The 143,035-nt window shown below is 44.6% G+C and overlaps 4 protein-coding genes, 2 non-coding genes and 2 pseudogenes across 6 annotated transcripts; 5 read left to right on the top strand and 3 right to left on the bottom strand.

The window, feature by feature from the left end:
- Positions 1-14,667: 14,667 nt before the first annotated feature.
- On the top strand, positions 14,668-52,136 carry MAPK6 (mitogen-activated protein kinase 6). Its single transcript, XM_049777843.1, has 6 exons — positions 14,668-14,788; positions 32,456-33,640; positions 36,828-36,972; positions 39,807-39,971; positions 43,585-43,786; positions 50,774-52,136. The coding sequence occupies exons 2-6, from the start codon at positions 33,086-33,088 to the stop codon at positions 51,873-51,875; spliced, it is 2,169 nt and encodes a 722-aa protein (XP_049633800.1). The 5' UTR covers positions 14,668-14,788; positions 32,456-33,085; the 3' UTR covers positions 51,876-52,136.
- Positions 27,925-28,064, top strand: LOC126033368 (small nucleolar RNA U109). The gene has a single exon (XR_007504444.1). It is a non-coding gene; the product is annotated as a small nucleolar RNA U109 (small nucleolar RNA).
- On the bottom strand, positions 41,984-42,084 carry LOC126029203 (uncharacterized; annotated as a pseudogene).
- A 15,839-nt stretch (positions 52,137-67,975) lies between the features above and the next one.
- Positions 67,976-68,077, bottom strand: LOC126028838 (U6 spliceosomal RNA). The gene has a single exon (XR_007502541.1). It is a non-coding gene; the product is annotated as a U6 spliceosomal RNA (small nuclear RNA).
- Positions 68,078-80,817: 12,740 nt separating this feature from the next.
- On the top strand, positions 80,818-81,528 carry LOC126014217 (translation initiation factor IF-2-like). Its single transcript, XM_049777541.1, has one exon. It carries the CDS (start codon positions 80,818-80,820, stop codon positions 81,526-81,528), a length of 711 nt encoding a protein of 236 aa, XP_049633498.1.
- Positions 81,529-84,620: 3,092 nt separating this feature from the next.
- On the top strand, positions 84,621-102,302 carry HYKK (hydroxylysine kinase). Its single transcript, XM_049778181.1, has 4 exons — positions 84,621-84,966; positions 85,747-85,886; positions 97,869-98,052; positions 101,693-102,302. Exons 1-4 carry the CDS (start codon positions 84,621-84,623, stop codon positions 102,139-102,141), a joined length of 1,119 nt encoding a protein of 372 aa, XP_049634138.1. The 3' UTR covers positions 102,142-102,302.
- LOC126029652 (uncharacterized) lies at positions 98,249-98,342 on the bottom strand (annotated as a pseudogene).
- A 3,037-nt stretch (positions 102,303-105,339) lies between the features above and the next one.
- LOC126014228 (proteasome subunit alpha type-4-like) lies at positions 105,340-112,120 on the top strand. Its single transcript, XM_049777548.1, has 8 exons — positions 105,340-105,360; positions 105,763-105,805; positions 106,046-106,208; positions 107,756-107,833; positions 108,115-108,203; positions 109,006-109,136; positions 110,122-110,245; positions 111,721-112,120. The coding sequence occupies exons 1-8, from the start codon at positions 105,340-105,342 to the stop codon at positions 111,873-111,875; spliced, it is 804 nt and encodes a 267-aa protein (XP_049633505.1). The 3' UTR covers positions 111,876-112,120.
- Positions 112,121-143,035: the final 30,915 nt, after the last annotated feature.

The raw sequence follows: 143,035 nt of genomic DNA on the forward strand, positions 1-143,035 counted from the left end.
GAGATGACATAGAGAGTAAGGTGCCTGCATACATGAGGTTACCTTGATTCAGTCTCTGGCATCCCATACGGTCCCTTGAGCACTGCCAGGAGTAATTCCTGAATAAGAGCCAAAAGGAACCTGAATACCACAAGGTGTGGTCCCAAAAACAAACAAATAAATAAAGAAGAAAGAGAAAATGTGGCTAAAGGCACGAAGACATAAAGTTCTCCACCACTATGCATACATGTATATTGCTCACCTTTATTCTGGTCTTCTTCTCCTGATATGTTATTTTTAATTTACTACTTAATGTGATTCTAAGAAAAATAATTAAAACAAATTAGCATTAATTTTTTCATTAACTTTTAAAATGTGAAATGTTAGTTTTTCTTTAAAAATTATGTATTTGAGGACCGGAGAAATAGCAAAGCGGCGTTTGCCTTGCAAGCAGCCGATCCAGGACCTAAGGTGGTTGGTTCGAATCCCGGAGTTCCATATGGTCCCCCATGCCTGCCAGAAGCTATTTCTGAGCAGATAGCCAGGAGTAGCCCCTGAGAACCGCCAGGTGTGGTCCCAAAACCAAAAACATTATCTATTTGGGGGCCGGAGAGATAGCATGGAGGTAAGGTGTTTGCCTAGCATGCAGAAGGTTGGTGGTTTGAATCCTGGCATCCCATATGGTCCCCCGAGCCTGCCAGGAGCGATTTCTGAGCATAGAGCTAGGAATAACCCCTAAGCGCTGCCAGGTGTGACCCAAAACCCACCCCTGGGCCGGCAAGATAGCAGTAGGGTGTTTGCCTTGCATGCGGCTGACCCGTGACTGACCTGGTTTTGATATCCGGCATCTCATATGGTCCCCCAAGTCTGTCAGGAGCTATTTCTGATCTCAGAACCAGGAGTAACTTTTTTTTTTTTTGGGTTTTGGGTTTTGGTTGTTGGGTCACACCCGGCAGCGATCAGGGGTTTCTCCTGGCTCCATGCTCAGAGATTGCTCCTGGCAGGCTCGGGGGATCATATGGGATGCCGAGATTTGAACTACTGACCTTCTGTACGCAGGGCAAATGCCTTACCTTCATGCTATCTCTCCAGCCCCAGGAATAACTCTTGAGTGCCAGGTGTGGCTAAAAAAAAGTATTTGATTTAGGCACCCAAGATTTATAAACCTCTTGTTATGTATTTATATTTGGGTCATAGCAATGCTCTGGGCTTACTCCTGACTCTGCAAGCTTTCTGACAGGATTCAGGGGACCATATGTGGTACTAGGGATCAACCCAGATTGGCTGTGTGCAAGGCAAGTACCCTACTCACTGTCCTATCTCTCCAGCCCCAAGAAACTTTTTTTTTTTTTTTTTTTTGGTTTTTGGGCCACACCCGGTAACGCTCAGGGGTTACTCCTGGCTATGTGCTCAGAAGTTGCTCCTGGCTTGGGGGACCATATGGGACGCCGGGGGATCGAACCGCGGTCCGTCCAAGGCTAGCGCAGGCAAGGCAGGCACCTTACCTTTAGCGCCACCGCCCGGCCCCGTTTTTTTTTTTTTTTTTTTTTTTTGGTTTTTTGGGCCACACCCGTTTGACGCTCAGGGGTTACTCCTGGCTATGTGCTCAGAAATCACCCCTGGCTTGGGGGGACCATATGGGACGCCGGGGGATCGAACCGCGGTCCTTCCTTGGCTAGCGCTTGCAAGGCAGACACCTTACCTCCAGCGCCACCTACCTGGCCCCGCCCCAAGAAACTTTTAAAAAAAAAAACTTTCAGGCATTTGCTGTGAAGTGCTTAGTAGGATATTGGGGATCAAAACCAGGATCAGCCATGTGCAATGGAAGAGCCTTACCCACTTTTCTATCTCTCCAGCCCCTCAGAGTTTACTTTTGTCTCTGTGCTCTGGAATTAACCTCTAACAGTGTTCAGGGAATCCTTTGTGGTGCTGGGGATTTGAACTAGTGTCAACAAGATACAAGGCAAATGCCTTAACCTTTGTACTATCTTTCTGACTCATATTCTAATTTTCCTCTTGTGATGTGGTGTGGTGTGGTGTGGTGTGGTGTGGTGGTGGTGGTGGTGGTGGTGTGTGTGTGTGTGTGTGTGTGTGTGTGTGTGTGTGTGTGTGTGTGAGGGGGACACATCTCATTTTATGCTCATGAGAAAAAGAACGATTTCCACTTTGTGTCTTATGCCTACATGCCTTTTTCTTTCTTATCAAAGCAGTAAAAAATAACGGAAAACTGGGCCTGGAGAGATAGCACAGCGGCGTTTGCCTTGCAAGCAGCCGATCCAGGACCAAAGGTGGTTGGTTTGAATCCCGGTGTCCCATAGGGTCCCCCGTGCCTGCCAGGAGCTATTTCTGAACAGACAGCCAGGAGTAATTCCTGAGTACTGCCAGGTGTGCCCCCCCCCCCAAAAAAAAAGAAATAGGGAAAAAATAACGGAAAACTGACTTAGTAGTCATTGTTTCACTTGATACAGATCCTACCACATACTCTACTTTCACCGAGTGAACAAGAAAAGGGCCAAGAGATAGCACAGCAGATAGAGTGCTTGCTTGTCGTGCATGCTAACAGTCTGGGTTCAATCTCTGGCATCCCATATGGTCCCCCAAGCACCACCAGGAGTGATCCACAAAGCCAGGGGTAAGACTTGAGTGCCACAAGGCCTAGCACAAAATCAGCAGCAACAAAAGAGTTAGAAAGGAATGAAAGAAAATATGTTTTAGCATAGGTGGTTGACTAATAACTCAAGAAAAAAAAGGACATGATATGGGTTTCTTGTCCTTTGTGTTCTTACAATACCATTTTCTTCTTTCTATTTTCAAAGCAAGTTCTAGTTGTAGTGGAAAACACAGCTTTTTGAAATTGCCAGCACCCCACTTACTCCACAATTGCTATTACAAACCTTGTACTGACTTACTTCATTTTTTCTTTCAGCAAAGGCCAATGGCTTGCAAGGCAAGCTCGTTTCCACTGTACTGCTTCTCTGTCCCCATGTCTCACTTCGTTTTATTGAGCAACAATGCGAAATGAGTCCATGAAAATTCTGTAGTCAGGGATCATTGACTACTCAGTGTGATTAGTCATACAGTATACGGTAAATGAGCAAGTGGATACGTGCCTGTGTCTGTTCCATTGTTCTATCCGCATGTATTAGAAAAAGTAAGTTGGGGGCCAGAAAAATAGCATGGAGGTACGGCATTTGCCTTGCATGCCATTGACCTTTGTTGAAAGAAAAAACTAAGTAAGTCACTACAAGGTCAGTGATTTCTGGCATCCCATATAGTCCTCTGAGCCTGCCAGGAGTGATTTCCTTTCTTTTCTTTTCTTTTCTTTTCTTTTCTTTTCTTTTCTTTTCTTTTCTTTTCTTTTCTTTTCTTTTCTTTTCTTTTCTTTTCTTTTCTATTCTTTTCTTTTCTTTTCTTTTCTTTTCCCTTCCTTCCTTCCTTCCTTCCTTCCTTCCTTCCTTCCTTCCTTCCTTCCTTCCTTCCTTCCTTCCTTCCTTCCTTCCTTCCTTCCTTTTTTTTTTATTTATTTTTTATTTTTGGGTCAGACCCAGCTGCAATCAGGGGTTACTCCTGGCTCCGCGCTCAGAAATTGCTTCTAGCAGGCTCGGGGGTCCATATGGGATGCCGAGGTTTGAACCACCATTTTTCTACATGCAAGGCAAATGCCATACCTCTATGCTATCTCCAGCCCTGCGAGGAGCAATATCTGAGCATAGAGCCAGGAGTAACCTCTGAGTGCTGCCGGGTGTGACCCCCACTCAAAAAAAAAAAAAAAAAAGAAAAGAAAAGAGAAAAAAGAAAAAGTAAGTTTACAGGAAACAGGCATTGCAAGATGTGAATAGTAGAGTGTTAAGGGGTATTAAGAGTATTAAATAGAGGAACAAAAGAGATAGTATAGGTGTAAGGTGCTATCTTGATTACACCCACTGCAGGTTTGATCCCTGCCATTTCATATGCTTCTGTGAACACTGCCACAAGTGATTCCTGAGTGTAGAGCCAGAAGTCACCCCTGAACATTGCAGGGTGTGCCCCCCCCCAAAAAAAGTATTAAGTAGAGTTTTAAGAGCCAGTATGAGGTCTTTCTGAATCTGGGGTGCTGTCTAATGTCCTATGGGTATTCCATAGCATATCCTAATAGGTCTGGTATAGCGGATTTGAGGAACAAAGCAGGAGAAAGCCTGCAGTGGGCAGTCAGGGATAGAGCTTCCTGAGGTGCATGCATACAGATCTTAGGCCTTTTGGGAGCCTGACCATCTTCCTTCTAGGATCTAAACTCTAGTATTGCTGGAAACAGTGTTGCTATACTCAGTACAACAGATGGGGGATGATGATATTTTCAAGAACAGGCGTTTCAGTTCCTGGAAAAATTTATGAGGAATAGAGATGAGATGTGGTAGGCAGACGTTATTAAATGATTTTACTAACTAGTCTGATAAATATGAAACTTAAGCATGATAGACTAGAAGTAGAAAGAGGCATTTTTCCTCACAAAAAAGCCCTTGAAAGTGTACCCTGGGAAGGGTGTGAAATTTTTTGTTTGTTTATTTAGTTATTCGGTTTTGCCCACATCCTGCTTTATGCTCAGGGCTGACTACTCCTGGCTCTGGTGTTAGACATCATTTCCTGAAGGGCTGGCGGACTATATGGAGTGATGTTGGGCATTGAACCTGGGCTGGCTGTGTGCAAGGCAAGCACCCTGCCCTCTGTATTTTGTCTCTTCAAAGCCTTGGATATGATGAGCTGTTATAAAAAGAAAGAACAAGATGGTCTGCAATGCAACTTCAGCAAAGAAACTAAATGAGATACCAGAGTGATAGCAAAGGAGGTAGGGCATTTGCCTTGCACATGGTAGACCCAGGTTCAAGCCTCAGCATCCCATATGGTCTCCTATGCCTGCCAAAAGTAATTTCTGTGCAAGCGCAGAACCAGGAATAACTCCTGGGCCCCATGGGAGTGGCCCCATCCCCTCCCAAAAGCTAAGTAATGAGTGGTACCATAATAGCAAACTAGGTCCCAACTTAGTTCCCTCAAGATTGGTTAACGTTTCAATCTCTGAATAGTTCTACTATTATTTGAGTCAGAAGGTGGCAAGGGGCTGAGGCAGTAGCTGAAAGGGAGGAAATCAATGCCTTGTAGTCCCAGTGCAAGTCCTAGCATCATAAGACCCTCTGAGTAAAGCCTGGTTGGTCCAGAACAACACAAAGAGACTCCTTCCCTCCACCAAGGAAAAAACAAACAAAAACAGAAAGTGGTGGTTCAGCTTTGTTGTAGTGCCTTTTGAAGGTGGATGGATTTGAATGTTTTTATATATGTATATATGTGTGTATATATATACATACATATATGCATAAGACCTCTTTTGTTTTTTATTAATTTTTTATTTATTTAATTTTGTGGTTTTTGGGTCACACCCGGCAGTGCTCAGGGGTTACTCCTGGCTCCATGCTCAGAAAAACAGACCCATGTACAATTACTTGGTCCACAAGTCCCCAGATTGTAGTACATTATAACTTTTCTTAGCAGTACACAAAGCAATATAAGGCCATGAAATTTATGTGACTCCTTAAACATTGAAAGCATAGTATTTTTTTTTTGTTTTGGTTTTTGGTTTTTGGTTTTTGGGCCACACCTGGCGATGCTCAGGGGTTACTCCTGGCTGTCTGCTCAGAAATAGCTCCTGGCAGGCACGGGGGGACCATATGGGACACCAGGATTCGAACCAACCACCTTTGGTCCTGGATCGGCTGCTTGCAAGGCAAAAGCCGCTGTGCTATCTCTCCGGGCCCGGCATAGTATTTTTTTTACATTTTCATGCACATGCATATTAGTTTAAGTTAACATCAAAAGTTTAAGTGTTTTTTTTTTTTTTAAGGTTTAGAGTCAAAGGAGCACAGTAAAAATGGTGTTAGAGTGGCAAATATTGTTTGCATAGGCCCACCAAAATATGGGGGACATAGAAAGGAAAAGCCTTGGCCTAAATGCAAGGAGACCCTACCCCTGAAGTTTCCTGGCATAAGACCAACTCTAGGCTCCAGGCAAACTAAAGTTTGTTCAATCCAAGTCATTGTCTGTAGTGCCAATACAGTTTTATTTTTCACGCAGTCTCTATTGTTGGCATCAGGTTTCTGTATTAATGATCCTGGAATCTGCATATCCTACATTAAAGTCAGGCTGGTGTGGAACATCCTCTCGTTTCACCTCACAATTAAAGGGCAATGCAGAAAACCCTGTCCAGTAAGCAGGTCGTTGTTGTTGTTAAGTCTTTTCAGTGTTAAGGGAAGTATCTTTTGAGTAGGTCAATGTCAGAGCAGCGGTAGGGTCTTCCCTGGTAGAGGATTGCTTCCAGGTGATGTTATAGACAACCTTGGATGTTTCGTAGATGGCTTCCTAGATCAGGGGTGAATGGAGAATACCCATTCTTCTGAGGCCTGTGCCAGGTCATTATGTCAATGTTCCGGGTGTAAGGTCCCATTGTACTACAAGATTTGTGTGTTCCCATCTCTATTAGATAAGAACTTATTTGTATGTATAGTATTTTCCCGTTTTAATGTGCCTATGCAAACAAGAAATAAAGCCACGTGGCGTTATTGGTGTATATGGGGGTGTAAGAAAATGTCCAAAAATACCCGTGACTTGGTTCAAACATAAGAATTAAACTGAGGGACTCTTTCACCAAATTCCCTATTGAATAGTTCACAAAGAAAAGATAAAAAATGGGGAAAATCGTCACTGTATAAGAGAATATTCAGTAAGAGCTATAGATGTCAAAGAAAACACACATAAAATGTTGAAAAGACATATGTGTCCATTTTATGCCTTTTGAAATAGTTGGGGGTGTGTGTTAACTCAAGTGCACCACTTTGGTCTGTGACTTAGAACTCTGCAGTACTGAAGTTAAAAAGGGTAAATGTGGGGCCGGAGAGATATCATGGAGGTAAGGCCCCCATTTGCCTTTCATGCAGAAGGTCATCGGTTCGAATCCCGGCATCCCATATGGTCCCCCGTGCCTGCCAGGAGCAATTTCTGAGCATGGAGCCAGGAGTAACCCCTGAGCACTGCCGGGTGTGACCCAAATCTCCCCCCCCCCAAAAAAAAAGGGTAAATGTGGAGTAATGATGGTAGGAGGTGAGAGAGTTCAAGAGAAAAATGAGCTATTGTAGGGGTGTGTGAAAGGGCAGAGTACAAAAAGGACATTCTGCATACACAAAAACATAATTCAAGGATAGGGAGTACTATTAATGTATCTTGTGCTAGTGCCCCGTGTGGTTTTGAACATATAGACTGGTAAGAAATTACCAGTGACTGCGTTAGTGCAACTGAGCAACTCTCAGCACCCACACGTTAAGCCTAGGGTAACCATCAAGCTCCTCCAAGGGACCCACCTCGCTGGCTTGCCCAGGCATGTGGCCCAGGGGAAGCCCTGGAGATCTGGAGCAAGGTGGTAGAGGAGTGTTGGGGTCACCCAAGTCCCGCACCCCCCCCCCCCCAAGGCCTGGATAAGAAGGCCTTTGGCATGGCGGAGGCCTGTCGAACCCCATGCTGGCAGAGACTCCCGGCTCCCAGGAAGGAAAGAGACCTTCAAGAGCTGGAAGTTCAAAGTCCCCACCCCAACCTTCCCTAAGGAGCTGGTGAGGAATGGAGGAAAGCCTAGGGTAACCTTCAAGCTCCTCCAGGGGACCCACTTCGCTGGCTTGCCCAGGCATGTGGCCCAGGGGAAGCCCTGGAGATCCGGAGCAAGGCGGTAGAGGGGTGCTGGGGTCACCCAAGGCCTGTTAAGAAGGCCTTTGCCATAGCGGAGGCCTGCTGAACCCCATGCTGGCAGAGACTCCCGGCTCCCAGGAAGGAAAGAGACCTTCAAGAGCTGGGAGGCTGGAAGTTCAAAGTCCCCACCCCACTCTCCCTAAGGAGCCGGGTGGGGAATGGGGGAAAGCTAGGGTAACCTTCAAGCTCCTCCAAGGGACCCACCTCGCTGGCTTGCCCAGGCATGTGGCCCAGTAGAAGTTCTAGAGATCTGGAGCAAAGCGGTAGAGGGGTACTAGGGTCACCCAAGTCCCTCACCCCCCCCCCAGGCCTGGTTAAGAAGGCCTTTGGCATGGTGGGGGCCTGCCGAACTCCATGCTGGCAGAGACTCCAAGACCTCTTAACTCCGTTCTAGTTACCCAGAACTCAAATGACTTCACTTGGTGTCTTGTCAGTTGACAAACTTGAGCGCTCAGAATGATCTATGTAAATTAACTCAGGCACGTACTTAGTTATAAATTAGCCATTTCCCTGTTGTCCACTGACAGCTTAATTGTTGGAGCTGAAAGGATAGGAAAGTGACTCTGTACACCAAAAGCTACTTTGGGCCTACAGGTCAAAATATGATCAGTTGTCACATCTGGTTGTGCTCAGGGCTTATTCCTGCCTCTGGCTGTCTCCTGGCAGTACCTAGGGGACCATAGGTGGCAAAAATAAAATATATTCAAGGCAAGAGCATTACCCTGTACTGTCTCTCTGGCTCCAGTCAGTTCTTCTTTTTTGTTGTTTGTTTTAGGTCACACCCAGTAGCGCTCAGGGGTTACTCCTGGCTCTACACTCAGAAATCTCTCCTGGCAGGCTCGAGGGACCATATGGGATGCTGGGATTCAAACCACCGCAAATGCCTTACCTCTCTGGCCCCTTCCCTTGTTAATTTTTTTTTTTTTTTTTTTTTTTTTTTTGGTTTTTGGGCCACACCTGGCGGTACTCTGGAGTTACTCCTGGCTCTCTGCTCAGAAATCGCTCCTGGCAGGCACGGGGTCCATATGGGATGCAGGGATTCGAATCACTGTTAGTCTTTGGTTGGCAGCTTGCAAGGCAAACGCCCTATCACTATGCTATCTCTTTGGCCCCATCCCTTGTCAATTTTTATTTTTATTTTTTTGTTTGTTTTTGGGCCACACCTGGCGGTACTCTGGAGTTACTCCTGGCTCTCTGCTCAGAAATCGCTCCTGGCAGGCACGGGGTCCATATGGGATGCAGGGATTCGAATCACCGTTAGTCTTCGGTTGGCAGCTTGCAAGGCAAACGCCCTATCACTATGCTATCTCTTTGGCCCCATCCCTTGTCAATTTTTATTTTTATTTTTTTGTTTGTTTTTGGGCCACACCTGGCGGTACTCTGGAGTTACTCCTGGCTCTCTGCTCAGAAATCGCTCCTGGCAGGCACGGGGTCCATATGGGATGCAGGGATTCGAATCACCGTTAGTCTTCGGTTGGCAGCTTGCAAGGCAAACGCCCTATCACTATGCTATCTCTTTGGCCCCATCCCTTGTCAATTTTTATTTTTATTTTTTTGTTTGTTTTTGGGCCACACCCGTTTGACGCTCAGGGGTTACTCCTGGCTATGTGCTCAGAAATCGCCCCTGGCTTGGGGGGGACCATATGGGACGCTGGGGGATCGAACCGCGGTCCGTTCCTTGGCTAGCGCTTGTAAGGCAGACACCTTACCTCTAGTGCCACCTTCCCGGCCCCCTTTGTCAATTTTTAAACATAGTGACTCTATCCAGAAATGAGGAACATCTGTTCCCAGGCTAACAAGGGATCTCAGGATAGAAGTAAAGTTGGAATGCTTTGGGGTCACAGAGAGCTGTGATGGCTAAAAGAATGGCAATACAAGGCTTGTATGTGGGTAACACGAGTTTCCCAAAGACCCCCGATATGGCTCTTATGTTCTCCAGCATTGTACTTTTTGGGCCACACCCGGTAGATGCTCAGGGGTTACTCCTGGCTATGCACTCAGAAATTGCTCCTGGCTTTGGGGGACCATATGGGACACCAGGGGACAAAACCGCAGTCCGTCCTAGGTTAGCGCGTGCAAGGCAAACGGCCTATTGCTTGCGTCATTGCTCTGTCCCCAGCATTGTACTATATTATCAAACCCAACCCAAAGTACCAACTGTAATCCCTGAGCACAACTTGGGAGCTCCTTCTCCCCACAAAATTCCTTCTAATTATTGATTTTATAAGTGTCCCAGTAGGTACTTCTCAGTACATGAACCGTTAAATTAGATAAATGTTATTCAAAAGTAAGTACAAATTTTTGTTTCACAAACAAAGCAATTTTATTTTGTTCTGTTTTGTTTCTGGGTTATACCCGGTAATGCTCAGGGGTTACTCCTGGCTCTGTACTCCAGAATCACTCCTATGATTCTTGAGGGACCGTATGGGATGTTGGGGATTGAACCTAGGTCAGCTGCATGCAAGGCAAGTGCCCTATCCAACAGGGTACTATCCCAACAGCCCATCTACAAATATTTGCACTGTTTGGCTTTCCAGGCTTCGTAGAGACAGGCCATCTTTCCTTCTTGACTTTTTTTTGGGGTGGGGTGGCTGAAAACACACCCAGCAGTGCTCAGGGGTTGTTCTTGGCTCTGTGCTCAGCAATTGCTCCTGGCAGGTTCGGGGAACCTTATGGGATACTGAGAATTGAACCTGGGTCTGTCCCGGGTCAACCACGTGCAAGGCAAATAAATATTCTACTGCTGTGTTATGGCGCTGTCCCTTCCCTCTTGTCTTTTTGTTTTTGTTTATGGGCCACACGGGGCAGTGAACTGGGATTGAACCTGGGTCAGCCGCATATAAGACTAACAGCCTACCCTCGTGCTATTGTTCTGCCTCATCTACCTCTTGTCTTGCACCTATGCTTATGGCTGACTGAGATGCTTGCCACATTTATTTGGTCATGGTATGCTGAGATCCTCCTACACTTTGTTGTGCCTTTGGGATCTCACTTGGCACAGGTAGGGTGTTACTAAAGAGATCAGACTTGTCGCTTCATGGTTGAAGCTATGCCATGGAGCTATCACCAGACCCCAGAGACATAGCCTCATGCTCATGTTATAGTTTTGATCTGGGTTTTCTGTTGCTGTAAGAGGGTTGGTGATTTATTCACGAAAGGGCAGCTCCTTAAAGGGCAACAGTTTTCTTAGTTTGAATGGAGAGTAGAAGGAATGATAGATTCTCTTGCCCTGTCCTTGAGCTTCCATAGCTTGCTCATCTAAAAACTTTCTCTCTCCAGGGGCCGAGAGATAGCATGGAGGTACGGTGTTTGCCTTGCATGCAGAAGGACGATGGTTCGAATCCCGGCATCCTACATGGTCCCTCGAGCTCGCCAGGAGTGATTTCTGAGCACAGAGCCAGGAGTAACCCCTGAGCACTGCCGAGTGTGACCCAAAAACCAAAATAATAATAATAATAATAATAATAATAAATGAAAATAAAATAAAAACTCTCCCACCAGAATTCTTATTCTAAAAAATAGTAGTCTCATCTATATTCTTCTTCTTTTGTGTAAAGCCAAATGCTACAGCCCTCAGGTCATACGGTCAAGGTCTTTAGGCAACCATAAATACTAGATAGATTACTCGTCCTACCATACTCAGTATTCATACTCTACCCTAGGATCTGGTGTTATCCAATCTGATTGGATAACTGGGTCCCTCCCTACTTGATATTCCTTCTCCACCCTAGGGTGTGGTTTGCTTCTTGCTAATAAAAACCCAGGTTTCAGGCTTTTATGAGCAGCGGCTCATTCTTCTGTCTTTCTCCACTAAGCTGCTTTCCTTAGGAGCTAGTGTGGTGGGATTCCTGGCTTGAGTGTTAGAATTCCTGAACCTGTTCTTTTTTTTTTTTTTTTTTTTTTTTTTTTTGGTTTTTGGGCCACACCCGGTGACGCTCAGGGCTTACTCCTGGCTCTGCGCTCAGAAGTCGCTCCTGGCTTGGGGGACCCTATGGGACGCCGGGGATCGAACCGCTGTCCATCCTAAGCTAGCGCTGGCAAGGCAGACACCTTACCTCTAGCGCCACTGCGCCAGCCCCCCTGAACCTGTTCTTACACCCTTTCACTGTATGGATTATTTCCTGCATCAGCGTTTGCTTCCAGACCCACGTCTCTCTAGATCCTGGTTTTGGAGAGTGATGCTTCTCTTACAGGTACTGCCTTCAGGTCTCACTTACGTATCTGCCCCTCTTTCGCACACCTCAACAAACTCTTTTTTTTGGGGGGGGGGGCACACCCAGCGGTGCTCAGGGGTTCCTCCTGGCTGTCTGCTCAGAAATAGCTCCCGGCAGGCACAAGGGACCATATGGGACACCGGGATTAGAACCAACCACCTTTGGTCCTGGATTGGCTGCTTGCAAGGCAAACGCCGCTGTGCTATCTCTCCGGGCCCCTCAACAAACTCTTATAGCAACAGGGCAGCAATATTACATAGCAATAATCAATAGAAATGCATTTACATTGTCATTCAGTTGTCACATTTATGTATATCTTATAGTTGAGCAATTTTTCTTATTATTTAACTTTGGGGGGGGGGTCCCACCTGGTGATACACAGAGGTCACTCCTGGCTCTGCAATCAGGAATTTCTCTTGACAGTGCTTAATCATACGGAATGCTAGGGATCAAACCTGAGTCAGCCAGATGCAAGGTAAGCACTTTACTTGCTATACAAGCTCTTAAATAAACATTTTATAGGAGTCACAGCCTCAAGGTACTAGGCAGTACTGTTCTGGCAGTGAATGGGCATTTAGTGCCAGGGATTAAAGGCAGGGCCTCTCATATCCAATGCCTGTTCTGTACCACGTAAGTCATGCCCAGGTCCCCTTCTTCATCACTTTTAAGAAATATTTCTTCCAATTTATTTATTTACTTATTCATTTATTTTTGGTCACAACCGGGTTGTTCAAGGATCACTCCTAGCAGTGTTCAGGGGGTCATATGTGGTACCGGGGAATCAAACTGGTGTTAGCCCTGTGCAAAGCAAGTATCTTAACTCCTGTACCACCCCTCCAACTACAATATGCCTCCATTTTTATGTCTGTGGATTTAGCAACAGGCCATCATATTTTGATAATTGTTTTCACTTTCCTTGGATTATGTAATCAATTGATAAGGTCGGGAATTTCACATGCACCCCTCTAATGACTCCAAGAGGCGGAGACCATGCAAAAGCAAGTTTTTTTTTTTTTTTTATAGAAGCATGCAGGGGCCCTCCCAGAGGATGAGAGAGCCCCAAACTAGATTTAACAAGCCTTTATATAGCTTTCAGACAGTTGAAAATGACAGTAGGGTGGTTCATTTCAGGTAGGGTGGCTCATCTGACATTTGCTCAGGTACAGTTTTGCAAGATCTAGATAACCACAAGTTACAGTGTTTGCAACAGTTAAGATGTATTTTTTGGTCCAGGGTAGGTTGTTGGGATTTAGGAAGGGGTGGGGTCCAGGAGATTAAGGACCAATTCTCGGGAAGCTGCAGAGAAAAATCATTTTATTTCTTTTATCTTTCATAATGGTATTTTTTTTTTTTTTTTGGTTTTTGGGCCACACCCGGTGACGCTCAGGGGTTACTCCTGGCTATGCGCTCAGAAGTCGCTCCTGGCTTGGGGGACCATATGGGACGCCGGGGGATCGAACCGCGGTCCGTCGGAGGCTAGCGCAGGCAAGGCAGGCACCTTACCTTTGGCGCCACCGCCCGGCCCTCATAATGGTATTTTAGACTTGTTGAAATGTGTGCATCAGTGAAACAAAATTTTCTTTCTTTCTTTCTTTCTTTCTTTTTATTATTTCGGGCCATACGCAGCAGTGCTCGAGGGTTACTCCCGGCTCTGCAGTCAGGAATGAGTCCTGATGGTGCTCAGGCTGGGGACTGAACCCTGGTCAGCTGCATGCAGGTCACGTGCCCTATCCACTCACTTGACCATCACTTCAGCACTGAAACAAAAGAATGTTTTTTGAGTTTCGGGCCACACCCGGCGGTGCTCAGGGGCTGCTGTCCTGGCTCTGCACTCAGAAATGGCTCCTGGCGTGGGGGACCACAGGGGACAGTGGGCTCGAACCCAGGTCCATCCTGGGTCAGCTGCATGCAAGGCAAGCGCCCTGCTGCTGTGGTATCGCCCCGGCCCCTGAAGCAATGTTGTCAACAGTGTTTAAGCTTATGTAAAGGAAGTGCTCCATGCAGCTGTGGAGTCACATAGCACAAAGATGAAGAAGAGATGCAGGTGATGACCCGCGCTCATGACTTTAGGACTGTTAAAACGAGGCTCCAAAGCAGAGGTTCGATGGGCTTTGGGAAGCCGATGACTGCGTCGCAAAGAAGAGGACTGTGGAGGAGCCGTGCAAACTGGAGGATCTGCAGCGTCAGAAGGCGAGTGGCGGCCTAACGCTAGAGCCGGTGGTCAGCGTGCCTGGCCTGCAGCGGACTAACCCGGGTTCCATTCCGGGCCTCTGGGCCGGATCCTGTGAGTCCCAGCGGGAGCGACAGTTGGGTGCAGATCCGGGAGCGGGCCGCGGGCCTGACAGCCGGGTGTGATCGCCGGGTGAGATCCCCGAGGGCAGGGCCAGGGCAGGCAGGGCCGAAGCCGTCCCGGGCCCGTCGTGCCGCGGGTGCGCGTGTCTGCGCCGGTCGGCTCCCGGTCCGTGCCGGGGTCGTTCCGGGTCCGGCGAAGTGGCGGCGGGGGCGGGGCCTGCGGGCGGGGCGGGGCGGGGCGGGGCGGGGCTGTGGCGCGGTGGGCGTAGCCGACGGAGGCCCCGCCCCGGCCCCTCGCGCGGGCCGGCTCTGGCGGCGGCGATAGGCGGGGCCCGCGGGCGGCGGGGCGTGCCCGTGACGCGGCGGGGCGTGCCCGGCGGCGGCCCCGCCCTCCCCGGCCTCTCGCGCGGCCGGCTTTCATGGCGGCGACTGCGGCGGAGCGGGAGCCTCGGAGACGCCGCGGCCGCCAGCAGCGCCGGAGCTCGCAGCCCGCCCCGGGGGCCGCCCGCGGGCCCCGCGCCCCGTCGCCGCGCCGGAGGAGCCCCGTGAGTGCGCGCGCGTGTGTGTGTGTGTGTGTGTGTGAGTGTGTGTGTGTGTGTGAGTGTGTGTGTGTGTGAGTGTGTGCGGGGCGCCGGGCGGGCGGGAGAGCGGGCGGCCTCCCTCCCTCCCTCCCTCCCTCCCTCCCTCCTCCATTGTGCGGCCTGGACGCCGCTTTGTTCCGTCCGGCCCGGCCAGGCACGCCCCCGGCCCCGCGCCCCCCGCCCGGCCCGGCCTCCTGCGCCCGCCCGCCCGCCCGCCCGCTCGCTCCCTCGGGGCCCCTTTGTTCCTTCCGGGCCACCGCACGCGCGCCCGCCCGCCCTGCTCTCCTCTGCTCTCCTCTCCCTGCTCCCATCTCCTCCCCTCTGCTCTCCCTCCTCTCCTTTGCTCCCCTCTGCTCCCCTCTGCTCTCCTCTCCTCCCCTCTCTTCTGCTCTGCCTCCTCTGCTCTCCTTTGCTCCCCTCTCCTTCCCTCCTTCCTCTGCTCTCCTCTCCTCTCCCTCCTCTCCTTTGCTCCCCTCTGCTTTCCTCCCCTCTCCTCTGCTCTCCTTTGCTCCCCTCTCCTTCCCTCCTTCCTCTGCTCTCCTCTCCTCTCCCTCCTCTCCTTTGCTCCCCTCTGCTTTCCTCCCCTCTCCTCTGCTCTCCTTTGCTCCCCTCTCCTCTCTCCTCTCCTCCCCTCTCTTCTGCTCTGCCTCCCCTGCTCTCCTTTGCTCCCCTCTCCTCTGCTCTCCCCTCCTCTTCCTCCTCTCCACTCCGGCGCCTTCCCGGGACGGACGAGCTCCCTGGCTGGCTGGGGGCGGCGGGACGGGGACGGGGACGGGGAGGCGTCCGTCCGCCTCGAAGCCCCTCGCAGGTCCCCCGCCCTTGCTTCCACGCCGAGCCCGAGCTTCCAGAAACTCAGACCCGACGCGCGCACCGTCCAGCGCCGAGGGCAGGAGGGAGCTGCTGACACAAGGGCCCGACGGGTGCAACTGCCCCGAGTTGCTTCTCGGGGAGGGAGAGAGGGAGAAGGTATCCCCGAGGAAAAAAAAAACCATGTTCCTCGAGACGTGGAAGTTTCCTGCATCTGTACCGAGCAGGTCAGACGCTGAGATTCGAACCGCCGCCCTTCTGGATGGAAGGCCGACGTTGTCCGTTGCCGGATTGTCTCGCGTGCGAGGGGGCGTGAAGTCCTTAAGAATTTCCCAAGAACCGTTTGGGGGAAGCTTAGAGGAACGGCTCATTGTCCGTTACCCCACACTCAGCCCACTCAGCCCTGTCGGAAATCAGTCCCACTTGAGCAGGAGCTTGATCTGCTGCTACTCAGGAAACAACATCCCCGGGAGACGGAGCATCTCTCTTAGGAACTTGCCTGGACGGCAGGCACATTTTGGCGTTCCCAAATTTATAGGATACTTCTTCCGCCGCTTGCCACTTTCTGTGACAGAGGCTCTTACTGACTTTCTCATCACAGAAAGCTTATGTTCAAATAACAAGCCTCCGCGCCGAGAAGAAGAAAAGTATTGCAGTGTTTTACATAAGTTCACCTAAGCTGGTGGAGAATCCTCCACTGACAAAACAGGGTTTGCTGACTCAGGGGATGGGGTCGGGTAGGAGGAAGCTTACAAGTGCTGCAAGTTCTGAGTTGGGTGGTGATTCATCCTGCCCACTGCTACGTGGCCCTCTTTTTTTTTATACGCTGTACTTTTTTAAATGATGGTCTTACTTGCTTCTGCCCACATGATTCTCTCTCTGAACCACAGGTTCTCTTAAAAAAACGTAACATCTTACATTGCATTTTAAAAGAATACGGAATGTCTTACAGCTGGGATTTTGTCACATTTCTCGAGAAAACGAAAATAACCGGCTAGTTGCTGCAGTTAAATGTTTTTGATGCTAGCAGTTCTTGGGTGTTATTTAGGGATGATTGTTAGATTATTTACAGAGAACAAATACTTACATGGCATGGGTTGGAGTTGACCTTTACCTTACCATTTATTGATAATGTGAAAGTTGAACTTCGTAATGGCTAGAAATCAGGTAAAGGTGAGAACCTTTTGGTCAGATCATAGTTCTGAACATGAATATTTTACATTGATGGATGGTTAATTCATTTCCCTGTTGTATGAAGTTTCTGCTTTATTAAAGGGACTTGAATAGTTGTTTCTAAAGATGACACTTTTTCATCCATTTTCTTAAAAGGTAAGGGTAAGGCGAGGGAGTTACAGATTTAGAAGTTACATTGACATTTGGTAGGAATAGAATAGGCACTGATTCTTATGTTGGTTAAAAAAAGATCGATAATTGCAGTTGGTATTAAAAGTACAAATTCTCATATCCTCATTCTATTATGCATATCTTATTACTTCGAATGAAGAGTTGATGAGTAGTAAAACCTATTACCTTGAAATTTTAAGAAAACATTGCACGATTTATGGATAGGAACTTCTTTAAACTAAAAGCATTAACTTATATGAAAGGAAATATAAAGACTTGTAGATATTTTTTCTCTTCTTTTCTTTTTTGAATTTTGGGTCACTCTCAACTGTGCTCAGGTTTTTCGTGGAACTCAGGGTCCTCGGGTACATGGGATACTGGGACACAAACCAAGGTTGGTGCATGCAGGGTATGCCATCTTTCTGGACTGCAAGACTTGAAGATTTGAAGGACAATCTAGCACTTAGAAACGGGACATGCTTTTTCAGGCATTTTTAAATAATACAGGTAATTTGCTATTGTGTGCTGATTTGGAATTTATAAACAAAGTATCTTCTTTCTGTGAGCTATTGCTTTATGAAACCATAATCCTTTTTACCATTGGTATCCAGTTTCTTGTTCTCATTGCCAGACATTTATTACTCTAGGTCCCCAGTGAGAACAGAAGGAAGAGACCACAAAAGTAAATTCCTGACTTGTTGTGTGCTGTCAGCTTCTTGAGGTTACTGGTGACCTTCACTACAACCTGCTAGTACCGAGGAGATTCCAGTGACGCCAACTGAGACTTTTCTCAAAACAAAAGCGATATTGTTACTATAGCTAGTACCTTTTTTTCTCAGGAAGTAGATTTTCATGTGGGGGCTGATACTTTTAAGGTAACTTTGGTGTGGGCTGAGGTCAGTTTTGGTTTTTTTCCTTCCATAAATTGCAGAAATTACTGATGCATTTTGTCTTTGTTTTTTTTTTTTTTTTTTTTTTTCTCGTTTTGATTTGGGGCAACACCCAGCAATGTTCAGGGCTTATTCTTGGCTCTGTACTCAGGAAGCAGTCCTAGGAGGTGTGGGTGGGCGAATCATAAGGGGGGAGTGGTGGGCATCAAACCCGGGTCAGTTGTTTGAAAGGCAAATGCACTATCTAATGTACTAATGCTCCAGTCCCACTCCTTGATTTTTTTTTTTTTTTGGGAGGGGTTTGGACCATACCCGGCAGCACTTGGGTTACTCATGGCTCTATGCTCAGAAATCACTCATGGGCAGGGTGGGGGAACCATACGGGATGCCAAGGATTGAACCTGGGTCAGCCATGTACTAGGCAAATGCCCTACCGACTGTGCTATCTCTTTTTTTTGTTTTTGTTTTTGTTTTGGGGTCACACCCGGCAGCGCTCAGGGGTACTCCTGGCTCCCCGCTCAGAAATTGCCCCTGGCAGGCATGGGGAACCATATGGGATGCTGAGATTTGAACCACTGTCCTTCTGGATGTAAGGCAAATGCTATCTCTCTGGCCCCTGTGCTATCTCTTTTGCCCCAAAATAAGTCAGGTTTTTTGTTGTTGTTGTTGTTGAAATTATTGTTTGTTTATTTATTGCCACAACCAATACTCAGGGCTTACTCCTGACTCATGGGGGGGGATGCCTTTGATGGAACCTGTGTCAGTTGTGTGCAAGGCAAACACTCTACCCACTACTACCACTCCAGCCTCCTTGGGATAGTTTTTAGAAAAGAAGTTTGTTATGCTGACCCAGGTTTGATCAGTAGCATCCCATATGGTCTCTGAGTTGATGAGAAGTGAGCCACGAGTATAATCCCTGAGAATCATTGAGAGAGAGAGAGAGAGAGAGAGAGATTTGAAAAGTTGTACAGAGGTTAGATTTATATGGCAAATCACACTCCCATGGATTTTCACCTAAATTTGAAAGATTTATGAGAGAAAATGGATCACAAAAATTGTTTCTTAGAACCCTTATTTATTTCAGGGAATAGTCTGCAGAAAGTGTAAAATCTCTGTGGCTTTAAAACTATTTCAGAGTGATGGTGTATATAGAGAGGCCATGCTCATTATCATGCCTCCTGGGTGGTATGCAGATGAGTGGTCCACAGGTGTGAAAACGTTGGAGTGCTCTAGAACTACCACACTACTGGGATGGTCCCCACCTCACCTCCTATAGCTATTCAGATAAAAATTCACTTCATGGAGGTAAAGCGTTTGCCTTGCATGCAGAAGGTCAGAGGTTCAAATCCCGGCATCCCTTATGGTCCCCTGAGCCTGCCAGGAGCGATTTCTGAGCATAGAGCCAGGAGGAACCCCTGAGCGATGCCGGGTGTGACCCCCTGCCCCCCAAATTTTACTTTTTCAGTCATGCTAGCGACATTTTAGTTGTTCATTAGACATCTCAAGTATTGTGTGTATCTTCTCATCTTTGTTTTTGTTTGGTTTTGGACCATAGAGCAATGCTTGGGGCTTCCTCTTGGTTTGTCATTTAGGAATCAGTCTTGGCCAGGTTTGCCGGACCATAAGAGCTTTGGGGATTGAATCTGGGTCAGCTGAGGTCAAGGCTAGTGCCTTATCTTCAGTGTTATCTCTCCGGCCCCTCTTGAAGCTTTCAGAAAGAAAAAGTGCCATATTTTCCCACCGGGCGTATAAGACGACCCCCTAATTTTACAGTTAAACATAGGTCTAGGCCTATATCCGCTGTATAAGACCGAATGTTCTTGTGCTGCAACTTCCACAGTGAGCCAATCACAACAAGAAAAGGTCCAAAGGTTATGCTGTCATAGACTTCCTCTCTGACTCTGTCCGATCTGAGCAGGCTTTTGACAGTGTAGGTTCCGGTCCAGAACATTGTCTCATTTGCATGCATCAAAAGCCTGCTTGGATTGGCTGAGTCAGAGAGGCAGTCTGAGCAGGCTGTCAGTGATTGGTGCAGAACATCGTCTCATTTGCATGCCTCAAAAGCCTGCTTGGGTTGGCTGAGTCAGAGAGGCGCTCTGAGCAGCCTGGCAGTGATTGGTGCAGGATCGAGTTGGAAAATTCGTTTTGTGGCAATATTCAGACAATTTTCGTTTAGCGGCATATTGAAACATTTTTCGGGATATACTCGGCGCATAAGACAACCCCGATTTTTGGTCAACCTTTCTTTGTTTCAAAAGTCGTCTTATACGCCGGAAAATACGGTACAGTAAAGATTGCTTTGTATTCAGGGATAATGGAGTGGGCCCTTTAGCTCTTAAGTATGTTATTGGTGCAGTTGCAGAAATTTAAATAGGATCTAAACCTGTGATATATAGTAGCACATCAGTGTGTTTGTTTTAGATGACTGTAGCTCATCACATAACTTTCTGGTTTTTGTTACTATGTATTGGTTATGCAGGAAGCTGTTTTCTGCAGGAAATCAATTCCATTTTCACAATATCGGGTGTGGGTGTATATATTGTACAGGTTGGTTAAAGAATTATTATTTTAGAGACCGTGGACTTTGGTTTATTAACCTAAACAGGGATCAAATCCTGGCTTGAATGATATGTTTAAATTCTCCAAAATAGGGCCGGAGAGATAGCATGGAGGTAAGGCTATGCAGAAGGTCATTGGTTCGAATCCCGACATCCCATATGGTCCCCCGAGCCTGCCAGGAGCGATTTCTGAGCGTGGAGCCAGGAGTAACCCCTGGGTGTGACCCAAAACAAACAAACAAACAAAATCTCTAAAATAGTGGCTGGAACAATACAATAGCACAGCAGGTAGGTGTTTGCCTTGCATTCGGCCAACCTGGGTTTGATCCCCAGCATCCCATATGGTCCCCAAGCCTTCCAGGAGTGATTTTTGAGCGCAGAGCCAGGAGTAACCTCTGAGTGTGGTAACCTCGCTGTGGCCAAGAACTAAGACAAACAAACAAACAAAAAATAAATTCTCTAAAATAAAGGTCTTAAGGGCTGGAGTAGTAGTACAAATGGGTAGGATATTTGCCTTGCATGTGACCAACAAATGTTCTATCTCCTGCAATTCATATGGTTCCCTGAGCCCGCCTTGAGTGATTCCTGAGTCAGAGCCAGGAGTAACCTCTGAGCACCACCCAAAAACAAGAACAATAAATAAATAAATGATGATAATAGTCTTATGACCCATTTTAGCTGTGTGTTGAGCTTATTCTGGTGGTTTTGGGAGATCACCTGTGATGCTGATCAACTTTGGGATTTTTTGTTCATTATCTTTGTCTTCTTTAGCCTGTCATACTTATGGAATTTGGTGGTGCCTTGCCTTTTGACATCTTGCCAGCTCTTTGTACTGCTTAGACTTTCCCCCCCCTCCTTCCTACGACTGCATCCAGGTTTCCTTTACTTTACACGGTCTCCCTATTTCTTTGCCCCAGGCTCAGGAAGACTGTCTTCAACCCAGTGCTCAGCTATTACCTTCTTCTGTATTGTCCACATTCACAGGGCACCTGCTATGGACTTGTGGAGCCCTGTATGCTTCCCTGGACTCTGCTGTATTACCTTGCCCTGAGACTCTGCAGTCAGGGACGATGCACAGGGTCAGGTTGGCGAGTGGGTGTGTAGTTAGTCTCCTCTGAATTCTGATTTAAGTGCACGTGCAGACTAAACTTTATACAAACTTAGTTACAGATTTGGCTTAATTTTATCACTGGAAAATTCCTTGTTTTCCTGTCCCTTTGCCAAGAATGTGGATAACCATGGTCTCATCTCTTAGGACAGACTTGACATTTTCTAGAATTTAGTTTATTTCAGATTTCTTTGCATACTTGACTTTCTGATGATTTGTATTTTTTTAAATTTTATTGATTGATTGGTTTTTGGGTGACACCCAGCGGTGCTCAGGGTTTGCTCCTTGTCTTGTACTCAGAAGTCACCCCTGGCAGGCTGGGGGATCATGTGGGATGCCGGGAATCAGGCTGGGTTCCTCCCCAGGTTGGCCACTTGCAAGGCCCTACCACTGTGCTATTTCTCCGGCCCCTGTTTTTATGTTTTGAGGTTGCCAGGGATTGAACCCAGTGTGTCTTCCATCCATGTACTATACCTCTAAGCTACATATCCTTGACCCCATCTGGTTTTTTTGTTTGTTTGTTTGTTTTAGGGCCACACCCAGTGGTGCTCTGGACTTACTTCTGGCTCTGAGTTCAGTGATCACTCCTGGTGAGGCTTGGGAACCATCTGGGGTGCCAGACATCAAACTTGGATTGACTATGCAAGACAGACGCTTTACCCACTATATTATCTCTCTGGTCCCTTAGTTTTTAAAAAAATTTTTAGCTGTGACTTTAGGGCCAAGAATGTAGTTCAGCAGTAAAGTATGTGTCCTGCATTAGTAAGGCCCTAGGTTTGATTCCTAGCACCATAAAAAAAAAAAAAAAAAAAAAAAAAAAAGTAAAACCAAAACCATTACCTTGTCACAATACTTAAGGTGAGAGTAATGATGTTATTTTTTGTTTGTTTGTTTTGGTTTTTTTGGGCGGGTCGCACCCGACAACGCTCAGGGGTTACTCTTGGCTCTATGCTCAGAAATCGCTCCTGGCAGGCTCGGGGGACCATTTGGGATGCCAGGATTCTAACCGCTGTCCTTCTGCGTGCAAGGCAAATGCCTTATCTCCATGCTACCTCTCTGGCCCCATAATGATGTCTTATCACTTTACAATTTTTTTTTATAACTTTACAATTTTACGAAGTGTACAATTGAAGTAGATTATTGAAATCATGCATTTACCTACATCATTTTCCTAATAAGTACCCAAGAACTAAAAGTGTGAAATGCTATGATTGCATGGAAAATTTATTTTCCATTTTCTTGCCCTCATTGTGATTGCTGTTCTGTTTCGTGATGGTCATAGATCACAGATGGCAGCACTGTTTGAACTATGGCAAGGCAGGCACCCTACCAGGGAGATGTCCTTCGGTACCTAAACAGACAATTTAGCCATTTTCTAAGACAGACCTCACATCACTTCAACCTTTTAATATGGCTTAGTGAAATCAGATGCGAATTTGTGCCAAACTGTAATATGAATCTGGTAGGAAACATGCCTAAAAATACCTTACACACATTGCTCCAGATCTGGAGAAAATGAGAAATAAATTATATTACAGAATAAAACTGTTGTGTTATTATGTGTTACTTTTTGTTTTTGTTTTGGTTTTGTGTCAAATCCGGTGGTGCTCTGGGGTTGTTCCTGGCAGGCACGGGGACCATATGGGATACTGGGATTCCAACCACCATCCACCCTGGGTTGGCCGTGTGCAAAACAAATGCTCTACCGCTGTGCTATGGCTCCAGCCCTTATGTGTTACTTTTTAAAAATGAGAACTCTTTAGTGGCTAGTAACAAGGACACAGTTCAGTCCCCAAAATCACACAACGCCTGGAGGGTTCCAGCACCACCAAAGCATTCTCAGACCTTTGGCTGAATTGCCAATTCCCTGGGACCTCTGGACTCCTATACTCCTACATTCTCTCCCAATGGGTACTGTTTAACCAAACTTGTAGTTCTCTCTCCATGAGTGAGTCTAGAAGTGCTTTGTATGATCTTGTACAACATGGCCTTTGGACCCTCACCAGGGTTAAAGACTACAGCAGTTGTATTTGATATATCACTGGAGGAAATATATTGTGCTAGATAGATACCGTAGAGATTCTGCCTAGATGAATTGAAGACTAATAAAATCAGAGAAAAAAAATACGTACCAAAGTCTTGCATAACATTATGATACCTACTTGTTATCCATGGGTTGTTAGGACTTTTTACATAATCCTGCTTGTCAGGTTATACAGGACACTATATCAGTTGCAGTCTTGCCCCTTTACCCTAGTAAAACAGGACAGGAGCCATAACAGAGCTGAAGTATTTTGGATTTCTTCCATCTGAGTAGGGTAAAATCAATAGCTTCTTGAGTGTCAGACCTGTGTAATTCCCCACAGGACAAGGGTCCTGGAAGAATGCCTGGTAAGGGGAGTGGCTTGTAGTAGGGGAGGAGGTGTACAGCACACCTGACTGTAACCAAGGTTAACTCCTGGCTCAGTGCTCACAGGACAATATGTCCTGTAATTGAGCTGGGGTTTGAGCTTGGGCAAACTCTACTGTAAAGTATCTCTCTGACTCTTCAAGTACCATTTTAATGTGTCATCACTGGTGATCAGTAGTGGTAACACAGACTGATCCTACATCATCCCCCAAGCATTATTGGGTGTAGCCCTGGCTGACTGCAGCGCTGGGCTTGAACATTGAACCATCCAGCTACACAGCTGGGCCATGTATTCCTGGGAGTGGCCTCTAGATTTCTTGACTACTAAAGAGACTCTCTCTCTAAAAAATGTTCATAGGCAAAGAGTTGGACAATTTAGGGTCCAAATTTGGAAATAAAATATTTTATTGGGGCTGGTGGGATAATACAGTGGGAAAGGCACTTGCCTTGTTATGGCTGACTGGGGTTCTATCTCTGGGGCCACATAAGGTCCCCCAGCACTACCAGGAGTAAGCCCTGAGCACAGCAGAGTGTGACCCTAAATCCCCCCTCAACTTTTTTAAAGTTAATTTCCATTCCGTCTCTTTGTTACAATGACTAGAGGCACACGTATGGCTAATTGTGTTTGGAAGGGAAGGGCTATGCTCCTTTATTTGTGCTTATGCGTTCTCATCATCTGTCCACATGTTTTCCAGGGTCACTCTGCCTGGCTGTTGGACTGGCAGAGCTATTTGTTGGGGTTGTACCACTCTAGTTAAGTGCCTTAAAGAGCGAGACCAGAAAAATGACTTTCGGGTACCAGGTTATCAGAGACAGCAGAACTGCCAGGATTGAGCTCAACATTTTGTGGAGATTAAGAGTCTATCAATCCCTTTGCCCCAGGATTTGATTTGATTTTTGTGGTTTATAGGCCACAACTGTTGATACTCGGGGGCTAGACTCTTGTTTCTTTTTTTTTTTTTTTTTTTTTTTTGGGAGGAAGGAGTTGGCCTCTTCTCTTTTTGGGGAATGTCTGTCATATAGGGGATGGAATCTTGTTTCTTTTGCATACAAATCATGTGTTCTATAGTGGTATCGCTGTAGCCCCGAATAATTGGTTACTTTATTATGAACAATGTAATTATTTTATTTAGTTGGGTTTCCCCCCCCCTTTTTTTTTTTTGAGGGGCCACATTGGTTATTCCTGCTTCTGCGTTCAGGACTCACTCCTGGCAGGCTTAGGGGACCATTTGGGATGCCAGGGATCAAACCTGGGCTGACTACATGCAAGCCACACACCATACCCACTCTCTTTGCAGTCTCTTGTCTCTGAAAGTTTATAGTTCCAGATACCAAGCAAAGTCTCATGGGCTTTGGTGGTTTAATTTTAACTGCAGTTTATTTTGGTTTTTGGGCCACACCCATGTTTAAGAAGGAGAAATATAGAAAAAAACTATCAGAAAAAGGAAATATTGGGCCCGGAGAGATAGCACAGCGGTGTTTGCCTTGCAAGCAGCCGAGCCAGAACCTAAAGTGGTTGGTTCGGATCCCGGTGTCCCATATGGTCCCCCATGCCTGCCAGGAGCTATTTCTGAGCAGACAGCCAGGAGTAACCCCTGAGCACCGCCGGGTGTGGCCCAAAAACCAAAAAAAAAAAAAAAAAAAAAAAAGAAAAAGGAAATATTGGGGCCGGAGAGATAGCATGGAGGGAAGGCATTCAGAAGGTCTGTGGTTCGAATTCCGGCTTAGAGTACCTGTATTTATTGTGTGTTGGTAAGTTAGTAATGGAGAGCAAGCAGGAGATGATTGATAGGAGTGCTTGAGGAGACTGATATAGCTGGATGCAGGGAATTGCTTTATAGGTTTGAGAAACTGGTACCCAGCCTGAGCTATACATAGAGAACTTTACTTCCTTGTTATTGTGGACTTCTTGAATGAAGGCCAGAGGTAAAGCATAGAACCTGCTTGTTTTCTGCACTTCGTTTTGTTCACTACAATTGTGTTAAAATAAAATAATTGACTCAGTAAAAATTTAATGAATGATCCTCTCCAAGCACAGTGTCAGTCCTGAGGTTGGTAAGAGTGTTAATTGAGAAATTAAAAGGATCCTGGCAAGGCTCAATTACTTCTTTCTTGTGGGTGGTACCCAGCAGTGTACCTGGCAGTGTTCAGGGTACCATGTAGTGCTGGGGACGAGCATGGGCCTCCTGCATGCAATGTTGTATTGAGCCATCTCTCCAGCCCTGGAAGTGGTAAAATGGTAGTAGGGGAGTTGGGCCACACCTGGCTATGCTCTGGGCTTGCTCCTGGCTGTGAACTGGAGGTGGTGGTGGTGGGGGTGGTGGTGAAGGAGCAATCTATATAGTGTCAATGATCACATTTAGGGATTGAACCCAGGGTCTGCTACAAACAGTGGTCAGCAGCACCTTAAGCCTTGTGCTCTCTCTCTACCACAAGTGAAGTGTTTATTTTTGTTTTGAGGCCACACTCTGGTATTTGCTGGCTACTCCTAGCTCTGCACTCAGGAATTGCTCCTGGTATTACTGGGGAGACTTAATGGGATGACCGGGATTGAACCTCGGTCTGCTGTGTGCAAGGCAAGCACCCTATCTGCTGTACTAGCTCTCCAATCCTGGAAGTGTTCATTTTTAATGTACTACTGTCCCGCCTTAATTTTTGGGGGGGGGGCACGCCCGATGATGATCAGGGGTTACTCCTGGCTGTGCACTTAGAAACCACCCCTATATTGGGGGGGGACCATAATGGGACACCAGGGAATGGGATGGAACCGCGGTCTATCCTAAGCTAGCACTGGCAAGGCCTTACTGCTTGTGCCACCGCTCTGGCCCACTTCTTAGTTTTCTTTTCTTCCCTTGGGAAGTGTGTCGACAAGCTAAAGGAATATAGAAGTGCAAATACTCCCTGCATGTTTGCCTTTATGAAGTTAAATACGAAAGAGAGTAGAGTAAAAATAGGACATTTAAGAGGTCCACTGGTAACGGATGGAGGATGCTCAGCATCAGCAATCTCCCTATATTCCTTTCATTGTAACTGTAGGCTTTAGTCAGATCAAGTAACGAGCTCTATCATTGATATAAAAGCCCAGTGTGGGGGCCGGAGAGATAGCATGGAGGTAAGGCGTTTGCCTTTCATGCAGAAGGATGGTGGTTCAAATCCCAGCATCCCATATGGTTCCCCTGAGCCTGCCAAGGGCGATTTCTGAGCATAGAGCCAGGAGTAATCCCTGAGCGCTGCAGGGTGTGACCCAAAAACCACACACACACACACACACACATATACACACACACACACACACACACACACACCGGGTGTGATCCAAAAACCACACACACACACACACACACACACACAAGCCCAGTTTGGCAAGGGAGGGCATTTAGTGCACAGGAAACTGGGGAAGCACTTCCAGCAATACTTGACCTTGGGCAAACTATGTAGTGCTGCTTGGACCTGAAGGCGAAAGGCAAAGGCCCCTCGCCAGGATACACAGCGGTGGGTTATAGGAGGTTGTGTATAGTGCATGGATTGAATTTGGGGCCTCTTACATGCCAGGCATTTAGTCTCTCAAGCTATCTTCCCCTTCCTCATGCAATGTTATTGTTTGAATTTTGCAAATTCAAGACTTACTTAGCTTAAGGTTTGTATTAGTACCTTATTACTTAAAAGCATTATTTGTACTGACTGGTCCCATTGAAGTAGAATCTACTATTTTTTACATGTAAAATATGTAGGATCATGAAGCAGGTAGGAAATAAGGGGGCAGGAATTAACACTTGATGTCTTTGAGAATCTTGCTCTTCTCTTAAACCACCTAGTGGGGAAAAGTGTCACATCTTCTGAGAACTGGCTCCTAAATTTGTATACTTAGAGAATGGTTATAAGTACACTTAATAGAATGACTATAACCCATTGCCTACTAAGTAACGCACCTGTCTCCATCTACTTCCTTCAGACCCATTCAGAAAATCAAAAGTCCACAAGAATTGCATGTGGAAATGCCTGCACCTCATTCCTTTGGGGGCAGGAATACATCCATAACATGCTATATTAAAAGAAAAAAGGAGTTTTCAGGGCTACCAACCTTACAGTAGAGGTTGAGTAGTAGTATATTTCTCCAACAGAGAGAGAGAGAGAGAGAGAGAGAGAGAGAGAGAGAGAGAGAGAGAGATCCACAAGAGAAGGCTTTCTCCTTAAGGGTTAGGTTGCAGTATTTATATGCATTTTATTTATTTATCTATTTATCTATTTATTTATTTATTTATTTTGTTTTTTTGGGCCACACTCGGCGATGCTCACGGGTTACTCCTGGCTGTCTGCTCAGAAATAGCTCCTTGGCAGGCACGGGGGACTATATGGGACACTGGGATTCGAACCAACCACCTTTGGTCCTGGATCGGCTGCTTGCAAAGCAAAGCCGCTGTGCTATCTCTCCGGGCCCGCATTTTATTTATTTTATTTCATTTTTTTGGTCACACCCGGCAGTGCTCAGGAGTCACTCCTGCCTCTATGCTCAGAAATTGCTCCTGGAAGGCTTGGGGAACTATATGGGTTGCCGGGATTCAAACTATTGTCCTTCTGCATGCAATGCAAACACCCTACCACCATGCTATTTCTCTGGCCCTCCGTTTTGTTTATATTTAAGTGAGTTATTACATAGTTTTTTGTACATCAGATTAAAGCCAAGCCTCCATAGTTTTGGCTTTTTTTTGGTATGTGTGTTCCTTTGTTTGGAACATTTAGTCCCATCCCTAAGACGACTACCTTCTTGAGAGCTTTGTTCCAGTTGCTAACTTAATGAAGGGTCACATCTTAAATAGTTTCTTTCTCTTTTCCTCCTGTTTTGTTGTTATTTTTGTTTTGTTTTTTGGGCCATACCCAGTGATGCTCAGGGGTTACTCCTAGCTATACTTCTGGCTTGGGGACATCAGTCCTGGATCGGCTCTGTGCAAGGCAAACACCCTACCATTGTGCTATCGCTCCAGCCCCTTTCCTCCATTTTTCCTTCTTACTGTCATCCATTATTTTTGTTTTGCTTATTTGTTGGCTTATCTTCCCTACTGTAATATGTATCCTTACAAATCCCACTCAGATTTTTTTCTTATTTTTTTGTTTTTTGGGCCACACTCAGGGGTTACTCCTGGCTCTGCGCTCAGAAATCACTCTGGCTTGGGGGACCATATGGGACGCTGGGGGATTGAACCACGGTCTGTCCTAGATTAGCTGTGTGCAAGGCAAACACCCTACCACTTGCACCACTGCTCTGCCTCCCCCCACCCCCGTAAGAATCCAGTAATTTGTCATCTTCCAATCATTTTTTTAAAAATGTCACACATGGCCAGAGCAATAGTCCAGCAGGTAGAACATTTGCCTTACTTGTGTCCTGACCCAGGTTTGATCCCCAGCATCTCATATGGTCCCCCAAGCCCACAACAAGTGATTCCTGAGCTCAACCAGGAGTAACCCCTGCTCGAAAACCAAACTAAAACAAACCAACACAAAAAATCATGTAACACGTTAAGGACAGTATTCTCTGTTTTCTGGAGCCATACCTACAATGCTCAGGGCTTATTTTTGGTTCTGTATTTAGGGGTCACTCCTGGTGGTCTTCAGGGACCGTATGGAATGCTGGAAATTGAACACCAGGTTGACCATATGCAAGGCAAGAGGCTTATCACTTCATTTTGTAAAGTATCTGAAATTTGTTACTTTACCAGTTTTATATTCTTATATGCTTGCTACAGATGTATGCACTCTTGAACTGTGCTCCTTTTACATGTTTATGTAAAGTTGCAGTTGACTTTTTTTTTAACTTGTTTTGCCATGCAGGAGATCTAATTGGCCTCATGTACATGAGCCATATCCTTGACCTTGTTTTTTATTTGATAACTACTTGATGATTTCAACCATCTATTATATAAAAGCCTACCTTAAATATAATGAATTTTATTTAGGCTATTGGGGGCCGGAGCAGTGGCGCTAGAGCTACTAGAGGCCTTATAAGCGCTAGCCTAGGATGGACCACGGGTCAATCCCAGAGTCCCCCAAGTCAGGAGCAATTTCTGAGCCATAGCCAGGAGTAACCCCTGAGTGTCATCAGGTACTGGCCCAAAACAACAACAACAAAACAAAATAAGAACGTTTAGGCTATTTATAAATTTCTCTTATTACAAAAAAGAAAATGTGAGTATTTGAGGCACAGGAGAGATAGCATGGAGGCAGGGCGTTTACTTTATACAGAAGGATGGTTGTTTGAATCCTGGCATCCCATATGGTTCCCCAGGCCTGCCAGGAGCGATTTCTGAGCGTAGAGCCAGAAGTAACCCCTGAGCGATGCCAGATGTGACCCAACCCCCCCCCCCCAAAGTGAGTATTTGAGTTTGTAATCATTTCTCTAAGGAGAGTGCCTTAAAAAATTATACTAAGCTAAAAAAAAAAAACCTAAAAATAATCCAATGCTTAAAAACAATTACTCTAAGCTTTGTATTATTGATTTGTGTTTCTTTTTTTTTAAATCCTTTTTTGGGGGGAGGTCACAGGCTCAGGGGTTACTCCTGACTCTATGGCAGGCCTGGGAGACCATAAGGGATGCCAGGATTCAAACCACCATTGGTCTTGGGTTGGCTGTTTGCAAGGCAAATGCTCTACCGCTGTGCTATCTCTCTGGCTCTTTAATTTATGTTTTTATTTTTATTATTATTTTTATTACTTTTGGGCCACACTCGGTGGCACTCAAGGTTTACTCCTGGCTCTGTGCTCAGAAATAGCTGCTGGCAGTCTCGGGACCAAATGGGATGCTGGGGATGGAACCTGGGTCGGTCCCAGGTCAGCTGTGTGCAAGGCAAATGCTCTACTGTTGGCTGTGCATTCACTCCTGCCCCTATTTTATGTTTTTTAGTCTAAGTGCTCTTGGAAGTTCTTTTACTGGTTAATCTACCATCAATATTATGTAAAAGCTCCTCTTTTTCACATTCCTCCCCAGACATTAATAGATCCTTAAAATCTTTATTTTTTTAAATATAAAATTAGAAAAAGGTTTTGGTTTTGGGTCCACACCTGGCTGTGCTCAAGACTTCTGGTTCTGCACTTTTGGTGGGCTCGGGACCATACGGGATACAAGGCCATTTTTATGTAAGACTTACTTACCACTACTGTCATTCCAGCCCTGAAATAGAAAAATTTTAAGGTATTTTGATTTTTCTGATTATCAAGGAAGCCTGAACCTTTTTGGTAGGCTGTTACCGTTCAGGTTCACTTTCTTGTACAGTGAAGATACATGCTTTGCATATTTCTTCCTTGTTCAGCTTGATTTTTATTCCTTGGATATTAAGAAGCATAGTTAATAAATGTTTTTTTAATAAGTAAACTTTTTTTTTTGGTTTTTGGGTCATATCGGCAGCGCTCACTCCTGGCTCTATGCTCAGAAATCGGTCCTGGCAGGCTCAGGGAACCATAAGGGATGCTGGGATTCGCACCATCGTCCTTCTGCATGAAAGGCAAATGCCCTACCTCCATGCTATCTCTCCGGCCCCCAATAAGTAAACATTTTAATAAATAAACATTTCCTCTCTTGTGAGGGCTACACTGGCACTCTGGTAGTGGTGGGTGGAGGGAAGCGCGTGGCACCAGGCCAAGGTTGAATCAGGCCTCCCATGTGTTTGCTGACTTTTGCCAGGTTCAGCTCCAGTGTGATTCCTACTCCACCCTTTTGGAGAAGGCCATAAGTGGTGCTCAGGTGATCTGGGGCCCACTCCCCATGATTCTTGGCCACCGGGCCAGCTGTTCATTGCTAGAGCCTGAGGATGTGGTACTGTTTGTGCCCTGTGGAGCCACAGATTCCACAGGCCACCCTGGTGGTGCTCCAGGCCTCCAGGCTAAACCAGGGAATGCTTGGGGAGCCATCTGATCGTTGGGGATTGAATGAGGTCAGCTGTTCAGAACATGCTCTTCAACTTCTGTACTTGGTCTTCCACACTTCAACATGTTTTCTAATGGATTAAAAGAGCAGTCTTGCTGCTAGCCACAGATCCTGGCAGGACTAACATTTGTACTCACTTCCTGAATATCCTTATTTGTCTCTTTGTTACTTTGATCTTCCTACTTTGAGAGCTTTTCTTTTCTTAGCACACCCACCTTTGCCTGTGCCAGCTTTATTGCATCCCATGAAGTGAAACTGAAAAATAAAACTAAAAACTAACCCTCCCCAATACAAACCAAAAACCCTCAACAGTTTTGTACGTTCATGATGTTTTACCCTTTAGAAAACTCTGAAGTGAAACGTAGTAAATATCGTTTTCTTTGCTTTATTGTCATTTAAAAGAAATCAGAGTATCTAAGAAACCTGGGGTTTGAGCCACATTGTGGACTGCTCTTTTTCGCTACAGGTTGATTTTTTCATTTGTTGGCTTTAAATATATGTTGAAGTACAAGTAGCAGTTTATCACTAACTGCCCATTTGTTTCCGTTTAGAGTGAAGAGCACTTCTTGAGTAGTGACTCTCTCTTTTCTTCTCCCCAGGTTGTATCAGAATAAGATGGACGGTAGCTTTGATTGTGATTGTGGTGAGCTGGAGCCACCTGATCACTAACAAAAGACAGCTTCTGTCAAACAACAGCTGCCAGGGCTTCCTGTTGAAATACAGAGCAACAAAGGAAGAAAAGACGCAAAACGGAAATAGTGCTCACCAGCACCTTAGAACGATGCTGCTCAGGACAAGTCCAACACTGAATGTATCTGCACTGTGAGGAGAATGTTCATAGAAGCCTGTCGTGTGCATATTTATTCACATTTTTGTTAAATGTTAAATCGTTTAGCACAAGAAATCTGAGTGCATAGTATGTCATTTCATTCCGTTTGAGTTTCTTGAGTGTTTTCTTTAAATGTCTGCAGAGTTGCTGCCCCTTCTTGAACTATGAATACTGCGATCTTTTTAATTCTCAATATGAGTAGAGCTTTCTGAGATCAAAATCTAAGGGGAACTCAACGGGCCTGGTTGGCAATGAACATCAAGAAAACATCTTGCTGTGGAAGCAAAATTATTTTTCTTCTCCCTTTTTGAAAGATCTTTCCTTTCGATGCCAGTTTTCTTCCTTGTTTACACAAGTTCAACAGTTGGAAAGGAAAAAAGGCAATAGTAAGGGTTTCAAAATGGCAGAGAAATTTGAAAGTCTCATGAACATTCATGGTTTTGATCTGGGCTCTAGATATATGGACTTAAAACCATTAGGTTGTGGAGGCAATGGCTTGGTTTTTTCTGCTGTCGACAATGACTGTGACAAAAGAGTAGCCATCAAGAAAATTGTCCTTACTGATCCCCAGAGTGTCAAACATGCTCTACGTGAAATCAAAATTATCAGAAGACTTGACCATGACAACATTGTCAAAGTGTTTGAAATTCTTGGTCCCAGTGGAAGCCAATTAACAGATGACGTGGGCTCTCTCACCGAACTGAACAGTGTTTACATTGTTCAGGAGTACATGGAGACAGATTTGGCTAATGTGCTGGAGCAGGGCCCTTTACTGGAAGAGCATGCCAGGCTTTTCATGTATCAGCTGCTACGTGGGCTCAAATACATTCACTCTGCAAACGTACTGCACAGAGATCTCAAGCCAGCTAATCTTTTCATTAATACTGAAGACTTGGTGCTGAAGATAGGTGACTTTGGTCTTGCACGGATCATGGATCCCCATTATTCCCATAAGGTATGTGGCAAGGCACGTGCGGCACATTTTTTGTATTACTGATGTACATCATCAGAAATAGGTACTGCTTTACTTCTAATGAATAACATCAAGAATACATTCTTGTATTCGCTTTTATGCGTGGCAGAATTTTTTTAAACCTTTGTGTCCCCTCTTTTTCCTTTTTGACATCTGCTTTTTTCCTAATCTCCCTGTTTTTGAACAGAGCACTGGTGGAGTGGGATCCCAATGACATAAAATTCCTTAGGTGCATGGTTTATTATAATTGAAGTTTTCTCAAAGTTAGAAGTGGAAAATATGTCCTAGGTTAAAAATGTCCTGTCTGTGAGGGTAAAAGGAGGTGGTGTTTTTGCTTTTTTACTTGGGAGGTGAGTCAGATCTGATCTGTGCTCAGAGATCACTTCTGGTGGTGCTCCTGGGACCATATGCAAAGCCTGGGACCAAACCAGTCAACTAGATGCTGAGCAAGCACCTTTGCCCCTGTGCTATTTCTCTGGCTCCTCTTGTTTTACTTTCTACCTATAATCCTGTTTTGCCAATTTAAACAATTGAATTTGAACTAAACTTTTTGCATAAAGATAAAATTTACAGGAATAACAGTCAAGAAGAGTCAGTAACTTTTTTTTTTTTTTTTTTTTTGTGGTTTTTGGGTCACACCCGGCAGTGCTCAGGGGTTATTCCTGGCTCCAGGCTCAGAAATTGCTCCTGGCAGGCACGGGGGACCATATGGGATGCCGGGATTCGAACTGATGACCTCCTGCATGAAAGGCAAACGCCTTACCTCCATGCTATCTCTCTGGCCCCAAGAGTCAGTAACTTTTGTCAGAATAACTTGTCTTTAGTCAGGAATTCGATATTTTCTGAGCAGAAACCTGGTCTTTTAGTTTTCAAGCAAGATTTTATGTGGGACCCTGATGTTTAAAATGACGGAGCACCATATGATCCAGTAGTAAATGTCTAAAATAAACAAACAAATCTTTTTATTACTCGTACATCATCAAAATAATTTAATTTTATTTATTTATTTTGTTTTTGGATCACACCTGGTGGTGCTCAGGGATTACTCCTGGCTCTCTGCTCAGAAATCGCTCCTGGCAGGCATGGAGGGCTATATGGGATGCCGGAATTAGAACCACTGTCGTCCTGGAATGATGCATGCAAGGCAAATGCCCTTCCACTGTACTATCTCCAGCCCCTAAAAATAACTTAATATTATTTTGTTTTTGTTTTGGTTTGTTTTGGTTTTGGTTTTTTGGACCACACCCGGGTCGCTCAGGGGTTACTCCTGGCTATCTGCTCAGAAATAGCTCCTAGGCAGGCACGGGGGGCTGGCTGCTTGCAAGGCAAACACTGCTGTGCTATCTCTCCGGCCCCAACTTAATTTTAAAATAATTTTTCATTTCAAACAACTTAACACAAATTGAGAATTAAAATATAGTGGATGTGGGGCCAGAGAGATAGCACAGCGGTAAGGCGTTTGCCTTAGATGCAGAAGGACGATGGTTTGAATCCTGGTATCCCATATGGTCCCCCGAGCTTACCAGGAGCGATTTCTGAGCATAGAGCCAGGAGTAACCCCTGAGTGCTGCCGGGTGTGACCCAAAACCAAAACAAAACAAAACAAAATTTTATATAGTGGGTGACTATCTCCTAATTATGGAAACAATGAAATATTGTGGTTAGAAGAGTAAAGTATACTATTTAAAATTAAATCTGATTTCTGTATCTAGATGAGCTATGTATTTATGACCTCAAGTAGTTTCATTAATTGGAAACTACTATAAAACAGCTAACATCTTTCTTAACAGTTTTTCAGGATTTTGAAGATGACATAGGCAACATTTGTAATTTTTTAAATTTATAAATGTTTTTATCAAATATTTTATAAGGGGCTAGAGTGATGGCACACCGAGTAGAGTGTTTGCCTTGTAGGCAGCCAACCCAGCTTTAATTCCACATATCCCATGCTGTCCTGAGCTACTGGGTATAATTTCTGAATGCAGAATAAGGTGTGATTCCAGAGGACACCACCGGTGTGGCCCAAAAACAAAACATAAAAAAGCCTTATTATGTAAAATAGTCAAGTTGGTAGAAATGAGCTGTGTATTAGAACTAGGTCCTCTGGGATTTTAGGGAAGAAATTGACATTATTAGAATCTCTATTGCTTTTCCTTACCTTATATTTGAATTATCTCTGCCACTTAAATTAGACTTGGCATTAACAGTTTGAATATGTGGCCTAGAATTAGCACCAAATTCTTAAAATTTGATCATCCGACTTTATGTAATTAATTACTATGCTGTATCAGTGGTCCTCAAACTATAGCCCGCGGGCCACATATTGTATTTGTATCTGTTTTGTTTCTTCATTGCTAAATAAGATATATGCAGTGTGCATAAGAATTCGTTCATAAGTTTTGTTTTTACTATAGTCAGACCCTCCAATAGCCTGAGGGACAGTGAACTGGCCCCCTGTTGAAAAAGTTTGAGGACCCCTGCGTGTAGATGGTATCTTCCAGAAAGTTTTATCTCCATCTTCAAAAGTACAAGAACCTTGGGAATTGGGTAGAGAAATTAAGCATTTTATAACGTTTTTCTTTCAGTTTAGGATTTTTTTAGAGATGAATCGAGCTTTATGTACTGTATTTTCTGGCGTATAAGACGACCCCCTAATTTTGCAGTTAAAACATAAGTTTAGGCCTATATTCGCTGTATCAGACAGAACGTTCCTGTGCTGCATGTGTTCCTGTGCTCAGGTACCACAGTGAGCCAATCACAACAAGCAAAGGTTCAAAGGTCATACTGTCACAGACTTCCTCTCTGACTCTGGCCACTCTGAGCAGGCTATTGACAGTGTAGATTCGGGTCCAGAACATCGTCTCATTTGCATGCATCAAAAGCCTGCTTGGATTGGCTGAATTAGAGAGGCGGTCCGAGCAGCCTGGCAGTGATTGGTGCAGGATCGAGTTGGAAAATTCCTTTTGTGGCATTATTCAATTTTCGTTTAGTAGCATATTGAAACATTTTTCGGGATATACTCGGCGTATAAGAGGACCCCCGATTTTTGGTTGACTTTTTTTTGTTTCAAAAGTCGTCTTATATGCCAGAAAATATGGTATTTTTTTTTAATCTAAAGTTAAAAATTAAGTATACTTACATTTTTTGGTTTTTTTTGTTTGTTTTTTAGGGTCATCTTTCTGAAGGATTGGTTACTAAATGGTACAGATCTCCACGTCTTTTACTTTCTCCTAATAATTATACTAAAGCCATTGATATGTGGGCTGCTGGCTGCATCTTTGCTGAAATGCTGACTGGTAAAACCCTCTTTGCAGGTGAGAATTTAAAGTAAATGGGAAAAACTGTCTCAAGAGATGTTTGAGGAGGATGGGACAGACATACATGGTGGTGGTACAAAGAGATTATTCTGATAGTGTTCAGGGGTCACTCCTGACTGGTGTTAGGGGACCATTTAGGGCTCCTGCATACCAAGCAGATGTTCCAGTTTTTAGTTTATCACTCCAGCCCTCAAAGAGATGGGGTTTTGCTTTCATTTATGAAGTGAGATTTAAGAAGCTTTTAAAGAAATTTTTTGTGGTCTGGATATTTGAAAAGTAAGTGGTATTTTAAACACTTAAAACTTACTGAATTGTTCACCTCAGTGAACTTGATATATCTTATTTTTCAAAACATTTTGTTTTGGGGCCGGAGAGATAGCATGGAGGGAAGGCGTTTGCCTTCTTGCAGAGGATGGTGGTTTGAATCCCGGCATCCCCTAAGGTCCCCCGAGCCTGCCGGGGGCAATTTCTGAACGTAGAGCCAGGAGTAACGTTACCCCTGAGTGCCGCCGGGTGTGACCCAAAAACCAAAAAAACAAAAAATATTTTGTTTTAATAAATAGTAAATAATACTAAAGTTATCTGTTTCTGGCAATGTTAGTCTTCTGACGAATCTTTGTTGTACGGGACATACCCACTGGTATTGGGGGTCCAGGGCCAGTCCCTGTAATGCTGGATAGGGTGGTGTAGACATGACTGTTCAATATTTGAGAGTGCCAAGGGTCATACGCATGCTAGCCATGTCCTGTTCCACTGATCCCTGGCCCTTCTTGGTGAGATTTATTTGCCTACTGCTTTGATTTTCCAGAAAGAGCCAAGCAAACCTTTTGGGATGGGGGGGGGGGGCACCTCGATTTGGTGCTATAAAAAAATCTAAAGAAGGAACTTAGTTAAGATGAGAAAAGATTGGGGCTGGAGAGATACATGGAGGTATCTTGCATCCAGGAGGTCAGTGGTTTGAATCCCGGCATCCCATAGGATCCCCCAAGCCTGCCAGGAGCGATTTCTGAGCATAGAGCCAGAAGTAACCCCTGAGCACTGCCGGGTGTGACCCAAAAACCCAACCCTCCCCGCAAAAAAAAAGAAACACCAAGTATAATAAATCAGATATGAGTTTATATAAAATTATATAGTATAGGGGCTGGAGGGATAGTACCATAGGTAAGGCAGTTCCCTTGTACACAGCTGACATGAGTTTGATTCCTGACAACCCAAGTTGTCCTTTAAGCACCACCAGGAATAATTCTTGAATGCAGAGCATTGCTGACTATGGCCCAAAGGCAACAACAACAAAAATTATCTAGTACAGACTCTTAAAGCTTCAAACTTGGCTACATGAGCGATGACTGGAATAGAAGACAAAGCAGTCAAAAGGCAGGGACTACAGAGTACAAGGACTAATCCTGCCAGCTCCAGGTTGAGTCCCAGCACCACTGATGGTTCCCTGAGCATTTCCAGATGTTCCAGGACCTCCAGGGCCCACCAAAGAGAAAGTTGACCATGGGAAGTTGAGTTGGGATGGGACACTGTTAGTGGATGTGAAGTTGGAACTTTTCCTGAAATGCTTACTTAGTGTATTGGAAGTCATGGTGCCTAAATAAAAATAGTGAGGGTAGGAGGTAGTAGGGAGGGAGGGACTAGAGGTACTCTGGGCTGAAGCTATGTTTTGTTCTGGAAGCAATGGATTTGATTTCTGGCACCATGTACATAGTCCTGGAAGCCATCCTTCCCATTCCCCCAGCATTTGCCATGATAGACTTCAGCATCAGAGCATGTGGTACTAAAAAAAAAAACAAAGCAAAAATTTAAGTCAGAGCACTTATAAATGTAATGGAGGGTGGTGTGGCTATATGTCCACCCCACAGATCCAACAACACTGAAAACTTGAGATTCAAACTATAACCACCAAACTTAAAATGTACTGTCAAATTGGCGGGCTCAGGACAGAGGAGGGAACCTGGAAACACTGGTAGAAGGAAATGGACACTGATTGACAGAATTAGTGCTAGAATATTATATGTAAAGAAAGTGAAGGAGTTTCTATCTGAAAGGCTAGAATATAGGGTGCTGAAGAGTTTTGAAGAGATGATGATGCAATGATCATTTAGGTCTTTTTTTTGGGGGGGCCACACCAGTGATGCTAAGGGGTCACTCCTGGCTATGCGCTCAGAAATCACTCCTGGCTTCGGGAACCATATGGGACGCCGGGGGATCAAACCACGATCTGTCCTAGGCTAGGGCAGGCAAGGCAGATGCCTTACCCCTTGCACCACTGCTCCGGCCCCTTTTTTCCTTTATGTATGAATCCCTTTGTGCTGGCACCATTTGTTGAAGATTGTTCTGGAGAGATAGTATAATGCCCCAACCTGCTGCGAGTGATTCCTGAGTACAGAGCCAGAAGTAAGCCTTGCGTAGCACTGGGTGTGACACAAGCAAAACAAAACGAAACAAAACAAAAGATTGTTCTCTCTCCATGATTATAATACACAACTTCTTTGTGACCTAGGCTCAGCTGTGCTATACATTTTTCCAATTTTGTTTTGCATTTTCGAATTGAATCACTCTTTAAGGGCTGGAGTACAATAGGTAGAGGGTATTTACTTGCACGCAGCTAACCCAGGTTTGATCCCTAGCATCTTATATGGTCCCCTGAGTATTGCCAGGTGTGATTCCTGATTTAGAGTTGGGGGTACCTCTGAGCATCACCAGGTATGTGGCCCACAACCGCTCTCAAAATTAAATGTTTAGTTACCTTAGTTTTAATATGTTTGTTGTTGAACATTGAGCAGTGTTTTTACATTGTATTTGGTGGGTTTTGTTTTTAATTTTAGGTGCACATGAACTTGAACAGATGCAGCTGATTTTAGAATCTATTCCTGTTGTTCATGAGGAAGATCGTCAGGAGCTTCTCAGCGTAATTCCCGTTTACATTAGAAATGATATGACTGAGCCACACAAACCTTTAACTCAGCTGCTTCCAGGAATTAGTCGAGAAGGTATTTGACTCATGAGGAGGCGTGCTGGTCTGATGGGGTGTGTTTATAGTGTATATGCCCTGACTGTAAGCAACATCTGCAGAGAAGCTTTACCTTACTATCCTGAAATGTGAGGTTTTCTCTTAAATAGGCTTGAAACATTTCTAGGAGTACCTAGAATTCTCACTTTAAAATCCTTTCCACTCTGGCTAGGGTCTTTGTGATTCTTATTCGGAATAATTTTCTTTTGTTCTGTTTTGTTTTTGATCACACCTGGCAGTACTTGGATTCGAATCACCATCCTCCTGCATGCAAGGCAAACGTCTTGCATCCATGCTATTTCTCTGGCCCCATTTGGAATAATTTCTCGGATTCCAGATAGTATATCATTTTCTCCTGGTTCCAACTCCTTTTTGCTTTTTTTTTCCTTCTTTTCTGTTTTTGTGCCGTAGCCGGTAGTACTCAGGTGTTAGAACCTGACTCTGGGAGCTGGAGAGATAGCATGGTGGTAAGGCACCTGCCTTCAATGCAGAAGGACAGTGGTTCAAATCCCGGCATCCCATATGGTCCCCCAAGCCTGCCACGGGTGATTTCTGAGCGTACAGCCAGGAGTAACCCCTGAGCACTGCCGGGTGTGACCTCCCCCCCCCAAAAAAAAACAAAAAAAACAAACAAAAAAAAGAACCTGACTCAGGAATCATTCCTGGCAGGATTGAGGGAACCATTTACATCTAATTACTTGCCATACATGATCATATTAAATTAAATAAAAATTCAAAGCTGATGTAGAGTTTTTTTTTAGGGTTTTATGATTAATGTGATTTTAATACGAGAGATTTAGATATGAAAGAACTGAGTCAGATGGGGAAGACAAAGCTTTTAGGGGCAAAAAACAGTTGGAAGAAAGCAAAATTCGGGCCCGTAGAGATAGCACAGAGATAGCACAGCGGCGTTTGCCTTGCAAGCAGCTGATCCAGGACCAAAGGTGGTTGGTTCGAATCCCGGTGTCCCATAAGGTCCCCCGTGCCTGCCAGGAGCTATTTCTGAGTAGACAGCCAGGAGTAACCCCTGAGCACTGCCGGGTGTGGCCCAAAAACCCAAACCCCCCCCCCCCCAAAAAAGCAAAATTTGTTATTGGCCAAGAATATTTTAATAAGAGCATATTGTTTGGTGTTAAAAGTTTAAAGGTTGGGGGGCCGGCGAGATGGCGCTAGAGGTAAGGTGTCTGCCTTGCAAGCGCTAGCCAAGGAAGGACCGTGTTTTGATCCCCTGGTGTCCCATATGGTCCCCCCAAGCCAGGGGCAGTTTCTGAGCACTTAGCCAGGAATAACCCCTAAGCATCAAATGGGTGTGGCCCGAAAAACTGAAAGAAAAAAAAAGTTTAAAGGTTGGGGTCAGAGAGATGGCATGGAGGCAAGGCATTTGCCTTGCATGCAGAAGGACGGTGGTTTGAATCCCAACATCCATATGGTCCCCTGAGCCTGCCAGGAGCGATTTCTGAGCATCAAGCCAGAACCCCTGAGTGCCGCTGAGTGTGACCCAAAAAACGAAAAGAAAAAACCTTTAAAGGTTGGGGTTGGTGAAGAGATCACGGCAGTAGGACGTAGGGCGCTTGCCTTGCATGCGGATGACTTGAGAAGGACCCGGTTTGATTCCCAACATCCCACCTGGTCGTCCCCCGTGCCTGCCAGGAGCGATTTCTGAGCACAAAGCCAGGAGTAACCCCTGAGCGCTGCCAGGTGTGGCCCAAGAACCAAAAAAAAAAAGTTTAAAGGTTGAAAGTGTGGAAGTTTGAACAAGCTTGAAAGTGGTAGAAACTTGGAGAGCACCATTGACCACAAAACAATTAGTTGTGCTACTGTTTTTGTTTTTGTTTTTGGATTCCTCCTGGCTCTATGCTCAGAAATCGCTCCTGGCAGGCTCTGGGAACCATATGGGATGCCGGGATTTGAACCACCGTCCTTCTGCATGAAAGGCAAATGCCTTATCTCCATGCTATCTCTCAGGCCCCTAGTTGTTACTCTTTTTTTTTTTTTAATATGAAATGCTTCACAATTTGCGTGTCATCCTTGCACAGGGGCCATGCTAATCTGTATCGTTCCAATTTTAGTATATGTGCTGCTGAAGTGAGTATTAATTGTGTTACTCTTAAAATATAAATGAGGTGTGGGCTGGAGAGATAGCACAGCAATAGGGCATTTGCCTTGCATGCAGCCAATCCAGGACAGATGGTGGTTCAAATCCCAGCGTCCATTATATTCCCGTGCCTGCCAGGAGCCATTTCTGAGCGCAGAGCCAGGCGTAACCCCTGAGCACTGCTGGGCATGACCCAAAACTCAAAATGAAAAAAAAAATTTCATGCCTCATTTATATATATATTTTGGTTTTGGGTCACACCTGGCAGCTCCTGGCTCTGCCCTCAGAAGTCTCTCCTGGCAGGCTCAGGGAACGATATGGGATGCTGGGAATTGAACCTGTGTTTATCCAGTGTTGGCAAGTCTTACTGCTTTGCTATCACTCCGGCCCCTTTCCTAGCATTTTTTGCTTGTTTTCTTAGCATTTGCATTTTTATTTTGAGACTGATGTGATTTTTGTTCATGTAATATACGTAAGAATATTACCCTTGCCAAGTTAGATAAATGTTATTCTAGTGAATTTCTGGTTCATCACCTTTATTGTAAACTTTGGGGGCAGGGCAAGTGTTTGGATTCAAACCACTGTCAGTCCTGAATTGGCTGCTTGCAAGGCAAATGCCCTACTGCTGTGCTATCTCTGTGGCCCAGAGGGATAAACATTTTGAACTCTTGTATACTATAGCAAGATAACTTTGGGATGAGTCCCATACCCAGCTACGTATTGTTGTCTTGGGGCCATGCTCAATAGTGCTTAAGGGCTACTCCTGGCAGTTCTCAGAGGACCATCTTATGTTCCCGGGGATGCACTCCAGTCCCTTGCACTCTCTAGACTCCAAGAACAGTTTCTAGGAAAATGTATTAGATTTCTGGGAGCGTGGCCCAGATCCCTGGGGAGGGGTTTGGGCCACTCCTGAGACTTTCTGTCAGTGCCTAGGAGTGATCCTGTGGAGGGGCTAGAGTATGCAGTAAGGTATTTGTCTTGTGTTACATCGACCTGGGTTTAGATTCTGACATCCCATATGGTCTCCTGAGCCCTCCAGGAGTGATTCCTGAGGCTGTTATATATTGTTAGAGAAATCAAACCAGGGTCAGCAGCATGCAAGGCAAGTGCCTTAAATCCTGTTCTCTTGACCCTTATTTTTAATATATATTAAATTTTTTTTCTGGGCCACACCTGATGATATTCAGGGTTACTCCTGGCTCACTCAAGAATCACTCCTGATGTGGCTCAGGGGGACCATATGGGCTGCCAGCAATTGAACCTGCCTTATCTTTTTTTTTTTTATGAATCAAGTATTAGTTCTCTGAACACACACCTACCTTTCATTGTATAATCCTCTTTATTTTCTTTATGGATTGATAGAATACTAATATAATTAAGGTGTTTTATTCCTGTTAGGCACTGATTTATCTAGTTGTTGAAGTAAATAAAACCAAATTTTTTTTTACCTTTTTTAAACATAAGCAATTCTTTTCTCAACAACTTACACCCTGTGCAGCACTGGATTTCCTGGAACAAATTCTAACCTTCAGCCCCATGGATCGTTTGACTGCAGAGGAAGCGCTCTCTCATCCGTACATGAGCATTTATTCTTTTCCGACGGATGAGCCAATTTCGAGTCATCCTTTTCATATTGAAGATGAAGTTGATGATATTTTGCTTATGGATGAAACTCACAGTCACATTTATAACTGGGAAAGGTAAATTGATCTTAATTAAATTAAAAACGTGTTTATATTTCTAAGTTAATTCTAATGCAGTGAATGTAATTTTTAAATTTTTATGTGATTAAAATTATGTAGGTGTCTTAAGTTTAATAAGAGAGTGGTAGGGGCCGGAGAGATAGCATGGAGGTAAGGCATTTACCTTTCATGCCGAAGTTCATCGGTTCGAATCCCGGCATCCCATATGGTCCCCCGTGCCTGCCAGGAGCAATTTCTGAGCACAGAGCCAGGAAAAACCCCTGAGCACTGCCGGGTGTGACCCAAAAACCACACACACACACACACACACACACACACACACACACACACACACACACACAGAGAGAGAGAGAGAGAGAGAGAGAGAGAGAGAGAGAGAGGAAGTAAAGCAAGTAAGGAAGGCACTTATAGACAGTTGGCCTATCTCCTCCATGCCTTGCCATGAGTGATCCCTAAGCATTGGGACAAAATGTAGTAGGTAGTCTCTGGGTTTCTTTTAAACTTCATACTATCTTTTAGTAACCTTTAAATACATTAAATACTTAATAATTAACTGATTTAGGTATATATAATGAAATAGTCAAATGTCACTTTTGAAACTTTTTTTTTTTTTGGTTTTTGGGTCACACCCGGCAGCGGTTGGGGGCTTACTCCCGCCTCTATGCTCAGAAATCGCTCCTGCCAGGCTTGGGGGACTACGGTCCTTCTGCATGCAAAGTGCAAATGCCTTACCTCCATGCTATCTCTCCGGCCCCAACTTGGAAACATTTCAAAGCCACTGTCATTAAAAAATTTTTTGGGGCCACACCGGGTGACGCTCAGGGGTTACTCCTGGCTATGCACTCAGAAGTCGCTCCTGGCTTGGGGGACCATATGGGACGCCAGGGGATCGAACCGCGGTCCGACCTAGGCTAGTGCTGGCAAGGCAGACACCTTACCTCTAGCGCCACTGCCTCGGCCCCCACTGTCATTAAATTTAAAAATAATTTAAATGTGAGTGTTGAAACTTGAAATGCTGAACTATTATATATTACTTATTTTTTAAATTTTGGATTTGGGGCCATACCTGCTGACTCACACCTGGCTCTGTGCTCAGATAATGGTCAGGGAACATTTGGGGCACCAGAGTCAGCCACAGGCAAAGCAGGCATTCTTACCCACTGTAGTATTTTTCTTAGCCCAAATCTGAACATGGTTTTTGGTGAAGAAAGAAAGTTTGAAACTTGCATAGAAAGATTTGAGTGGAGAGAAAGGGATAAGTGTGTTTTCAAGAGAACACAGGCTTCTCTGAATTGGAAATAGGTCAGCAAAGGAACAGACAAGCAAACTAGATGTGCAAAGGAAGAACGATGGGCTTGAAGAGTGAGCCCCAAACCTGGACAGCTTTATTTTTTTATTTTTTGGTTTTTGGGCCACATGAGGTGGCGCTCAGGGGTCACTCCTGACTGCGCTCAGGGATTGAACCTGGATCTATCCCGTGTTGTCCACATGCAAGGCAAACGCCCTACCTTTCTTATTGCTCCAGCCCCATGGATATTGACTTAAATTATTTAAGCAGTAGATGGATATATTTTCTTCTTTTATTGTTTGTGGGGGTTTTTGAGTGAGGGGAGGTACACCTGGCTCTTCACTCAGAAATTACTCCTGGAAGATTCTGGGGATCATCCCTGGGGATGCCAGGGATCAAACCTTGGTTGGTATAAGGCAAGTGTTCTACCTACTGTACTATTGTGCTCTGATCTGGACCATTTTAAATGATTGCTTTTATGATGAATGTAACAAAATTTTTGTGTGTGTAGCATCCTCTATGGGTGTGTGTGTTATCTTTATAGTTACTCAGTTTGGGGCCAGAGAGATACTTAAATGTGCTGATACTTAAATGAGGCCAAATGGTTGGCTCCCTGTTGGTACATAGTCCCTCTAGGCACCAACAGAAAGTAATACAGAGTGGGAATAGCCCCTAAGCATACCAAAACCCAAATAAATTAATCAGTTTTCTGCATATAATCACTGTCTTTTTGTTTTGGGTCTAGACTTGGCTGCCCTTCGGGCTTGTACTTAGCTTGCACTCCGGGATGACTTCTGGTATTCTAGGGGACCCTAAGAGCTATACTGTATGGGGGATTCATTTCCAGGTCAACCACAAAGTAAGGCAAGCACCTCACCCACTCAACTAGAGAGTCTCTCTGGCATCTAATTATTTCTGTCTTTTTTGGTTTGGTTTTGGGTCAGACCCAGTGGCTCTCAAGTCACTCCTGGCTCTGTGCTCAGAAGTCACTCCTGGTAAGCTTGGGGGACCATGTGGTATGCCAGGATTCGAATCACTATCTAACCTGTGTTGACTGCAGGCAGGGCAAATGCCTTACCACTGTGCTATTGCCCGGTCCCTAATCATTTCGGTCTTAATAGAAATAATTGCTATTGACTCAAAAGCCTAGAGTTCACATATTGCTTGTGGAGACTGGGAATTCTGTTCCTCTTGCTGATTTTGGCCCTCAGCATTGCTGGAACTGATTCATCTCACCAAACCTTCACGACAAGTATCACTAGGAGAGATTGTTAGTATCTTCTACAGAGCCAAGGCTAAACCCAGCAGTGATGGGGGATGGATGCAAGTGATGCCAGGTAGAGAATGCAAGCCTCACTCAGGTCAGATTTTTACTGTCTTGAGTCACCTCCATGGCCCCAGAAAAAAAAATTTTTGGACTTAAAGTATAAGCTATATGCAAGTCTGTTTTCCTAATGATATAAAGATAATTTGGGGGCCCGGAGAGATAGCACAGTGGTGTTTGCCTTGCAAACCAGGACCTAAGGTGGTTGGTTCGAGTCCCGGTGTCCCATATGGTCCCCCGTGCCTGCTAGGAGCTATTTCTGAGCAGACAGCCAGAAGTAACCCCTGAGCACCACCGCGTGTGGCCCAAAAAAACAAAAACAAAAACAAACAAAAAAAAAAGATAATTTGGGGGTATTTAACAATACCCTGTAAAGAGATTCTTGTTTGCTCTTGCTCTTATTTTTGGAATACACCTGGTTGTGTTCAGAGATCACTCATGGAAAGAATCCATATGCAATACTAGGGATCGAACTGGGCTGGTCCCAAGATAGGTAAGCATCTTATCCTCTGAAGTATATCTTTGGCCCCAAAGAGAATTATCAGTCTACCCAGTAAACATAAAAGTGGGCAAGAGGGGGGCTGAGAGATAGCATGGAGGTAGGACGTGTTTGCCTTGCATGCAGAAGGATGGTAGTTTGAACCCTGGCATCCCATATGGTCCCCCAAGCCTGCCAGGGGCGATTTCTGAGCATAGAGCCAGGAGTAACCCCTAAGCGCTGCCTGTTGTGACCCAGAAACAAAACAAACAAACAAAAAAAAGTGGGCAACATACTGGGTAGAGCCAGGGTGTTTGCCTTGCATGTGACCAACCCGGTTCAATCCTTGCCATCTCTAATGGTCCCCCAAGCCTTCCAGGAGTGATTTCTGAGCACAGAGCATTGAGTAACACCTGAACACTGCTGGTGTGGTCCAAAAACCAAAAGGGGGAATCTCTTTTTAGAGCCTCCTATGAGAATTTCTAATCAATTGATTGCATTTTCCAAATAGTGCTTAGGAGGCCTTGAGTCATTCATTCCCCACCCAAGCCAACCCAGTTCCAACCCCGACATCGGTCTGGGCGAGTGGTCCAGTGCAGGGGCCTAGAGACACGCCAGGGCTGTCCCAACTGTGCTGAGTCTGCTTCATGCTGCCGAACAGCTATGCTCACTCTCCCAATTCCGAAGTAGTATTATTAGTATTTCAAATTAGTGTTACGAGTAGTAGTATTATTTTGAAACCTGAGATGCTTTTAATGTTTAAATTTGGGAATAACTAATAAGTTATTAGTTAAAGTTTTAGAATTTCTTATATTTCTGGGGCCTAAGAGATAGCATGGAAGTAAGGCATTTGCCTTGCATGCAGAAGGTTGGTGGTTCGAATCCTGTCCTCCCAAATGGTCCCCTGAGCCTGCCAGGAGCGATATTTTTTTTAGCGTAAAGCCAGGAGTAACCCCTGAGTGCTGCCGGGTGTGCCCCCCCAAAAGAGAGAATTTCTTATATTTCTGTGCTTAAATGATTACTAGGTAATTATTAAAGAAGACATTAATATTGAAATTATTTTCTTCATTTTATTTCTCCTAGAATGCTAAAGTAATTGTTTACACACACCTGCCAGCACCTGTTCTTTTTTCCTCCACAGGAACATTTCTGCTCCCTCCACAGGGTTCTTTCTGAACATACACAGATTTCTTCCAATCTTGATTTTCTTTGTACTTCTTTGTCATCTGATTGTTTTTCTGTTGTCTCATCTACTTTTCTCAGCCTTTTACATGGTGTGTTTTATTGATTGATTGGTTGGTTGATTGTTTCAGGGGTTGGGGGAACGACACAGAGCCAGCTGAGCTCTGAGTGAGTTTTCTCCTGACTCTACTCGGGTCACTCCTGGCAGGCAGGTCTGTCTGCAGCTCTATGTTTCTGTTTTTAATCTGCCTCTCCTTGGGCATGGTACAGTCACCCTGCTGTGACATGTCTGTAAGAGGATGTGACTGACACACAAAGGAAAATGATTTTACCTATGGTGATGAGATCCAGCAGGCAGGAATGCCTGTCTGTCTTCTACCAGTCTGTCTTTCACCATTGAGGGGAGATTTCTCAGTCTTTATTGATATGAGATTAGAGACATACGTGTTTGTGTTCAGATATTTTTGTTACATGTTGTGGCCAGATAGTTTTATAGGTTCTTTTTGTCTATGAAACTGTGTTTGTATAGAACTCTCAGTCTCCCTTCCACATAGATGTTTATCTGTAATTGTGTTTGAAGAGAAAAAAATAGAAGAGGAAATACATTGAGATGACAGTTTTATTGAAGGATGAAATCTCAGGTGGGACCAAAATGATAGTTCAGTGGCAGGGTGCCTGTCTGGTACACAGCTGGTGAGGGCTCACACACACACACACACACACACACACCCCTGATGAGTGTTCCATCTCCCCCACACACACACACAGCTGGTGAGGGCTCACACACACACACACACACACACCCCTGATGAGTGTTTCATCTCCCCTCCACACACACACCCCCCTGATGAGGGTTCCATCTCCATGAGGAATAAACCCTGATCACCTCTGACACACACACACACCCTGGTACAAACATACAGCTGATGAAGGTTCCATTTCCATGAGGAATAAACCCAGATCACCTCTCTCTCTCTCTCTCTCTCTCTCTCTCTCTCTCTCTCTCTCTCTCTCTCTCTCTCTCTCTCTTTCTCTCTCTCTCTCTCTCTCCCCTCTCTCTCTCTCACATACACACACACACACACACACACACACACACCACACACACCACACACACCCCTGATGAGGGTTCCATCTCCATGAGGAATAAACCCTGATCACCTCTGGGTCACACATACACACACAACAAAACACATACACATACCTGTTGAGGGTTCTATCTCCATGAGGAATACACGCACACACCACCCTGATTACCTCTAATGAGGGTTCCATCTCCATGAGAAATCTCACACATACACAGCCCTGATGAGGGTTCCATCTCCATGAGAAATCACACACACACACACACACACACACACACACACACACCGATGACGGTTCCATCTCCATGAGGAATAAACCCTGACCACCTCTGGGTCTCAACACACACACCCCTGATGAGGGTTCCATCTCCATGAGGAATACACACACACACAACCAAACACACACCCACATACACCCACACACCCTGATGAGGGTTCCATCTCCATGATCTCCATGAGGAACAAACCCTGATCACCTCTGGGACACACACACACACACACACACACACACACACACACACACACACACACACACACACACACCTGATGAGGGTTCCATCTCCATGAGGAATAAACCCTGATCACCTCTGGGTCATACACACATACAAGCAAATACATATACACATACATCAAAAAATACCCCTCTGGGTCACACACATACAAACAACCAAACACACACACACACACACAAAAATCAATCAAAATGTTTTTGGGTTTTTTTTTTTAGATGAGGGAGAAAGAGCTTGATAGGTAGCAGAAGGTAAGACATTTGCCTTGGGGCTGGAGCAGTGGCGCATCAATAGGGCTTTTGCCTTGCATGTGGCTGACATAGGACAGATCGGGTTTGTTTCCCCATCGTCCCATATGGTCCCCCAAACCAGGAGTGATTTCTGAGTACATAGCCAGGATTAACCCCTGAGTGTCACTAGGTGTTGCCCAAAAACAAAAAAAAAACAAAAAACAAAAAAAGGCATTCACCTTGTATGTAGCCATATCCACAACAGATGAGATCTTGGTTCACATCTTGGCACTTCATGGTGTCCTGAGAACTACTCTACCCAACAACAACAATGACAAAGAAAGAATGAGGCCAGAAGCACAGCAGGTAAGGAAGGCACATGTCACATACAGTCTCCTGACTGATCTCTGAGTGCAGAATCAGCCAGGAATAAGCCTTGAGCATAGTCAGGTATGCCCTGCCCCCCCCAATTCAGATGTTGATTATAGTTATATACTTCATTGGTAATTGTCAATATATAATTGTTTTATATACTTACAGACCTTATATTAAGATGTTTCTAGGGGCTGGAGCGATAGCACAGTTGGTCGGGCATTTGCCTTGCACACAGTCAACCCGTCATGGACTCGATTTGATTCCCTGCGTCCCATGTGGTTCCCAGAGCCTGCCAGGAGCAACTTCTGAGCGCAGAGCCAGGAGTAACTTACCCCTGAGCACCACTGGGTGTGGCCCAAAAACCAAAAGAAAAAGATATATCTGGGGGTCACGGAAAGCTTACAATTCACACTCCTGTGACCTCATGAAGCTCACACCATGCTTTCCAAGGTACTCAGTTGATTTGAAGATGAAAATCTTCGCTGTCACCTAATATTGATTTTCTTTTTTCAGGTACCATGATTGTCAGTTTTCAGAGCATGATTGGCCTATACATCACAATTTTGATATTGATGAAGTTCAGCTTGACCCAAGGGCTCTGTCTGATGTTACTGATGAAGAAGAAGTACAAGTAGATCCTCGAAAATACTTGGATGGAGATCGTGAAAAGTACTTGGAGGACCCTGCTTTTGATACCAATTACTCTGCTGAGTCCTGTTGGCAGTACTCAGATCATCATGAAAACAAATATTGTGATTTGGAGTGTAGCCATACTTGTAACTACAAAATGAGGTCATCATCATATTTAGATAACTTAGTTTGGAGAGAGAGTGAAGTTAACCATTACTATGAACCCAAACTTATTATAGATCTTTCCAATTGGAAGGAGCAGAGCAAAGAAAAACCTGATAAGAGAGGCAAGTCAAAATGCGAAAGGAATGGATTGGTGAAAGCTCAGATAGCTCTAGAGGAAGCATCACAGCAACTGGCTGAGAAAGAGAGGGAAAAAAATCAGGGATTTGACTTTGATTCTTTCATTGCAGGAACTATTCAGCTTAGTTCACAGCATGAATCATCTGATGTTGTTGATAAATTAAATGACTTGAATAGCTCAGTGTCCCAACTAGAATTGAAAAGTTTAATCTCAAAGTCGGTGAGCCAAGAAAAACAAGAAAAAGGAATGGCAAATTTGGCTCAGTTAGAAGCTTTATACCAGTCTTCCTGGGATAGCCAGTTTGTGGGTAGTGGGGAAGACTGCTTTCTTATAAATCAATTTTGTTGTGAGGTAAGGAAAGATGAGCAGGTTGAGAAAGAAAATACTTACACCAGTTACTTGGACAAGTTCTTTAGCAGAAAAGAAGATACTGAAATGCTAGAAACTGAGCCAGTGGAGGATGGGAAGCTTGGGGAGAGAGGAAATGACGAAGGATTTCTGAGTCATGGTGGGGAGTACCTCTTTAACAAGCAGCTTGAGTCCATAGGTATCCCACAGTTCCACAGTCCGGTGGGGTCACCACTTAAGTCAATCCAGGCCACATTAACACCGTCTGCTATGAAATCTTCCCCTCAGATTCCTCATAAGACATACAGCAACATTCTGAAACATTTGAACTAAAACACTCAGCAGACATTTCTCTTTGTGTTTTTCATGAAGTGTGTTTTGTCTTTCATTATAGTTTTAAGTCATTCTCTTTTTTTTTTTTTCACTTGAATCAGATGGTGTCATTTAGAAAGGATTTTGTTAGTTCTTGGTTTTTTAAATCCAAACTTTTTTTCTACATGTGAGATGGTTTTCATTTTAACTGGCATGTCCTTTGCACACAAAACTAAAGATTGAGCAAAATGATGCAATGCAGGAGGAGACAAATGCACTAAGTAAGACAAGTGTAGGAAAAAACATCAACAAAAAAACATTCTCTCATAGAACAGTGATCTGTTTTACAGGAAACAAAATCTTGCCTTGAAATTTACACAGTGAGACTGTACATAATTGCATGAAAATATCTATTTTTTCCTAGAGCATTTTTCATTCATGAGTATTTTCAAGTTTTTCATACTGTACACATTTCTTAAAACACATGATACCAGCAGCAACTGCAAATGAATGCCGAATTTGGTAAACATGTGTTATCTACCTCAAGGTAACAAAAGTATGTGGCAAAACATACCACCCATAGTGCTCACAACACGCACTTCTATTTAGCCAGCATTTATTATAGCAAACTATTCTTACAACCCATTCACCATGTATACATGTTCTGGTATGCGTTCTTTTATAGTGAAGCGTTACTACATCACCTTATTTATTTGAGCAAATTCCGTAGATTTTCTGTAATGATAAAAAGTTAACTTTGTTTCTAAAATTAATTTGCAAACACATTTTCTCCACTTGGCACTATGGTCTGTTGCCCGCTTGGCTGATTCTAGAGTGTCAGCTCTTCCTAGGCTGTCCACGTACTTCATTCACATACTATTATCCACTTTAAGTAAAGTGCTCACTGTGTATAGGAATTTGTATTTTGGAGGTGCTTGATCTATCTACAAAGAAAAATTAGGAATTACTTTATTATAAAATGCTCCTAGAAGTCTTAATTGTGTTTATTTTTAAAAAATAAAACAACTGTAATGTTAGGTGTGTGCATGGAAGTAATTAAGGTACATCATTATTGTAGTTTAAAAGTTGTACATGATAAGTTTTGTTTTTACGAATGATCTATTTCCCCATCCCAAGGCAAGCATGAATAAAATTAGGTTAAATGTAGCATGTGGCTGTTGCAGTCTCTTAGAATTTGTTTCATCTCTTTTATTTTATTGAATACTCTGTATCTTTGGTTATCCTGTTTAAAGAAAACAAGGACAAATAAAACATGACCAGCAAATACAGCTTCTGTTTCAGTCCATATGTAATGAAAATTGTCTGCTGGGCAGAAATTATTCGGATCTTGATCTAGTTCTGTTTTTCACCATCTTTGAAATGTGTTTAAAAGAAAAAAGTTCAGGGGCTGGAGAGATAGCATGGAGGTAAGGCGTTTGCCTTTCATGCAGAAGGTCATCAGTTCGAATCCGGCTTCCCATATGGCCCCTGTGCCTGCCAGGAGCAATTTCTGAGCCTGGAGCCAGGAATAACCCCTGAGCACTGCCGGGTGTGACCCAAAAATCACACACACAAAAGAAAAAAGGTCAGGGGCCGGAGCAATAGCACAGTGGGTAGGGCGTTTACCGAAGGTACCCTAGGCTTTCCCCACTCCCAAGCCGGCTCCAGAGGGAGTCTTAGGGTGTGGGCTTTGAACTTCCGGTCGGGAAGGATCTTCTTCCTTCCTGGGAGCTGGGAGTCTCTGCCAGCATGGGTTTTGGCAGACCACCGTGGTGCCAGCGGCCTTTTTTTACACTTGGAGGAGCTTAACTGGGGGTGGCTGATAGTTGATCGGCTGTACTCGGGTAGTCACTGGTAAGTTCATACCTGTCTACATGTTCCAAACCGCGCGGGGGCACAATATATATTAATATATTATAAATATTATATATTATTATGTATTATATATTAATAGTACTCCATATCCTTAAGATATGTTTTTATGTATGCAGAATGTCCATTTTTATTCTGCTCTTTATAACACCCCTACTAAACTCATTTTTACTCTATAACTCTCTCACCCCGAACCATCATTACCCCACATTTACCCTTTTTAACTTCAGTACTGCACCATCCAAAATCACTGACCAATGTGGTGCACTGGATTTAAAACCCACCCAACTATTTCAAAAGCATTAAACAGACAAGTATGCCCTTTGAATCTTTTATATTTATTTTCTTTGACGGCTATATCTCTTAATAGTCTCTTATATAGTGACGATTTCCCCTACTTTTTATCTTTTCTTCTCTGAACTGATCAATAAGGAATTTGGTGAAAGTTTATCGTTTATGTATGAACCAAGTCACGGGGATTGTTGGACTTGTTCTTGCAGCCCCTATATGTACCAATAATGCCACGTGGCATTATTCCTTGTTTGCATAAGCACATTAAAATGGTGAAATTCTATACATACAAATAGTTCTTATCTAATGGAGATGGGAACACACAAAACTTGTAGTGCAATTGGACTTTACACCCTGAACATTGACATAATGACCTGGCGCAGGCCTCAGAAGAATGGGCATTCTCCATTCACTCCTGAACTAGGGAAGCCACCTACGAAACATCCAACATTGTCTATAATATCACCTGGAAGCAATCTACCAGGGAAGGCCCTCCCGCTGCTCTTGACATCGACCTACTCAAAATAGACTTCCCTTAACACTGAGAAGACTTTAACAACAATAATGTCCTGCTTACTACTGGACAGGGCTCTGCATTGCCCTTTAATTGTGAGGTGAAACTAGAGGACACTCGACACCAGCCTAACTTCAATGTAGGATATGCAGATTCCAGGATCTTTTGCCAACAACAGAGACTGAAAAATAAAACTGTATTGACACTACAGACAACGACTTGGATTAGGCAAACTTCTGCTGGAACCTCGAGCTGGTCTTATGCCAGGAAACTTAAGGGGTAGGGTCTCCTTGTATTTAGGCCAAGGCTTTTCCTTTCCATGTCCCCCATATTTTGGTGGGCTTATGCAAACAATAATTGCCACTCTAACACCATTTTTACTTAGCTCCTTTGACTCTAAACCTTAAACAAACAAACAAAAAACCACCTTAAAAAAAAATAAAAAAGTTCAGGGGCCGGAGCAATAACACAGTGGGTAGGGCATTTACCTGACATACGACTGACCCAGTTTGATACTGGCATCCCAAGCCTGTCAGGAATAATTTCTGAGCTAGAGTAAATCCCTGAGTATTACTGGCTGTGGTTCAACCTCCCCCACAAAAGAAAAAAGTTATTTATCTCATTTCTTGACCTACCATAACACTTTTAAAATGGAAAAAGACATTATAGAAAGCTTTTATACTGGATGTGTGGGGAGACCTTTAAATGTCTTCTCTTTGCTCAAAAACATAGCTTTTTACCTGTCCACATAGGGAGCTCTTCTGTTAGCCTCACTTTTCTTTTTTGTTTTTCGTCATTGTTTGGTTTAAAACCAGCTCCATTGGGGCCAGCAAGGTGGCGCTAGAGGTAAGGTGTCTGCCTTGCAAGCGCTAGCCAAGGAAGGACAGCGGTTCTATCCCCCAGCGTCCCATATGGTCCCCCCAAGCCAGGGGCAATTTCTGAGCGCTTAACCAGGAGTAACCCCTGAGCATCAAACAGATGTGGCCCGAAAAACCAAAAATTAAAAATTAAAAAAAAAAGCCCAGCTCCATTAATATCTGTTATCTGTCTACCTTTCCAATGACATTTTTTCCCCTAGATTCACAAAGCTTTAACAAATGTAATTATTTTTCTGGGTCAATTCCATTGTCATCTGAAGTATATTATGTGCGCCCTTAAGGAATGGTCTTAGAGGAAAGCTCAGAGGTTTTTCACCCTGTGGAATGTTAGCTGTGATATTTTCATAAAGGCAATCTACCCACTGTGTTATCTCTGGCCCCTAGATTTCTCCCCCCCCCCAAAAAAAAATGATTCATTGCAGTGGAGCTGATGGACAGGATTACATACTCCTTGCGGTGAGAATTTAGTGTTTTGGCTGGTTGAACTGGCCTGTTGATGAACTGTTGGTGGGTTCTGCTGGGCATCACCAATAATGCTTGGAGACCCATGTATGCCAAGGCCACGAAAATCCTAGACCTGGACTTTCCCACTTGAATTAACTACCAGACCACTTGGTTTTAGTTTTTGAGTATTTTCTTTATATCTGCGGTTATCAGTTATATGAATTACAATTTTTTGTTTGTTTGTTTTTTTGTTTTAGGTCATACCCGGCAGTGCTCAGTCAGGGATTACTCTTTTTTTTTTTTTTTTTTTTGGTTTTTGGGCCACACCCGGCGTTGCTCAGGGGTTACTCCTGGCTGTCTGCTCAGAAATAGTTCCTGCCAGGCACAGGGGACCATATGGGACGCCGGGATTCGAACCAACTACCTTTGGTCCTGGATCGGCTGCTTGCAAGGCAAACGCCGCTGTGCTAACTCTCCGTGCCCAGGGATTACTCTTGACTCTACACTCAGAAATTGCTCCTAGCAGGCTTGGGGGACCATATGGGATGCCGGGATTCGAACCACTGTCTTTCTGCATGCAAGGAAATGCCCTACTTCCATGCTATCTTCTCCAGCCCATGAGTTATACTTTTTATTTTAAAATTTTATAATTTTTTTTAATTTTATAATTTTTATTTTGGTGTCAGATTAAAGTTAGACTCAGGAGTTGCTCCTAATCATATTCAGGGAAACCATAGAAAATGTTAGGGATCAAATACAAGTTTGCTGTGCAAGGCACCTACCCTATCGGCTGTTGCTTGGCTCTGGGCCCGGGAAGGTTTTTTATTACTGATTCAGTCTCCTTGTCCCTAGTTTCTTCCTCCGTCTTGGTGGGCCATGTGTTGCTGGAGCTGGAGCCCAGAGCACCAGCCCTTTGAGCTACTCCTTTTGTTATTCAGCACACACCCTCCCTGTGGTGCCAGGGACAGGACTCACACCCCCACACATGTCAGGTAACTTATCACTGAGCCACATCCCCAACTTACCCAGAGCTTATTTCCTTGTGATTTATTCTTTTTATTGTTTTGGGGCTACACCCAGCAATACTCACAGGTTACTCCTGGCTCTGCACTCAGGAATTAACTTCCTGGCAGTGCTCCAGAGGACTCTGGGATGCTGGGGATCAAACCCAGGTCGGCTGTGTGAAAGGCAAATGCCAACGTGCTGTAACCCATAATTCTTGGGAAGTCATACGGTTTCTTCTACATTTCCTCTTAGCATATCTCTCTCTCCTCTCTTCTCTCTCTCTCTGTCTCTGTCTCTCTCTCCCCCCCCCCACCCACTCCAGACCTCATTGCTTGCAAAAGTCCACGCTCTCTCTCTCTGACCTAAGCCCCTCACCCTTTGTCCAGTAGAATTTGTTGATTTTGCTGTATTGTTTTTTCTTTTTCTTTTTTTTTATTGAAGCACCAGCAGAAAGTTTAGTAAACTATTATTTAAAAAAAGGGGGGGGGGGGCGGAGAGCTAGCACAGCGGTGTTTGCCTTGCAAGCAGCCGATCCAGGACCCAAGGTGGTTGGTTCAAATCCCGGTGTCCCATATGGTCCCCCGTGCCTGCCAGGAGCTATTTCTGAGCAGACAGCCAGGAGTAACCCCTGAAAATCGCCGGGTGTGGCCCCAAAACAAACAAACAAACAAAAAAAAACAAAAGGATGAGTTTTAACACAAAATACAGCAATAACAGTGTTAGAGTGGCAATTGTTGTTGTTTGCATAGGCCCAAAATATGGGTAAAATGAAAAAAAAAAAAAAAAAAAGGCTTGTCCTAACTAAATACAAAGAGACCTTATCCCTGAAGCTCTCTGGCCTAAGACCAACTCTGGGCTCCAGGCATACTAGGTTGTCCAACCCCTGGTTCATTCTCTGTGGTCACGGGGAATTTTTTTTTTCACACATTAGCTGTTGTTGTTGTTGTCCGGTTTCTGTCGTTGAAGATTCTGGTTTCTGGGCCAGAAGAATTCTGGTTTGTGTGGTTTCTGTTTTTCATGGAAGTCAGGATGTGGAGCATCCTCCAGTCTCACCTCACCATCAGATGTGGAGCGTCCTGCCCTGCAAGCAAGTTGCTGCTGTCGCTGAGACATCTGGGTGTCAAATGAACACTCCTTGGAGTAAAGTCAATGCCAGGGTAGCTGCAGGGTCTCCCCTGGTAGAGGTTTGCCTCCTGGTGATGTAGACAATTGTGGTTTTGATGTAGACAAATTATGGTTGTTTCTGTAGATGGTCAATGGTTCAGGGGTGTATGGGCAATGCCCATTCTTTGGAGACCAGAGCCAAGCCATTATGCCACTGTTCTGGGTATAAGGCCTAACTACATTACAAAATTTGTGTTCCTATCTCTATTAGATAATAACTTGTTTGCATATGTAGTATTTTCCCATTTTAATGCGCCTATGCAAAAGAGAAACAATGCCGCAATGTATTATTGGTGCCTCTGGGGAGCTGAGGGAACAAGTCCAATAATCCCCTTACCTTTGTTCTAACATGAATTCTAAAGCTGTTTTCTTTTCTATATTTTCTGTTTTAATTTTTATCCCTTCTGAATTCCCTCTTCCCCAAGAAAAGTTTCTTTTAAAGAACTTGTTGTTTTTCTAGCTCCATAAGTAAAAAGTTTGTACTAATTTCTGATTTGTTTTTAATAAGCTAGTTTTTTAAGAGCAGTTTTGCATTCACAGTAAAATCAAGGTATAGGCATTTCTAAGCCTATCCCATTTCCAAATTTGGGTTGGAAATCATCAACATTCCCTACTCGAAAACATTTGTTGACAATTGCTAAACCTTCATTAATTGGCACATTATTATCATACAAAGTTCAGAGTCCACATTCGAGTGTACTTAGTGTTATACTAGATTTGGCTAAATGCAATCTGCCGTTACAGAATCTCGAGTAACCCCAATGACTCAAATATGTTCTCTCCCTGATTCATTTCTCCTGCCCCGCCCCAGACAACCACCTTTTTACTCTGAGCTTGCCCGGCCTTTTTTCACAATGTCCTACACTGTGAATCTATGCAGCCTTTCAGACTTGCTGCTCTGTCTTAATTGCTTTTGTCTGCACCGTGTCTCAGAAATTCCTTGTCATGTGCCTCTGATTTCATCATTTCGGACAACTATTCTGAAATCTTGGCTGATTATTCTTCACTAAATTTGCTCTTGTTTGATCCATTCTGCTTAGGCTTTCATTAATTTTTGGTTTTGTCACTTCATTTGGTTCTTTTGTTACATCTGTGTCTATCACATTTTCACTTTATACATTTATTTCCCTGGGGGGTTTTTTGGGGGGAGGGGGCGCTGGGTTGGTGTGAGCAGTACTCAGGACTTACTCTTGGCTAAGTGCTCAGGGATCATTCCTGTCAGGATCAGGGAACCCTATGAAGTTGTCGGGATAGAACCTGGGTTGGTCATGTGCAAGGCAAACACCCTGCTTGCTCTGGCCCCTTTCTGATCTTTTTAATCTAGGTAGTAACATCTCTCAAATGATTGTTGCATCTGAGAATTCGCAAATCTTTTTCTTCTCAGTGTATGACAGTTGTCTTGAGTAATTTCTCCCATTTTGTCATGCCTTGTTATTTTTGGTTGAGACCTTGGAGGCACCTCAGGTTTCTTTTCAGGGAGATTGAACTCTGGATTTCCTACAACCCACTGAGCTTTTCTCATTGGCTCAGAGACATAACAGAGAAGTGGTATGAGCCCACTTTGACCAAAACCAGTCTCTTGGGGCTGGAGAATTAGCATGGAGGAAGGGCATTTGCCTTGCATTCAGAAATCGGTGAGTTCGAATCCTAGCATCCCATATGGTCCCCTGAGCCTGCCAGGAGCGATTTCTGAGCATAGAGCCAGGAGGAACCCCTGAGCGCTGCCGGGTGTGACCCAAAAACCAAAAAACTAAAAACAAAATGAAACAATCTCTTGATGGACTGGACAAAAGAGAGAAGTTGCAACTTTTCCTACAGTTAGGAACGCTGGCTTGGGAGAGGGGTTGTCCTGATTGCTATAGAATGGCTTTTCTTTTTCTTTTTCGTTTTTAGGTCACACCTGGCAGCGCTCAGGGGTTTCTCCTGGCTCTACGCTCAGGATTCACTCCTGGCAGGCTCGAGGGACCATATGGGATGCCGCGATTCAAACCACCATCCTTCTGCATGCAAGGTAAACACCCTACCTCCATGCTGTCCCTCCGGCCCAGGTATGGCTTTCCTTAACTGTTTCAATATACCAATATTTTTGACATTGAGGTCACCTGGGGTCCTAATAACTATTAGCTTCTGTAGTTCCCATAGGACTTTTCAAGGTTATACAATGAGTCTCTTCTGATTAGAGTGTGAAGAATAGGATTTCCTGTTCTTTCATGCTGTATTCAATAATTTTTATTGTGATAATATGGTGACAATAGTGATAACATTTATGGTTTTGAAATAAAAAGTACTGTACCAGCACCTCCACCAAATTGCCTGAAATCCTCCACTGCTGTTGCTATTGCTACTTCTAGTCTGCTCCTCTCCCCCGCCCCACACACACACACCTCCATTGCTCGGGATCCTCCCTCAGTTCTTTACACAGCCCAGTTGAATCTGAGGCAACTATTTCTTCCCTTGATTGTTCCAGCTCCCCACTCAAGGATGGTATAACTCACTCTAGGAAACACTGGTCTATTCTGTGCTTTGTTACTCTCTACCAACATCCAAAGCTGAATGACATCATCTGTTGTTTGTCCTTTTCCCTCCAACTTACTTCACTTAGCATGATACCCTCTAGCTCCATTTTTGTTTCAACAAAAGATAGGTATCAAGTTTCCTTAATGGTGCATTGTATTTCATCATGTATATATAACCATAACTCCTTTATTCATTCTTTTGTCATCGGATATCTTGGCTTTTTATTCAATGACTCCTGGCAGTGCTGGGGGATCATATGAGATACCAGAAGTTGAACTCAGGTTGGCTATATCAAGGCAAATGCAGGAGGCTGGGGTTTGATCTGAGCATCAAATAGTCCTTCAAGGACCACAATGTGGACCTCTAGAGCACAGAGCTCTAGAGTAGCTCCTGAATATAATGGTGTGGCCCAAAAAAACAAAAAATTAGTCATTTTAACTTAGAGGAATGTGCCAGCTGTCAGGCAGTCTTCAGACTTGGAATGACTTTGTCATTAGATATGTCATCTCTGAATGGATGACATGGCATCACAATTTTTAAATTTATTTCTGAAGTTACATAATAGATTTAGAAGCCAGTACAGTCCCTTGTTGTAACTTACTTTTTTTTTTTTTTTTTTTGGTTTTGGGTCACACACAGCAGCGCTCAAGGGTTCCTCCTGGCTCTATGCTCAGAAATCGCTCCTGGCAGGCTCAGGGGACCAAATGGGCTGCCGGGATTCAAACATCCGTTCTGCATGCAAGGCAAACTGCCCTTCCTCCATGCTATCTCTCCGGCCCCTGTAACTTGCATTTTTTATTCAATCTGTTTCTTAAACATATTGAGATCTAACGAATAATTGCTATGTTGCAATGCACACATAAATGACCTTTTTAAATGACCTGTCTTCAGAATTTTACTCCTACAAACATTTGCAGTGATAACTCTTGCAAATATGTGTGAGAGTGTCTTTTTTTTTTTTTTTTTTTTTGTGGTTTTTGGGTCACACCCGGCAGTGCTCAGGGGTTATTTCTGGTTCCAGGCTCAGAAATTGCTCCTGGCAGGCACAGGGGACCATATGGGAAGCCGGGATTCGAACCGATGACCTCCTGCATGAAAGGCAAACGCCTTACCTCCATGCTATCTCTCCGGCCCCGAGAGTGTCTTTTGATATATACTTTACAAGCAGGATTGCCGGATTATAGAAGTTGCACCTCTTCTAGGATGCTTGATTGTTCAGAATGATTGCAGTGATTTACTCTCTTGCTTACAGAAGACTTCCTGTTCATCCACATCCTCCCAGACAAGGAACCAAGTCACTTCATTTTTGTTAATCCTGGTAGATTTTTTTTTACTTTAAAGAAAATTCATCACATGACATAGTTGATGTAGTTGACCAGAACATATTTGTTTCCAGATAAGTGAAAGCAAAGTTACTGAAAAAAAAAGGAAAAGAATAAAGTTTTAAAAAAAGAAAGAGTACAGTAGCAAGCACATTTGTGAAAATTACTGTATTTCTGAAGAAGTAATGCAGTGGCAGAAGGTTTAGTAAGCTCTTGTTCTTAGCTATCCATTCTGTTAAATTGATGTGTTCCTATAAGGGACGACAGCATCAAACAAATGAAGTTGTCCAGTAATTTGAAACCCTATTTCTGATACTTCTTTTTTTATTTTTTGGTTTTTGGGCCACACCCGGCAGTGCTCAGGGGTTACTCCTGGCTGTCTGCTCAGAAATAGCTCCTGGCAGGCACGGGGGACCCTATGGGACACCGGGATTTGAACCAACCACCTTAGGTCCTGGATCGGCTGCTTGCAAGGCAAATGCCGCTGTGCTATTTCTCCAGGCCACCCTTGATGGTCTTTAAGCAGACTGAGAAGGAAAGTTCTGGTTCAGTACATCTTTATTATCCGGTAGAACGAAAGACAAAAGTATTGGCTCATTGGGTGGGTGGTTGACCTTTGAAAGAATTCACCAAGCTCTTTCCTTGTGGTGCCTGGAGACCATCTTAAATAAGACCGAAGAGAAAGGTCTTGGTGAGCCTCTCCAGTGGTTGCTATGTAACAAATATCTCCCAGAAAAGAGAAATTTGGTTATGTTAGAGGCTGTGTCAGCTCTAGCACAGCAGTTTTACCAATTTCATTGGCTCTGCGTGTTTTTCTTAGATACCCTGACCTGTATGATTATATCTGCATAATTTTCTTATAATGCAGTGGTGGTGTTGCAAATCTAGCTAAACAATACTTAGTGCCCTTTGCTACGTCAGCCTCTTCAGTGCCTCCCTTGCTTCACTCTAGGTGCTGGGGAAGTCGAGGGAGAAGAGAGGTTGGGAAGTGTGTGGGGAGGGGAGCAGAAGGACACTGTGGCTGTGGAGGCCAGAGGCGGATTCCTAGGTCCAACTTCACCGGAAACTATTCCTATTCAGTTTTTTGTTGTTGTCCTTGTTGTTTTTGAGAAGGGAGGCCACACCTGGCAATGACCAGGGATCACTCCTTGAGGGGTGTTGGAGAAACATGTGGGATGCTGGAGCTAAACCCCCAGTCTGTCACGTGCAAGGTAATACCTGTGGTATTGTGACTCAGGTCCCACTTTATGTCCAGTTTAATCTACAAATGTGGTTTCATGAGCTCTGCCATCATCTGTGTTGATACCATGTCTGCCCAGTATCTGACCTGTTTGCTGCCAACTCAAGCCCTCAACCTTGCAGTATTGTGTGGTCCTTAAGCACACACATTTCAGAATTAGATCTAAGTTCCACTACCCATCACTCTTAGACTCAGCCTCTTGAAATTCCTCATTCAGTGAGAATGATGCCTAATTCATGCGTGGTGGTTGGGATTAAATGACACATACTAGACACAAAATCTTTAGCAGAATGCCTGGTGTTTAATAAAGTATCATTAGTTTGTGTGATGTTTGAATCACTATCCCAGCTTCCCCAATTAGACTAGAACTCTGAACCCTGACTTGGCTCTCAGTATTGTATCTCCTTATCTGATTATCTTCTGGCCTTGACCTACAGATAGCTCTCTGTTCTAACCCTGTTTATCAACTATGCCCAACCCCTGACTACAGTTTTTGATCAGTACTCAAGAATTTAGAGCCTTCCCTGAACAGCACAAGCAGCACTCAGACTCAAATTTCTGTGCACTTTCTGTGTCTGCCTGGAGCAACCTGTATTGCCTGTTCCCTGCTCCAGGAAGCATATTATATATATATATATATATATATATATATATATTGTTTGTTTGTTTGTTTGTTTGTTTTGGGTCACACTCGGCAGTGCTCAGGGGTTATTCCTGGCTTTACGCTCAGAAATCGTTCCTGGCAGGCTCGGGGGATTATATGGGATGTCAGGATTCGAACCACCATCCTTATGCATGCAAGGCAAACACCTTTCCTCCATGCTATCTTTCTGGCCCCCAGGAAGCATATTTTGCTGAAAGCCAAAAGTCTAGGAACCACCTTGCATGGCTTTCTCTGGAAATATTCAATCTCTCAGTGAAGGTTTTGTTTTGGGGGCATACCTGGTGCTCTGCACTCAGGAATCATTCCTGGCAGAATTCAAGAGACCATATGGGATGACTGGTTTTGAACCCTGGGTTAGTCATGTACCAGACAAGTGCCCTACTGTTGTACTATGCTTCAGCTCCTCTCAATGAATTCTTTTTGTTTTGTTTTGTTTTGGTTTTTGGTTTTTGGGCCACACCCGGCTGTGCTCAGGGGTTACTCCTGCCTATCTGCTCAGAAATAGTTCCTTACAGGCACGGGGGACCATATGGGATGCCGGGATTCGAACCAACCACTCCAGGGATCGGCTGCTTGCAAGGCAAACACCACTGTGCTATTTCTCTGGCCCCTCCTCTCAATGAATTCTATGAAAATATCATCACTTCTCACTGTCACTACCACTACTCCAGGTTCTGAACTCCCATAATTTGTCTGTGGTTCTCTGGCAAGTCCTTCTAACTGGTCTTCCAAGCTTTATACATATGTTTCTCAGGACCAGCTGGATATTTATTTAAAATCATGGGCAAGAGACATAGTATAGTGGGTAGGCTACTTGTCTTGCATGTAGCTGACCTGGGTTTGATCCCCAGCACCCTCTATGGTTCCCTGAGCCCTCCCAGAAGTGATCCCTGAGCACAGTGCAGAGAGTAAGCTTCCTGAGCAAGCATGAAGGAAACTAATGACTATTGCTTTTGAAATACCTTCTAAACCATTGGTACTCAGGAGCTCTGAGGTGCTGTGGATAGGCCTCTGTGGACTGGCCATTTGCTCATTCATTTTGAGGTTAAGATGTAGCATTTATGGTATTCCAACTTTTCAGAGCATTCAGGGAGGTGGGGGATTCTAATAGGAAGTTCCATCCAAGTGACTCTCCAGACCCAGCGAGCTCTAAGTTGCAGTAGCAAGCACAGTTAGAAACTTGCAGAGGCCATAGCCCAATAGCCCAGTCTGGCAGGACTATTATCCAGAATCGCATTGTCAGATGTGGGTGCAACTTAGCTCGTGAGGGCTGGGCTGCTCCTGACTCAGCTGTTTGCCTCTCCCAGCTCTTGGAGAGAATGACTGTACCCGTTAGAGTGGTACAGTATGTGCATGACCCAGTTTAATCAGTGCAGGCACCTTGTTTTTGACTATCTGCACTAGTCCTATTTCTCAGAACCCTGCCAAAGAAGCTGGGCCCACGTGATATGTGTGTATACATATATATTTTGGGGGGGTTTGGGTCATACCTGGCGGTACTTAGAGGTTACTACAAACGCCCTACCTCTGTGCTATTGCTCCAGCTCCACCACGTGATATGTTTTTGTTAAGGAGGTTTGACCACAGAAACCATCTTGTGTGAACTTTTTTTTTTTTTCCCCAAAAAATGCACAGCATGTAGGGCACTTGCTTTTCACATCATTGAAACAGGTTTGATTCCTTGCATAGCATATGGTTCTCTGAGCATTGCCAGAAGTGATCCCTAAATGCAGAGCCAGGAGTAAACCCCCACAAAAACACAGCGGTAGGGCATTTGCTTTGCAAGCAGCCAATCCAGGACAAATGGTGATTCGAATGCTGGCATTCCATAAGATCCCCCGGGCCTGCCAGGAGCGATTTCTGAGCACAGAGACAGAAGTAATCCCTGAGCACCGCTCAGGTGTGAATCCCACCCCCTCCAAACCAAACCAAACCAAACCAAAACAAAACAAAACAAAACAAACAGGAGTAAGCCCTGAGCACCACGAGGGTGTTTTGGTGGGGGAGGAGAGAAATTTTGTCAGGATTCAAGGTTAATGCAGGGTACTCAAGAACTAGCTCAGTCTTAGGCAGGACTAGAATCAGGCTAGTTTTTGTTTGTTTTTGGCCACAAACAGTTGTGTTCAGAAATTACTCCTAGCTCTGTATACAGGGATCACTCTTAGTGGTGGTGGTGGGGTCTATATGGGGTCCCAGGGATGAATCTGGATAGAATGCATGCAAGGAAAGCACCCTACCTATTGTACTATCACTTCAGCCCTCTAGAACCAGGCTGGAAGGCTCTGGCCACCCAAAAAGGATGCAACTGATTTTTGTTTTGTTTTTTTTTTTTTTTTTTTGGCCACACCGGGTGACACTTGGGTTACTCCTGGCTATGTGCTCAGAAATAGCTCCTGGGGCCCGGAGAGATAGCACAGCGGCATTTGCCTTGCAAGCAGCCGATCCAGGACCAAAGGTGGTTGGTTGGAATCCCCGTGTCCCATATGGTCCCCCGTGCCTGCCAGAAGCTATTTCTGAACAGACAGCCAGGAGTAACCCCTGAGCACCGCCGGGTGTGGCCCAAAAATCAAAAAAAAAAAAAAAATAGCTCCTGGCTTGGGGGACCATATGGGACGCTGGGGGATTGAACCACGGTCTGTCCTAAGTTAGTGCATGCCTTACCTCTTGTGCCACTGCTCTGGCCCAATTTTTTTCTTTTTTTTTAATTTTATTTTATTTAGGCACCAACACTCACAAAGTTATTTATAATTTACAAAGGGCGCAGAGAGATAGCACAGCGTCATTTGCCTTGCAAGCAGCCGATCCAGGACCAAAGGTGGTTGGTTCGAATCCTGGTGTCCCATATGGTCCCCCGTGCCTGCCAGGAGCTATTTCTGAGCAGACAGCCAGGAGTAACCCCTGAGCACTGCCGGGTGTGGCCCAAAAACTAGAGAAAAAAAAAGTTAACTATACAAAATTATTTACTTACCGGGAGTAGGATGCTTGCTTTGCATATGGCCAACCCAGGTTTGATTCCCCTGCATCTCATATGGTCCTCTGAGCCCTCCAGGAGTGATTCCTAGTATAGAGCCAGGAGTAACCCCTAGGTATGACTCCCAACTCCCCCAAATAAAAAACAAAAATAAAGTTATTTATAGTTGAGTTCTAGCCATACAATGTTCCACCAATCCCACGACCATGTTCCCAGGTTCTTTTTCTACTCCCCCCCCCCCCCCAAGCCTGCCTTCTGACAGGCACCTTTTAAAGTTTGGTTGTGCAAGTTTGGGTCTCCTGATTTCGGTGTGGTTGTCTCTTTGGTTCAATATTCAACTCAATCATTTCTGAACACCACTGATATACCTGGTTCTCCTTGACCCCAAGCTGCTCATTTTTCTCCTTCCTCCTTTCACCAAGACTTGATCCCAGGACATCTGGTTAAGCTCAGGAAAGTAAGTGTCTGAAGATTATTACACCTAGAACAGGACTTTTACAGCTAACCTCCAGATATTTGTTTATGTGTATGTATATGCATGTATGTATAAACAGACATACATATTTGTATATACAGATAAAAACATGCAAGTATGTGTTATCAAGAGATGGAATTCAGGGCCTCCATGAAGAACGCTGAACTTCACCCCGGCCTCAATTGAGTGGGTTTTTGTTGCTGTTATTTTATTTTTTGCTTTACACAAATGCTTAAAACATTTTTTGTGTATCCATTTTAATAGGGACATTGCTTGGTTTTACCCAGCTGTCTGCTCTGTTCCCAATGCTCGCCACACCTGTCAGGTGATCAACGATATCCTTACACAGCATGTCTGTTTCACACATACATGTGTGTGTATGAGCATAGATTACAGGGCCAGAGAGATAGTGCAGGGGGTTAGTTAGGTACTGTCGTGTATGCCTATCATACAAGATGATACCCCTATCATCTCCCAAACACTACCAGTGACCTGGAACATTGCTGGGTATGGTCCACACAACCCTCTCAAATATATATATTTGGTTTTTTTCTTGGGTCATACCCAGCAGCACTCAGGCGTTACTCCTGGCTCTACACTCAGAAATCACCCCTGGCAGGCGTGGCGACCATATGGGATGCCAGGATTTGAACCTCTGTCCTTCTGCATGCAAGGCAAAGACCCTACCTCCATTTTATCTCTTCGGCCCACCCTCCCAAGTAAATAAATCAACATGCATTATATTCATACACCATATATATTTTTTAAATATGGAACGCTTCACGAATTTGTGTGTCATCCTTGCGCAGGGGCCATGCTAATCTTCTCTGCACCATATATATTTTAAACTTTTAAAATTAGCTTTGTTTGGTTTTGTTGGGGTTTTTTGTTTGTTTTCCATACTTGGCACACTCAGGACTTACTTCTGGTTCTGCACTCAAAGATCACGCCTGGCAGGACTTAGGGGACAATATGGGGGTCCGAGAATCAAACCTGGTCATCCCTGTGCAAGGCAAAGTGCCCTACCTGCTTGCTATCTCTCTGGACCCGTGGAATTGTATTTTTACCTGCGGTTCCATTCCTGCTTTGAAATGTATTGATCTGGGAACAACTGCAGCACTAGGCGTCTTACCTGTCTAGCTGGTGAGCAGAAAGGCCTGTGACCTCAATTCACTTCTGCTTGTGAAAATATTAACACTCATTATTGAAAAATTGGAAAATGCAGATAAACAGCTAGACAAAAACCCCATTTTCTCCTAGTCGTGATCACTGTTAATTGCTTCACAGTTGTTCCCTCCTGCCTAACTGCATTTCTATTGTCTGTCATTACACAAAGCACACAAAGGCCTCAGAGGTGTATGTAACAGTTGCCTCTCCCCTCTCCCCCAAATTCTCAGACTCCACAGGAACCGCTGACTCAGATTGGCCAGTAAGTGACGTGGTGTTTTGTGATGGTCCAGTTATGATGCAAATGGTAGCGCCTACTTCTGCCACCCTGCAGCTCCAGAGAGATCTGGCATGAGTTCATGCTTCTCTGCTTGACCAGAGGATTGTTAAGTCACAAGACTGTAGTTGAAAATTTTCCTAGGATTTTTTTCTTGTACAAATCTCATATGCAAAGTGGGGATCTTGTTATACATTGAGTTGTGTTGCTTTTTTTTCTCCAGCAATGCATTCCAAAGATCTCTCCATGTCCTTAGTAATAAACGCTGCTATTCTTATCAGTGGCTTCCTGTTTTATATGCCACCTGCGCTGTATCATGGTGGCTAGACAGTTTGAAAGCACCATCAGGCCAGTGGTCTGAGCCTTCAAACTTACACATCAGGCCTGAGCATGACTGGGAGAAGTCCCTATAAAAAGCAGTTTGATGTCCAGTGATAGGATGGCTGCCTTGCACAGAATAATCCTGTTATACTTTTGTTTTGTTGTTGTTGTTGTTTGTTTTTGGGTCACACCCGGCAGTGCTCAGAGGTTACTCCTGGCTCTGTGCTCAGAAATTGCTCCTAGCAGTCTCGGGAACCATATGGGATGCCAGGAATCGAACCGGGGTCCGTCCTGTGTTGGCTGAATGCAAGGCAAATGCCCTACCGTTGTGCTATGCCCTGGCCCCAGTAATCCCGGTTTGATCCTGAAACCCCATATGGCCTCTGAGTCCTGCTAGAATTGATCCTTGAGTATAGAGCCAAGAATAATCCCTGAGCATCACTGGATGTGGCCCCAAAACCAACCAAACAAAAGCAACTAGATGTCACTGAAACGACATTAACCAGTTTTCAGACTTGGATAGTAACTTTACTCCTTTTTTTTAAATTTTATCTTTTTTTTTTTTTTTTTGGCCACACCCGTTTGATGCTCAGGGGTTCCTCCTGGGTAAGTGCTTAGAAATTGCCCCTGGCTTGGGAGGACCATATGGGACGCCGGGGGATCAAACCGCGGTCCTTCCTTGGCTAGTGCTTGCAAGGCAGACACCTTACCTCTAGTGCCACCTCTCTGGCCCCAACTTTACTCCTTTTGAGGCACAAAATGAACTTACTTTCTCAGTGCCCATCATGTTGGGAATTTGAGCTCCTGATTGTATGTGAGGCTGAGAAACAAGATTCCTCAATGGTCTCCAAACTTCCCTTTGGATGTGTCAGTGGGTTCATGTACACAGAACTCACCTGCACCCCAGGCCTTGGTCTTCCAGGCTGGGAACACATCCTTCGAGTACCCAAGCCCCACAGACAGAGAACCAGGCCTATGCATGGCCAGCTTGATCACTGAACTCCAGTGTGGGGTGACTTGGACTCAGCTGACCTTATTCCACCCCATCTCCTAGGCACTTCCTTACATTAGCATTGTGCTCAGATTGTCTAACACACCTCATAACACGTACATGCTCATCTCTCCTCCATCCTAGGAAACAGTAAATCTTGGAATCCACCTTTTTTCAGTCCAAGACATGGACGAGCTGAGTCAGTCACTTCACTTGCTGCAAGATGTGTCTCTTCTCATCCCAGGTTGACTCTGCCTCAGTGTATCTGTGACTACTTCTTAGTCAGCCACTCCACCCTGCTTACTCATTCCCAGTGCCCAGGGGCTTAGGTTGGATCCTGGCTCTGGCCCCCCTTTCTCCCTATTCGCCATCATGTATGACATGCCTGTAAGCCCCGGGGAACGAACAGGAGCAAGGACAAGAGTTCATGGTGTGGGCTGGATTGATAGTATAGCAAGAAAGGCCTTGTAAGAGCCTGATCCGAGTTTGGTCCCTGGTATCTCATATCTCATACTCCCAGCACTGCCAGGAGTAATTTCTGATCATTCACAAGCATGGCCCTAGGACAAAACAAAACAACAACAGAAAATTCATGACAGAAGGGACCAGAAGTGAGTCCTGGAGAATGCCAGCGCCTAGAGCACAGAAAAAGGAACATGATGTGCCAAGGAAGCTGAGAAGTGACAGGAGAGGTAGAGATAGAAAAATGGTGACAGGGACTCAAGGCTTGGGAATGAGCAATGAACGGCGAGGATAGGGCCACAGTACCTCGGGGACTGGAAATTCATTAATGATGCAAGTTATAAATTTCGCCCAAAAAGGGGTTCAGGGGGTGGCTCAACTGGTAGAGTACATACATATCTTAAATGAGTTTTTTATTGTTGTTGTTTTGGGGTCACACCTGGCTGTCCTCAGGTCTTACTCCTAGCTCTACACTAAAGACTCACTCCTGGTGGGACCATAGGTGGTCCCCAGGGACCAAACCTGGGCCAGAGTGAGCAAAACAAGCGCTCTATCCATTCAGGCCCCTTAAAAGACTTTAATCTTGCACTACGTGGTCCTCTGAGCACAGCCAGGAGTGGCCTCTAAAATTTTATTTTATTTATTTTTTTCTTCTGTTTTTGGGTCACACCCGGTGGTGTTCAGGGGTTACTCCTGCCTCTGCGCTCAGAAATTGCTCCTGGCAGGCCCGGGAACCATATGGGATGCCGGAATTTGAACCATCATCAGTCCTGGATCAACTGCTTGCAAGCCTACTGCTGTGCTCTCTCTCCAGCCCTAAAAAAATTTTTTTTGGGGGGCCACACCCATTTGATGCTCAGGGGTTACTCCTGGCTACGCACTCAGAAATCCCCCCTGGCTTGAGGGGACCATATGGGACGCCTGGGGGACCGAACCGCGGTCTGTTCTTTGGCTAGCGCTTGCAAGGCAGACACCTTACCTCTAGTGCCACCTCGCCGGCTCCGAAATTTTTATTTTTAATTAAATTTTTGCTTTGTTTTGCTTTGTTTTGTTTTAGGGCCACACCCAGTGATGCTCAGGGGTTACTCCTGGTTCTGCACTCAGGAATTACTCCTGGCAAAGCTCGGTGAATCATCTGGGATGCCAGGGATCAAACCTGAATTGGTTTCCTACCCATTGCATTAACGGTCTAGCCCTAATTATTTTTTTAACTTATGGGATGGAATGGTGGTGGGTTTGGGCCATATTTGGCTGTGCCAGAAGCTGTTTTTGGCTCTGTGCTCAGGAGTGACCACTAGCCAGGCTCAGGGAACCACATATGGTGTCAGATATTGGAACCAAAGTCTCAGCTGACCTGGGCTGCATGAAACACAAGTCTCTCACTTCTTTTTTTGTTTGTTTGTTTTTGTTTTAGGGCCACTCCTGGTGACACTCAGGGGTTACTCCTGGCTATGAGCTCAGAAATTGCTCCTGGCTTGGGGGACCATATGGGACGCCAGGGGGATAGAACTGCGGTCTGTCCTAAGGCAGACACCTTACTGCTTACGCCACCTCTCTGGCCCCAGAAATCTCTCACTTCTTGCATAATTTCTCTGGTCCCTAAATAGTCCGAAGGCCATTAAGTTTTTATCAATCATCAGGTAACCCACTGTAGACTGTTAAAACAGCACAAAGAGCTGCTATTTTGTAGCAGCCCAGTATTAATTCCCCTGCATTACATGGTCCTCCTATTTTGAGGGCTCACCCTGAAAATATAAGCAAGTTAAAAACCCTTCAAGGCTGCTCCAAGCATCATCTTTCACCACTTCTACCCCACAGCTCATCTCGACAGGCACTTTTACTCTGTGCTATTCCTTCTACTATTTCCACTGCTCATACATTTGGGCTCCTTCCCACTCCCTGAAGCACCTTCTCCGCCAGGATCATTCTCTTATTCCTTGTCATACGAAGTCCAGGGTGAGGAAGGTGTGTTTCCCCGAGGGCATGGCTGTGTGCCCTTCCTTCCAAACCCTTCTGGCCAGGGCTACCCCCCCTTTGTTCAGAGCATGCAGGGAAGCAAGATCTAGGTTGGAAGTGGCCTCCTGCTTCCCTCTGATCAAACCAGTGATGCTTGTGAGCCAACTGGGCCAGTACCTCTTCCAGAGGTCAGTGTGAGTTGGATTGCTAGGTTTCTCGTGCTTGTAGTTAGGTTTGCTGTGCCTCTGCCGTGTCTCCTGGCCCCATAGGTTCCCTTCTCTCCCAGCACCTTGAGCAAGAGGAACTGAGTTTGGCCTCATGGTGGGGGATTAAATCCCCACTGGCAACAATCCTGCTCTTTCTACTTGAACTTGCAGTAACTAAGTGTTGCTAAATAGTACTTGTGAAAGAGTGTGGGGGGTGGGGTGAAGAGGGAATGGACTCAGATTGTGTTTATGTGATTTGGGAAACACACTCATGGTGCTTGGAGGCTACTGCTGCCCTGAGGCTCCAGGATGACTATTAGTGAAGTTTAGGAGGACTCTGAAGGGTCTGGGATTGAATGCAGGGCTCCTGAAGGCCTTTGGCTGTCATTTGGGCCCTTGAAGTCATATTTAAGCATGAGCAAAGAGAGAAAGTGCCCTGGCACTTATTAGATTGAAAGGCGTTTCTCAGCCATTCTAAGAATAAGTTTTAAGCTCACAAGTGGAATTATGACGAGTTAAATGATCTTAAAACGTTCTAAGGCCTCCAGAAGCAATCTCTGAGAACTGAGCCAGATAGGGCACATTGGTGTGGGAATGCCCAAAAAACAAGAAATCTGAATGCAGGCTCTGTTAGCGCCTTACTTAGCGGCAGGGCGCCCCCTCGTGGATTTTGGCAGACATGTTTTAATCCACAATTTGCCCCTTTTCTTTCAGAAATACTTTCTGAAAGATTTATCCTGGTAGATGAATCCTGGTGGGTTTTTTATTTGTTTGTTTTGGAGGCATACCCAGAGATGCTCTGGTATTACTCCTGGATATGCACTCAAAATTTGGTAATTTCATTTTGGTAAGCAACGATAGTAGTTGAACATACTTTAAGTACTTAATTAAGAACAAAAGTAGGCATGGTAGAAAATGAAGGCCTGGATTGCTTGAGTTGCTGTGGGAGCCCTGGGTTCAATTCCCAGTCCTGGCTTGCAAAGTTCCTCTGAGTAACAGGGGAATAGACCCAAAATGATCGCAGAGTGCGGCTGAATATGGCTCCTTTCACACACACACACACACACACACACACACACACACACACACACACACACACACACACACACACACACCCCGTAACACTCTTTGAGCAGATGAGCTGGGTCCTGCCTTGTGTTCAGGTGGTTCAACAGTTCTGTTCTCCATGGGTTTGATAGTGATGATGGTCCAGTCCCCCCCCGGCCCTCATGCAGGTATCTAGGAGGAAAGGATTCCCGGACTAGGAGGGTGAAACTCACCTTTTGATCTCTGTCTTGGAGCTCTTTGTTCCAGTGTCTCCTGTGATGAAGGCGTAGGCAGGGTAACCTGTTCTGCCTCATAAGCTGTTGGTCTGTGGACCCGGTGTAAGAAGGAACCTCCTTGGCACTTTAAGAGTTTATTTTCCAGATGCGGGTGCGGCTCTTTGAGACAATAGCTTCTGAGAAAGAAATCTGAGAAGGTGGAGAAACAGGAAGATATGGTAGGTTCTCGGTAATTGTCATGTGTCAAGTCAGGCTCTGTCCTCTGCCTTCCTGCAACGATAGACACTTATGAAACTGTAAACCTTGAATTCTCAATTTCATTGTTTCTACCTGGCTTCAACATATTTTCTCTTTATTCTTCTGACCATTTTTCTGCAAACTTCCCAGCACTTTTTCTTTATTTTCTCCATCCTAATTTTATCTAGATTATGAGAAATGACCGTAAATCAGTGACCAGAACCTACTGAAACTTTTCCTGCTAGTGAGTCAGTCAACATAGAAAGGCAAGTTTATTAAAGTTCATCTAGGGTCAGTATTTGGAACTCAGTGATAAAGGACATTTTGGGAATAAAAAAAAAAATGCACGCACAGGGCCAGATAGTAGAGGAGACAAGCCGCTTGCTTTTCATGTAGCTGTGGAGGCTACAACCATGACTTGAATTCCCAGTACTGCATATAGTCCCACAGCTCTGTGGGCTCACTACTGAGCACAGAACCAATGTTAGAGCCTCCGAGTACTTCTGGTTGTGCTCAGACTCACCCCACACTGCAAATGCATAAACAGAATAGATATGCTGTGTAGAATTACTCAGACAACTCCTTACTCTTACAGTTAGAGGATGTTACAAGTGGGCCAGCTCCATAGACTCATTCTTTTCTCAGATCAGATGTGCACCGAGCCCTAATGATTCTGGCTACACCAACCCACGCAGCACCCAGCTGGTCATCTCAGAGGGAGAGGGTGAGTCGACCCCCTACCCCGTCAAAGCCATGCTTGCTACCTGCATCTATAATTACCATTTCCCTGAAGGCCTGCCTCACACTGAATCTCTGTGATTCCCTGTGGGGACGCCAATCTGACCACACTCCGTTTTGCCAGGTGTTGGGCTGACATCATCAGGTTTTTCTTTAGATGAGTGCGGGCACCCTCCTTCGTATCTTTCTTCTTCTGAGAAAGCCTGGCAACTGTAAACCACGCCCGCAAACAGTCACTGTGTTCTAGTTGGTTGGTCCTTCTTCCAAAATGCCCTGCAGCTATGTATATACACCTGTATTCATAATGGAATATCCCAATTTAACAGACTGGACATATACCAAGAGTTTGCTAACTTTCTGCCATTGTATTAATGACTTCATTGGTAATACAATAACTTTCACAAATGAGCTTGCTATTGTATTTTTTCTTTTTTCTCTCTTTTATTCCATTTTATTTTATTCTTTCCTTTATTTTTCAATAAAAGTGGATTTTTTTGCTTTCACGTAACTGAAAACAAATGTATTACGAATAACTGTCAAATGTGATACATTTTATAAATAAGTAACATTTTTAAAAAGGAATAATTATAAGACATGAAGTGTAGTGTGACTTGGATTGTGCATAAACTGCTGTTTTTTCATGAGTTGATTCATGTTATTGTCTATTACTTATTTTTGTTGGCATCTGCCAGGATGTGCCTGGTCTTGTTACCACTAGGGCACTGTCCACTACTCAAGTGCCAGTCAAGGACAATGTGATGGGTTGAGCTTTGTCTGCGACAAGAAGACAGTCATAAGAAGTAAATTATAGGGCCGGAGAGATAGCATGGAGGTAGGGCATTTGCCTTGCAAGCAGAAGGATGGTGGTTCGAATCCCGGCATCCCATATGGTCCCCCGAGCCTGCCAGGAGTGATTTCTGAGTGCAAAGTCAGGAGTAAACCCTGAGCGCTGCCGGGTGTGACCCCCAAAACCAAAAAAGAAAAAAGAAGTAAATTATATAGGAGAATAGGGTGCACATTTTTAGGAAGGGGGTGTGGTATAATCATGGGCTCTAGCATGATCAGTACATTACCATCCCTCCTGGGCTGGTCCCCGAGGCCTGCCCCATTTTCTTGGTTTTGGGGCCATACCCAGCGGTGCTCACTTCTTACTTCTGGCTCTGTGCTCAGAGATCACTCTTGGCTCAGGGGGACCTACATGGAGTACCAAGGATCTAAACCAGATTTGGCAAATGCCCTACATTCTTACTATCTGTCTGGCCCCTATCATCTACTTTTTTTTTTTTTTTTTTTTGGTTTTTGGGTCACACCCGGCAGCACCCAGGGGTTACTCCTGGCTCTACGGTCAAAAATCGCTTCTGGCGAGCTCGGGGGACCATATGGATGCCGGGATTCGAACCACCGTCCTTCTGCATGCAAGGCAAACGCCCCCCCTCCCATGCTATCTGTCGTGCCCCCTGCTCCATTTTGACTATAAATCCAAGCCCAAGATTTCTGAAAAGGCCTCAACTGGTCCTTATTTTGGACTTTCTAATTTTGGGGGGACTATACCTCTTGGTGATCGGGGCTGCTCTGAAATCAGTGCTTTAGGGGCGAAAGCAAACCAGATCTAGTACAGGGGATCTAAACTAGGACATCCCGGGTACACTGGTCTTTGAGCCATTTCGACAGCACCCCCTGGCTTAGGCTTGTGAGATAAGAAAAGCGGTTCTTTTTTATTTTTTAATTTAATTACAGAGAGATACAAAGTTGTTCATAATTGAATTTCAGCCTTTCAATGTTCCAGCACCCATCTCCGCCAGTGCACATTTCCGCCACCAATGTCCCCAGGTTCCCCTCCCCATTTCTCCAGGCTGCCTCTGTGGCAGACCATTTTCTTCTGAAACGCTTTTCTTTAATTTACTTAAAGACGTATGGTTGCAGAGCTTTCTGACTTCGAAAGATTTTGAATTCTGTTCTTAGTTTCTTTGGGGCAAGTGTCCTTGTGAGGGGTAGCTCTGCCACTCCTGGTGGTGCTCAGAGGCCTGCTCCTGGCTTTGCTCGTCAATGAGGCGCCATCCTCCTATGTCCAGGGCCACCTCCACGACGACTCCGTGACGACTCCGTGCCGCTGCCCGCCCGACCCGGCGCCACCGTCAGCAGGACCCAGACCTCGGTCACTTGGTTTCCCTGTCTGAGAACTTAACTCGAAACACTCGGAGCCAGTGATCGTATAGATATGGAAAGTGTGCCCATGGGGCCGGCGCGGTGGCGCTAGAGGTAAGGTGTCTGCCTTGCAAGCGCTAGCCTAGGATGGACCACGGTTTGATCCCTCGGCATCCCATATGGTCCCCCTGAGCAAGGGGCGATTTCTGAGCGCTTAGCCAGGAGTAGCCCCTGAGCATCAAACGGGTATGGCCCAAAAAAACCAAAAAAGAAAGACAAATGCCCTACTGCTGTGCTATTGCTCCAGCCCTTTTTTTAACTTTTTCTGTTCATTATAGATTTGTTTTTTTTTTTGTTTTTTTTTTTTTTTGGTTTTCGGTCACACCTGGCAGCTCTCAGGAGTTACTCCTAGTTCTGTGCTCAGAAATTGTTCCTGGTAGACACGGGAGACCATGTGGGGTGTCGGTGTTGAACCACAGTCCATCCTGGATCAGCTGAGTGCAAGGCAAATGCCCTACCACCGCTGTCTCTCTGGCCCTCTTCTAACTTTTTCCACAAACTAGAAAAATATATTCTTAGAGTTGTCTAAATCTATTTTGTGTATGCCAGAAAGAGTGAATTTCCTTTCAACTATGGACTTTGGGGGAATTATGATTTTTTTGATGTAGATTCATTAGTAGTAGAAAATGGCATTGATAATGGGAGAAACATGTATGTGGATCATGTATGACATTGTGCCAGATTCTGAGTTTTGTATGCCTCTTGTTTAAAAAATGTGTTTTGTTGGGCCGGAGAGATAGCATGGAGGTAAAGCGTTTGCCTCACATACAGAAGATCGGTGGTTCAAATCCTGGCATCCCATATGGTCCCCTGAGCCTGCCAGGAGCGACCCCTGAGCGCGGCCGGGTGTGACCCAAAAACCAAAAGAAAAAAAAGTGTTTTGTTTATTTCAGGGTATCTAGGAACTCAGAGATGTAGCCATAAAATTCTCTCAGGAGAGGGCTGGAGTGATAGCACAGCGGTAGGGCATTTACTTTTGCATGCAGCCGACCTGGGTTCGATTCCTGGCATCCCAAGGCCTGCCACGAGTGATTTCTGAGTGCAGAGCCAGGAGTAACCCCTGAGTGCCACCAGGTGTGGACCAAAAACAAAACCAAAAAATCTCTCAGGAGGAAGAAATTGCCTGGACCAGGTACAGCCGGCATTATACAGGAATCTGAGAACTGCAAGAATCTGGTCTTTTTTGGTGAAGATTATTTGCCACCAGAGGTTTTCTTTTTCTATTTCTATTTTCTGGTTTTAGGGGCCGCAGGGGGTATTCCTGGCTCTGTGCTCAGGGGTCATTCTTGGTGGTACTTGAAGAACCATAGGAGGTGCCAAGAATAGAACTCTCTTTGACCCATTGAACCCTATTGAGCCTTCCTGAACCATTCATCTCAGTTGATTGAGAACCTCCAGTACTTGTTTGGTACTTGTTTAGGTGCTGCGGTGGTGTGCAGGTGATCGGGCTGGAAGCAAGGCATCTATAAAATTAAGAAAGCTAGGCATTGGGGCTAGGCGGTGGCGCTAGAGGTAAGGTGTCTGCCTTGCCTGCGCTAGCCTAGGACGGACCTGCGTCCCATATGGTCCCCCAAGCCAGGAGCGACTTCTGAGCGCATAGCCAGGAGTAACCCCTGAGCGGCAAACAGTGTGGCCCAAACACCAAAAAAAAAAAAAAAAAAAAAAAAAGAAAGAAAGTAGGCATTAAAGTCACAAAATAAAGAGAGACCAGCATGAGGTCAGGGAGTTTCTAGCTTTGTGGACTGAGTGCCCCGATTATCCTTTTTTTTTTTTTTTTACAGATTTTATGGTCCAGGGACAACGAACATGGGAAGAAGGGCAGATGTACCATGGAAAAGGTGTTTATAAGTCATCATCTCTTAAGTATCTATCAGGTGGTAACTGCTAGAAAGTAACCTTAGATATGTTAGGATTATGACAGAGAGGAAAGGGGAAATGTGCATTTAAAAGTGCAGTTACCAGGGTTGGAGAGATAGTACAGCATAGACCATTTGACTTGTACGTGATTGGTTCAGATTTGATCCCAGGCATCCTATATAGTCACTGGAGCCCCACCAAGAGTGAACCCGAAGGATGGCCGGTTGTGATCCAAAAACTAAAATAAAAAAGAGGTCCAGAGTGATCAGGCCATCTATTTAGGGTGCGAGCTCCCCTCTGGGTGGGTGGCCGGGAGCTCCTGCAGGTGGGAACTCATTCTGACGGGAGACTGGACTTTGGGCCTTGAGGGTGCTGTGGCCCCGTCCAGCTATCTGCAGTTATCTATTTCCCTCAGTTGGGCAGTGCTCCCGTGCACCAGGACTGGGTGTTGTCGCAGCAACAGGAAAGGATTAGAAAAACAAGTCTGAACTCTGGAGCCCAGAAAGTGGGGGGCGGAGGGGGGCAGAGTGCAAGCACAGCGGTAGGGCGCTTGCTTTTGCACGCTTGCCAATCCGGACGAACCCGGGGTGGATTCCCAGCATCCCATGAGAGGTTCCCCTAGCCTGCAAGGGGCGATTTCTGAGCGCAGAGCCAGGAGTATCCTCTGAGTGTGCCAAGAGAGGGGGGGTGGGGAGAGAGAGAGAGACAGAGAGACAGAGATAGAGAGACAGAGACAGAGAGAGACAGAGAGACAGAGAGAGAAGAAAGAAAACAAAGAAAGAAGGAAGGAAGGAGAAAGATAGAAAAGGAAGGAAGAGAAAGAAAGAAAGAGAAAGAAAAGAAGAGAAAGAAAGAAAGGAAAGAAAGAAAGAAAGAAAGAAAAAGAAGAAAGAAAAGAAAAAGAAAGAAAGAGAAAGACAAAGAAAAAGAAAGAAAGAAAGAAAGAAGGAAAGAAAGAAAGAAAGAAAGAAAGAAAGAAAGAAAGAAGAGAAGAGAAGGAAGGAGAAAGAAGGAAGGAAAGAGAATGAAGGAAGAAAAGAAAGGAGAAAGAAGGAAGGAAGGAGAAAGAAAAAAGAAAGGGAAGGAAAGGAAGGCAGGAAGGCAGGCAGGAAGGAAGGAAGGCAGGTAGGAAGGAAGGCAGGCAGGCAGGCAGGAAAGAAGGGAGGAAGGAAGGAAGGAAGGAAGGTAGGCAGGAAGGCAGGAAGGAAGGCAGGGAGGAAGGAAGGAAGGAAGGAAGGAAGGAGGGGAGGGAAGAGAGGAGGGAAGGAAGGAAGGGAGGGAGGCAGACAGGAAGGAAGGAAGGCAGGCAGGCAGGAAGGAAGGAAGGAAGGCAGGTAGGCAGGAAGGCAGACAGGCAGGCAGGCAGGAAGGAAGGAAGGTAGGCAGGAAGGCAGGAAGGAGGGCAGGCAGGCAGGAAGGAAGGAAGGCAGGTAGGCAGGAAGGCAGACAGGCAGGCAGGCAGGAAGGAAGGAAGGTAGGCAGGAAGGAGGGCAGGCAGGAAGGAAGGAAGGAGGGGAGGGAAGAGAGGAGGGAAGGAAGGAAGGAAGGGAGGCAGACAGGAAGGAAGGAAGGCAGGCAGGCAGGAAGGTAGAAGGAAGACAGGAAGGCAGGAAGGAAGGAAGGAAGGAGGAAGGAGGGAAGGAAGGAGGGAAGGAAGAAGGAAGACAGGAAGGGTAGGAAGGAAGACAGGAAGGAAGGAAGAAAGAAGGAGGGAGGGAGGAAGGCAGGCAGGAAGGAAGAAAGGAGGAAGGAAGGTAGGAAGGAGGAAGGAAGGAAGAAAGGAAGGAAGGAAGGCAGGAAGGAAGGCAGAAGGAAGGAAGGAAGGAAGGAAGGAGGGAAGGAAGGAGGAAGGAAGGAAAGGAAGACAGGAAGGCAGGAAGGAAGGGAAGGGAGGAAGGAGGGAAGGATGGGAGGAAGGAAGAGGCGGACGCCCGGGCGCCTCCGGCCGCCCTCTGGATCCCCGGGGAAACTCGGAGCAAGCCCGTCGCAGGCCTTCGGGGAAGACGGGGGCCACTTTTGGGCCCAGACGGAGGGCCGCCTGCCGCCGCCGGCCCCGGTCCCCCGGCCCGGCCCCGGAGGCCTGCGGGGCGAAGCGCTGCCCCTGGCCGGCGGGGGCTGGCCCAGGGCCCAGGGTCCGGGTCCGGGTCCGGGGCGGGGCGGGGCGGGCGGCGGCGTCCGGCAGAGGAGGCGGTCCCCCAGCCGAGTCCAGCGAGGCCCGAGCCGCCGGGGTCCGCAGCGAGTCCCTCCCTGGCCCGACGAGCTTGCGAGGACGCGGGGACTGCGGAGGGTGGAGCGTCCGGCCCGGTCCGGCTGGCGGGGGCGCCGGTGGCCAGCGCCGCTCGGAGGAAGGGCCGCGGCGCGAGACCCCCGAGTCCGGCGCGCTCTCCGCCCCCGCTGGCCCCTGCCCTGGCCTTCGTCCGGCCCAGAGGAGGCCTGTGTGGTGGACTTCGGCGGCCCAGAGCCGACCCCCTCCTTTCCTTGGGGCTTTCTTTTGGGGGCTGCTCCTGGCTCTAAGCTCAGGCATCGCCCCTGGCCGCTTCGGGGGACCCTAGGGAGGCCCCATGGGGCTCGACCCACCGTCGGTCCTGGACCCACCTCTGCAACACCGGACCGTTAACATGCGACGTTGTGTGGGAGAGCTAGGAGCTTGGAGCTTTTTGCACGCAGGCAAGCGGGGGTTTCGAACCTCGGCGCCCCATAAGGTCCCCCAAAACCCTCTATGAGGACGTAATTCCCTGAGCGCAGAACCAAGAGGGCCCTGAGCACCGCCCCATGTGTGGCTTAAAACAAAACCAAATCAAAACAAACCACAAACAAAAAAAGACAAACCAAAAATATGCAAAGATGTCATCAGTTATTACTTAAATTTTACCAGAGGGGCCGAAAGGGTGGTACAGTATATGTCGGGCTTTTGCCTTGCCGGTGACCAACCTGCCATCCTGGGCATCCCAGATAGTCCCCTGAGCGCCGCCAGGTGTGGCCCCTCATCTAAATAACTAATAATAATAATAATAATAATCTAGCATGAGTTAAACTTGGAATAGGAGTGTTTGTGGAAAAGAAGGGAGTGAGACTAGAAGGATCTTAAGTCATTTATTTCCTGCGGACATTGAAAGGTCTTCCAATGTCATTTCTCTGGTCCTGCCTACTCAGAGAGCTACGCCCTGGCTTGTATGGCAGAGACCGGCCATTACCAAAGTACCATACCTTAATCTATCCGATGTCAAAAACTTAATTCAGTATCGTCTTTTGAAGAGTATCTTTCTTTAGAATGCAAAAAATTTTGCTCCCTGTGGATTTGTCAAAAAAGTTCAAGCTCTGGGCCTGAGAGAGCACAGTGGTAGGGCACTTGCCTGGCAGTGCTGCCGAGCCCGGACTGACCCGGGTTCTATACCATATGGGATTCCATATAATACCACCCCAAACCTGCCAGGAGCGACTTCTGAGTACAGAACCTGAGTGCCTGCTCGGGTGTGGACCACCCTCCCCTAAATTTCAATCTTCAAGTTTTGCTTTGTTTTGTTTTTGGGGCCACCCTGGTGGTGTTTAGGGCTTATTCCTGATTCTGTGCTTAGACACCACCCCTGATGTGGCGTAGGGATCAAGGTGTCAAGGAGAGAACCCGGGTTGGGAGCCTGGAAGGCAAGCGAGCTACTTACTGTACTTTGCTCAGACCCTATCAAGCTCTGAAGAAAAAAACAATTCAAGCTCTATTCTTAGCTATAGAAAATGTGTTATTTATAATTTTAAGGTAAAACCTATTTTGTATTTTTTAGGGTCAATTTCAGGTTTAAATTTAATTCAAGGATTTTATTGGCTTCCTGTTTGTGACTTAATGCCTTGGAAATATTTGTTTTTGTTTTTGTGGGCTTTTTTTGGCCAAACCAGCAGTACTCGGGTTATTCCCTGATTCCTGTACTTGTGTGTTACTCTTGGCAGGCTTAGGGGATGCCAGGGAATCAAACCCTGGTGAACCATGCAGGGCAAAGGCCCTGCCCACTGAACTATAGCTGTGCCTGGAAAATTGCTTTGACAGCATCAAAACTTTATTGCTTAGGTTGTCCGACTGAGTTAATTTTTCCAGTGTGAGGGAGCTCACTAAGCTCATTTTCTATCTCCCATTTAACCTTACACTAGACTCTAGACTTTGCCCATCAGCCCCTGTTTTTTTGTTTGTTTGTTTGTTTGTTTGTTTTTTGGGTCACACCCGGCAGTGCTCAGGGGTTACTCCTGGCTCTACACTCAGAACTTGCTCCTGGCAGGCTCGGGGGACCATATGGGATGTCGGGATTTGAACCAGCGTTCTTCTGTATGCAAGGTAAACGCCTTACCTCCATGCTATCTCTCCGGTCCCCCTCGCTTTTTTTTTTTGAGTCCCTGTTTTTATATAGAATACACTAGATGTGATCCTTACGATTTAACAACATCTCTGAATGGAAAAAGTAATTTGAATTTGTATTATAATTCCACAATTTATAGTGCTGGTGTCATGTATCCGTAGTCTAGAATGCTGAGTGTTTTACAATGATTTGATACTATAACATGGGCAAGACACTTAACCTCACAGGACTGAAATTAACACTTGAATTATAGTTGCAGAGATGGCCCCCTCTTCTATTTTTTGAGTTTGGGCCACACCTGGCTGTACTCATGACTTACTCCTGACTCAGGATTACTCCTGGAGGGCTTGGGGGAAACATATGAGTTGCCAGGGATTGAACCTGAGTCAGCTGTATGCAAGGCAAGTACCCACTGTACTACTACTCTTATCCTTTTTACCCTTTTTGCACCTCTAAACCTGCACTTGCTCTTCATAGGGGTCCATAGACTAGCAGTTATAACCAAGACAAGATATCTGCAGCCAGGTAGTTGAAGACCACTGGTCTAGAGGTCCAAGCTGCTTTCCTAGGATGGGTTCTGTCCTGAAAGCAGACCTTCAGTTTGCAAAGTGAATCTTAAAGTAATTAACCATATAAATATACCCTCAGAGGCCAGAGCTGAGTTTAATCTATGGCATCCCATAAGGTCCCCTGAGCCCTGCCAAGAGTGATCCTTGGGCACAGAGCCAGGAGTAATCCCTGATCACTACCAGCTGTGACCCAAAAACCAGAACATTTGTTTTTATCTCCTTTGCCGGTTTTACTTTTCCTTACTTTTGGTTTTGTTTTGTTTTGGTTTTGGTTTTGGTTTTTGGTTTTTAGGCCACGCCTGGTGGCATTCAGGGGTTACTCCTGGCTCTGTGCTCAAAAATCGCTCCTGGCAGGCACGGGGAACCATATAGGATGCCGGGATTTGAATCAATGTCCATCCTGGGTCAGCCACTTGCAAGGTAAACACCCTGCCACTATGCTATCTCTCTGACTCCCCTTTTTTTTTTTAACTTTTAACTTTTGGTGAAAATCAAGAATACAGATATAGGGCCTGGAGAGATAGCACAGCGGCGTTTGCCTTGCAAGCAGCCGATCCAGGACCAAAGGTGGTTGGTTCAAATCCCGGTGTCCCATATGGTCCCCTGAGCCTACCAGGAGCTATTTCTGAGCAGACAGCCAGGAGTCACCCCTGAGAACTGCCTAGTGTGGCCCAAAAACCAAAAAAAAAAAAAAAAAAAAAGAATACAGATATAGTACTGGTTTATGAAAAATCACTTAAATTAGGCTATTCATTTGCTGCCTCCTTTCTTCTTTTTTTTTTTCCCTACCCTGCACAGACATGTCAAGTGGAAATGAGCAGAAATCACAGACTCTGACCAAACCCACTTTCACTGAGGCACAAGCCACTGCACTAGTGGAATCAGTGTTTGGGCTAAAAGTGTCCAAGATCCGGCCCCTTCCTAGCTATGATGACCAAAATTTTCATGTGAGCGTTTCAAGAGCCAACGATACTCTGGAGGGTCCAATGGATTATGTCCTCAAAATCAACAACACTGAGGCCAGCAAAACTCCAGAATTGGTTGAGGTGCAGAGCTCCATCATCATGTTTCTGAGTGCTTCTGGATTCCCAACTGCCTCAGTGTGCTGTACTAAAAGAGACAGCATAACCTCACTCATGTCTGTAGGTGAGACACCAGCTCCCAGCCCCTCGGTTCCAAATGTCTACAAGGTTATTTCTTCAGCAGTTAGGAGAGGCCAGAACGTGATTCAAGTGGAGATGGGGACCCTGATTCAGAAGTTGTGAGACCTAGAATCAGGGATTATTTTTCTGCTTGCTTATTTGTTTGTTTTTGGATCATGTCCAGTGTTGTTCAGGGCTTACTCCTGACTTTGTGCTAAGGAATCACTCCTGACAGACTCGGGGAACCATAGCAGGTATTGGGAATCAAACCTGGATTGACTGCATGCAAGGAAAACACTTGACTCATAGTATTATTACTTCAGCCTTTACCCGACTTTTGTTTTTTGTTTTGGGGTCTGTGCCTGACCACTCCCAGCAGTATTTGCAGCATCATGTGATGCTGGGGATCAAATTGGCATTGGCTGTGTGAAAGACAAGCCCCTTATCCATTGAACTAGCTTTCTGTTCCCAAGTCCTCAGCATTAATATAGGGGTTGATTTGGGCCACACCTGATGATGTTCAGGAGTGAATCCTGGCTCTGGACTCAGGAATCACTCCTGCCAGTGCTTATGGGATGCCAGAGATCAAACCCAGTCAGCCAAGTACAAGGCGTGCGCCTTACCCACTGTACTATCATTGTAGTCTCACCGAAAGCCATTTCAAAAACCACTACACTTAGCTTAGTTGTAGACTGATGAAGAAATGTTTTAGTCTTTAATTTACTAGATCACATAATCTATGTTTAGTGCTAAGGGTATTGAATGTGTATATTATGCCATTTAGATCATGGCTCTGAAACCAAGAGCTACTTGGTGAGGCTGCTGACTTTCCTCCCAGGAAGACCCATAGCTGAGATCCCCATGAGCCAGCAGCTACTGTATGAAATTGGAAGGCTTGCTGCCACATTGGATAAAACACTGGAGGTAAGACAAGAGAGTTTGTTTATGATATTTCTGGTCCGAGGAGGCCCCCTAGCAGGGCTCAGGAGGCTTGGGGCCTTGCCTGTGATTCCCACCCAACAGGGCTGCTGGCTCAATACAAAGATGCGTTGTTGCTTAGGGCCTAAGGAGTTGGATCCGTCACACTTGGCAGTGCTTGGAGGCTCCGGGGCTTTTCTTGGCAGTGCTGTTCATGTGGTGCTGGGGTTCAAACTGGGGTCTACTGCATGCAAGTCATACACCTGTCTATGAGACTTTTTGTTTTGTTTTGTTTTGGGGTCACACCCGGCAGCGCTCAGGGGTTACTCCTGGTTCTATGCTCAGAAATCACTCCTGGCAGGCTCAGGTGATCATATGGGATGCCGGGATTCGAACCAATGACCTTCTGCATTGAAAGGCAAACACCTTACCTCCATGCTATCTCTCTGGCCCCATCTATGAGACTTTTATTTGTTTAGTAAAAATTTTTTGGGGGGAGCCAGAGAGATAGCATGGAGGTAGGGCGTTCGCCTTGCATGCAGAAGAATGGTGTTCTAATCCCAGCATCCCATATGGTCCCCCGAGTCTGCCAGGAGCGATTTCTGAGTGTAGAGCCAGGCATAACTCCTGAGCGCTGCTGGGTGTGACCCAAAAACCAAAATAAACTTTGGGGGGGGGTGTTTTTATTGGAGGCCACACCCAGCAGTGTTCAGGGCTTACTCCTGGCTCTGTGCTAAAGGGTCGCAGCTGGATTACCTAATTTTTTTTTAATTTTTATTTTGATCATAGTGGCCCTAATTTTTTTTACATCAGAAAATAAAAAACATTTTAAAATACTTTTTCATTAATATGAAATAAATTAAAAGTCACAGCAGTGATCAAATAGTCTTAAATGAAAGCTCTATATGAGACAGTGAAAGTGTATTGACCTGATTGCTCGTCCTATGTGGTATGTCTGCGCAAAAAAGGGGGCATAACACTGCAGATGGCAAAGGGTTAGTGTATGCTCTCCTCCCCTGCACTCAGAGTTCAGCTCCAGGCAGCAGCATTCACTCCATAAGAGGCACAAACATTTTCCCCCATCTTGGGTGGGGGGAGTGCACCTTATGGTACGAAAATATGGTACTTGCCTTGCTTGCAACCCACCCAGATTCTATCTCTGGTACCACATGGTCTCTCTAGCACCATTGGGAACAACTCCTGAGCCTGGAGCTGTGAATACCCCCTGAGCACTGCTGAGTGGGGCCCTCAAAATTCAAAACAAAGTGTTAGGTATACTCTGTAACCCTTGGTCAGCACAGCTACAACAGAAACACTGAGGTAGGGGCATGGGAGAGGTACTAAAATGTGTTAATTAAATAGTTTGTTCCTATAGAAACAGTGTCATATATAATAAGTATTTTCCTAGGTCTATCACAAAACATTTTTATGTATTTAACGAATCTCTGCTAACTGCCTTCTCCTGTGAAAATGAAAGAATCCCCCCTTCTGGACAAGTGCACAGCACGGCACAGTCACTGTAGATTGTAGACAATTATCACAGTGTGTGATATAAGGACAGAATGCAATGCACCTTTTATCAGAAAGACACTTTGGTGGGGGGGGGGTGGAGCCACCCTGGTGCTCAGGACTTATTCCTGGCTCTGTGCTCTCTCTCCAGCCCCACCTTTTTCCACTTTTGAATATGCAATTTATATCTATCCTGAATGGGCTGTATGTAAGGCAAATGCCCTACCACTGTGCTATCTCTCTCTGCCCCCCCCCTGTAGGTGTACCTATCTGAGACCCACCCATTTCTGGGAGGGGTCTTGGGAACCAGATATTAGGTGTAACCTTACCTGCAAGACCCCGCCCAGGAATGGAAAAGTTAGATAAGCCTGGGACCGAGGGGACTCGGGCCCTTTTGGCCCTGCTGAGCTCTCTGGCTTTAGGGTCTCTGCCTCTTGTGGTTTTGGACCAGGATGGAGGCCAAAGGGAAAATGACTGAAAGGGTTAAGACGCAGGGTAGCCTAGAATGGCCTAGAATGGCTGAATACTTAAAAGGTTATGAGATAGGCCACACACATGTGGTGAATAGGGCATGAATAAAGTTGATGGTTCCTGATGCCTGCCTGTGAGTGAGTCTTCATTACGCCGTTCACCTGGGCCTGGAACCTGCCGGTTCATGGAGGTTGCTGAGCCACGTGGCCTGGGATGGCAGAAAGAAATTTATCGCCATCCACCGCCATCCAGCCCCATCTTTAATTATTTGATACTACACCCCCCCTTTTTTTGGTTATTGGGTCAGGGGTTACTCCTTGCTCTACGTTCAGAAATCACTCCTGGCAGGCTTGGGGGACCATATGGGATGCCGGGATTCGAACCACTGACTTTCTGTATGCAAGGCAAATACCCTACCTTCATGCTCCATCTTGCGTTGGCTGTGCCTCCCAGGTGTTTTTGTTTGTTTGTTTGTTTGTTTGTTTGTTTTTGCGTCACACCTGGCAGCGCTCAGAGGTTACTCCTGGCTCTAAGCTCAGAAATTTCTCCTGGCAGACTCGGGACCATCTGGGATGCCGGGATTCGAACCACCGACTTTCTGCATGCAAGGCAGACACCTTACCTCCATGCTACCTCTCCGGCCTCCCCAGGTGTTGTTTTTACAGCTCTCTCTTTGCTTGCCTTTGCTGTTGTCATAGTGTAGTGGTGACTGGTCCTATGCACACCTGACCATGGTGCTCACGTGTTGTGTTTGATTGCTCACTGGGGCTCACACCTTAGGTTGCAGTGGTCAGTGCTGGCAATAGGTTACACACCTGGGGTCACATTCTAGGTGTAACTGGAGAGAGCATGAAAGGAGGCATCTCTGTAGGGCTCCTACACATGCTCACCAGAGGGTTTTACATTGCTTGTGCTGCTCACATGGTTTTAATTGCACGGCTTGCTGAGAGTTACACTCCCTTTGTTATCCTCACATATATGCACAGCTGACTATGGTATGGAAAGAAATCACAGTGGCACGAGAAATCACCAACAGGGCCGCCAGGATTATGTTTAGGACTATGGTGGTACCAGGGAGTGAACTCACAATCATCTGCTCTCAGGCCAGACTTTCTAAGACATTTTTCCAAGATACTTTCTAAACCATTCCAGGCCCAGTTATTCCTCTATCATTCTGAATGTCTGAGAGTGTCAGTCTCATAATGCATATCTAAGGAGTGCTCCATAAGAAAATCCAAAAACTTCTGAACTTATTCTTTTTGTTTGGGGTGGGGGGTACACCTAGCGGTATTCGGGGCTCTTTGGTCAGTGATTACTCCTGGAGGGATTCGGGATTTGGGGACCCATATGTGATGCTGGGGTTTGAACCTGGGTCAGCTGCATGCAAGATAATCACCCAAACCGCTGTATCATCACTCCAGCCCTGAGCTAGTTTTTGAAAATTCAAAATCTATCAGTCAGTGAGAGAAATAGAGTAAGAACTTTTTTCCACCTAAAGGAAAGCACTTGTGAGAAATCACAGAGGTACAATGAACGTGTTCCAGAGCCTCCGAATTGTAGTATGGCTGCGTGTAGTAGGGTTAGGAGTGAGAGAAATGGGACATTGTTTGAAACACTATAGTTCATGAAAGATGCTATATTTTGTACTAAAGAATTTGGACTTTGTTGTTTCAGCGGTTAAGGACTTTGGAGAGTTTCTGAGCTGTCAAGGATTTCTAGTTGATAAGTCCTTAAGGACCAGCATGGGGGGTGGATTGGAAGAGAGAAAGGCAAGCCACAACAGGACTGCATGTAGGAGGCTAGTGTAGCAATCAGGTGAGAGCAGATTGATTGAGCACATAAGCCAGGAAAAGGCTGAGCCAACCAGAGCTGGCGACGAAGGTTCGTTCTGTTGAGCCTGTGGGACTGAGAATGGTTGAGTAACATGTGGATTTCATCTGTGTCTGTTGGAATACAGTCTGTTGGAAGATAGGGCCTTCCCTGAGATCAGGCATAGCTCATTCATAGCCTGGTGCAGAAGGCAAGAGGGATGGCAAGTGGTCTGGTGGGAATGCAGGAGATGGAATTTAGCAGGTGTAGCGAGGTGTGGCAGGTGAGGCTCCTTGGCCACAGGAAGGCTGAGCCTCCTCGGTCCATTTCACAGGGATATTCTCCATTGGTTGTTGGTCAGCCTCCCTGCTGCCTCTCCTCTCAGTTTTATTTTCTCTTCCCAGAGCTTCGGTAAAAGGAGTAAGGTAGAGCCTTAAAAGGAATTAAGAAAGATGGGCAAGGCCGGGCTCGCTTTAATTGTAAGATTAGGAGATTTTTTTTCATTCTATCCCAGAAATTTGATATTTAGAATTTGGAAACGAGGGGAGAAGAAATTTGCTATTTTGTATTGCAGTCTTTATAGTGTGCTTCTTGTGTTTCTCATTGGGTACATTTAAAATTTTTATTTTTTAGTAATATTTTTCTAATATGACTATATATACATATATTTATTTATTAGTAATATTTTTTCTAATATGACTATATATATATATATGATTTTTGACTCACACCTGGCAGCACTCAGGGGTTACTCCTGGCTCTACTCTCAGAAATTGCTTCTGGCAGGCTCCGGGGACCATATGGGATGCCGGGATTCGAACCATCGTCCTTCTGCATGCAAGGCAAACGCCCTACCTCTGTGCCATCTCTCTGGCCCCTGCTCTTCACATTTCTACCTGTTTCCTTTCTCCACACCCAGCCCACCCCACTCCCAGAAATAGAGGTTAAAAACAAGGGTACAGGGCCCGGAGAGATAGCACAGGGATGTTTGCCTTGCAAGCAGCCGATCCATGACCTAAGGTGGCTGGTTCGAATCCCCGCGTACCATATGGTCCCCCGTGCCTGCCAGGAGTTATTTCTGAGCAGATAGCCAGGAGTAACTCCTGAGCGCTGTCGGGTGTGACTCAAAAACAAAACAAAACAAAACAAAAAGAACAAAGGTACACACAACTCAGTTGCTTGCATTTCCCCAGGAACCCAGTTGTCCAGAGATTGAGCTATTCAAGAGGGTTAATGTCCTGTTACTCTTTCTTGGCCAGAAAGAAGTCCATACTATAGGCAACTGTAGTTTAATATTTCTTTAACTTTTTACCCTTATGCAGCAATAGCTCTTTTTTTTTTTTTTTTTACTGATTAAAAAATCCCATTGCTGAGTTCAGAGAGAGTACAGTAGGCAGGACACTTGCCTTGCACATTGCTGACCTGGGGTTCCATCTCTGGCACCAGAGATGTGATCTCCTGAACCCACCTAGAAAGATCCCTGAATACAGAGCCATGAGTTAGCCCTGAGTGCCACTGAATGTGGCCCTCCCACAACAGAAACAAAAACAAAAACAAACAAAAAACCCATTGGTGGGGCTGGAGCGATAGTACAGTGGTAGGACGTTTGCCTTGCATGCGGCCGACCTGGAATGGACTCTGGTTGGATCCCTGGCATCTCCTATGGTCCCCAAGCCTGCAAGGAGCAACTTCTGAGCACAGAGCCAGAAGTAACCCCTAAGCGCCGTGGGGTGTAGTCCCAAAACAAAAATAACCGTTAGTAAGTCATTGAAGAAAATAATTTTGTGTTTTTAGGTCACACCCAGCAGCACTTAGGGGTTACTCCTGAGAATATGCTCAGGAATCAATCCTGGTGGGCTCGGGAGGCCATCTGGGTTGCCGGGATCAAATCTGGGTCTGCCACTGTACTATGGCTCTGGCCCCCTCATTAAAGAACATTTGATGAAAAATAATTCAGAGTCCCCAGTGATCTCATCACCTAGAAATGATGAAACTTTTCCTGTCCATGAAACCAAAGATACAATCTCACTGTTTTCTGGGGCCTGGCAGAGTTCAGCTGACGGTTGAATGATTGCCAGCTTTATGTCCACTGTCCTCACCTTTTGACATCACGTTCTTCATTTATTGAACCTATATGCTTGTGAGGGGGTCAAGGACACTGAGGCAAACATTTCAGTCAAAATAGTTTTCAGCTAGTTTGTAGCAAATGGATTTTAAGGCATTCATTAAAATATCAACTTCTGAATATGAATTACATTCACATTGGGTTGAAGGAATATCTGAGTGTTCTGTAGCAGTGTTATGTAGATGTTATGATCTTTAACCTTCTACCCTATCTGTGGGCTCATCACAAGCCTGTGACCATTGATGCCAGTGTGTGACATCTGTATTCTGATGTGCCAATGCCTGTCTCTGAGGGAGAGAGCCTTATGGGGAGACAAGAGTTCTGCCCTGGGCTCCATGTGTCTTGCAAGGCACAGGGCAGCCCTAGTGGGAACCAGGAAGCACATTACCCCCTCAGTAGTGTGGCGTTTTTCATCTTTTATTCCTTTGCCCACTGGCTCTCCTAATCTCATTCCTTTGGGTTGTGAGCTGCTAGGAACTGTGAAATCTGTGCACTCTAGGGCACAGGTGCAGTCCCTTAATCCTGTGGGTGTGGCGGAAGTTGCGGCTGGCCTACCAGAATTATTGCTGGGTCATTGATGCTTCCTGCAGTTGAGAGGCCTGGGGTGGGGTTGGGGAGCAGAGGAAACCGGAGCTTTGACTGGTAGTGGTCAGATACACAGCATTGAAAGTATAAGAAGCAGGAGTTGGAGCAGTGGTGCAGCGGTAGGGTGTTTGCCTTGCACAAGGCTGACCCAGGATAGACCAGAATTTGATCTCCTGGTGTCCCATATGATCCCCTAAGCCAGGAACAACTTCTGAGCACATAGCCAGGAGTAACCCCTGAGTGCCACCAGATGTGGCCCTAAAACAAAAACAAAACAAAACAACAACGACAGAAAAGTGTAAGAACTGGTCAGTCTGGACTGGAATTTGACTGTGGCTGATGGGCTGGAGAGTACATTGGGCAGGGTTTTTGCCTTGCATATAGCTGGCCCAAGCTTGATTCCCAGCACTCAAATGGTTCCCTGAGCCTTCCATGCGTAATCCTGAGAGAAAAGCTAGAAGTAAGTCTTGAGCACCCACAAATAAAAAGAGTGAAATCAGAATATCAAAAACAGGGGCCGGAGAGATACCATGGAGGCAGTGCATTTGCCTTGCATGCAGGGCAGTGGTTCAAATCCCAGCATCCCATATGGTCCCCCGAGCCTGCCAGGAGCGATTTCTTTATTTGGGGGGGGGGGGTTGAGTTTTTGGGTCACACCCGGCAGTACTCAAGTGTTAATCCTGGCTCTAGGCTCAGAAATTGCCCCTGGCAGGCACAGGGGACAATATGGGTTGCCGGGATTCAAACCACCGTCCTTCTGCATGAAAGGCAGGAGCGATTTCTGAGTGTAGAGCCATGAATAACCCCTGAGTGCTGCTGGGTGTGACCCAAAAAAACAAAAACAAAAACAAAAAAAAAGAAAGAAAGGAAAAAGAATATTAGAAACAACTTAGTCATCTGTATAAATGGTCAAAACCCTGGTCCCAACAGTTCAGTAAACGTGCTGACTATGAAGACTGCAGTGAAATGTACATGTACTACATTTCACTTTGATGGTGGTGGTGGGTTGAGCCACACTCAGTGATGCTCAGGGGTTACTGCTGGCAGGCTCAGGGACCATATGGGATGCCTACTCGGCTACATGCAAGGCAAATGTCCTCCCTGCTGTGCTATCGCTCTGGCTTCTACATTTCACTTTTTTATTTACTTTTTTTTTTTAATGGGGCCATTATCTGGTAGTGCTTGAGGGGCTGTGGAATGTCAGGGGTTGAATTTAGGGCCTCACAAATGCAAGGCACTTGAGCCACACTCCTGGTCTCCCATTTCACCTTTTTAAAAACAGGGGCTGCTCTCTGCAGTGACCAGCACTGTGGTTCTTAGGTACCTCAAGTACTGTTCCTGGTGGTGCAGGGAAAGGGATGCAATGTGAGGGATCAGCTCAGGACCTTACACATGCTGAGCTTCTGCTCTGTGGCCTTAGCCTCCCCTCACCCCTCATGTTTTTTAATTTAAAACTTTTTTTTTTTGAACTTTTTTTTTTTTTTTTTTTAGTGCTCTGGGCTGACTCCTAGCTCTGCATTCAGGGTTCTCTTCAGATCTCTTCTAGTGGAGGTGGGGAACCAAATGAGTACCAGGAATCTAGTCTGGGCTAGCCCCATGCACGCCAAACACCATACCACTATACTATTGCTCTGGCCCCTTCATATTTTTTGTCCTTTTGGGAGCCACAGCTGGCAGTACTCAGTGTTGACTCCTGGCTCTGATTTTAGGTATAACTTCTGGTAGTGCTTAGGTACCATATGGGATGCTGGGGATCGAACTCCAGATTGACTGTATGCAAGGTGTACACCCTACCTGCTCTATTATCATTCTGGCCTCATCCTTCATATTTTTTAAAGAACAGAAGTAGCGAGCATATTCAGGACACAAAATTAATTCCCCCTAACCCCTGCCTCTAACCCCACCATCTGTACTCTGTTCCCTACTCTAAAAGTCCTGACTCCTTGTCTTTTCAACACTTATCCTACAGAGAGTTCCTAGTCCATGGCATACTTAAACACTCAGGTGGTCAGGAGTGTCAGCCTCAGGGATGAAGCACTGGAAAGGTTTACTCTGCAGGAAGAACTCAGACATGGGGCAGAAGTCCAGGCTTGGGATCTTGAGAGTATAGTCATATGAGTGAAGGATTAATCCTGTTCTGAGGCCCGGGATCATGGTGAGATGGAAGGTATGGGTTTTATTGGAGAGCTATTTTCAGCTCAACCAGAGGAGGAACACAGTCCTCTCAATAGGAATAAAAACATCTCTTGAGGCCTGAGCGAGAGCGCAGCTGTAGGGCGTTTGCCTTTCACACTGCTGATCCAGGACAGACCTCGGTTTAATCCCTGGGTGTCCCATATGGTCCCCCAAGCCAGGAGCGATTTCTGAGCGCATAGCCAGGAGTAACCCCTGAGAGTCACCAGGTGTGGCCCCCCAGAACAAAACAAACCAAAACAAAAAGCATCTCTTGTGGCAAATATATCAGAAGGGAGGTGTGATTGGGGTGAGAGTAGGGTTGGGAGCACAACCAGCCCTCAGGGCTATTCTTCCCTCTGTGCTCGAGTGACCCCTGGCAGTACTTGGGCACCATATTTATTGCTGGGAATTGAACCAGAGTCAGTTGTAGCAAGGCTTTTAGCCTGTAATAGCCCTCTGACCTGGTGGGATTTTTTAAATTCTTTTTTAAATTAAACTATCATGAGACACAGAGTTAAAAAGTGATTGATAGTTGACTTTCACACATACCATATTCCAACAACCATTCCATAATGACCTGATGGACATTTTTTAAATAGAGGTTTCATGGCCATTTAGAGATGATATGGTGGTAACAGCATAGAGGGAAGGTTATGGAAGTAGGTGTTAAATCAATTTTTGGAAGAATTTTTTTCCTGTTTGTACATTTATTTTGATTTAGTCACCATGAAGTTATAAAGTTATTCTTTTGTTTGTTTGTTTGTTGGGCCACACCTAGTGACGCTCAGAGTTACTCCTGGCTTTTGCGCTCAGAAATCATTCCTGATTCAGGGGACCATATGGGATGCCGGGGTATCGAGCTGTGTTTCGTCCTAGGTCAGCTGCAAGGCAGACGCAGTACCCGCTGCACCACTGCTCTGGCCCCCAAAGTTATTCTTGATTGGGTTTCAGGCATACATTGCTTCAATACCAGTCTCTTCACCAGAGTCTACTTCTGTCTACAATTCCTCCACTCCATTTGTCTCACACCCACCGATCTGTGTCTATAAGAGGCACAGATCAGAAATCGCTCCTAGGGCTGGAGAGATAGCATGGAGGTAGGGCATTTGCCTTGCATGCAGAAGGACTGTGGTTCGAATCCTAGTATCCCATATGGTCCCCTGAACCTGCCAGGAGTGATTTCTGAGCGTGGAGCCAGTAGTAACCTCTTAGCGCTACCAGGTGTGACCCCCCCCCAAAAAAAAATAGCTCCTGGCAGGCTTGGGGGACCATATGGGATGCCGGGGTTTGAACCACCATCCTTCTGCATGCAAGGCAAAAACTCTACCTTCCTGCTATCTCTCCTTTGTTTCCATTTTCTTTGGGCATTCAGTATGAGGAGCATTATTTTTTTCTTTTTCGAAATAGGGCTCAGTGGTAGAGCACTTGTCTTTCACTTGTGAGGGCCTATATTTGGTTCCCAGTCACCTCAAAACCCTGTTCTCTACACTTCTAAACACTCCCCTGCAACGAAAGAACAATATGCAAACCTCCAGAATACATCTAGATATATCTGCTATGGTCTGGATTGTTTACTGAGATCATATTCTTTATATGAGTGGGATGTGTTTGCAGGGTTGTGGTGTGGAATATGTCTCAGGTTTGGGAAAATGGCTCAAAAGGCTGGACTTCATGTCTTACAGCTAGAGACCCTCAGTTCATTCCCAAGCAGTTCATGATTGCCTGAGCACCCCAGGAGTGACCCCCAAGCACAGAGCCAAGTCTGTCCTCAGCCACCCTGAGTACTGTCTGGAAGCCCCCCTCTGCACACCAAAAAAAAAAAAAAAAGCATTTCACCTTGAGATTAATGTGAAAATATACTTTTAAAAAAAGTACAACCAACTGTATTCACTTTTATTCTTGGCTCTATACTCAGGGATCACTCCTGGCAGACTTGAGGGACATTATGGGGTGCCAGGAATTGAGCCTGGATTGGCCACATGCAAGGAAAGCGCCTTACCCACTTTTATCATGTGAACTCATGAGCTGCAGCAAGTCAAGGATCCTGGGAGAATGTCCCCAGGCTCTCCCCTCAGGCTCACCCCAGGTCTGTGCCAGAAAGGGTACCCTCTGTAGTTCTCACAAGTACCTGCTCCAATGCCTAGCTTCTTAAGCTCCCCTATGACCCCACATGGGGTCAAGTAGCTCATCTCATCTCAACCTTGGCCTCCTTCTGACCCTATTTCCTTGCCTCTCATAGTAGCTTGGGGGTCCCAGTGGGGTCCATACTATCTTGTGTTGAGAAGTACTGGTATAATTGAATATGGGGGTTCTAAAAATTTGACAACAGTGAAAGATTTTTGAAAGTCCAACAACAAAAAATAAATTCAGGGGTTGGAGAGATAGTACAGAGGTAATGCATTTGCATTGCATGTGGCCAACCAGTGTTAGATCCCCAGCACCACGTAGGTTTCCCCAAGCTCCACCAGGAGTGATCCCTACGCACAGCGCAAGAAGTCACGAAATTTTCCTATACATGGATGTCCATGGAATCTGTTATGCTGAGCCAGAAGGAGAGAGGTAGACACAGAATAGTCTCACCCATCTATGGGTTTTAAGAAAAATAAAAGATATTTTTGCAATAATTCTCAGAGACAAAAGAGAGGAGAGGGACCCAGAAAGATAGCACAGCGGCATTTGCCTTGCAAGCAGCCGACCCAGGACATAAGTTGGTTCATTCGAATCTCAGCATCCCATATGGTCCCTCCTGCCTGCCAGGAGCTATCTCTGAGCAGATAGCCAGGAGAAACCCGAGTGCCACCGGGTATGGCCCAAAAACCAAAAAAAAAAAAAAAAAAAAAAGAGAGAGAGAGAGAGGAGAGCTGGAAGGTCCAGCTCACGACATGAAGCTCACCACAAGAGTGATGAGTGTAGTTTGAGAAATCAGTACATTGAGAACTATCATAACAATGTGAATGAATGAGGGTAGTAGGAAGCCTGTCTAGAGTACAGGTGGTGGCGGGGTGAGGAGGAGGGAGATTTAGGGCATTGGTGATGGGAATGTTGCACTGGTGAACTATAATCATATTTGTAATCACGTGTTTAAATGAAGATATTAAAAAAAAAGAAGTAATCCCTAAGCACCACAGAGTGTGCCACACTGCCTCACCCTTGCCACCCAATTCAGGATTAAACACTTACAAATCTATGTGTTTCTGGAAGTGCTTGTCCTTGTTGCATTTCTCAGGCAAAAGGGGGCTTTGAATGGAAAAGTTTGAGAAGCCATGCTACAAGTTAGCTGGGAGTCTAATATGAGTTTCTTGCTTTTGATTTAGAAATTCCAGCATCCAAAGCTAAGTAGTCTCCATCGGGAGAACTTCATCTGGAATCTGAGAAACGTTCCTCTTTTGGAGAACTATCTGTATGCCTTGGGGCAGGATCAAAATCGAGAGATTGTGGAGCAGGTCATCCAGATGTTCAGGAATCAAATAACAGCCAAGTTAAGTCAGTTTCGAACTTGTGAGTATCCTGCCATTCTAATAAGTCTTTGAAAAATTGGACTTTAAATTTCAAAACATCAGGAAAGTATGAATGTATAATATCATTTTTCATGCTTGCTCCTACTATACTCCCCTTAATAGTCTGTATTTGAAACTCCCTCAAAACTTTACATATTCTAAATTCTTCCCTCTCTTCCAAATATCTAATTTCTTTTTTAAATATGGAACGTTTCACAAATTTGCATGTCATCCTTGCTCAGGGGCCATCTAATCTTCCAATTTTAGTATATGTGCTGCTGAAGCGAGCACCAAATATCTAATTTCTATACAGATTTCAGTATCATGACTATTTATGTATCAGAAATTAAGTATAGGGGACTAGAGATAGTATAGTAGGCAGGACATTGGCCACACACATGACAGACTTAGGTTTGATTGATTCCCAGCATCAATTCTATATTATTCCCCAAATCTTACAAGGTCTGGTCCCTGAGCATTGTTGCATTTGACTCAAATACAAAGCAGAACAAATTATGTAGGGTTGTATTGATGACCTATATTCAATTTCCCAACATCGCGTAAAGTCCCCTGAGCACATCCATGAGAAATTCCTGAGTGCAGAACTAGGAGAAACCCTTGAGCATCATTTTATGTGAGCTCCTACTCCCTCCAGATATTCAGTCTTGTTTTTTTAGATTGGCCCATTTACTCTGAATTCCAAGTACATTTACATGCACAGCAGGAATTCACTTTTCCTTATTCTGAAGTCTGGATGCTTCACTGCCAGGGATGCAACATGGCGGAGAGCTGTTCCTGGTGTGTTGGCCAACCTCATCTTCTAAGTTCTCACTGGATCAAAGGAAGCAGCATGGTAGCATATTTTAGAAAGATCTAATCCCAGCAGGAGGAATTTACCAAAGCTCCATTTTATTACAGACAGCTTAAGACCTTCAAAAGCTTTCATTCTATTCATCTCTTTCCTGATTTCTTTCCTGACTTATTTCAGTAAACTAATTCTATGGTTTATTCTCTAAAGTGTTATTGTTTTTACTTTATAATCTTTTGTTTAGATGTACTTTTATATGTCAGGAGTAAATTCTTTTTATGTTTAAAATGAATTCATTCATTCATTTATTTAGTTGTTTGTTTATTTATTTATTTTTGGTTTGGGGGCCATACCTGGCAGTGCTCAGGGATTACTCCTGGTTCTTTACTCAGAAATTGCTCCTGGCAAGTTCAGGGAACCCTATGCAATGCCAGGGATAGAACCTGGGTCCATCCTGGGTCATCCACACACAAGGCAAACACCCTATCACTGTGCTATCACTCCAGTCCCCTAAAATAAATTCTTTTTTTTGTTTTTTTGGGTCACACTCGGCAGTACTCAGGGGTTACTCCTGACTCCATGCTTAGAAATTGCTCCTGGCAGGCACGGGGACCATATGGGATGCCGGGATTTGAACCAATGACCTTCTGCATGAAAGGCAAACGCCTTACCTCCATGCTATCTCTCCGGCCCCAATAATTTCTTTATAACAGTGGTTATAAAGTCAGTCATTGGTCCATGGACTGGTGCTGGTCCGAAGGTGTAGAAAGGTTAAAATCACTTGCCTACGGTTATACTACTCATTTGTGGACCAACATACAGGAAAGTGCTGGTCTGCAAGCATGAAAAGGTTGAAGAATTTTCTTTAGAAAATTGCTTAAAAAAGGAGGGGGGCGAAGTGGTGGCACAGGGCTTAAAGGCATCTGCCTTGTGTGTGCTAGCCTAGGACTGACCACGGTCCTATCCCCCGGCGTCCCATATGATTCCCCAAGCCAGGAGCGATTTCTGAGCACATAGCTAGGAATAAACCCTGAGCGTCACCGGGTGTGGCCCAAAAACCAAAAAAAAAAAAAAAAAGCTTTAGAATTTTTTTTATCTTGTCTTTTTTGGGTCACCCCAGGTGTTGTTCAGGGGTTACTCCTTACACTACGCTCAGAAATCATTTCTGGCAAGTTCGGGGGACCATATAGGATGATGGGATTCAAAACGCTGTCCTTTTGCATGCAAGACAAACACCCTACCTCCATGCTATCTATCTCTCTGGCCCACTTTAGAATTTTTTTTTAATGGAAGTTCTTTAGAAAATTGGTTGAAATTTTTCTTTAATGGAAGTTCTCCAGTGGTAAATTTTTCTGAGAAAATTTGTATTTTTCTTCATTCTTGAAGAATATTTTCACTATCTACAGAATTTTAGATCTCACAGTTCAGAATTTTCACAGTTTAGAATATAAAATTATGGGCCAGGGAGATAGCATAGCGGTAGGACATTTACTTTGCACATGGCGGATCCAAGATGGACCTGGGTTCAATTCCTGGCATCCCATGTGGTTCCCCGAGCCTGCCAGGAGCGATTTCTGAGTGAGGAGCCAGAAGTAACCCCTGAGCACTGCCAGGTGTGACCCAAAACCCAAAACCAAAAAAAAAAAAAAAAAAAAAGAATATAAAATTCCATTGTCCTCTAGGTTCTGTGCTGAAGTCAGTTGCCTATCTATTTAGTGTATGTGTGTGTGTGTGTGTGTGTGTGTGTGTGTGTGTGTGTGTGTGCGTGCGCCACATCTGGCAATTCTCAAGGGTTACTCCTGACTATAATTAGTAATCAGTAATTACTCCTAGTGGTGCTTGGGGGACCATTTAGGATGTCGGAGATCAAATGTGATTAGTCTCATGCAGACAAGTGCCCTACCTGCTATACTATTGCTATAGTCCCTTCATTGTTCCTTTGAAAAAATAGTTTACCTACCTGAGAGGCTTTGAAGATTTTGAGGATGGCGGGATGTGGGTCACACACAGTGGTGCTTAGGGGTTCAGGGGGTCATATGCAGTGCTGAGGATCAAACGGGGTCAGCCATGCAAGGCCAATGCCTTACCTCCTGTAATATCTCTCTAACTCTTTATTTATTTGTCTGTTTGCTTTTGTGCCATGCCTGGTTGTGCCCAGGGCTTACTCCTAGCTCTGTACCCAGGAATATTTCTTGGCAGGCTTGGGGGACCATATAGGGTGCCAGAGATTGGATTAAGGTCAGTCGTATGCAAGACAAGCATCCTACCCACTGTACTAGTGCTCCAGTCTCAATCTCTCTAGTTCTTGGTTTTTCTTTTCTTTTCTTCTTCTTCTTTTTTTCTTTTTGTTTTTTGACCCACACCCAATGATGCTTGGAGGTTACTCCTGGCTATGTGCTCAGAAATCACTCCTGGCTTGGGGGACCATATGGGGATTCAACTGTGGTCCATTCTAGGCTAGCATGTGCAAGGCAGATGTCTTACCTCTTGTGCCATCACTCCGGCCCCTAGTTTTGGTTTTCTATTTCTGATTGCTCATCCAATTTTCTGAATTATTCATTTCTTTTTGTTTTGGGGCCACACCCTTTTGATGCTCAGGGGTTACTCCTGGCTATGTGCTCAGAAATCGCCCCTGGCTTGGGGGGACCATATGGGATGCCGGGGGATTGAACCTCGGTCCGTCCTACAATAGCACTTGCAAGGCAGACACCTTACCTCTAGTGCCACCTTCCCGGCCCCAGTTTTCTGAATTGTTATGTCTGAGAATGAAAATGGAAATGGAAAGAGACTAGTATATGAAGTATTTTCTTTATATGGCTTGATTTTTTTTCAGGTATCAATCATGGAGACCTTAACGACCATAACATCTTGGTAGAGGCCAACAAGTCAGCCTCTGGAGATGCTGTGTACCAAGTGTCTGGGATTCTAGATTTCGACGACATGAGCTATGGCTACTATGTATTTGAGGTGGCAATCACCATCATGTACATGATGATTGAGAGTAAGGATCCTATTCAAGTGGGAGGTCATGTTCTGGCAGGATTTGAAAGCATCATTCCACTGACAGATATAGAGAGAAATGCTTTGTATCTGCTTGTATGTGGTCGTTTTTGTCAATCACTTGTCATGGCTGCATATTCTTGCCAACTACAGCCAGAGAACAAAGAATATCTCATGATTACTGCAAAAACTGGGTGGAAGCACTTACAGCAGATGTTTGACATGGGCCAGAAAGCAGTAGAAGAAATCTGGTTTGAAACTGCTAAGACTTACAAATCTTAGGTCTCCATGTAACTAGATAAAAATTCACATGAGAGGGTCAGAGAAATAGTACAGCAGGTAGGGCACTTGCCTTGCATGCAGCTGATCCAAATTTGATCCCTGGCATCCTATATGATTCCCTGAGTCCTCAAGGAGTGATTCCTGAGTGCAGAGCCAGGAGTAACCCTGGAGAATGTCCAGGTGTAGCACAAAAACAAACAAACAAAAAATTCACACGATGGTAGTTAAAAACTCAATGGAAGGGCTGGAGACACAGTTTGGTGGATAGTGTCCTGGCCTTGCACATGGCAGTTCCAGGTTCAATCTCCAGCACGTCATCTGGTCCTCTGAGCAACAGCAGGAATAATTCCTGAATGCATAGCCAAGAGTAACCCCTGTGCATATTCATGTGTGGTATAAAAAAAAATCCAATTTTATGAAGGATTTTTCTGCACAGCCAAAAAATGAATTGGTAGAATGAATTAATGCACATGAAATTGCTGTGGTCTTCAGTGTTATCACTTTCAAACTCAAGTACTACAGGAATAATATCATGCCTTTCTGCTGGTCTCATAGGCCAAGTATATAAAACATGTACCTTCAATTACATCATCCTTCAGGGTCTTTTTCAGTCCTGATATATTTATACTTGGAAAGGAGTATGTTTATAGAATTATTCACTTATTTTTTTATTTTTGTTTTTGAGCCACATCTGGTTGGCGCTCAGGGGTTACTCCTAGCTCTGCGCTCAGAAATTGCTCCTGGTAGGCTCAGGGGACCATTTGAGATGACAGGAATTGAACCACCATCCTTCTGTGTCTAAGGCAAACAGTCTCTCTTAGGATGATTTAGTAAACGGCAGTCCTAATTTGATTTATTTTTTGGTTTGGGGTCACAACTGGTTGTGCTCACGGCTTACTCTTAGCTCAGGGATCAATTCCTTTTGTGGTTTTGGTTGTTTGGGGCCACACATTGTGCTTAGGGCTTATACTTGGCTCTGAGCTCAGGAGTCACTCTGGGCTGGCTTTGGGGAATCATGAGGTGCTGGGGCTTGATCCTGGGGTTGGATATGCAAGGCGAGTACCTTGCTCACTGTACTACAGTTCTTCCCCTTCCCTTTTTTTTGGTTAGGGACCATTTCTGGCAGTGCTGGAGTTAGAAGGAATGGATTGGGTAGCAGGGACCGAACCTGGCAAAGCAAGAGCCTTGCCTACTATAGTATTTCTCAAGTCCTGTTTCCTTATTTTTGTTCTCCCCTTTGGTTTTTACTTTTTTATTGCTTTATAGATGACTCAAGTTTAGAGCTCTGGACATTCAGATACCCTCACAGTACTTAGCTGTTTTTTTTGTTTTGTTTTGTTTTTGTTTTTTGTTTTTGGGTCACACCCGGCAGCGCTCAGGGGTTCCTCCTGGCTCTATGCTCAGTAATTGCTCTTGACAGGCTCAGGGGACCCTATGAAATGCCGGGATTTGATCCACTGACCTTCTGCATGCAAGGCAAATGCCTTACCTCCATGCTATCTCTCAGGCCCGTACTTAGCTCTTTCAGTGTGTAAGGAAACACATCAGTTCAAGGGGTTTGAGTGATAGCACAGCAGTAGGGTGTTTGCCTTGCACAAGTCCGACAGACCTGGATTAGATCCCTGGCATCTCATATGGTACTCTGAGACTATCAGGAACGATTTCTGAGCACAAAGCCAGGAGTAAGACTTGAGTGCCGCCGGGTGTGACCCCAACCCCACCCCAAAAAGAAAACCCATCAGTTCTGTTTATCTGTTTGCCTACGTCCCAAGCAATCTATCTACATTCCCCCAATTGGATCTGATTGAATTTTTTGATGCATTTTTTTTATTCTTTACCTTCTGTGTGCTTCAATTTCCTTCTTGGCTCAATTTGGGAATACTAGTTCCTATCACGTAGGAAGCACCTAGGCATTTCATTAGCGAGAATAATGCATTGTAATGAATCCAGTTTGATCCATAATGGAGATGCAAATAGTATGAACTTGAAACTTTTTCCAGGGGACCTAATACTACTACGGGAGTGATTTTTTATGTGCCATTCATGCTCATTCAATGACGTTTTTAGGAAAGAAATTTATGTGAACCTCCCTGTCTCTGTTGCCTTGAATTTTTAGCAGTGTGCAATAAAAGCAACGCTCAAACCTCTGTCTCTAGTCCCACTGAATGGTCTGCAAGTGCTCAGGGGGTTGGCAGAAGTCAGCAGGGGAAGGGCGCAGGGCCGCAGGGGTGCGTCCACAGGGGCTCGAGGGGCCGCCCTTCCCGATGGCCAGCTGGCTCCACCGCCCTCTGACAGGGGCCGGTCGACTCAGATAGGGACAAGCTTTCTGTGCTTGCTACGAAGCAGAAGGCGGGCAGAGCAGAAGCGTGTGGGACTGGGTCCCAGGCCAGGCCGTCTGCACTTCCGGTCCGGGCGGGCACGGCCCGGAAAGCGGAAGTGAAACGGCAGCGGGGACTCGCAGCTCCGCCTCCGGCCCCGCCCTCCCCGCCCGACCGCGCGGCAGCCTCCGGCGCCAACACTTCCGGGTCCTTGAGGGAGGCCCCGCCCACTTCCCACTGCCCCTCCACGCCCGGAAGTCCCGCCCTCCGGAGGCCCCGCCAGGCGCGCTCTGCGCAGGCGCGGCGGCCATATTGCGGCGAGACCGGCCGGCGCTGGGCTGCTTCTGCCGGGCGGCGCCGCTCTCTCCGCTCCTGTGTCCGCTCCGCTCGTGTCCGCTCCGGTGAGCCTCCGCCCAGGGCGCCCTCCGTCTCTCCCCGTCGAGCCCCGCGCCGCGAGCGGAGCCCCGAGGCTCCCGGCCCGCCCTTGGCGCCCGTGCGAGCGCGATGACGCGGCACTGGCGGGCCGGGCCGGGCCGGGCCCAGGCTCGGACGCGGGCGATGGAGCCTCCCCTCCCGTCTGCGGGTCTGCGGGGCCCCCAGGGAGGGCGAGGCGATGCCCGAGCACACGGGGTAGCAGAAGGCCCTGAGCTCCAGAGGCCCCGCCTGACACCTGCCGCTGCCACTCCGTCCCTCTGTCCCTAGCACCCCGTCCCCCCTTCCTGCAAGACCAAGATCCTCAGTCTTCTCCCTCTGCTTCCACACTCATCTGTACACCTGTCTGTACATGCCAGACTCTTAGACGTCAAGTGCACAGGCATGGTTTGACCCCCCTGGCATTCGAGTACCTCCTGCACTTAGCAGGCAGAAGAAGAGTTTGACTATGGGGGACCCTATGGCACAGGTAGAGGAAGAGTTTTATATGGGGGACCCCGTGGCACAACCCACCGTGGTCCGTCCTAGCCCACTGCCTGTGCCATAGCTCTGGCCCCCCAAGAGAAAAATAACTTAGTACATATTTCCTAATCATCTCTATTTCCCCCTCCAGGAAATTATAAACAAGTCCAGCCAACATGGTGAGTTAACATTGCTCATACACTGTGGCCAAGTCAAGTCCGTCCTATGACTTGTACCCAGTCTGCAGACTTGCATAGGGAAAATAAAGCGGAAGGATAAAGTTGGGGCGGTGTCCATCTGCCTAGTTGCTTCCCAGGCACTGCACTGTGTGACCCCGAGTGTTGTGTAAGATGACTGATTCATTTATTTCCAACGGATAAGGAATCACGTGGGGTGTTTTTCCTTACAGTCTCGGAGATATGATTCCAGGACCACGATATTTTCTCCGGAAGGTAAAGAGGCAGTTGTTTTTCAGTTTCTTACTTTGGGGGAGGAGGTGGGAACCTACAGTGTTCAGACTTGCTGAGCAGCACTTTGAAGGACTTGTCAACGGGCTGATTATATGTATCACAGAAGAGAGAGTGAGAGATTCTTGTCTGTAGCCCACTCTGTCCACCGATTGATGTCTTGCCCACTAGCATGAGAACATAGGAGGCAGTTGGGTTTGTTTCCTCACTACTTGTGTTTCGTAGGTCGTTTGTACCAAGTTGAATATGCCATGGAAGCTATTGGACACGCAGGCACCTGTCTGGGGATTTTAGCAAACGATGGTGTTTTGCTTGCAGCAGAGAGACGCAACATTCACAAGCTTCTTGATGAAGTCTTCTTTTCCGAAAAGATTTATAAACTTAATGAGTAAGTGAGATCTTAGGGAAGACAGTTTCCTTGGGGGGATGCAGAGTGATAGTACAGTGGGTAGGGCGTTTGCCTTGCATGCAGCTGTCCTGGGTTCGATCCCTGGCATCCTATATGGTCCCCCAAATCTGCCAAGAGAGATTTTTGAGTGCAGAGCCAGGAGTAACTCCTGAGCACCGCCAGGTGTGACCTAAAATTTAAAAAAAATTATTTTTCTTACTAAGTGGGAGCCTGCTTATTCTGGGACTGATATGGGATATGAGACTGATGATGGACTAGAAAGGAAAAGATTAGCTTGTATTATGTATTGTATTTTCCTTATTTGGTTTTGGTGGTGCTCAGGGATATAGGTTTGGAAGTCACACAGATTTGTGTTATCCATAGAAGCACCGTGATCTTCTTAAAAGTTTTTATTACTTTATTTAAATATTGTGATTTACAAAGTTTTTCCACAGTACAGGTGTTTTTAGCATTTTGTATGCTACCACCATACCTGCCAGCAGTGTAACATTCTCTACTCCATTGTCCCCAGTTTCACACTACACTCCTTCTCCCCCCCCCCCCACACACAGTTTGCCCCTCAGCAGGCACAAAATATAATTTCGTTTTGTATTTCTTGTTTCAACTAAATAACTAATGAGATGGATTTTCCCTAATTTTCTTTTACTGAAGTATTTTCTGTTAATTTCATTAGTTATTTAGTTTTTTTTTTTTAATGTAGTGCCAGCAATCTAACCCTGGGCATCAGTGCAAGGCATTACCTGGCAATTGGAAAATTGAGGTTTTGGGGCCAGAGACTTACTACAGTGTACACGGGGCTTTCCTTGCATATAGTCAATCTAGGTTTGATTCTTGGCACCCCATATGGTCCTTCGAGCTTGCTAGGACTGATTCCTGAATTTAGAGCCAGGACTAAGGCCTGAGTATTTCTGGGTGTGGGCCAAAACAAACAACTTGAGGCTCTTGTGAAATGATTTATCTCCCCTTTTCTACCTTTGTCAGTTTTAGTAAATTACAGCAATGTTTTGTTTTATTTTTGGTTTTTGGGTCACACTTGGCAGCGCTCAGGGGTACTCCTGGCTCTATGCTCAGAAATCGCTCCTGGCAGGCATGGGGGACCGTACAGGATGCAGGATGCTGGGATTCGAACCACCATCTGTCCTGAGTCAGCCGTGTGCAAGGCAAACGCCCTACTGCTGTGCTGTGTCTCCGGCCCCCAGCAATGTATTTTTAAAATTTTATTTATTTTTGTTTGAGAGCCACAGCCAGTTCAGTAGTGGCTCTACACTATTGGCTCTACACTCAGGGATTATTCCTGGTGGGATTGGGCCACCTTATGGGATGCCAGATACTGAACTTGGATCAGCTGCCCTACCTGCTATACTACCACTTCAGCCTTATAGTGTTGTATGTTTAAAATTTGTTTTTGCATTAACACTGTTTCACTGGTCAGCATGTGGAACTCAGATCCACACCGGTGTAGATCTGATATTTTTCAGTGCCTGAAAACATCTTCCTATTTATAAATCTGTCTTTCTTTTCCTCAGGGACATGGCTTGCAGTGTGGCAGGCATAACTTCTGATGCTAATGTTTTAACTAATGAACTGAGGCTCATTGCTCAAAGGTATGGTCATAAATAACATAATTGATGATGAATATTACTTTAGGTGTTTCTAAGGAGAACTCAGCGTTGCAGGGATTAAAGTCTTTAAAATATTGAAAATTAGTTCTTGAAATGTAAAATATTAACTGTTAGTTTATTGGGATATTGAAAGGCTTCTCTCCTCTTTTCAAATGAATGACTGTTGATGGCCCCAGGGCGAAGATTTCTTTTCAGAAGTATATTTTTAGAGGGTAGGTGTGTGTTTTAGAAAAATCATGACTATGCCCATTTCTGTGTCTTAGGTATTTACTACAATACCAGGAGCCAATTCCTTGTGAGCAGTTGGTTACAGCACTGTGTGATATCAAGCAAGCTTATACACAGTTTGGAGGTACTGGAATTATGGAATATTTGATTCCAGAAAATTTAATGTTTTATGTGTGGTTTATTTTTAAGATAATAAGAAATTGAAAATGATATGTGCTTTTCTTTTATAAAGGAAATGGTTTGGGTGTGCCACACCCAGCAGTGCTCAGGGATCAGTCCTGGTGGTGCTTAGAGGTCCATCTGGGGTGCTGGGATTGAGCCCAGGTCACCTGTGAGCAAGACAAGCACATGCACAGACTGCACTATGTCTGCATCCCGTGTAGAAGTGCTTTTCATATATTTCTGCTTCATGTTTTAACTGGCCATATTGAGCAACATTCCCCTGTGTTGATTACCACAGGTTTATTTAATAAACAACTGAACTGAGAAAATGATATTTTCAAAGCTGGAAACAAAATTTTTTTTTACATAATAATAAATCAAATCACTTTGTCTTTTTTTGGGGAGGGGGGTGGTGGTGGTTTGGCTCACACCCGGCAGCGCTCAGGGGCTACTCCTGGCTCTAGGCTCAGAAATTGCTTCTGGCAGACTCAGAGGACCATATGGGATGCCGGGATTTGAACCATTGTCCTTCATGCAAGGCAAACACCTTACCTCCATGCTATCTCTCCGGCCCCTCACTTTGTCTTTATCCTCTCCTAGCTGTGCCCAAATTTCAGAAACAAAAGTAGAATTTTTGGTAGAACTTATCTATGGTGACCAGAATAAAACAATTTATGCATGCTTAACAAAACGGTTTGGACACATTGACTGAGCTGAGGTATCTATAATGATGACAATTTGGATTGTTATTTGTTTTCTTAAAGGAAAACGACCTTTTGGTGTTTCCTTGCTCTACATTGGCTGGGATAAGCACTACGGCTTTCAGCTCTATCAGAGTGATCCTAGTGGAAATTATGGAGGATGGAAAGCCACATGCATTGGAAATAATAGCGCTGTGAGTATTTTTTAGGTGTTGTAAAATTTAGCTAAATGCTATATTTTGTAGTGATGGTTGTATACAATATTTTAAGCTTTTTTGGTTTGTTTTGGGGCCATGTCTAGTATTGTTCAGGCTTATTCCTGGCTCTGCAGATAACTCCTGATGGGCTCAGAGGACCATATGGGGTGCCAAGGATTAAACCCAGGTCTGCTATATTCAAGGCAAATGCTCTGCCGATTTTATTATCATTTCAGCCCTAAAGAATATTTTTAAGCTAGCTACAAGAATCTTTTTTCACTAGAGAAGAGTAGAGAAGTGGTGTACCTATCTTTTAGTCTTTGGGACAACTCTTGGTGGTGCATTGGAGGCTTGTATTGTGCCTGGTATTGAACCCAGGGCTTCTATATACAAAATTTGTACTCAGAGGCCCTGTGAGCCATCTCCCTGACTCACCTCAAGAATCTTAATGTGATAGCTGAGGTTTTTTTTTTTTTTGAGGGGGTACAGGAAGGTGGTGGTATGGGGTTATACTCAGAATACTCCTGGCACTGTGCTCAGGTGTCATTTCTGGCAGTGTTTTGTGCGATCCATATGCATTGCTGTGGACTAAACCTTTGATAGGCAGTGTGCAAGGGATGCATTTATACTTGTTCTCTAATCTGATACCTAATTCCCATTGGTGATAGATCACAGACACAGCTAGAGCTACTAAGGTTCATTGCATGTGTTTATAATGGAAGACAATCCTAATTTCTAGTTAGGAATTATGAGAATAAGATGTAATTCTGTTTTAGTTCATAGACTTCACCTGAATGCTACCATGGTTCCCTTGGAGATTCCATTATCAGCACCACCTTCTTCTCACCTATTCCATAATTCTCTATTCTCACATTTGTTTATTTTGATGAAATTCCAGTAATAAATAATCAGGTTTTGTTTTCTGACTTCTCAAATAACATAGAAAAATTTTGTTATGTAGATTCTTCTTTATGTTTTGTAGGCAGCTGTATCTATGTTAAAGCAAGACTACAAAGAAGGAGAAATGACTTTGAACTCAGCACTTGCTTTAGCTATAAAAGTCCTAAATAAGACTATGGATGTTAGTAAATTATCTGCTGAAAAAGGTAATATATGTCCTCTCAGTTCTTGGCAATATTAGTCAAGCTATTATTACTGTGTATAAGGTCTTTGTTACTATAATTCTGTTGAAATAGTAATCTTTTTTTTTTATTTTTGTTTTTTGGGCCACACTCATTTGATGCTCAGGGGTTACTCCTGGCTAAGCGCTCGGTCCTTCCTTGGCTAGCACTTGCAAGGCGTCTAGACACCTTACCTCTAGCGCCACCTCTCCGGCCCCAAAATAGTAATCTTATAGTTAAAGTTTGAGGCTAAGTGACTTAACCATAGATTAAGTGTTGGAGCCACAAAGTTTGTTCCTACATTCTGAGCTTAAGAACTTGAACTTTGGGCCTGGAGAGATAGCACAGCGGTGTTTGCCTTGCAAGCAGCCGATCCAGGACCAAAGGTGGTTGGTTCAAAAACCATATGGTGTCCCATATGGTCCCACGTGCCTGCCAGGAGCTATTTCTGAGCAGATAGTCAGGAGTGACCCCTGAGCACCATTGGGTGTGGCCCAAGAACCAAAACCAAAAAAAAAGAGAACTTGAACTTTGTGCCAGAGAGATAACTCTGCAGGTAAAGCAACTAACTTCATTTTACAGACTCAGGTGCAATTCCAATACTACATGTGGTCCCCTGAGAACCACCAAGAATGAAACCTGAGAATTCCTTTGTTTTTTTGTTTTGTTTTGTTTTGGGTCACACCCAGCATCGCTTAGGGGTTACTCCTGGCTCTACGCTCAGAAATTGCTCCTGACATGTTCGGGGGACCATGTGGGATGCCAGGATTCGAACCATTGTCCTTCTGCATGTAAGGCAAATGCCCTACCTCCATGTTGTCTCTCCAGCCCGAGAATTGCTTTTTGGGGGTTGGAAGGTTTGGGCCACATTCTGCAGCACTCAGGGGTTTTACTCCTGGCTCTGCTGTGTTGAGAAATTGCTCCCGGCAGGCTCAAGGGACCACATGGGAAGCGGGGGATTGAACCTGGGTCTCTCCTGGCTCAGCCTTGTGCAAGGCAAAGGCTCTACCACTGTGCTATGACTCCAGCCCCCTTAAGAAAAATCTTTTTTTTAAGATCTAAGTAACTTATTAGCATAAAGGTATCCATGAGTTTTTTTTTCTTTTTTTCCCCCACCATGAGGTGTTTTTTTTTTTTTTTTTTTTTTTTTTAACATTTATTTATTTTGGTTTTGGAGCCACACCCAGTGGCATTCAGGGGTTTCTCCTGGCTCTCAGAAATTGCTCTCAGCAGGCTCCAGGACCATATGAGATGCCAGGGATCGAACCCGAGTCAGCCGTGTGCAAGTCAAATGTCCTGCTATTGTGCTATTGCTCCAATCTCCCATGAGTTATTTTAAACATAAAGCATGGAACAGAGTTGAGTAAAACTTTAGTAATATGAAGAGATTGAACTGTGGTTTTATATTTGTTTGCAAAGTATGTTTGCCTATAATGTAAAATGTATGTTTTTGCTTTAAGTGGAAATTGCCACATTGACAAGAGAAAATGGAAAGACTGTCATCAGAGTTCTCAAACAAAAGGAAGTGGAACAGTTGATCAAAAAACACGAGGAAGAAGAAGCTAAAGCTGAGCGAGAGAAGAAAGAAAAAGAACAGAAAGAAAAGGATAAATAGAAGCACAAAGTCAGGATTTTGTAACTCACTAGGATACCATTTCAGAGTAAAAGCTGTCCTACACGTCCTCATTAAGAAAGCTTTGACTTCTTTTTTAAAACTTGTATAATGGGGAAATAGGACATTACAAACTGAATTGGGTCCTTGTTATTTCTGTCAAGTTGAATATTGTGTTGATTACTCTTGATGGACATCTTAATGCTCCCCTTCCCCTTTTTTTGAATAAAACTTGGAAAGAATGGAAATGGTGAATGAAAACATTTTCTGAAGCAGTGATGGGTTTTTTGGTTATTTTGTTTTGGGATCACATCCAGTGATGCTCTGGTTACTCCTGGCTCTGCAGTAAGGAATTATTCCTTACTGTAGGCTCGGGGCAGGGGGAGGATGGGCAGGATGTGGGGGATTGAACCTGTGCCAAAGTGCCTTATCCACTATAGGACCGCTCCAGCCCTCTAGCAGTAATTATTAGAGCTTTCAGAATTAATAGGACTATGATCTTTCCATGCTCGCTTTTTATACTATGGCAGGCCTTGGAGCGACTTTGAAGTAAGATATTGTAACTGACAAGAATGTCAAACATCTGGGGACTGGAGGGAGCACAGCGGTAGAGTGCTTTGTATGCGTCCAACCCAGGAGACAGTGGTTTGATTCCTGGCATCCTACCAGGAATCGCCTACCAGGGGTGATTTCTGAGCACAGAGCCAGGAGTAATCCCTGAGCCCTGTCGGGTGTGACCCAAACCCCCCCCCCTCAAAAAAAAAGTCAAACATCATAAATAGAGAAAGCTGGCAATTGGCACACAGATCTCTGTCATTTGCTGTTGAATATCTGTTGAGTAATTTGAGTAAAGTAGTAGAGTCATCAGATGAGGTCAACCCAGGGAACCCAGAATCCCATCCTTTAGGCCTCTGATAGTGCTGGCATTCATTCTGCACATGAAAGCTACTATATTTGTGTGAACCCAGAGTGCACACATAACTCAGGAAGCAAGTAAGATAAGTAACATGAAAACCCTGAACATGTACCACTCAACTTTAGAAACAGGAAACTAGCTCTCATTTCTCCATCCCAACCACTCTGGGCTACATCCGATGTAGTGTTCAGGGGTTACTCCTTGGGTAAGTACTCAGCACTCGGGTCATTCCTGGCAGACTGGGGACTATATGGGTTGCTTGGATTGAAACCAGGTCTGCTGCATGCAAGGCAAGTGCCCAACTCTATACTCACCATTTCTGCAACCACTCTATATTTTTTTGAATAACTCCTGATTCTGTTTGAATGACTGTGTGGGATGTAGAAGTAGAAGAGAGAACCCTGTTTGGCCCTGTGCAAGGTGAGTGCCCTACCTGCTACACTAACTGGCCCTGATGCTTCCTTTTACCTGTGATCTTACACTAAGGTTAGACTCAATTTCTCCAGGTGATCTGGGTTGGTTCTTGTCAGATTACTGCACTTTGAGGCACATCCTCAGGGTTGGTGTGAGAAGGAACCAAACTAGAGCTAAGGGTTGGACCTGAGGGAGGTGCCCATGGTCCTGCAGGGAGAACAGGGTATGGATGGTCAGTGGCCCAAACCATAGAAGGAATCACGTAGGAGAAACTGACATGGGAAAAGTGGAGCCCAGAGATGAGAGTAGTCATGATGAGAAAACTTGGGCTGAAGGGAAATTCCACTGCTGAGCTTTGTCAACTTTTGGGTTTCATGTCTGAGGCTAAGTAGAAAACTTAGCCTAACAGAAGGATGCAGAGTAGTGCTGCTCTCCAAGTGTAGTCGCAGGCTGGCAACTTCATCATTGCCTAATTGTTCATTAACTAATAATATAAATGCTGGCAACCCATCTGGGAATGAGCAATCGTGGGAGTCAGCCCAGTAATCCATAGTAATAGTTCTGCATCTGTTCTGATGTCAGCTCAGGCTGTAGAAATGTTTTCCTGTTCAGGGGCTGACTCCTGGCTCTGTGTGAGGCTCCATTCTGGTGTTGATTCAGGGACCATACATGGTGTGGGAATTGAGCCTGAACTGGCTGTATGCAAGGCAAGTACTTTAACCCTTTGCTCTCTTCCCAGGTCAGTGGTGTTCACTCACTGATCTGCTGATCAACCTGGAGGTGTCAGAGGTTGAGAACTGATTTAGGCCATAGTCTACACTAATTAAATCATCAATGTTGGGCCCGGAGAGATAGCACAGCGGCGTTTGCCTTGCAAGCAGCCGATCCAGGACCTAAGGTGGTTGGTTCGAATCCCGGTGTCCCATAGGGTCCCCTGTGCCTGCCAGGAGCTATTTCTGAGCAGACAGTCAGGAGTAACCTCTGAGCACCGCTGGGTGTGGCCCCCCCCCAAAAAAAAAAAATCATCAATGTTGGGACCTGTGTATTATGTTAGTGGCCTTCCAGGATGAGAACGGCATCCCTCTCCCAGCAGCTCCCAGATGCAATTCTAATCCAGTTCCATTTTGCTACTGAAGAAGTTTCTTGTCATGTTCTTGCAGCCTAAACACCACTAAATACCATGCACATGACGGTCAGAATAAGGCATTTCCAGCCCTGTTGATTTGTTCTCCCTCTGTATTTCATGCCACTGAATCTTGTTATTGGTTGCATTTTAGGAAGCCATCAGAACAATGAATTAGTAAACACTGAGTGTCCTGTGAGTCTCTGGTGGGTCATTTTTTTTTTTTTTAATCAATTGAACAATACACAAGCTTGCTTGATGTGTTTCTACTTAGATACAATACACAGTGTTATTACATTGCCATTTTATTAATATTGAGCTTGTGGTCAATTGAATTTTGTACCTAAATGGGGCTAGTCCAGCGTGTATATTATCTGTAAGATATCCCAGTCTTTTTAAACTGAGGGACACTAATTGTTCACTTGGGAACTTTTTTGTTTGTTTTTGATTTGGGATCTCTCCCGGGGTACTGGGCCCCACCAGAGCTACACCCATCGTTGTCTATGTGGCTATGTGGTGTGGGAATTGAATGAAGGGTCTCATGCATGCATCCATCATTTAAAAAAGTGGACCCACCAATACAAAAGCCCCATAAAGTGTACAACACAGGCCAGAAACCAGCTTGGAGTATGAGAGTCACTGTCTGGTTGGCTGGAATGTGTATGTCCTTTAGTGATGACAGAAGCACTGAAATATTGGGTTCGAGCTTATAAATTTTAGCAAGCACAGACAATTGCCAATGCATAATCTAATGAAGATCAACAGTACCATCTTTTTTGTCTGAGTGTCTAGAGGGGGTTGTGTCATACCTAGCAGTACCTATGAACTAGTCCTGGGCTATTTTGAATGCAGGAGAGATCTCTGGTGGTGCTCCAGAGACTATAAGCAATGGTTGGGATAAAACTAGGGTGGGTCAAAGTAGCTACCAGGTGAATATCTTTTCAAAGCTAGAGAGAGTGAGGCACTTTGGGTTCTCTGGTAGTGTGGAGATGCACACCGGCAGTGCTTAGGGCTGACTCCTGGCTCTGCATTCAGGGCTCACACCTGGCAGGGCTCATAAGACCATAAGGAGTGTTTGAAATTGTGTGTATGGCAAGCACTCTGCTTGCTGTACTATTGCTCCAGTCCCTAAACAGTACATCTTTTTCCTGTGGGGGTGGGGAGGTTTGGGTCACACCCAGCAGCACTCAGGTAACTCCTGGCTCTACGCTCAGAAATAACTCCTGGCAGGCTTGGGGAACCATATAGGATGCCGGGATTCGAACCATTGTCCTGCATGCAATGCAAATGCCCTTCCTCCATGCTATCTCTCTGGCCCCCTAAACAGTACATCTTTTTTTTTTTTTTTGGTTTTTGGGCCACACAGAGCGGTGCTCAGGGCTTACTCCTGGCTGTCTGCTCAGAAATAGCTCCTGGCAGACACGGGGAACCATATGGGACACCGGGATTCAAACCAACCACCTTTGGTCCTGGATCGGCTGCTTGTAAGGCAAACACTGCTGTGCTATCTCTACGGCCCCTACCAGGGGTCTCAAACTCGCGACCCACGGGGCGCAAACGGCCCTCAGTACAACATTTTGTGGCCCTGCCCTAGAGGAATCTTTTTTTGTTTTGTTTTGTTTTAGTTGTTTAGGTCACACACACACACACACACCCTCAATGTTCAAGGCTTACTACTGACTTTGCGCTCAAGGATCACCTCAACTTTGCCTCCTGCGGCCCCCAGGTAAATTGAGTTTGAGACCCCTGCATGACATGACCCTCCACCACTTATTCACTGAAGAGACTAATGGGTAATTGCACTGCTAAATTAAATCTCGTTATCTTTATATATCTGAATATATTCAGAATACAACCATTTCCATCTAAGGAACTCAGGTCCAAGCTAGTCATTATCTCTCACTTTGAAGGGTTACAGCCTTCTAATAGGCTTCCCTCAGTTGTTTCTATTTCCTTTCCAGGCATTATCACAGTTACCTAAGTGATCCTTTTAAAACATAAATTGTGTCATTGCTTTTTTTTGTAGGGGGCATACATCGAGCTTATTCCAGGCTCTGCACTCAATAATCACTCTTGTTGTGCCTGGGGGATCATATTGTAATTGAACTCATGTTGGCAGCATGCAAGGCATGTGTCTTACTTGCTGTACTATCACTCTGGCCCCCAAACGATGCTATTACTGCTTTGCTTTAAACTCTCCAATGACTTCCCTTCTTGCTTAGTAAACACCAAATTCTTTATACGGGCTTGGCAACTCTGCTATCTATATAACATGCTCACTTCCTCACTGTGCTCAGTCTTGCTATTCTTTGAAAGCCTTGCCCACTTTACTATCACTATGGTCCTTTTAAAAATTTCAGACTATAAAAAGACATATATTGGACAGGGTTGTTTGTAAATTGTATATGTTTTTTCTAATAGACTAAATTTATGCCTAGACCTAGTCCCTCTGCATATTTTTAGCCCTGGGCTGGAGAATCCTCTGCTATCCAAGGCATTGCCTATCACATCTTTAAAAAAAAAGTAGTCTTTGAAGTGATCATTTGAGTAGCAGCTTCCTTTCATCAATAAAAGTCCTTCAGGGCCAAAAGCATAGGGCCTTGCATGTGACTGACCTGTCCCTACCATCCCATATGGTCCCCTGTGTCAGTAAGGAAGTGATCACTGAGAGCAGAAGGTGGAAGTAAGCCCCAATGCCAATAGGTGTGGCCCCAAAACAAAACAAGTCTTTTACTCTCTCATCTGGGAGAAATGTGTGGGTTGGTACCCTTTATGGTCCTCAAGTCCCACTTAAAGGGATCCCTGAGTGTAGGAGCAAGTACTGAGCACAGATGAGTGTATCCCCCCCCAAAAAATATCATAATAATAATCTTGGAGCTGGAGTGACAACACACGGAGAGGGCATTTGCCATACACGTAGCAAACTCAGGTTCAATCTCCAGCAGCCTATATCATCATCCTCTGAGCCCTCCAGGAGTAATTCCTGAGCATAGAGTCAGGACTAACCCCAGAATGTGGCTGGATGTGGGCCAAAAACTAAGTTTCTAGTAGTCTTTTTTTTCCCCCCCAGAGGGGCACACCCAGCAGTTCTTAGGGATTATTACTTTCACTGCACTCAGGAATCACTCTTGGTGATGTTCGGGGAACCATATGGGATGCCAGGGAGAGATCCTGGGTGGGTCTGGTACAAAACAAATGTCCTGCCTGCTGTTTGTTGCTCTGGCCCTTCTGATAGTTTTAGGTGATAGGATCTATGAAAGAATAAGACAACACTCTTGTTCTCTACTCTTGACCTCCAGAGTCTCTGGAAATGCAAGGCTTTACCAACTATTTAGTAGTCAATATGGAGGAGATGCTCGCTGGGAACCATACCTGGATCATCTGAATGCAAGGCAGGTGCCCTACCTGTTGTGCAATCACTCCAGCTCTTCTATTAGCATTTCTTAATGCCTTAGTGTAAATTAAATCACATTGTGAAATCAGCCCATATGCCTGTTTCCACCTTCAGGCAGATGGGTCTGAAGCAGGTAGGGTAACTGCTAAGAATTCATAAACCAAGTCAGTCAGAAGAGAGTCATGGAGACAGTGGCTTCTGGTCTCCTAGTCTTTCTACACACCAAAGCCAGACTGACCTTTCTTTTTTTCTCTTTAATTTTTTGGGAGTTACACCATGTTGATTGCACCAAACAATAAATATTGTATTGGAGGACTGTACAGTCAGTCAGAGTTCTCAGTACACAAAGCCGGGAGCCATCTGACCTCATGCTTTTTTTTTTTTTATTATTCTGTCTTGTTTTTTTTTGTTTGTTTGTTTGTTTTTTTGTTTTTGGGCTATACCCGATGATGCTCAGGAATCGTGCAAAGGTCTGTCCTGGGTCAGCTGCGTGCAAGGCAAATGCCCTATCTCTGCGCTATAGCTCTGTCACCTCTGTCTTGTTTTCTTAATCCTCACAAGGCCCCGGCTTCAGGCTCATTCACCTCTGGGGCTGGACTCCCAGGACTGCACTGCACAAGCACAGAACTGGGTGTAGCCCCTGATCACTGCTGAGTGTGACCCCCAAACAAACAAGAACAAAGCAAAACAAAATCCACACCATTTACCAATAACTGAGAAGATCAGAGTCAGGGTCAAAATATGTTTTTCAAGTATTATTTAGCTTTCAGAAAACTAACCAAAAAAAAAAAAACTGAATTAGAAGGAGTCTTACAGAAGGACAAAAAAAAAATATTGTATCTTGTGTGAAATAGAGGTCGAACTGGAAATTACCGATTATTTTCAATTTTGAGTGATTTAGATCAGCTGGTGTACAGTCAGGATAAAGTAATCAAGTCTTTGAAACTATTACTGAAAGGTTGTTCATCTGGTCTTGTTTCTTAACCTTTTAGAAAATATGATGTAATTGAGAGTTCCAGAGGAAATGAAGCTAAATGGGAAGTGAAGCTAGATGGGAAAGTGACTCGACCCTGTAAAGTATAAATGAGATGGGGGCAGATGGAGCTCTGGTCTGGCTTTCACCTTCACTTCTCTTAAAGCTGTAGTTAACAGTTTATTAATTATACAGCAAAATGGAATATATTTAATTTAGATTTTGGTATTTTTTAAGTTGAGAATTTCATAACAATCCTTCATAGAAATAGAAGTTACAGTGTAGAAAAATTTAAATTGACAAATAGATCAAGACTGAAGTTCTAAAAAGGTCAGTTATCTGGTAGAACAGTACTATATTTCTTGAGAATTTATGATCAGTACCACAGTGTAATTTGTTCTTTGGACTCTTTTCTGATATATCTAGCAAATATATTCAGGTTTATTAAGACTGGTCTTTTTCAGAATGGAAAGTGCAAAAATACAGACAGGCTGTATATTTAATGATACTTAAATGCTGTCATTTGCACATACTCAAATATTTGCAATTGTGTCTTAAAATACTAATAGAGGGGATCTGGAGAAACAGCAGAGTGGGTAAAGACCTTTACCTTGCGTGTGCCTACCTCAGTTTGATCCCTAGTACCCCATAGTCCCCCTGAGTACCACCAGGAGTGATTCCTAGGTGCAGAGCCAGAACTAAACCCCAAGCATTTCTAGATATGACCCCAAAACCAAAATTAAATAAAATAAGGGGAAAATGTTTTGTTTGGAATGCTATAACCAGCTTGCTCAGGGGTTCCTCCTGGCTCTGAGCTCAAGAATAACTCTTGGCAGTGTTCTGAGGACAAAATGGGGTGCCAGGGATCTGACTGCTTGCAAGGCAAGTGTTCTACCTGCTGTACTATCTCTCCAGCCCCAAGGCAGAATGTCTTTCTTAAGTTTATGATCATATATTATTTATGAAAATGGGTCACTTAATGCAACAAATATTTATTCCAAATAAGACATTGAGCTTCTGTGAGAAATAATTGTCAATCTGCTAAACATTAACAAAATTCATATTCATCTTTTTTAGTTTTCTAAAATTTAGAAATTATTTTAGCAGATATACTGTAATTCCATTGACAGAATAATTGTCTTGGGGATGAAATGTTAGCACAAAAGTTAGGACATTTGTTTTGCATGGGGCTGACTTGGGTTTGATTCCTGACATCCCATATGGTCCCTGAAGCCAGCCAGGAGTGATTTGTGAGCAAAGAGCTAGGAGTAACCCCTGACTACCTCTGGAGTGGCCAAAAACCAAAAAAAGGAAAAGTTTTATTAGTTTAGGGCTGGAGCTATAGTTCAGTGGGTGGGGTTGTTGCTTTGCATGTGGTGGACTGAGGTTTGATCCCTGATATCCAATATGGTTCCCTGACCACTATTAGGAGTGATTCCTGAGTGAACAACCCAGAGTAACTTCTGCACCGCTGGCTGTGGCTCTCTCCAAAAAAAAACTGTTTAAGGTGTATAACCTATTCTGATATCTGTATACATTGTGATGTATGCGTACACAATCAAGCTCACTCATTCTCTTCTCTGTGGTTACCATTTTGTACGTGGGTATGTGGAGAAGATTTAACGTAAGATCTAGCCATTTAGCAAATTAAAAGTGCATGCTAATTGAATTTTCTTTCTTTCTTTCTTTCTTTCTTTCTTTCTTTCTTTCTTTCTTTCTTTCTTTCTTTCTTTCTTTCTTCCTTTCCTTCCTTCCTTCCTTCCTTTCCTTCCTTCCTTCCTTCCTTCCTTCCTTCCTTCCTTCCTTCCTTCCTTCCTTCCTTCCTTCCTTCCTTCCTTCCTTCCTTCCTTCTTTCTTTCTTTCTTTCTTCTTTCTTTCTTTCTTTTTTTTTTTTGGTTTTTGGGCCACACCCGGCAGTGCTCAGGGGTTACTCCTGGCTGTCTGCTCAGAAATAGCTCCTGGCAGGCACAGGGGACCCTATGGGACACCGGGATTTGAACCAACCACCTTAGGTCCTGGATCAGCTGCTTGCAAGGCAAACGCCGCTGTGCTCTCTCTCCGGGCCCTACTTGAATTTTCTTAAAAGAGATTTTCTTTCCTGGCATGATCCTTTACTCCCAAATGTAAAAACTCTTTTTAAAAATTTTATTTATTGATTGATTGATATCTAGGCCCCACCCAGCAGCACTCAGGGGTCATTCCTGGCTTCTGCACTCAGAAATCACCCCTGGCAAGCTGGGAGACCATATGGGATGCAGGGAACCGAACCTGGTACCTTCCAGGTCAGCCACATGCAAAGTAAATGCCCTACTGCTGTGCTATCTCTCTGGCCCCCATGTAAAAACTCTTACTATTTAGAGGGGATGGAATATTGTATTAAGCAATAAAGTAGAAAACAATTTAATTTGAGGAGCTGGTATTTGAGTCTGTATTATTCATTACTTTGCTGTGGCTAAGTTGCACTTCTGTTTAGTTGAGCTGATGAATTGTGGAATTACAATCTATTACTAAGTCCTATTAAGACAGTTCAAATTGGGGCCGGAGGGCCGGGAAGGTGGCGCTACAGGTTAGGTGTCTGCCTTGCAAGCGGATGGACCTCGGTTCAATCCCCCGGTGTCCCATATGGTCCCCCCAAGCCAGGGGCGATTTCTGAGCGCATAGCCAGGAGTAACCCCTGAGCTTCAAACGGGTGTGGCCCAAAAACCAAAAAAAAAAAAAAAAAAAAAATTGGGGCCGGAGAGATAGCATGGAGGTAAGGCATTTGCCTTGCATGCAGAAGGTCGGTGGTTCGAATCTCGGCATCCCATATGGTCCCCTGAGCCTGCCAGGAGTGATTTCTGAGTGTGGGGCCAGGAGTAATCCCTGAGCGCTGCTGGGTGTGACCCCCTAAAAAAAAGACAGTTCAAATTTTAAATTTTTATTTATTTATTTTTTGGTTTTTGGACCACACCGGGCAGCACTCAGAGGTTACTCCTGGCTCTGCATTCAGAAATTGCTCCTGACAGGCCTTGGGGACCATATGGAATGCCAGCAATCAAACCTGGGTGTGTCCCGGGTAGCAGCGTGCAAGGCAAAAGCCCTAACGCTGTGCTATCACTTCAGCCAAGTTCAACTTTTTTTTTTGAGGCGGGGCCACTCTTGGTGATGCTCAGGGGTTACTCCTGGCTATATGCTCAGAAATCTCCCCTGGTTGGGGGACCATATGGGTTGCCGGGGGATCGAACCGCGTTCCGTCCTAGGCTAGTGTATGCAAGGCAGACGACTGATACCCTGCACCATCGTTCTGCCCCCCAGTTCAACCTTTAAATGGCTTAATTTTTATTATTTTACTATATGAACTACCATTTAGTTATTTAAATATAATAAAATTTAGTCCAATTAATCTTCTTAAAACATTGTGCATTTAAATGTGTCTATATTTTTATATTGTTATTATGGTCAATGAAATTATCCCTACGGAAGCTTTATGTTACTTCTTTTGAAAGGTTGAATTTTATTAACCTTTGGGTAATTGTTTTTCCCTCTTACATATGTAAAAAATGCATTAGATTTAACCAATCAGATTGACAGCATCCATTTTTTTTTATCTTTAATTAACTCCAGTTTAGCTCTCATCTTAAAGATTCACAACAGAATTTATCACCAAGTCAGAATGAAAATGCTGAGTGGAAGATTTGGAGAATCTGCCTGGCTCCCAATTTAGCTCAGCTGACCCAATATAAAAAGAAAAGTCAACAACACTCTGTAGGTCAGACCACTGGCAGATGACAATGTTTATTTTCGATTCCTGATATTTATTGGGTCCCCTCAACCCCTATCCGTACAGTATTTTTTCAGTACAGAGTAACCCTTTTTGATCGCCCTTCGCTTCAAAATTTGGCATGTATAGAAGCAGACACAAATAATAAAAGGTGCAATCACTGAATTGTATACTTGGGCTCTCGCTGAGCACTTTACAAGCCTTGCCTCCCAAACCACGTTGTATAAATTTAAAATTTTAAACATTTATGGGGCCAGAGCAATAACACAGTGGTGAGGTGTTTGCCTTGCATGCGGCCAACACAGAACAGACCTCGGTTTAAATCCTGGCATCCCATATGGTCCCCCGAGCCTGCCAGGAGTGACTTCTGAGCACAGACTCAGGAATAACCCCTGAGTGCTGCCAAAAAATAAATAAAGAAATAAATAAAATAGGGCCCGGAGAGATAGCAGAGCGGCGTTTGCCTTGCAAGCAGCTGATCCAGGACCAAAGGTGGTTGGTTCAAATCCCGGTGTCCCATAGGGTCCCCCGTGCCTGCCAGGAGCTATTTCTGAGCAGACAGCCAGGAGTAACCCCTGAGCACCACCGGGTGTGATCCAAAAACAAAACAAAACAAAAAAACAAAACAAAACAAAAAACAAATAAAATAAAAATTTAAACATTTATTTTAATTAAAATCTTAAATAATAGATTACATGGTTATAGTGGTATAGTGTTCATTTTTATGGTTTTGATATATAAACTTTTTTTTTGTTTTTTATTTTATTTTTTGTTTTTGGGTCACACCTGGCAGCGCTCAGGAGTTCCTCCTGGCTCTACGCTCAGAAATCGCTCCTGGCTGGTGCGGGGGACCATAATGGGATGCCGGGATTCAAACCACCATCCTTCTGCATGCAAGGCAAACGCACTGCCTCCATGCTATCTCTCCGGCCCCATATAAAGTTATTGTATCTTCACCACCACTAAGTTACCCAAGACATTCCACCCCCTCCATTGTTTGCCTCTTCTTCTCTTCTTCCCCTAAACTAGGTTTTTCTTTATTTTTGAATTTTTGGGACACACTAGCAGTACTTGGTGGTTACTTTTTTAAAAAAAAATTTTTTATGATTTCTTTATTTAAACACCATAATTACAAACATACTTGTAGTTAGGTTTCAGTCATAATAAGAACACCTCCATTCACTGTGCAACCTTCTCATCACCAATACCCCCATCTTTTCCCTCCCCACCCCTGCCTATATTCAAGACAGGCTTTCTACATCCCTCACTCACTGACAATGTTATGATAGTTCTCAGTGTAGTTATTTCTCTAACTGCACTCACCACTCTTTGTGGTGAGCTTCATATCTTGAGCTGGTCCTTCTGGACCACATCTCTGGGAATTAATTTAATGTCTTTAATTTTTTTTAAACCCATAGCTGAGTGAGATTATTCTGTGTGTGTCTCTCTCTCCCTCTGACTTATTTTACTCAGCATAATAGATTCCATGTACATCCATGTATAGGAAAATTTCATGACTTCATCTCTCCTTATGGCTGCATAATATTCCATTGTGTATATGCACCACAATTTTTTTTTTGTTTTTTTTTGGTTTTGGGGCCACACCCGGCGGTGCTCAGGGGTTACTCCTGGCTATCTGCTCAGAAATATCCCCTGGCAGGCACGGGGGACCACATGGGACATCAGGATTTGAACCAATGACCTTCTGCATGAAAGGCAAACGCCTTACCTCCATGCTATCTCTCCAGCCCCCTATACTTCTTTTCTTTTTTTTTGTTTTTGTTTTTGGGCCACACCCGGCGGTGCTCAGGGGTTACTCCTGGCTGTCTGCTCAGAAATTGCTCCTGGCAGGCACGGGGGACCATATGGGACACCGGGATTCGAACCAACCACCTTTGGTTCTGGATCGGCTGCTTGCAAGGCAAACGCCGCTGTGCTATCTCTCCGGGACCCCCTATACTTCTTAATACTGTTTAACCAAGCACTTTTTTCCTGGAACTTTCTTGTTCCTATTAATCTTTCCCTAAGCAAAATTACAAGAACATTTATACAGAAAATACATTTTGAAAACAGGCTACTACATTAATGCACACAATAAAACATTATGCAATTGGAAACATTAATTATGGAAAACTATAAAGCACAATAAAATCAGCAAGAAAAGAGGACATTCTAAAGAGGACTAATGCTTAGCTCTGAAGCTGGGGCTTCAGAGTCTGCTATCTAGTAGAGAATTTAAGATGTATAGAGACTGAAGAATACAAAAATTGGTTCTTAAAAAGTTAGATCAGGGGCCGGCGTGGTGGCGCTAGAGGTAAGGTGTCTGCCCTGCCAGCGCTAGCCTAGGATGGACTGCGGTTCGATCCCCCAGCGTCCCATAGGGTCCCCCAAGCCAGGAGTGACTTCTGAGCGCATAGCCAGGAGTAACCCCTGAGCGTCACTGGGTGTGGCCCAAAAACCATAAAAAAAAAAAAAAAAGTTAGATCAGGGCTGGAGAGATAGCACAGTGGTAGGATGTTTGCCTTGCATACTGTCGACCCAGGACAGACCTGGGTTCGATTCCTGGCATCCCATATTAACCCCCGTTCCTGAGCCTGCCAGGATCCATTTCTTAGTTTAAAGCCAGGAGTAATTCCTGAGCACTGCCAGGGTGTGACCCAAAAACAAACAAAACAAAACAAAAACAGTACAAATATAAGGGAGCTAAAGTGATCCTAACACAAGGAAATAAAAGAATTTTCTTTGTTTAACTTAATAGATACTATAACTTTGGGCCAGATCGATAGCACGATGGTAAGGCATTTGCCTTGCACACAGCCAACACAGGATTGACCCCGGTTCAAATCCCGGCATCCCATATGGTCCCCCTAGTCTGCCAGGAGCAACTTCTGAGAGCACAGCCAGGAGTAACCCCTGAGAGCAGCCAGGAGTAACTACTGAGCATGGCCAGGTATGACCCAAAAGCCAAAAATAAATAAATAAATAAATGGGCCCGGAGAGATAGCACAGCGGCGTTTGCCTTGCAAGCAGCCGATCCAGGACCAAAGGTGGTTGGTTCGAATCCCGGCGTCCCATATGGTCCCCTGTGCCTGCCAGGAGCAATTTCTGAGCATGGAGCCAGGAGTAACCCCTGAGCACTGCCGGGTGTGGCCCAAAAACCAAAATAAATAAATAAATAAGTAAAATGTTAGATCAACCCTGAAATTTGTCACAGCTTTATTTATAACTGCTATTTAGTAGCTAAGTGTTACTTTTAGTTTACAGCAGCTAAGTAATGGATGCATCCGAAGGTCACAAAGATGCTCGGAGAGGATATGAGGTATTTATGCAGTGAATATCATTTAGCTATAAAAAGGGGCCTGAAAAAAAAAATGGTACAATGGCCACAGCATGGCACAGAACTTGCCTTGCATGCAGCCAAAGTTGGATCCCTGAAAACCCATTTGGTCCCTAGAGCGCTGCCAGGAGTGATTCCTGAGGGCAGAGCCAAGAAGAACTCCTGAGCACGGTAGGGTGTGGCCCCCAAACAAAGCAAAATAAAAAGATAGAAAGTTACCATTTGCAACAAACAAAATGAAGGAAATTTAAGGAAATTCAAAGAAGCAAAATAAGTCAGCAGGAGTACTGGATGGTTTCATGTCTGTATCTTTCCTTTCTATTTATTTAGTTTGCTTTCGGTTCATACCTGGTGGTGCTTAGGCGTTACTTCTGTCTCCGCTCAGGAATCACTCCTGGAGGTTCTCTGGGCAGCAATATTGATGCTGGAAATCAAACCTGCACCTGCTGATTGAAGTACTTTACACGCGCTGGTAGTATCTCACTGACCCGTTTTTCCTTAAAAAAGGGGATTAATGACTAGTCTAGTGATTATATGTTTTCAGTGATCATGTGTCTTGTTTTATCCCTCCCCCTTTATTCTTGCTTTGAGCCGCACCAAGTGGCCAAGAGTCAAACTTGGGTCTCCAGCATGGTCGCAACTTTTTGAGCTTCTATTAGGCATCTCATCTTTTCAGCCTTTGGTCGAACTTGGCTTTCATTGCACCGGTTGTATTTGAGTCTGAGAAAAGACAGTTACCTGACTATGACCGCTTAGATTCTTTGCAACCATCACTAAAGATCATTTTTAAGACCAATCTTTCCATCCTAGAGCATGGAGAGCCATGGAGGCCAGATCCCACCCATCCCAGCTTCAATTGTGGCTGAGCGTCCGCGGCAACTGGAGCCACCAATGTCCACAGATGGACCCGATGGCCGCGCCAAGGGCATCTGTGGACGCGGGGCGCTCGCAGGTCGTTTCTCTGCGTCACTTGGACGCGTGTCCGCGGGTGCGGAGAAGGAAGGTGCTCGCAGGGCGGCCTCGCGGAGGGCCGGGGCAGCCTTTCCCCGGCCTGCCCACGGGTCTCGTCCAGGGCAAGCCCCGGGCAGCTCCGATTCCAGCTCTCCGGCGCTTGGCCAGCTCATCGGGGGCAGCAGCGGGCAGAGGCGGGGACGGGCGCGGCCGGGCTGGGCTGGGCTGGCGTGGGCAGGCGCCGGCCGCCCTCCCGCTGCCCGCAGCCGGCCCTCGAGGCCAGCAGAGCGGCTCCCGTGCCCGCCCGCCCTCCCCTCCCCTTCCGCGCGGGTCCCGGACGGCCCGGACCCGTCCGGCGATGGCGGCGCGGGGGTCGCGGCTCGGCCTCCTGCTGGTCCTGCGGCTGGCCAGCGGACTCGGGGCGCGCGGCGCGGCCGGAGGTGAGCCCGGGGCTTCGGGCGCTGGGGCTGGGGCTGGGCTGGGCGAGGTCTCCGCCGGAGTGAGCCCGCGGGTCCCGGAAAGGCTGGAGCGCTCGGGGTCGGAGCCTGTGGAAAGTCTCCCAAAAGGTACTTTAGCGCCTCGCGTTTTCTTCTTCTTCTTCTTCTTCTTCTTCTTCTTCTTCTTCTTCTTCTTCTTCTTCTTCTTCTTCTTCTTCTTCTTCTTCTTCTTCTTCTTCTTCTTCTTCTTCTTCTTCTTCTTCTTCTTCTTCTTCTTCTTCTTCTTCTTCTTCTTCTTCTTCTTCTTCTTCTTCTTCTTCTTCTTCTTCTTCTTCTTCTTCTTCTTCTTCTTCTTCTTCTTCTTCTTCTTCTTCTTCTTCTTCTTCTTCTTCTTCTTCTTCTTCTTCTTCTTCTTCTTCTTCTTCTCTTTTCTTCTTCTTCTTTCTTCTTCTTCTTCTTCTTCTTCTTCTTCTTCTTCTTCTTCTTCTTCTTCTTCTTCTTCTTTCTTCTTCTTCTTCTTCTTCTTCTTCTTCTTCTTCTTTCTTCTTCTTCTTCTTCTTCTTCTTCTTCTTCTTCTTTCTTCTTCTTCTTCTTCTTCTTCTTCTTTCTTCTTCTTCTTCTTCTTCCTTCTTCTTCTTCTTCTTCTTCTTCTTTTCTTCTTCTTCTTTCTTCTTCTTCTTCTTCTTCTTTCTTCTTCTTCTTCTTCTTTTCTTCTTCTTCTTCTTCTTCTTTTCTTCTTCTTCTTTCTTCTTCTTCTTCTTTCTTCTTTCTTCTTTCTTCTTCTTCTTCTTTCTTCTTCTTCTTCTTTTCTTCTTTCTTCTTCTTCTTCTTCTTTCTTCTTTCTTCTTCTTTCTTCTTCTTTTCTTCTTCTTCTTCTTCTTTCTTCTTCTTCTTCTTTTCTTCTTTCTTCTTCTTTCTTCTTCTTCTTCTTTCTTCTTTTCTTCTTTTCTTCTTCTTTCTTCTTTCTTCTTCTTCTTTCTTCTTCTTCTTTCTTCTTCTTTTCTTCTTCTTCTTCTTCTTCTTCTTCTTCTTCTTCTCCTCCTCCTCTTCTCCTCCTCCTCCTCTTCTTCTTCTTCTTCTCCTCCTCCTCTTCTTCTTCTTCTTTCTTCTTCTTCTTTTCTTCTTCCTTCTTCTTCTTCTCTTCTTCCTTCTTCTTCTTTTCTCCTCTTCTTCCTCTTCTTCTTTCTTCTTCTTCTTCTTCTTCTTCCTTCTCTTCTTCCTTCTTCTTCTTCTTCCTTCTTCTTCTTCCTTCTTCTTCTTCTTCTTCTTCTCTCCTTTCCTCCTCCTCCTCCTCTTCTTCCTCCTCCTCTTCTTCTCTTTCTCCTCTTCTTCCTCTTCTTCTCCTCCTCCTCCTTCTCTTCTTCCTCCTCCTCTTCCTGCTCCTCCTCCTCCTCTTCTTCTTCTTCTTCTTCTTCTTCCTCCTCCTCCTCCTCCTCTTCCTCCTCCACCGGCAGTGCTCAGGGCTTACTCTGGCTCTGCATTCAGGAATCATTCTTCCTCAGGGCACCCTAAACACTGTAGGGTTCTCGGCCCCACTTCTGAAACATAAGTGCTTTAGAAACTTTCAGGGCCAGTACTCTAAATACCTTTCAGGAAAAAAAATACCAACGTGGCTAGGAATTCTTTTTTTTTTTTTTTCCTTTTTTTCTTTTATTTCTTTGAGGGGACAGGAGAGAGGGGAAAGAGCAGAGGGGAGGGGCAGAGGAGAGAGAAGAGAGGAGAAGAGAGAGAGGAAAGAGGGAAGAGAGAGGAGAGCAGGGAAATTCTTTTTTTTTTTTTTTGTTTTTTTGGGTCACACCCGATCAACTACATGCAAGGTCAACCATGCACCTTCTGCATGCAAGGCAAACACCAACCTCCATGCTATCTCTCCAGCCACTGCTAGGAATTATTAAAGCAGGAGATGAAAGTGACGTTTGCCCCAACAATATTTCACTTACTACTGATGATTTTTTAAATTATCTTTATTTAAACACCGTGATTACAAATATGGTTGTAGTTGTATGATTTCAGTCATGCAAAAAGCACCCCCCCTTCACCAGTGCAACATTCCCACCACCAATGTCCCAGATCTCCCTCCTCCCCACCCCACCCACACCTGTACTCGACACAGGCTTTCTACTTCCCTCATTCATTCACATTGCTAGTATAGTTCTCAATGTAGTTATTTCTCTAACTGCACTCATCACTCTTTGTGGTGAGCTTTATGTCGTGAGCTTCACCTTCCAGCCCTCATCTCTTTCGTCTCTGAGAATTATTGCAAAAATGTCTTTCATTTTTCTTAAAACCCATAGATGAGTGAGACTATTCTGTCTTCTCTCTCTCTCTCTCTCTCTCTCTCTCTCTCTCTCTCTCTCTCTCTTTCTGACTTATTTCACTCAGCATAATAGATTTCATGTACATCCATGTATAGGAAAATTTCATGACTTCATCTCTCCTGGCGGCTGCATAATATTCCATTGTGTATATGTACCACAGTTTATTTAGCCACTCATCTGTTGAAGGGCATCTTGGTTGTTTCCAGAGTCTGGCTATTGTAAATAGCGCTGCAATAAAGATAGGTGTGAGGAAGGGATTTTTGTATTGGATTTTTGTGCTCCTCGGGTATATCCCTAGGAGTGGTATAGCTGACAACTTTTTTTAAAAAAAGGAAATATTATTTGTTATAAGAACCTTTCTAAGATTTTTTTTTGGGTCACACGCGGCGGTGCTCAGGGGTTACTCCTGGCTGTCTGCTCAGAAATAGCTCCTGGCAGGCATGGGGGACCATATGGGACACCAGGATTTGAACCAACCACCTTTGGTCCTGGATCAGCTGCTTGCAAGGCAAACGCCGCTGTGCTATCTCTCCGGGCCCCCCTTTCTAAGATTTTTTGATCAGCATTCTGGATTCCTGGAAGTAATCCTCTTAACAACATATTGCAGAATGGACCGCTTGATGTAGAAGAGCAAAATAATGTGGAAACATAATGTTTAAGTCATTAAACAGATAATTTCTGTAATTACAGAAACAGAAATGTGATTTTGGAGCCAGACAAATCTAGGTTTGATGGATGACTTTCCAGTATAGCTAGACTTAGATAAATTTGTCTTAGCTGACTTACTTCTTTAAAAAAAAAAAAAAAAAAGGAATACTGCTTACCTTTGAGTTATCCGCAGGATGAAATAGTATATAAAAATGCCTAAAACAAAACAAAAAAACCACACACAAAAATGCCATGCCCTTAACTTGAAACTTTATATTATTATTATTATTATTATTTTATTGTTTTTTGTGCCACACTCGGCAGTGCTCAGGGGTTACTCCTGGCTCTCTGTTCAGAAATCACTCACGGTGGATGCCGGGACTTGAACCAAGCATTAGTCTTGGATCAGCCGCTTGCAAGACAAACACCATACCACTCTGCTTCTCCGGCCCCATTGGCTTGAAATGTTAGAACATGGAACATTCTCATTTGTTTTCTTTTCTTTTCTTTGTTGTTTTTGTTTTTTGGGTCACATCCTGCAGGGCTCAGGGGTTACTCCTGGCTCTACGCTCAGAAATCGCTCCTGGCAGGCTCAGGGAACTATATGGGATGTCGGGATTCAAACCACTATCCTTCTGCATGCAAGGCAAACGCCCTACCTCCATGCTATCTCTCGGGCTCCTCTCTCTTGTTCTCTCTCTTTTTTTATTTTTTTAATTGAAACCCAACTACAAACATGTTATAATCATGGTGTTTAAATAAAGACACTATTATAAGAAAAGAAATTAAAACTAAATCTTCGATCCATTTTCCTCTTCTTTTTTCCTCTTCTTTTTTCTTCTTCCTCTTTCTGAGATCGGGCACATTCAGGGTGTATGGCTATAGACTCTTCTTCCTCTTTCTCCTCTTCTTTCTCTTATTCTTCTTCCTCCTCTTTTTTCTTTTCTTCCTCCTCTTCTACTTCTTCCTCTTCTTTTTCTTTCTCCTCTTCATTTTCTTCCTCTTCTTTCCCTTCTTCCTCTTTTGTCTTTTTCTTATTTTCCTTCTTTTCCTTCTTCCCTTTCTCCTCTTCTTCCTCTTTTTCTTCTCCTTTTATTCTTCTTCCTCTCCTTCCTCCTCTTCTTTTCCTTTTTTTCTTACATTCTTTGCCCTCTTCTTACTCTCCTTCCTCCTCTACTTTTTCAAAAGAAAAGGATGAATCCTTTTCATCTTCCCCCTCTTCTTCTTACTATTTTTCACAATATTCTTCTTACTCTCTTCACCTTATTCTTACTCTTCTTCTTCTTCTTCTTCTTCTTCTTCTTCTTCTTCTTCTTCTTCTTCTTCTTCTTCTTCTTCTTCTTCTTCTTCTTCTTCTTCTTCTCCTCCTCCTCCTCCTCCTCCTCCTCCTTCTTCTTCTTCTTCTTCACCTTATTCATCTTAAAATTCTTCTTCCTCCTCTTTCTGTTCTCACCCTTCCTCCAACTCCTCTTATTATTCTTGTTCTGGGTTTCTGGGACTTTATTGATTCCTATGTTGTTTCTATTGAGTTTCTCAAAGACTTCTATTTTTATCAGTTCACATTCTTTGAATAGTTTAGACATTGTCTGGTCATTTGCTTTAAAGTTCTCTTCCAATCTCTTCTGTTTGATGGAGTTGTTCTGCATTTCATCTTCTGGCTCACTGACCCTGTTTGCAGCCGCCGTTACTCCAGTGGAGAGGTTTTCCATTGAGGTTTTCAATTCATGAGCCGAGTTTTTCAGACCTGTTATTTCAGTGTGAAAATTTCTAATTTCAATCGTCAAAGCCTCTTGATGCTTATTTGTGCTCTATTCAAGTCTATCGAGCTTTTTTTTTTTTTTTTGAGCTCCCTGAACATCTTTCATAATTCTACTCTAAACATCTTATTTGAGAGGATACCTAACTGTTTGGTACTTTTCGGATTATCAGAGCAGCCATCTTGATTCTTTAAACATGGGGTTGTACTGCGAAATTTCCCCATCGTTAAGGTTGTAGATTGCTTTTTACAATGTGGAGAAGTGGGGCTCGGGTGTGAGTCCTGGATAGATTATGATCCGTGGTGTCTCTGGGCTGGCTCCGAAGAAAGAAGCTCGCTTGTTTTCTTATAAAACATCGTAGCCAAGCTGAAAAGGCAGTTCAGAGCTCATTTGTTCAGGCTTGGTGTTGGGGTTCTTAGCCAAACAATCACAGCTGATTAATTTCTCCTTCCTGCCTCTACTTAGAGAGAATGAATCTTTCTAATAATAACTATTATATTGCATTGTATTTGTTATTTTTGTTCATGGAGCTCCTAAGAACTGCCATGTGTCTTTATTTCAGGACTCTCCATTATTACAGGAGCCCATTGTTTGTGAGTGAGATGAGTGGAGCATCATCTCTAATGTGATCGCTGTTTGGTTTGCAAAGGTTCTCAGAAAGGTTCTCCTTTAGCTCTGACATTCCAATATGTTGTGCTCGCAATGAGCGATCATTTGAAGAACAAAGTGACATTGAATGGGCACTGAATGGACTCGCACATCTGCTTCTAAATATTAACCTGCTTCTGTGTCAAGCTGCTTTGGAATGGCTGAAGCTGTCTGCAGCCCTGAGCTCACTGAGTTTGCTTAGGGCCGTTGTTTTCTTAGAGCTGGTCCTTTATTTCTCCCTTACAATGGAGGGCAAGAGGACATTTTTTTTTGGGGGGGGGTGCACACCCGGTGATGCTCAGGGGTTACTCCTGGCTATGCGCTCAGAAGTCACTCCTGGCTTGGGGGACCATATGGGACGCTGGGGATCGAACCACAGTCTGTCCTAGGCTGGCGCTTGCAAGGCAGACACCTTACCTCTAGCGCCACTGCACCGGCCCCAAAAGTACATTTTTAAGGCCTTTTTAACCATTAGTTTTCTATTTATATTTCAGAGTCTTTTTTATATTCATCTTAGCCTTACAGATTCCTTTTGTTTCCTGTGAGCCAATTCTTAGAGAAAGAAAATGGCTAGTTTGCCAGCAGCCACACTTTCCTGGATGAGGGAAGGTCATGGAGCTCTGAAAGGGACACAGGAGGCAATTTACCCCATATTAAAGAATAGATAATTAACTAGCACAGGAAGATAATTCGAACCTTTCAAACTGAATTGACCCAGTGGTTTATGGAAATTAGTTATATTTCTTACCTGTGTACTTTGGTGGCTGTTTATTCCTAGTAACTATAATCTTTGAACTCTTTCAAACAAAAATGTTTTAATAGAAAATGTGAGTTATGAAAGGTTTTTCTCCTCACCCTCAATAATATCTGCTAACATTTTTTTTTTGAGAAGCTAATGGGTAACAGGAATGAATTCTGCTGGAAGGTATGGATATTGGAACATTGTATGATGGAAACCCAACCATCAACAACTTTTTAACCATGTCTCAGGATGATTCAATAACAAAATTATAAAGAGGGGCTGTAGTAGTGGCACAATGGTAAGGCATTTGCCTTGCACTCGGCTGACTTAAAAAGGACTGTGGTTCGATCCCCCACAATTCGATCCTCTCGGTGTCCCATATGGTCCCCTGAGCCAGGAGCTTTTTCTGAGTGCAGAGCCAGGAGTAACCCCTGAGCATCACGGAGTGTGGTCCCAAAACAGAAAGAAGGAAGGAAGGAAGGAAGGAAGGAAGGAAGGAAGGAAGGAAGGAAGGAAGGAAGGAAGGAGGGAGGGAGGGAGAGAGGGAGGGAGGTAGGTAAAGAACGAAGGGAAAGAAAAAATAAAATGAAAACCATTTTCAGAAGCTAACAGAAATGTCAACATAGTGACTATACACTTCAGAGTATCTAGATGCCTCATGTACTTAATTTCATGTGATTTAATTAAGAAAAAAAAGACTAACCAGAATCATTTTAACTTTACAATACTGAATATTGTCCTATGAGCTAGACTGTGAACGCCTGTTAATAGGGTTTTATTGCCTAGCCTTTGCTACACTGCAAATATACCTGAGCTTATTAAATGTAGCCAGTTGGCAAAGTTTGAAATAGATTTTGTCAGTATTTGTCAGAATAGGACCTGTTTTTTACCTATAATCTATAATTTTAGTGCCAGAGTATTTTTCTTCTAGTAGCATATGTTTGTATCCACTAAGCATTGGAATTAAACATTTAAAAAAATTTTTGTGTGTATGTGTGTGTGTGTGTACTCAGGGGACATACCCAGCTATGCTCAGGGGTTACTCCTGGTTTTCAACTCAGGAATTACTCTTGGCAGTACTGGAGGTGGGGGGTAAGGATGGGTAGACCATACAGGATGCTGGGTATTAAACCTAGGTCAGCCTCATGTATAAAACTAAGTGTAGTATTTTATACTGTACTGTTTTTCCAGCCCCTGGAATTAAAATCTTTCAGATGTAATTTTTTACTTAATATTGCATAAACATATTTTGACATGAGAATTGGTAAATAGTGGATTGTTTTGAAAAAAAGTTTGCAATTTTTTTGTTTTGTTTTGTTTTAGGACCACAACTGGAGGTCCTCAGGGCTCACAAATGGCAGGCTCTGAGGACCATGTGGGGTGCTGGGGATTTGATCCCCAGCTGTGGATGGCAAACACCTTACTTATTGCTCTGGCCCTAAGAGTTTGTAGTTTGTTTCCTTAGAAACCTGCTCTAGGGACCGGTGGTACAGGCAGTAGGGCGTTTGCTTACACGTGCTAACCTAGGACAGATTGCACAGACAGCTTGGGGCCGGGGGTAATTTCTGAGCGCATAGCCAGGAGTAACCCCTGAGTGTCATTGGGTGTGCCTCAAAAACTAGAAAAAAAACCCTACTCTACAATAGTAGTGGTAGTATTTCTTAAGGACTATTATAGAATAAAAAATATTTTGAAGTACAACAAATCACAACATTCTGATATTATCTTTAATCAATCCTCTTCTGCTTTATAATTATATTTTTGTGTAGGGGTGTCCTATCTAGAGGTTGCTAGTACTGGGCTACTTCTACCTCAGGGGTTATTCCCGCGGGTGCTTGGAAACCATGTGGTGCTGGTGATCCAATCCCAGGGCTCACACTCTTTAAGCCATCTTTCCAGATCTCTGTGACTAAACTTATTTTATTTTTGGTTTTGGGCCCTAACCTCGTGGTATTCAGGGGTCACTCCTGGCTCTGCACTCAGGACTTATTTCTACTGGACCATATGGGATGTTGGGAATTGAACCTATGTCCATTGCATGCAAGGCAAGTGCCCTGCCCACTGTACTATCGCTCTGGCCCTCTATGACTAAACTAATAACTATCATGACAATGTTAGTGAATGAGAAAAATAGAATGCCTGTCTTGAATACAGGCAGGGGTGGGGCAAGAGGAAGATGGGGGACATTGATGGTGGGAATGTTGCATTGGTGACGGGGTGTTCTATTTATGACTGGAACCCAACTACAATCATGCTTGTAATCATGTTACTTAAATAAAGATATTATTTAAAAAATGTTGGGGCCAGTGAGGTGGCGCTAAAGGTAAGGTGTCTGCCTTGCAAGCGCTAGCCAAGGAAGGACCGCGGTTTGATCCCCCTGTGTCCCATATGGTCCCCCCAAGCCAGGGGCGATTTCTGAGTGCATAGCCAGGAGTAACCCCTGAGCGTCAAATGGGTGTGGCCCAAAAACCAAAAAAAAAAAATGTTATCTCCTATTTTGGTGAGTCATACTATTTATTGTTTCTCTTACTATATTTGAGTGACCTCATACTCTTTTCTCTTAAAATAGAAGAATAGGGCAGCAGAGAGATAGCATGGAGGTAGGGCATTTGCTTGCACGGAGGACAGTGGTTTGAATCCCGGTATCCCATATGGTCCCCCCGAGCCTGCTAGGAGCGATTTCTGAGTGTAGAGCCAGGAGTAACCCCTGAGCGCTGCCAGGTGTGATCCCCACCCCACCCCACCCCCCCAAAAAAAAACCAAAATAGAATAATAGGATACAAACTTTTGCCAGTAAAAATAGGAATTAAGTATAAATATCTGAATTCTGACAAAAATACCAAGTTGAATTCTTGGTAATATTTCTTCTGCTTCCCTTCTTTATACTCAGTGGTGAATATGTGAAATGGAAAAGACTTTTTTTCCCTCTCTAGATCAGAGTTTCTCAACTACCAATGTCCTGAGCCAATTAACTCTTTGTTGTTTCCAGACTGTTCTGTGTCTAGAAGTTATCTGACCTCTAACTTTGAGATGCCATTAGCATCTGCCAAAACAGTCTACGGATATGGGCCAGGAATGGCTTGATGGAAAGCACATGATTTGCATGTATGAGGCCTTGGGTTTGATCCTAGCACCGAAAACACCAATCAACAATAAAACAAACAAAAAATAACACTAAAATTCCTACAGTTGTTCTAAACATTGTTAGAATGCAAATGTCATTCCAGTGGTGAGTGATGGGCTTGGCATTCAGCATTTCTAACAACTGCCACTGATACAGCTGTTGAATATCACACTTTCTGTAGCCACTCTGGAGACAGTTTCCCACTCATCAACTGGGTCACTTCTCAAGAGGCTCCAGTGGCAGTAATTATGGAAAGAGTGCATTTATAAGGAACTGTATATCCCAAATGACTTCAGACTTACAGAAACTAAAAAAATAAGCATTACCCCATCATCCTAAGAGCATTTTCCACAGACATCTCTGTTTTCTTGTAGTCCTCAGTAATCATTCATAACCGGATATTCCTAAAAGGAAACTTTTCAAGTCTTTAAATAGTTACAACAAACTGGGGCAAGTTCAAATACCATTGGGTATTTAAGTTGATAATATTGTAAAAATACCTAGTTCATAATCTGCATTTATTGGCTATTTATGATGTCAGATTAAGATAATAAATTTTTCATTTGATCTGATGAAGCTCTATTTCCCCCCCCCCCCAAATATGAAAGCTGCTTCCTTCCTTGAGAACTATTGACTGGACCTAAATTTAACACTTGCCTTAAGGTCTTTTTTTACTGCAAGTGTTGAGGTTGTTCAGGGTGAGATATTAAATTAGGATTACTAAAGCATATCAGTTACAGAGAAATTCAGTGATAAAAATCAATAGAAAATATAATGAAATTTCTTGAGTTTAAATAAAAAGTCCTCTGCACTTCAGCTGTAGTACTTAAAAATGATTGCTAAGCATATTTATTTGTCACTTTGAAAATGTTGGATATAATACACATTTCTTCTTTTAAAAAGAGTTATGTCTTCTGCCTTATATTGTAGCTTAAAATAGCCCTTCTAGGACTGCAGCAAAGACAATTTTTAAAAAATGCAAGTCATTTTTTGTAATTTAGAAAACAATACAAAGAAAATTAGGGAAGATATTAATTAGTCTAGCATGTCTTAATTATGAACTGGGGATATATAATATATGTCACTTCTACAAACCTCTTTTAGATCTGTCTATTATTATTATTATTATTATTATTATTATTATTTTGTTGTTGTTTTTGGGTCACACATTGCAGCACTCAGGGGTTCCTCCTGGCTCTACACTCAGAAATCGCTTCTGGCAAGCTCGGGGAACCATATGGGATGCCGGGATTCGAACCACCATCCTTCTGCATGCAAGGCAAATGCCCTACCTCCATGCTATCTCTTTGGCCCCTGTTTTTTATTATTATAGCATCCTGTGAAGGAGAAAGGGAAGGCTATTGATAGGACCAAGCAGTTTAAATCATATATACTCTTGAATCAGCAGCTCCACTTCCAAGAGTTAGTATGATAGAAAAATGAATGGGCAAAGATGTTAGCTATAGCATTTTCTATTTCTACTTAGTAGTATTAGAAATAATAAAGATAGGGGCTGGAAAGATAGCACAGCAGTAGGGCATTTGCCTTTCATGCAGCCGATCCAGGACAGATGGTGGTTCGAATCTTTGCATTCCAGTTGGTCCCCTGTCCCTGCCAGGAACAATTTCTGAGTGCAGAGCCATGAATAATCCCTGAGTTCCACCAGGTGTGACCCAAAAACCGAAAAAATAAAGACAGGAGGGAGACATAAATGCCCACCAGCTTTGAAAGCTTAAATAAATTACTTCTTTTTAAAAAATTTTTATTATGACAACTGATTTATACAAGTTGTTCATAATAATAATTTTCAGGCCATTAAATATTCAAAACTCAGTCCCACCACCAGTGTGACCTTCCCGTCTCACCAGAGTCCCCAATTTTCCCCAACCCTCCACCATAGACAAACTTCATGCATCACAAACAAATTTACTTCACATTGCTTGTTATAAACACAAAGGGCAAATGGAATTGTCAAAATGTAGATCAACACATAATCGGTTCCATCTGGCCAGGCTGTTACTGAGGTCAGTGTCTAAAGATTTACTGGGCTGTAGTTGGTGCTAGTTGAGTTTACTCTTATGTTACTGTTTGAGCTCACTTTAGTTTGGAAGATTACTGTGGAACTTTCCCATCAGATTTCCTGTGATATTACTGGGCTGACACTACTATAGATAAAGTATTATCCAGTCCAAGATACCATCAGTGCTGATATTAGAAATTCTGGGTCGGGCCTGGAGAGATAGCACAGCGGCGTTTGCCTTGCAAGCAGCCGATCCAGGGACACCCAAAGGGTGGATGGCTTCGAATCCCCAGTGTCCCATATGGTCCCCCGTGCCTGCCAGGAGCTATTTCTGAGACAGACAGCCAGGAGTCACCCCTGAGCACCGCCAAGTGTGGCCCAAAAACCAAAAAAAAGAGAAATTCTGTGTCGGGGCCGGTGAGGTGGCGCTAGAGGTAAGGTGTCTGCCTTGCAAGCGCTAGCCAAGAAAGGATCGCGGTTTGATCCCCCGGCGTCCCATATGGTCCCCCCAAGCCAGGGGCAATTTCTGAGCGCTTAGCCAGGAGTAACCCCTGAGCATCAATGGGTGTGGCCCCGAAAAAAAAAAAGAAATACTGTGTTTATATTTCCAGGACTGCAGTGATGTTATAGTTACAGAAGTGCCACTCCTATCATGAGGCATTCTGGATAGTCATAAATTATGATTATGATTATTTTTTTCTGCTTTTGGGTCATACTAAAGCAATGCTTGGAACTTACTCCTGGCTCTGTTTCAGGGATCACTTCTACTGGGCTTGGGGAATTCTATAGGATGCTAGAGATTGAATCCTGTTCTGCCATGTCAAGGCAAATATCTTACCCACTGTATTATCTCTCTGGCCCCTATCATTATTATTATTATTATTATTTTGGGCCATATCTAGCAGTGCTCACGGCTTACTACTGGCTCTGCACTCTGGGATCACTGCTGGTGGGCTCAGGTGACCATATGGGGTGACAGGGATCAAATTCAGGTGGCTGCATACAAAACAAACACTTTACCAAAATGTTTATTATATAATGAAAGCAAATTAAAGTGTAAATTTGGGGGGCCGGAGAGATGGCATGAAGGTAAGGCGTTTGCCTTTCATGCAGAAGGCCATTGGTTCGAATCCCGGAGTCCCATATGGTCCCCCGCACCTGCCAGGAGTGATTTCTGAGCATGGAGCCAGGAGTAACCCCTGAGCCCTGCTGGGTGTGACCCAAAAACCAAAAAAAAAAAAAAAAGTGTAAATTTGGGGACTAGTTTAAAGAGATTGACTTGCATGTAACTGACCCCTGTTTAACTGTAACCCTGTAGTCCTCCTGAGTACCCCCAAAACTCACTTCTGGCCACAGAACCCCTGTGCTTAGTGATAGCCCCAGAACACAGTGAGGGGTAGCCTACAATCTTCAAGTATAAATTTGAACCCCAAGTAGTTAGTAGTTTTCTACTTTGTTCTTATTACCTAGCATAGAGGTTTGTCCAGTAAAAGGCCAGTAAGGAGATAGACATAAAAGCCATTAGAACTTTCTCCTGCGGGGGCTGGAGCGGTGGCACAAGCGGTAGGGCATTTACCTTGTATGTGGCTGGTCCAAGACAGATCTAGGTTTGATCCCCAGTGTCCCTTATGTATGGTTCCTTGAGCCAGCAGCGATTTTTGAGTGCAGAGCCAGTGTTACCGGGTGTGGCCCAAACCCCCCCCCCCCAAAATAAAAAAGAAAAAGAAAAGAACTTTCTCTGTGATTCTAACATTCACTTAATCTTTCTTTACAAAATAATAGAGCATGGCTTTATTCTTTTATTTTAAGGAAAAAGAAGAGTAGACTCTAACAGTAAATTTTTTTTTTTTTTTTTTTTGGGCCACACCCGGCAATGCTCAGGGGTTACTCCTGGCTGTCTGCTCAGAAATAGCTCCTGCCAGGCACGGGGAACCATATGGGACACACCGGGATTCGAACCAACCACCTTTTGGTCCTGGATCTGCTGCTTGCAAGGCAAACACCGCTGTGCTATCTCTCTGGGCCCTCTAACAGTAAATCTTAATGGTCAAAGTGGCTATTTTTTAATTATGAGAGCAAATTAAGCCCATCTTTTGTTATTTTTAACCATTATAAATCTTCTAAATTTTCCCTCTTTTAATAGAGAAAGTAAAGTCTTAGAGCCTGGTCAATAGAGAAAGCATTAACAGGAACTTACATACTCATAGTCAGGAAGTAGGTAGTCTACTTCCTTAGAGCAGAAAATTTCAGATAGTCACTACCAATAGACCCAATATCGATTACTGATGATATGATTTTTTTACCTCCCAATCTCTATACAGTAATATGTAATGGCATTTCAGACATCTGAATTAGTATGCAGTAACCCTGAACAAGTTTTATCACACAAAAATACCAAAGATTTCAAAATAGGATTGATATATTCTCTCTCCCTCCTCCCATGCCTCCCGTACACACAGCATTCAGCACTACGCAAGAGATTTCTAATATATGTGTACCACTTTCCAGCTAATAGTGCTACAGTTATGGACCAGGCATTCACTACTAAATCACCTCAGCAAACATTAAATTATTCCTAATTACTAGCAAGGCTTGTGCCAGCCCCATCAAACAGAAACAGGAACTAATATAAGGACTTTGCAGAGGTTTCACAGTCACAGTAAAAGCTCTTAAACCGACACCTCTTTGCAGATTTCTGATCTGGACTGCAGATACAGTAAAAATGGAGAGCCAAACTACCTATAAGTTGCTTTGTAGGCTATTTACTCAAATTCCAAGTCACCATCATCTCTCACTTGGTCTATTGCTATCTCTTACCAGCTATTCTTGCTTTCATTAAAAAAATTTTTTTTGTTATGACAGCGATTTACCAAGTTGTTTATAAAAAAGTTGTTTCAGATATTAAATGTTCCAACACCAATATCACACTGGTGTAATCTTCACTTCACCAATATCCCCAGTTTCCCACTCATCACCTCAGTTTGCCTCTTTAGGAGGCAAAAACAAACAAACAAACAACCCAACTTTATATTGTTTGTTACAAAAAAACATGGAATTAAAACATAAAATTAAAAAATGGAATTATAAAAATTTAGATCAGTAAAAGTCAATTTGTGATCATTGTTATATCTCACAGTGGTGTTAATAAAGTCATTAAGGATTTACTGGACTGGTTAATGCAGTTGAGCCTTCTGTGTTACTGTTTTCTCTCATTGAGCTTGGTGGTCTTATATGCAACTTTCCAATCATATTTGCTGTGATCCCATTGGCTTGATAGTACTATGAAATGTGGAGGTGTCATGCAGCCTCAAATGAGGCCATGTGCTCTAGGAATTATGGGAGTTAAGACTGATTGGATGTCTTGGCAGTTTCAACTGGTTTTGTTGTGGAGCTGGTTATTTCTATGTTGGAAGATGTTGGGTGTGGCAACGGACTCTTGTGCCTTCAAGCGGAAAGGGGAATCTGCCCATCCTCATTCTGAGAAAGCCCAGAATAGGGGCCGGGCGGTGGCGCTAAAGGTAAGGTGCCTGCCTTGCCTGCGCTAACCTTGGACGGACCGCGGTTCGATCCCCCGGTGTCCCATATGGTCCCCCAAGCCAGGAGCAAACTTCTGAGCACATAGCCAGGAGTAACCCCTGAGCGTTACCGGGTGTGGCCCAAAAAAAAAAAAAAAAAAAAGAAAAAAAAAAGCCCAGAATAAGCCCAGCTATTTTTCTTTTCTTTTTTTTGTTTTCTTTTTTTGTTTTTTTGGGGCACACCCAGTTGCAATGGCTGCACTTGGGGGTTACTCCTGGCTCTGTGCTCAGAAATCACTCCTGGCAGGCTTGGGGGACCATATGGGATACCAGGAATTGAACCTGGGTCCATCCTGGGTTGGCAGCATGCAAAGCAAATGCCCTACCGCTGTGCTGTCGCTCCAGCCCCAGCCCAACCATTCTACCTGGAAAGATTCAGTGGCATCATATTCTTTTTGAGATTAATTGTGGCTGCTTCCATTTTGAACTTCTGTGATTCGCTATACAGCAACTGGAATATTTTTCTTTATTCTTTTTGTTTTGTTTTGTTTTGTTTTGTTTTGTTTTGTTTTGGACCACACCTGGTGACGCTCAGGGATTACTCCTGACTATGGGCTTAGAAATCGCTCCAGGCTTGGGGGACCATATGGCATGCTAGTGCATGCAAACCTTACCGCTTGCACCACGGCTCTGGCCCCATGGAATATTTTTCTTTAAAAGTGAAAAATAGGGGCTGGAAAGATGGCACAGCAGCGTTTGCCTTGCAGGACCTAAGGTGGTTGGTTCTAATTCTGGCATCCCATATGGTCCCCCGTGCCTGCCAGGAGCTATTTCTGAGTAGAGAGCCAGGAGTAACCTCTGAGCAATGCTGGGTGTGGCCCCAAAACAAAAACAAACAAAAATAAGTGAAAAATAGTCAGAGAGTTAGTATGGGGATGTTGATGTTAAGGCACTAACCTTGCATGTCACTCACCCTGGTTCAAAACCCAGTTGAACAACAAGACGAGTTTCTAGAGAGGAAACATATTACTGGTGCCCCAAACTACTTTCTTGAGAGGCATCATCAAAAGGATAGTAGGGGGGCCG

Source organism: Suncus etruscus, chromosome 1 (genome assembly GCF_024139225.1).
Source record: "Suncus etruscus isolate mSunEtr1 chromosome 1, mSunEtr1.pri.cur, whole genome shotgun sequence".
Lineage (NCBI taxonomy): Eukaryota > Metazoa > Chordata > Mammalia > Eulipotyphla > Soricidae > Suncus > Suncus etruscus.

Excerpts from the sequence above, each read along its gene's own strand:
- HYKK (XM_049778181.1), top strand. The coding sequence starts at position 84,621 with ATGTCAAGTGGAAATGAGCAGAAATCACAGACTCTGACCAAACCCACT. Across the intron at positions 85,887-97,868 it reads CATTGGATAAAACACTGGAG|AAATTCCAGCATCCAAAGCT; the intron begins GTAAGACAAGAG and ends CTTTTGATTTAG. Across the intron at positions 98,053-101,692 it reads GTTAAGTCAGTTTCGAACTT|GTATCAATCATGGAGACCTT; the intron begins GTGAGTATCCTG and ends ATTTTTTTTCAG.
- MAPK6 (XM_049777843.1), top strand. The coding sequence starts at position 33,086 with ATGGCAGAGAAATTTGAAAGTCTCATGAACATTCATGGTTTTGATCTG. Across the intron at positions 33,641-36,827 it reads ATCCCCATTATTCCCATAAG|GGTCATCTTTCTGAAGGATT; the intron begins GTATGTGGCAAG and ends TTTGTTTTTTAG. Across the intron at positions 39,972-43,584 it reads TCCAGGAATTAGTCGAGAAG|CACTGGATTTCCTGGAACAA; the intron begins GTATTTGACTCA and ends CACCCTGTGCAG.
- LOC126014217 (XM_049777541.1), top strand. The coding sequence starts at position 80,818 with ATGGGAGGAAGGAAGAGGCGGACGCCCGGGCGCCTCCGGCCGCCCTCT.
- LOC126014228 (XM_049777548.1), top strand. The coding sequence starts at position 105,340 with ATGGGGGACCCTATGGCACAG. Across the intron at positions 105,806-106,045 it reads CACGATATTTTCTCCGGAAG|GTCGTTTGTACCAAGTTGAA; the intron begins GTAAAGAGGCAG and ends TGTGTTTCGTAG. Across the intron at positions 108,204-109,005 it reads AGCTTATACACAGTTTGGAG|GAAAACGACCTTTTGGTGTT; the intron begins GTACTGGAATTA and ends GTTTTCTTAAAG.